The 104,454-nt window shown below is 35.7% G+C and overlaps 1 protein-coding gene across 1 annotated transcript; it reads left to right on the forward strand.

Moving 5' to 3' along the window:
* Positions 1-344: 344 nt before the first annotated feature.
* On the forward strand, positions 345-62,492 carry LOC145677139 (G2/mitotic-specific cyclin-B-like). The gene is made up of 8 exons (XM_081747785.1): positions 345-595; positions 13,915-14,126; positions 24,035-24,404; positions 30,683-30,841; positions 42,232-42,471; positions 48,152-48,270; positions 52,807-52,954; positions 61,848-62,492. The coding sequence occupies exons 1-8, from the start codon at positions 566-568 to the stop codon at positions 62,076-62,078; spliced, it is 1,509 nt and encodes a 502-aa protein (XP_081603911.1). The 5' UTR covers positions 345-565; the 3' UTR covers positions 62,079-62,492.
* The last annotated feature ends 41,962 nt before the right edge of the window (positions 62,493-104,454 follow it).

Consider the following 104,454-nt stretch of genomic DNA (forward strand, 5'->3'; position numbering starts at 1 on the left):
GGCAGCTACGCAGCAGCTAAAACAGTTATAAGTGTTTTGCAATACTTGCATTACTTTAGGCTTCACTATTTTTTCTTAAGCAGTTACGGTACAACGCCACTGAAGCCCAACTTCGTATTGTTTCTTACGTGAACGCGACATAAAATTTGAATTGTACTTTGCAATAGTATTGATACCATTTATAATTGAATTTTGAAAGTTTTACACGCGTTATGATATTTGCAATGACTGGTTCGGAATAAGGTTCGTTTGACATTCGTCGGTGAAACTGCTAATACTTTCATTTTTTGCATCGATTTATGGACAAGAGATGATTTTCTAACTACATGCATGTGATTGGTGGATTGCTGAAACGTCACTAAAATGAAGGACATTTAAACGTTGTAACTAGTAACTTAACTGGTGGCAGTTGCAGTTAAATAAGTAACAAATTTTGCTGTGTGTGCTTTCTCTAAAACTGGCCATTTGATTGGAGATGTGACTAAGTGCCTGTAATTTTGAAAATACTAACAGAGATTTTACTGTTAAATATTAAACGAGAGAGAAAGCTAGAATTCTGAAGAACATGGCGCTACGCTTGAGGAAAGGTGTATCAGTAAGCATTATTTTTAACTATAAATTCAATTAACATCGCCGTGTATATTTTTGTCTTTAAAAGAGAAACAACAGAACAGTGCAGTGATGATAAAAGTTCTGGGCCTAGTGCAAATGTTCTACAATCGATGGTATATTTCACTGCTATGTATCACCACGATTATTTTGATATGTGAGGAAATATATGACAGGCTCTAGACCCTGCATTTGTATTTGATATTATGTTTGAATGCATTTACTACGAATAGTTAATGGGAATTTCATATTTAAATTAATATAAATAAGAAGATACTTTATTTATTTATTTTTTTGCACTAAGATTGAAGAAAGATACTAAAAGCTGCATATGCACTTCTCATAACATTACCAGCAGCGTGCAGGTTTTTACTTTTAGCACACCAATCGAAGTAATTGTTGAAAAATTCTTTTATTGATTTCGTTTTTGTCTCCTAAATGATTTGCGGTTGTGACATGAAAATATCTCACTTGGCATAGATAAAATTCAAGGGGTAGTAAGAAATGATTGTCAGGAACTTAGAATTCGGTAAATGTTTAGCAGACGAGGTCCAGAAGTACGTAAAAAATGCAAAATTTACGGGAGAAATGGAAGATGCAAGTACTTAAGTTTAACATAACCTAACTTAAACTAACCTAGTATTAATAGAAATAAGCGAAATTCCATATTTTTTTTTTTTAAATTATGCTGGACTCCTACACTAATATAGGTAATCTAACACAAACTAACCTAACATGAACAGAAACTACCGGATCTTTTAGAAAAAATAGCTGGACGCCTTTTGCTAAACATTGTCCTAGAATTCTTTTAGGATTTGCGTATATATATATGGCATAAAAACTATAGTGCGAAAAACAAACCAGCATGTTTTAGGTGGTTACTGAAAAGCACGACTGTTATCTAATTGAGTCAGGGAAAGGTGAAACTGAAAGGTTTTTCGGTTGGCGAGATGGTGCGTCCGAAGCGAGCAGGCGCGTCAGCGGCGGTGGATATACGCGTATGTGAGGGTTGTGAAAACGAGTAGGTTTTGGGAAAGATAAGAGTTTCAATAACGCTTCGTCATGGTTTCATACTGGTACTGTAAACATCAGGTACAGCTTCTATACGCAATGCAGGAAACCACCGGTGGAAAATAGTATACAATACAGTCATTTTTCTTATGCAATCGCTTATTTTATTCGTCTGAAATCACACGTGATAATTTTACACTCGTAACCCTAAAACGCAGGTGTGGCTATTACTTTGGGTTAAACTTTACGAGACACGCTCCAGTTTCGTCCTCCGCATCAATAAGTAGTTCTTGTTTATATTTGTTTCTTTAGTTTCACTTTTTGTTATAGTGTTAGCTATCAACAGATGGCGTTGTTACTTTAACTGCACGTGGTTTGATATCGTCTGAGTTTGTCATAACGTATAGCGTTAGCACGTGTTTTTGTGTGTCGTATAGTAGAGCGCGGTGTGTGTGTGATATGTCATGTTGCTTTGGTAGTTAAATATGTGTGTTCTTGTTCGTATTATGACTGCAATGTGTAATGCTTGTGATGTTAACTTACGTGAATTTTCTGCTTTGAAAATTTATTGCCGTAAATGTGGGGCAAGTTTGAAGTTGTATAATGATAGATTACATTATATTTTTCAGTGTAATCGACGGGTTAATGGAGTAAAGTACTTCTGGCGTGTGTCTGCCTTTCGTGGAACATTTCTTGAAAAATCAAAGTTACATGTGCAGCAGATTGTTCATTTTGTTTTCCATTGATGCTATGTTAAGGGATGGGGTTAAATTCCAAAGTTGGGCGTCCGTTTCCAGCAAAATTTTAAAAATTTACAATAAAGATATGGATAATTTGATCGTTTGTGTGCTTGATAATGTATAAGTGTCTCGAAAAATCTGTTTATTTGTTATATATAAGCGGTTATAAACATGGGACTAAACGGCGAGCGGAGGGAACTACTTGACGCAAGGTAACCGAACGGTTGCATTATGGGAAAGAAACGAGCATTTATGTTATCAACATGGCGAATGTACAAGGGCAATTAACTAACAGTTTTAACATTTGTGAAGCAATACGTTGATAACGAGCAAAATCTTTTAAAAGTTTGTGAAGAGCACGGATTAATGAACCTAATAACAAATTGCAGAAAGTGTGGAAAGGAGATAACAGCGAAAAAAGTGGCGAAAGCGGACGCCCAACTTCAGAATAAATGCCTAAGGGATGTCGCCAAAGTAATTGAACATGAATTTGACGGTACATATTTTTTTCTTGAATTTTTATGCATGATGCGGATTTTTTGATTGCAGGCTACAGCTGGAGCGTCCTTTGTAAAGTTTAGCCCCGGAGACAAACTTTATAATATACACTTCATTGGAAAGGATGTTATGTAGAACATTGGGTTAGAGCTGGAGCCGGTTTTTAAAACTTAAACACTGGGGGATAAAGTTTATAATACATGCTTCAGTTTCTCTTTGTAGGTATCAGAAAGCATGTGTAGTTTATATATTTTTTTTAATATTCTAATGTCTTGGTGACCATGTTTTTGTTTTAAATATGGCGGTGTGTGTCTTCGATCGAAAATAGTCCCAATGCTTACGCCATTGTGTTATAACTGGAGTGGACTTTGTAAAGTTCACCCTTACTTTGTATTAAAGATGCAAAAAAGCCGGCTTTTTTGAATCGATGGTTTCTTGCACATAGAAAGCTGGCTTTTGGAGGGGGGGGGGGGGGAATTAAAATTTTGGCTCTTTTCATTTTCATGATTGTTCTGTCTAAATAGCTTTCTTATAGTATACAGTATCGTTAAATAAGATTTCATGACCTGAATGCAATATTTGACATTGGAATTCACCATCATAGATGGAGCACATGTTTTATGAATTGAAGTAAACAAAGTAACTAATATTTGAGGGCAATTTTAGAGGGTATTTAACTTTAGTTGAACTTCTGAGTTATCGACATTTATCCTTCCCTATATAATTTCATTGTTAGTCATGTTTCATTTCTTAGAGTTAGTACTTTAGCTTCTAGTAGATAATTAAAAGTTTGTTTTTTCAATATATCTATCGGAGCGTGCGTTTTTCATTATATCCTTCAGAGCGTACTCCGCATTTGTTATACCGTATCTGTGCAATGATTTAGCAGTTATCTTCCATATACAATCTTGAATACAATTTTATAATGATATACTGAGTGGCGGATTTAGAAAAGTATTTTGGGAGGGTTTTTTCGTAAATATTCTTAATTTTTATCTGTAGGAGAGCTTGACCTTTATGAGTAAAGGCATAACTAATATTTCGTTGGTTTTAGAAATTCCGTAATTTCGGGGTTCACTTCTATCCGAAAGACATCCCCACTCTAACCCCCTTCGCAAATCCGTCACTGCTGGTAATAAGTAATAACGAGTTAAAAACCATGAGAATGGGAGTCGGCCAGGGCTTATGGTACACGCACTATCTCTGCATTCACAGACGAAATGGATGAATGCAGGGTTGAATTCCGGACTTACTGATAGAAGCGCAAAAGCTAACCACTCATTCATGTTTGTTGCACAGTTGTGTTGAAATGTATTTTCTCTCTCTCTCTCTCTCTCTCTCTCTCTCTCTCTCTCTCTCTCATATATCCGAAGGTTCAATGCCACGTTCACAAAAGCTCTCCATTTACTTCTATCCTTACCCAATTCGATCCAGTTTCTGCTCTGTATTCCTATTTCTGTGAGATGCGTCTTAATATTATCCTCCCATCTACGCCTAGGTGTTCCTAATGGACGTTTTGTAATTGGAGTTTCAGTAAAACTTTGCAAGCGTTCCTACTTTCTTCCATTCTGGCTACATGACCTGCCCACCTGATCTTCCTATACTCGATGACCCTACTCATGTTGGTAAACCATATAAATTATGTAATTTCTCGTTATGAAGTTTCCACCATTCCCGTTCCTATTGGGTCCGAATATTCGTCTCAGGATCTTGTTCTCAAAAACTTTGTCTATGTTCTTTCAGGGTAAGCGACCATGTTTTGCAGTCATATAGAACAACAGGCATAATTATCGTTTTATATATTTTAAACTTCAAATTCCTCGACAGAATTCGCGACGACAAAATGTTTTGAACTGAATAATAACGCGAATTTCTTGATTTCAGTCTACATTTAATTTCTTCGTGAATGTGATTTTGATCTCGTAATATTGATCCTAGACATTTGAAAGTATCCACTTTGTCGAAAGTATTATTTGATATTTTGACGCATCCATAATTTGCCGTATTACGATCCCGGTAATCTTCCTTGTATTTAATTTTCTCTGCATTTGCTTCTAAACCAATGTCGCTGTAAGCGTTTAATATGACTTCTGCATTTCTTTCGATTGCTCTCCTATCAGATTTACATCATCAGCATACGCCATAACCTGGTGAATACCATTCAGGTCTTGGCAATGGTTGCTATCTTGGATTTTCCTTACAGCGTACTGTGGAACAAAGCTGAATAATAATGGCGATAACGCATCCCCTTGTTTTAGGCCATTCTCGACGTGGAAGCTCATGAACAAGAATTTTTCTACTCGGACTTTGCTCTGGGATTCATTTAAACACATTTTAATTACTAACCTAACTTTTTCAGTATTCCAAATTCTGTAAGATTGTTGTACAATGTTTCCCTCCTAACCGAGTCGTAAGCCTTTCTAAAATCAATAAATTGGTGATGTACTGGGTAATATATTCCTATTTCTTTTCGAGTATTTGTCGAATGGTAAATATTTGTTCGATAGTTGATCGATTTCGCCTAAATCCACACTGGAAATTTCCAGTAATTTCATCTGCGTATGGAATCAGTTTTGTTAATAGAATGTTTGGGAGGAGTTTATAGGATGTTAACAGGAGAGAGATCCCTCAATAATTATTACAATCAGTTTTGTCGCCTTTCTTGTGAATTGGAACAGTATTTGATTCTTTCCACTCTTCTTAAATGTATTCCGTAGTTTTTTTTTTTCTTTCTTTGAAAAAAAAAAAAAAGTTTACTAAAGATATGTTGAATTCCTCTTGTTAAAAATTCAGAAACCTTCTGGGCTGGGTAAACCGTGATGGTGATTTATATATTCTAGAGTCTAGGAAACCACACGTTCAGATGGATAGTTTTTTACGCATATGATCGATGAACAGAAAATTCGGTACTTTCCCGATTCTGAACAAGCTTAAGGAACAGTCACTTCATTACAGAATTTGGAACTTTATCGATTTTGCAGGTCCGAAGCACCTAATAGGTGGTAACAGATTATTACGTATGTGATCAATGAATGAAACAATTCGTTCGAAGTATGTACATGAAAGTTAAAACAACCGTAAAATTTCAAGAATATACAGAATCACCCGAAAGAAGTTCTTGAGTGTAGCCTTTAAGAGTATTACATAAATGTATTTCTCTCATGTTTTACTTTATTTTGTTTTAAAAACAGGGTAAAGTAAAAATATTATATACAATTTTACTAGTTGTTTGTGTCTTTTTTAAGATTGGTTCGGGTTTCAAAGAAATACGTTATCATCCGATGTGCTCTGCTGGGCAAACAAAAATTTTCCGTGTTTTGCACCAGGGGCGCTGTGGCTCAGTGGTAGAGCGTTCACCTCCGGTGCTTGGGGTCCCTGGTTCGATCCCAGCTCGCGTCGTGTGGACTTTGTAGTGGACAAACACCGTGCTCGTGGGTTTTCTCGGGGTTCTCCCTTTCCTCCCACTTTCTTCATTCCACCATTTCACTCATCTCATCATCACCGTCTCCTTTAGCCTAACCTTTATAATCGTGGGACGTAAAACTTAAATATTTCATTTTCACTTTTTCTGTTTTGCACCATTAAGAAAACTGCCATTATAGATGCACCGAAGAGGAAGGCTCTTCCCTTGACAAATAACGTTCATTTGTTTTCTTCATGAGCTCTTTGTTTCCGTTTATATATATATATATATATATATATATATATATATATATATATATATATATTACGTTGTGCGAAAAAATTTTTTCCGACCTCCGAAATCTTCTGTGGGCTGCTCAATAAATATTGAAAGAAAGAAACTGAGTGAGTAAATGAGAGAGAGAGAGAAATCTTATATAGAATGATTACACACCAAAGATAAGTAATACCTAAATTGTTGAATTTCTCTTTCTACACAATTGATAAGTAGCTCAAATTCAGTATTTAATACTTCCTTGGGCTTAATGTAAAGCTTTAAGTTCTAAGAAGGAAAGTCGTGTGGGTGCGTAAGGTCTTAAGAATAATTTGTCATGTAGTAGCAAATTGGCTATTAGACTAATGGGGGGGGGGGGGAAATCGGAGATAAGGAAGGATGTGTCTTATTAGTTATCATCCTGGCATGTCTGATGAAAATGACAGTGTGAAAAATTCTCAGTCGAAAATGTCTGTGCACTGGATTCTAACATGAGATCTTCCAGAAGTTAAGCCAACTCTATTACTTTTTTTTTAACCTTTTTATTCCTTTTTTACCTGCATTTATACCTTTTTAAATGCTAAAATTTGTATTTATGGGCATCCATGTTATTTCTTTTTAACTTTGGGGCTTTGGGTCCGTCAATTGATTGCTTTAGTTTACGGGCAGGTAACCTCACCTACATTCGCTTGATGGAACTTCCCACAATTTGAGTCTGGATGACGAAATTCCAAGTGGCATTCAAACTCTCAAATCCCAGCACCAAGCCTTCCAAATCCACACCTACGCCATGCGTTACACGAGTAAGTTACTCCGGTGGTTTCCAGGTTTATATATAACCATATGCGCTTGACCATATTCGCCGCGACCTTAACCTGATGGCCGAGATGCGCAGCTTCAATTCAGGCGACTCCGCGCACGTTACATAGTTCTTCATGTTACACGCATAAAACATTATTTAGGAGATCAATTCAAAGAGCTAATTGAGTTCAAGTATATAAAAATGTCAATACAGAAACAATATTTTTTTTAAAAAAGGTACTAGATTTATTAGTAACTGGTTATGAAAATGATGTCACGACTCAGAATCGGAAAGAGAGAAGGAAAGAAAGGAGTGAAAAGCCGACAGCTAAGATGCGAGTCTCTTGCAAGTGTTGCAAGATTATAAACTTGAAAAATCTTATATCAAAAACAGAGGACCAGTAAAATTAGTTATTTTCTCATCTTGTATATACTATAGTCGCGTATAACAATGTTTTCATTTTGTCATTATATAGTCTACGTCAGTGATAGGCAAGCTATTTAGGGGAGGAAGCCAAAGAAGAAAAACTAATTTACTCTGTCCAATATATTTTATTAAAAACAACAATGACAGCCAGTATTTACAGATTAGGAATCGTTTCGTGGGTCAGAACTTTTAGAGTGTGGACGACCTAGCCCGCGGGCTTTAGTTTGCCAATCTCTGATCTAGGTGATGCACGCTCCCTTGCTTTTGTAGGTAGGCAGGCGTGTTTATTCTAGGCGTCTTTTTCGCTATGTTCCTATAAGCATGACACGTGAGTAGCGGCACGGCAACGCCGCTGCGAGCTGTCAAACTTATTCTTGCTGGCTCCCCTATAGTAGGTACCTCAATCTAGGATTTCATGTCACTTATATTCAAGGGTGCATTCTAAGGGAATGGAAGAGTACAAAATTTATCCCCAAAATGGGGTTTTACTATTACGCTTTCATTGAAATGTATTCCCAAAGATATATTCTTAAAATATTTTCCATATATCTATTTTTCCGTTCAGTGGGCGTTTCAGATATAGAGTGGATCATTTATCTTGATACGCCCTTGTAACTTTAAGTAATGCTCAGAAAACGGTAAAACCTCGTAACATTCAAGTAACGGTAGGGAGTCATTGTCTGGCATACTCTGATACCACAAGGTTAAGTGTAGTCAACCCAACATAAAGTTGTATTTTTTGCAAATTGGATTAAGTGAGGTCATTATTTATTTCAATTCTATATGTAAATCGAAAACTTACAATTCCATACTTATGGAGTATTGCAAGCTAAGGACGCTGCACTATCATAAACATTGAAAAACACTAAAGTTTGATGGTTCTACAAAAGTGATAATGCAAATGAGACTGACTGGATTATGTACAAGCAAAGTACTTTAATGTCGAATACTACAGTCATCGTATGACGTATGTCGAATAAGTAGAAACTAAGCTATAAGGAATTGAAAAATTGACTTTTTTCAAAGGACTTGATTTGGAGAAAGTGTTTAGGTAAGTGTCATACCGAATTATGTAATGGTTTTATGATGGTAAATAGACATAAAGATCAAATGTTATTTACAGTAATTTGATATATGAAGAATCATTCGAGAGATTTAAAAATGGATGAAATTTTATGTATTTCTTAAAATGGGATATTTATGGGAAATTTTTGAAACTATTTTTTATTTTACTTCGCTTCTATAACGTCACAATAATAATTTTTAGTAGGTGTAATTACAACAAGCCCTCGGAGCTACATATTTTTAGCAATGTTGCAAACTTCCAGTTTTTGTCATGTCGCTAATGGTTTGAGATTGCGAATTACTGTAAACGGCATTGCGATCTTCACATCTATTGAAAACATATATGCAATTGAATGAGGTATTTATCTAAACACTTTTTCGAAATAAAGATTTTTTTTTTTTTTTTAACAGTCAAATTTTCAGTCCCTTATAATTTTGTTTCATATTCATTCGAAATCCATCATCATATAGTATTTGCCACTAAAGTATTTAGGATGTGCATTGCCTCATGTCTCATTTGCGTTATTACTGCTTTAAAGGCCACCAAAATATGAAAGTTGGTGACGCTGTAGCGTCCTTAATTTGCAATACTGCGTAAGAAGTTGGATATTAAATGTTCTCGTTTTACATGTAGATTTGAAATAACCTGATGTAGTGCTATTTGAGAAATAACTTAATGTTGAGTTGGCAACACTGTTAACCTTGTTGTATCAGAGGATATGTCAAACTATCCCCCTGCCGATATTTGCATGGTGCAAACTTTCAGCGTTTTTTTGTTCATTAGTTTAAAAGTTACAAGGGCGTATCGAGATAAATGGTTCACCCTATATATACGTACAGTGGCGGATCCAGGACATGATCAAGGGAGGGGCTAAACCATAGTTTGCAACTTTATCCCGTGTAAAGCAGGATTGAAGCCCATTTTATCCAGTCTATACCTGAGCGTCAAGGGGGGGCTATAGCCCCTATAGCCGCCCCTGTATACGTATAATTCAGTTCTGTTTTCAAACCAGTATCAAGGTTGTACAAGACGAGACTTACTACTAACATTAATGTGTAGAATTTTTGAGAGCGAATCAGCATATTGGTTCTATATTGCATTACAAGACAATTTTAGAAGTGTGATTCGCATATAGGGTGACCCAAAAGTAGGTATACAGCCCAGTACTAATCAACTCATTGCTTTTTATATAATTTCTTATTGTTATTCATCAAGTAGACTAAGTTTCTTTATTATTTGTTCTTAAAGCTTTTTACTTATGTCTTAAGCTCAGAACAGCCGTGGCAAATAAACCCATAAGCTAGAATGTTATATATAATCAATGCAGGTGTGTATACCTACTTTTGGACCACCCTGTATATATAAGCTGTGGGTGCTGATGTCATATTCAAAATGTGAAAACAATTTACTGTGGACAGAAGATGATTTTTAAATTTTGCTTGCAATTCTTCTGTGAAGTGATTCACCAGGTATTTGATTTATATAACAGACATTTTGTGGGGAAGTGATTTCTTTCTGCTACCTGTAGCGCATAATGATTCACTTTGAAACTGCAGGAAGTATTCTTTGTGCTAAATGCGATAAACCAAGGATGTTATAAATAGAGGATCTGCCCTTACAATAAAATCTTGAAGCCATACGTCACAGTTTCGCCATCCCTACTCTGCCCACTCCGCCCAATAGGATCGCAATGTTTTGAGTCAACAAACATGGCGGAAACGAAAGTAGCCAATCAGACTATGTCGGAAACGAGAGCAGCCAATCAGACATGCCGATGCTCGGTTGTTTTTTGGCTTCATTATTTAATAGGATAAAGATATATAGGGGGCAGGTCCTCTATTTTATAAGATCCTAGGTATAAACTGACATGTTGCTGTTCATTATGAAGATATACTTAAACGATGTAGGGATAGTTATAGGAAGAGCTTAATGCTGTATTGCAGAGTTCACAATTTCGGATGACTTCCCTTGAATTATTATATATATATATATATATATTAGGGTGGATCGAAAAAAACTTTTTTTAGTTTCCGAGTTGCTATATCGCGAAAAAGTTGTGGTTAGTTATGACTTAAAAAATTTTTAAAAAAAGTGTCGAAATCGGTTAAATCTTCCGATCGCGCAAAGCGTCTGAAAAATTTTAAAAAAACATGAGAAACTTAATTTTCTCGTACTCTTTATTAAAATAAAATACTGTCGTATTTTTTACGCTATAGTGATAAAACGTTATAACATGCCTTATTTAATAATAAGAACAGTTGTTTTATGATTTTAGAGAATATCTTCCGATCGCGCAAACCCCATGAAGTTTAAGAAAAATGTCTGTTGTTCGTATTTAAAAAAAAAATAAATAAAAAATTATAAACTGCTATATTTTTAATGCCTTATAGTGCTGATGTAATAACATGCGTTCTAATATGTTTTATAATGTTTAATGTTTTAATGAGAGTTCCAAGGTTATGACACATAATTTCCAAAGCTAACACACATGTTCAGCTCTTCGCTTGTTTTTATATATAAAAACAACCCAGAGGAGGAGGCTGCACTTCGAGTTCCACCCACACTCTTCCCATCCACCCAGCCATAAAAGGTGTGTACTATTTACAATATTTACATATTTAAATTTGTTTTTCTTTTTTGAAAGACTTATAAAATTGAAGCGATTTTATAGTCAGATTTTGTTCTGAACTCAGGTATCTCTTGATCTAGATTTCAGCGTTGCTCTGATGTAGCCATTTCTTGATTTGTATCCGCATACTTGGAGCGAAGCTTCTGTAACTAGCTTCACGCATCGCTCCACGGCTTGCGTATGGCAGGGGAACTTCTTGATATCCCCATCTGGTATTTCACCTCGTTGAATGAAAGAGTTGATGTCGTCGTTTGAAACTTTTCGAAGAAGAGGTGGAGAAGAATACTTGGCTTCACTCCAGTCAATCATGTCAATGTAATCTGAGGCTTCAAAATGTACAGTTGAAGTAAGAAATGTTCTGATGGTTTTTCCTTTCGAATCCGACTGCCTGGCTTTCAACACTCTTCTAAGCCCTAGTTCTCTAATGTGCTTCCTCTCATCAAAAATCATGGCTATTAAAAGATTTTCGGGGTGAGCAAAGAACGAGTTCCTTTCAATGACGGGGAAAACAACTTGCTTCAAATTGTCAGGCAAGTATCGAGATGTTTCAATTGTTCTATATACATGAATAGGTCCACTTATGAAGGTATTGCTGTTTTTAATTTCAAACCACACTGGCATCTAAGATTTCAAAATGAAAGTCACTATGGTTTTTAACTTATTTGAAGGATTTGCTTCGCTTATGTATAGTCTGGAACTCTATTTGCAGAAGTGAGCCATCTGGAATGTGAAAGTGGTCCGGGATCACGAATTGATAAATCATTTGGACATATGCCACTTTTGACCGCCTGACATATATCTAAAAGATATCTCTGGTCTTTACTCAAAGAATTTCTGTCAACTTTTGGAATTACACAATCTATTGGTTGAAAATCTATCACTGGCAGTTTCTCACACCCGCTTAGATTATTTCCAATTGGTCCAGAAAATATTGTGTCCTATTGGTCCAGCCAGTATTTGTATTAGTACCATCTCAACCGATGATATCCAAGTCTTCCACTGAAATTCCTTGTTCATTAAGGCAAGACACAATGTCTTTAGCAGATCCAGAGCTCGGCGACACATGGCCAATGTGTGCAGAACCAGGTTCTTTGATGAGCGAGTAATGGTAATCCTTAATAGATAAGATTGAATCTAAACAATTTCGTCGTACTATGACCCAGGTGTCATCCTTTCTTCCATCAAAACAAAGACCACGCAGTTTATCTAAATCATTTTCACTGTTGTTTTGCAAGTCCCTTCTAATTTTGCTCCTTTCCCTTCTAATTTTACACCTTCAATAACCATAGACGTATCTGCTTTGGTTATTATACCAAAGTCTTCTAGCACTAGGTACTATAGCAGAACCTGCACGGTCACTGACTCCATATCGATCGTAAGTTAATGCTGTAGCTCCTAATTTAATTCTCATCTGCCATGGAGATGGAGATTCCTTTTTCTCAGAGTCATTTGGTTTGTATTCAGGTTCAATTTCAGAACAAACTTCGGCTGAACAACTTGGCTCTTCCACAAGTAAACAATCAGGGTTATCTATTTAAAGTATAGCTTCTTCTTTCAAGTCTACGTTTCAACTTTGATGTCTCCTTCCGATCCAAAGCACTAATTTTTCCTAACCCATGCTCCCTCTGAAGATACAAGAATTTTCGCTTAATGACAGGAATCTTGTTAGGTTTCTCACACGTGCGCGATCGGAAGATACTCCCTAAAACCATATAACATGTGTTTTTCTTATTAAATATTACTAGTTGTAACGTTTTATCACTATAGCATTAAAAATACGAGAGTATTTTGTTTTCATAAAAAGTACGAAAACATTAAATTTTTCGTGCTTTTTAAAATTTTTCAGACGCTTTGCGCGATCGGAAGATATTAACCGATTTCGACATTTTTATTTTTCAAGTCATCACTAACCACAACTTTTCCGCGGTATAGCAACTCGGAAACTAAAAAAAAGTTTTTTCCGATCCACCTTAATATATATATATATATATATATATATATATATATATATATATATTGTGTGTGTGTGCCATATCATAGTCCAAATTAATTCAGGCAGGGGGTTATCTTGATCATGTTATTGAATGTTGAGTTGAATATTTGTTCACAAGGATGAACTATTGCCCAAATATGGATTGTATTCAATACTCCTACATGTTGGCTTTTTAACCGGCCCTCTTAAGATCTTTCGATTGCTTCAGGCTTGGTTTTGCTGCTTTGTCCTCGAAGTTTCCTACTTAACTGCCTAGAGGTGAAATTTTGATCCAAAACTTAACGGATATACTCTGTATAGCAACTTTTAGTTAAAAAGTGAGCGGTAAGTACGTTTTTGTGCTTGTTGATTCGAAGTTTTATTTGTCTGGTGTCATATTTTAAAAATGTATTCTCTAAAATTTATAACCAATTCTATTTTTCCCTTTCCATATAGACTCTAGTTTTTGTTCATGTATCTTCCAGGACTTCAAAGATAACCAGGAGAATGTGGTTGGCAAAGGTTTGCCTGCATCTGGAAAGATGCTACCTCCTCAAAAGGGAGCTCCTAAACAACGTGCTGTTCTTGGAGAGATTGGAAATAAAGTTTCCACTCAGACTAGACAAATCTCTCTCCAGAAAGCTGATGTGAAGAAATTCGAAGCCTTGAAAATTACTCAGAAAAGTGTTACTCAGAGGTAAGTTAGTGTATAATTTTTTAATTCACTTTATCAATGCATTAATCTTTCGCAGAAGTGGGGTTGTAAATAACAGTAAAGAAGAGTTATTAGTGTATTTACCGTAAAAGCTTTTAAATCATTCTCACTTATATTTCATAAACTATAGGTAACCGATTATAATTTAACAACTTCAAGAAACCGTATTTAAAAGTAATTATTTTTACAATTTTTCTTAATTGCGTGGAATTTGCATCGATTCATCACTGAGACCATTTCGTTAGTGTAAAAGGGGATTGATGAGAAAAGAAGTTCATTTCACTGTAAAGTGTATTCAGTTGAAAGCGTATGATTCAAATTCGCAAATAAATTGATGTCATTAAATTTTCTTGCTGGACTATGTGAGCCAAGTCTGAACTAATAAAAGTACTCCAGTCATTTGTACTAGAGCCAATTTGTGTAGAGCAGGCCATGAGATTTGAGTAGCTTGAGCTGTTTCGTCTGAGCAATTAAACGTTGTTTCAACGTTGCCACAAGCCGAGATCATTGGGACAAGTGCAGAGTAGTTCGACCACCTCCTAAGGAATTATTAGTTATAGAACGAGAAACACCCTAAATCACAAAATATGTCTGATAACACACAAGATGATGTGTTTAATAATTATTGTACTTCATGTTAAGTTTTACAATTATGTTTGGTTAATGAAGTTAATTTTTTAAACAGTTTCTCTTCTTCGCTGAAAATGTATTATGAGAAACTTATGAAATTAAATAAAAAGTGGAAAATGGACTTAAATAAAACCATGTTGATATAAAGTAATAATGGAATAGCTTTTAAATGATTGTTTCATTTTATTATATTGAATTATTACATACAAACATACACTTTCATAATTTCTTTTGTTTTTCTTATAAACGAAATGATATTTAAAAAGTCGAAATATTATGTAGTAGGCAAACTTCTATCGCAAGTGGTCGCATGTCGTGGTGGTTTATTGGTAAAACGTTTACCTCTGATACGTCGGGTCCCCAGATGTGCGTTTTGTTGTAGATTAACACCCTGTGCATGGGTTTTCTCAGTATTGTTTGCTCCTACTTTCTTCATTCAAACATTCCGTTCATTCTCACCATTACAATCCTCTTTTGCCTTCAGAGATATACGATGAGACATTAAACTGAAATAATTTCATTCCACTTCATTTTGTATCGCAAAAACTTTATAAGGTACAAGAAAATTAATATATTATTATTATCTATTATAATGCTATAACAGCAATGAGAAGCGCCTGAGCTCCAACCTATAACTTTAGCTTTCAAATCTTTCACTTACGGTTATGTGAGATTTCACGTTTAACAGAGACAAACATTTTAAGTATTTGTACTTTAAATAGTCTAAATTAGTTAACTCTTTTTCATAAAGTTTATGATATGTTCAAAGCCTTTGTATTTTAATAAGCCTTCTCTAAAATCAATGCATGTGAATTGTGCTTCCATCTTCCGAATTCTTTTAAACTGTATGTTGTGGACGTTTATATGTTTGTGGCCAATCCTTTCGACAATGAGATCTCGGAAACTACAGGCTCTAGAAAGATTACGTTTTCACTGCTCGATTGGAAATTTTGCGTAGATTGTCCAGTTCTAATTGAATATTTAAAAAACATGGCCATTATTTCTTTATTACATTTTTTAGGGTACACAGAAAGCGTTGAAATTAAAAAAAGAAAAAAACTAAAGCATATCCTATGCGTTATACATTCCAATACCACATTGTTGTATATTGGGGTTGTATATGTCTCAGGCGTTTGTTTCATTGCCAAATAATAATGGAAAAGGAAGGATAACCATTTCTCGAGTCTAAAATGAATCTTTATTTTTTGAGTGTTTTGCCCAATGAACACCATATATAACTGACATTATAATTAATTGTATATGTAATGTATTTGCTTTAGAAACTCCAACCGGAAGTAGGCTCAAATCTTGCAAACGGTGCGAGATATTGAGAAAAAATAATCGAAAAAAAACCTCTCCATTATGATACTTCTTGCCGATTTTTTTTTTTTTTTCAAAATGTCTTTCACTTGTGTCTGTAAAGAGACATGTACATATGTTGTGAGGAATGAGAAGGAGATTTGTGCTCACATGCGAATGATGTGCTGTGTAGAGACGCAGGTTCGGCTACTCTATATATTAAAATGCTAGGTTTATATGTTTGTCCCCAATCCTTTCGACAATGAGATCTCGAAAACCACGCGTGCTGGAAACGTGCCGTTTTCGATGGTTGATTCCAAATTTTGTGTAGATTGTTCAGTTCTCATTCGAATTTTCAAGAACCATGTTGTTATTGTTCTATTCAACATTTTAGGGGCCGTTTTGAGCCCATGAGATTAACATTATTGCAGGCCGAAACTATGGTGTTAGGCAACCAGTACAGAAGTTACTTGTGACGGGTTGACGGACATTGCAGGCGCTTTGCTTAAATCTGAATGTCAAAACCTATTGCATGCTGGAAACCTCAAAGGCATAAAGAGGCGCGGTGAGGCGTACTCGGATGGATATGGATTTATTAGAAAATTTTTTTTCCATTTGATATCGTGTTACTTCTAAAAATTTGCTACAAACTCACTGCGACATCTGCACTAGCAATTCACTTCCTTGGTGAGTCTCTTATTCCTTACTTGTGTAAGGAGACGTACACAGTGGGAAGGAAATTCATGGTCATAACAGAATGATGCGCTGAGTATACAGCGCAGGTTCAGGTAGTACTTGATTAAAATATTAACTCGGAGATTTCTAAGGTGGTGTTTTGTAATTTGTGCTTCATTATATCTTTTAGTGTTTTTTTTTATATATATACTTATTCATATATTAATATACACTGTCTAAACTTAGATGAACTTCATTTCGAGGGGGACATGGTGGTAGAGCGCTTACCTCTCGTGCATGGGGCCCCTAGCTCGATTCCCGGTCAAGTAAGATTGTGGTGGACAGCATCGTGTTCTTGGGTGTTCTTGGGGTACTCCTGTTTCCTCCTACTTCTCATTCCATCACATCTTCCATCATTCATTTGCCTTAATCATTCTCTCCCTTAACCTAAAGGGCTAAATTGTGGGACGTTAAACTGAAAGATTTCATTTCATTTTCTCTTCATTGCGAACGTTAAGTTTCGTGAATGTTCTATTCTATGTGATTAAGAATTGCTTTCAATTCCACACAAATACGCAATAACTCTTAATTCTCTCAATCTCTTCTCCTTTTATCGACTTGTGATGTATTCCTAAATATAAAAAGCCAACCAAGAAAGTTCTGTCGCTTTTTGTGCAGGTGTGTTCAATTGGTCCTCATACCGAGTTGAATGCGAATGGAGATAAGGCCAAGGTGAGTTGTTGGTGTGGGTATATCTAACATATAACCTGGTTGCGGCAATTCAGTTACACCGTAAACTTGCGTAAGGACAGAGTAAACATGGGACCTCCACAGAGCGTCATAAGGGTGTATATGCTGTACGAGTTCAAACAGATTCAACGCCGCTGCAGCGGGGCGGAAGATTACCAGACCTTTGGTGAAGGTGTCGTGACTTCGCGGACAGTGCAACGGTGGTTTAACAAGTTTAACGACAGTGACGAAACACTCTAAGATGCACCACGCGAAGGAAGACTTAACACATGTACAAAATGAAGTTCTTCAGGCAGCAATTGAGGCGAACAGTAGCCAGACATAAGTTATGAGTAACTGGGACTACATTTCAGTGTGAGTGGAGAAACCATTCGGCACAACTTCCCTCAACTTGGGAAGCACAACAAATTGGATCGATGGGTTTCACATTATTTGACTCCAGGCCAGAAGGCAACGCGAGTAGACACCCGTGTTTCTTTGCTGTCTTGTCTGAGAAAGGAGCCATTTCTGGACAGTGTTCGAAGGTGGTGGGTGAAAAAGCGATAGAAATTTCTTGGTTACCTTTTATATGATGTTGTGTCTCAGGGAGAAATTTTGGTAAATTTTGAAAATCATTGCTCAAATAACATTTTAATAGAATAAATTCGCTGAATGTAAGAATTTTGATTTCCATGAAATTCTTCGTTTTTTCTTGTAATCAACACTTCTGCTTGCGTAAGAACTTGTATGTTTTTGTTTATTCTTTAGAATGGGAAAAATGATCTTTCCTGGTTTCGTAAATTCCTTCGTAGTGCTGAATCAATTTTTCCCTCCTATATCAACTATTCTTAATTTTGAAAGGAAGGAACAAAATACAGGGTGTTCAATATACAATTCAACCCGGAGTTTGAGATAATAGAACTTTTGAACCTGAAGCGATACTCAAATAATGGTTATACCAAAATGAAGCTTTGTTCATGCATATATTTTAATGTCAGCATTTTAATATATTTTAAAAGTAGGAAGCAACGATTGAAGTACATTAGGAATCACAGTGTTGCCAGATGTAACCGAAGGTGTAAATCTTTTTTTTTTTTTTTTTTTTTTTTTTTTTTTTTTTTTTTTTTTTTTGTGAAACATGTAAATTGACTCAAGTGATACGTATGGATGTTCTGTCGTTAATGTTCAATTTGTTTAGTTGGAGTAGCTTGTAAACTATGGAGCAGAAAAAAGAATTTTTCATTTCCACCGATAACTAATCGGATGAGGCCTCTGTAAGAGGGAACTAGGGAAATCGTAGTTTTCATAAATTAACACTGAATTAGCAACACTGCTGGTTTCAGTGCATCAAAAGGTGTGTTAAGGATCTGTCTACATTATGCAATTTCTGAAAACCATGATAAACAAACTTTGAAATTATCATGATAAACTTTTACTTACATGCACCCGGCAACACTGCTATTATCACGAAATGAGTTATCAGCTACACAGCAGATGCTGGAAGTGCTCCTTGTTTTGATTCAAACACTGGTTCACACGTTTCACCATGTTGGCAACAACTTTTCGAAGAGTAGAAGTGTTAATGTTCTCAATGGCACTGCCAATGTTTGTTTCCAGGTTTTGTATAGTTCGAGAATTGTTCTTGTATCTCTCTCTCTCTCTCTCTCTCTCTCTCTCTCTCTCTCTCTCTCTTTAAGTAGTCCCATAGAAATGAATAGCAGGGTTGGCGGGTGCATGTAAGTAAAAGTTTTATCATGATAATTTCAAAGTTTCTTTTTCATTGTTTTCAGGAATTGCATAATGCAGACTGATCCTTAACACACCTTTTGGTGCATTGAAATATCAGCAGTGTTGCTAATTCAGTGTTTTAATGTATGAAAACTACGATTTCTCTAGTTGCCCCTTACAGAGGCCTCATCCGATTAGTTATCGGTGGAAATGAAATATCCTTTTATCTGCTCCATAGTTTACAAGCTACTCCAACTAAACAAATTGAAAATTAACGACAGAACATCCATACGTATTAGTTGTCAATTTACATGTTTCACAAAAAAAAAAAAAAAAAAAAAAAAAAAAAAAGAAAAAAGATTTACACCTTCGGTTACATCTGGCAACACTGTGTGGTTCCTAGTGTACTTAATCGTTGCTTCCTAGTTTAAAAGCATGTGCATGAACAAAGCTTCATTTTGGTATAACCATTATTTGTATATCGTTTCAGGTTCAAAAGTTCTATTATCGCAAACTCCGGGTTGCATTGTATACTGAACACCCTGTACTTTCTGGGGCAACCTGAAGACCACTCTGATTTTACTTGCAATGAGTCACGGCAGTCGACGGTATCAGAGGATTAATCTCAAGTCTCTCGATAACTATCGATTCTTTAGCACATTTTTCTTTTACATCTTAAAATCAACCATTCATGAATATAATCCAACTATCAGACTGAATGAATAAGTCTTTCTTTTTCAAGCACTTAAGTTTCTATCCACTAACTGGCTAAGTTGTACCATTCCATAAATTAGGACTGCACAACCTCATAGCTCCAAACTAATGAGCTGGATACTCCTAAACGTCTTTCAAGAACCTCTATTTTACTGTCGTCACAAATTGTTCCTTGTATTCATTCTTCGATCTTCTGGAGTTTTGGATACTGGATTTTTATTGCCACAGTGTCTTCAGAGATCACCATATGATGATGATCTTATTCCATAACTTTCAAACAGGTATTATTCCTTCTATTTAGCACAGGTCTGTTCTATATTTTGCTTGTGTCTTCCACGAGAAATGATCTTTAAAATATCTCTGGACTTATATTCTGGCGGCAATTTTGAAATCATGACGTCATACCGTCCGTCTGCAATGGAATCAGGCAAAACATCTGGAGTAAAGATCATATGGTTCATTACAAATATATCGCGCATAGTCATAATATTTCGTCACTCGAAATTCCCATGTGTGGAACGTATTGATATGTCCTTGCTATTGAATGAAAAATAACTGAGAAGACTTAAAACTATATCTCGGAAACTGTAAGAGATCAAAAATATAGTAACCTTTTCTCTTCCTTTTCTCATTCCGAACAAAAAAAAAAAAAAATGTTATTTACAGAATTCGCATAAAATGAACTAGACGAAAAACGATAATAGTCTATTCTGGCGGCCATTTTGAAATTACAACGTTATACAGCCCGTCTGCAATGGAATCAGACAAATCACTTGGTAGCATATGATTATATACTTCATTACAAATACATCGCGATTACTCATAATATTTCTTCATTCAAAATCCTACGGGATTATAAGTTCTTACGATATATATTTGTGTGTGTGTGTGCACACTGCATTTTACACTAAAATCTGAGGGAGTTGGCAAGGGTCAAGTGGCGACCCTAATTTAGTTACTACGTAAGTATGCAGAACACTAGTTATGTGGTTCCTAGAAGGATCCTGAAAAAGAAACATACTTACTTTACCAAATATGGGTATTAGATTCCCATGAGGCCATTATCGAGGTTGGTCCCAGACAGGGTTGGCTGGTTTAAACCAAGGTTTAAACCAGCTGGTTTTTTCAGAAAAAACCAACTGGTTTAAACCAAAAAAAAAAAAATGTTCGTAAAAGTGTAAGTGTTTGTAAAATCTTGATGAACACACATTTGTGGGTTATCACGTTTCACTCCCGTATATTATTCGTATTATATTCAGACCTAAATTCCCCATTCATTACTCAAAAAGATTATACTACAAAAGCAACTTTTTTTTTTTTATAAGTTTATAAATGTTTATTTTGTGATTTTTTGTAGTTGTTATTATTATGTAATTGCAATCGAAGAAAAATTCTAAATATGGTTTCGTTTCAGTGTTTACTATTGATAAAATACATCGAAAATGCCGTACTTTTTTTTGTGGGGGGGGGGGGTCATACAGACCCTACGAGAGGCATTTAGTGAAATAAGTATCTCTGGTATCTGTTTATGTATAAATGAGTTTGAGCCAAAGTGGACTCAAATAATTCGTATCTTTATTCACTTTTCTCATTGATATGCAGATTAAGTCGGTGTATTTCTTTAATTTGGACCAATAAAAGTCGTTGTTAACTAACTTGAACTAAATTAGTTCTTCTGTACTCCGTAGTACTTTGAAATTGTTCATATGTAATTCTGTGTAATGGTTTCACTTGTGCAACTGTTTATCTTTTTGTCCTTCTGAAATGACTCTTGACAGTTATATTAAGAAGCATGTAAAGATCAGTACAACGTATTTTTTTAATCAGGATTCCTTCGTGAGTGAGTCGGCAGACGTATCGCATTTGTGGCCAATTAGTCCTGGTTCCGAGTTCAAATGGAGGACAATTTCTCTCGGATGTAACTCGAGAAGCGGTTTTTATTCCGCTTTAAGCTTATGTGACCCCTTCCAGCATAACCCGGTTGTTGCATAATAACATTATGGCGAAACAAACTTATTTCTGTCCATATATGATATGAATATTAAAGGAAATTATTTAAACCATAAAAACCTGGTTTAAACCAAAAAAAAAAAAACTTTTTTTTTTGTTTTTTTTTAAATAAAAATTATGGTTTTTGCCAACCCTGGTCCCGGACTGTTCCTCTAGACGAATCTTCCTTAAGCAAGTCTTACGTTGTTGAGAATGCACAGAGAGTAGGTGTCGGAAGAGTAAGATTGAAGAAGAGTGAGACTCATAGAGAAGGTTCGATTCCAGTAAACCTTTCGTTCACAGTCGCGTCTCACACTCTAGTTTAGTACTTGCTTAAGCAACTCCCAGTATCATGTCCCTTGGATAAGATAGTGAGTAGTCAGCTATCTAAACAGCCTCGAGAAAACCTTCTGTCATCAGCGCCAAGTTCACAGGATACTTATAAAGAAAACGGGGATGTTAGCTACAATACACTAACGGGATCGAGTAGCATAGTATGTCTATCGACTGATCCTCCAAATAGCTGTAAGTGGTCATTAACTCTAGAGCAATAATCCATTAAAAAAAAAAAAAAAAAAAAAAAAAAAATGAAATAATCCCTTTGAGCTAGCAAATTTATTACAAGACTAGTTAAACTAATTTATACAATAAAATTACAAATAGAATTCCAAAGTAACTCAGCATTTCATGAAGATTAGAAGAGTCCTATTCAATATTATATTTTAACCCTTTATGTAGTTTATTTTCATAATATTAAACACCAAAGTGAATACCCTTTATTTCATTGGCTATCTCACGACTGTAAAGTAGTCTACCTACGTCCAAAAAGGAGAGGATTGCAAAAACAATTTACTAAGCTAGAGTTAATGATCTGAATGACGGAAAATTGTTTCAGTCCAAAGTTTCAGCCTCCCAACCTTCATATCTGCACCTTCTTTGCCGTTTAGTAGAAAATATTAAAAATTCATTTCTTACATACCTGAAGAAACTTCTACACGAAGTGTTGACTGACACTCCGCGCGACGATGTTGAACCAAGACCCGCACAAGGCGAACACCACACAAGACTCACCCCTGCAAAAATCCCCCAGAATTTCCTTTTCTAATTTTTATATGCGCCGTCTGACGTAAGATCACCCACTCAGGAACTAAGTCGGCAGAAGCCTTTTTTTAAATAAAACTGCACAATTTTATCAAACACTGTCATTCCCTTCCTTTGGAAAAATAACGCAACCCAAGACTTTTAGGATGTGCAGGGACACTGACGAATTTAGAATAATTCTGAGCGTCATACTTCAGGAGAACTCAATTCCGTAATTTTCTTAATTGCGTAGGATAGAGATCTCAGAAACGCTCTGACTTTTGTTCGTCACGTACTTCAGGGAATTGTTTGTTGATAATTTAATAAGTGTTTGTCATCGGCTCCTTACTTATGTCAATCCTTTCATCGTGGCTTGCTCTGTTACCTTTTCCAAAGGTGTGGGAGAATTAAAAAGACGATAAAAAAAATAACAATCACGTTGGCATGGCGCATACAAGAACCAAATTTCAATAACGATCCTCTACCGATTTTCCCCAAGATTAGGCTCACCTCACGTCAGTAGTGGCCGAAATAAATCAGTGGCGGCTTCACCCTAGTTTCAAGACCAGGCTAATGTTACACCGTAACAATATAACACTGGACTAAAATGTAAGTGCTTATCACTGTGCCCTAAGAACGCTAAATTTGACACCAGTAACTAAGGAATAAAATTATTATAATAAGACAAGTTGCAAAGTACACAATGTCTCAACTTACAGAGTAAGAAGTAATACGTATCTTATAGACAATGCACGTTCCACAAAAATGAGTCCAATTTAAGAGGCTGCCAAGATTTACTGTAATAATAATAATAATAAATGAACTGGTTCATTTAGAAATTCAGTAGGTAGTTGTGTATAACGCCATGGATGAAGTCCCGAATATTCTTTTCTACTATCTTTTTTTCTTTAATATTAATTTTCGTTGGTCACATAAATGAAAGTAATTTTTCGTAATAATGCAGTCGGAGTAGTAATATTTATTTGATTGAAATTTTATTGTTACATGATCTACAATTTTTCCTGTACTTTGTCTCAACTACTTAGGCCATCAGCAAACACCAAGGAGCTTCATACGGGTGTCAAACCAACGACTAAGACTAGAGGAAATGTGAAGCAAGCTAAAGATGTAACAGATACTGTGATAGCTATTCCTGTGATATCAAAATCGAAAGGATTGCCAGTCCCTGATGCACTTGCTAAGCCATGTAAAGTGATAAAGGAATCGGAAAATCTGTGTGAGGAGACTATTTCTTCAGCAAACGATGTGCTTCGTGATAGTGCAGTTGACATTAAGAGTAGTGTAAAAAGTGGTGTCGAAGCAGAAACAGCAGATATTGACAAAGCTGACGTAAATAACCCTTGGTTGGTTGCGGAATATGTGTGGGATATCTTTGAGCATTTGTGGACTTTAGAGGTGAGTTAACTTAATAATTAGGTTTGAAATACAAAATATTGATTTTATTTTGCATCTAAGAATTAATTTTGTGTTGATTTTTCATCGATTTAGTTAAATAATTGAAAATATCTTCTCTTTTGTTATATTCAGTGAATTTTTTTCTTCATGCAATTTTTAAAAACATAAGGGAAAAAAAGAAGGAATGTCACAATAATTCATTTGTCGAGAAAACGGAGTTTTAATATTGAAAACCGCGTAATAAAGAATAGGGTTAGTCAAATCTTTTGCCCTTTATACATGGACATTTCTACATCTACGCATGCATGGCATATACAGTCAAATAGTGCCAAGAGTCACCAACAAATAGGACAAAACACCCGATGAAGCACACACATGGACATTCCTTGTTTTTTCCCCTTACCCTTCATATGTGAAAAAACTTATGCTTTTACGACTCTATTATAACAGGAAGTCAGGAGTGAATGGGATGATACTTTGTTTCTCAATGTGTGCAACGAACTTGGCCTGGAAATTAAGTTTTGGAATTGCAGTCAGCGGAAACGTGTCAACAAAATATCATTTGAATCATTAAAAATACAATTCCAAATTTAAGATGCAAGCACGTAGAGGCATTTAACTACCATGAAGTTAATACGCTTGCTGCTTTTTGTGGCGCTCCCGTCGTCTTCGAGGAATCTCGTTGCAGTATTTTAACACTTATTCCCTCAGATTTACGAGGACAGCGTGGATTCTCACATCGATAAAATTGCTAGTTTTCTAGAGTTTCTGAGTCCTCACCTCGTCTAGAAAGCTGCGGAAAAGCACGCTGATTCCGGTTCGGTGGGAAGTAAATGTGGTACCAATTCAAGTTCTGACATCACACCACACGGAACAGATTAAATACCGTGTCTTCAGTTACGTGTATGGGCGATTAGATGTCGAAATATTTACTCTCCGAAGTTCCTTGGATGTAAACTGTTCACACAAATAAGCAATTAAAACACTCTTAAACTATTTCAGAAGAATGAACACACAAACCTAATTTTATTCTTCATAAAAGTAAATTTCCAAGCTAAGGCTGAAATACATTAGATATTATGTAATCATGGACAATAGCAATTGATCATCAAAACATTGAAACATAATAAGAACTTAGCATTCTCCTCACGTACTTCATAGGAAAAAGTGATATTACCTAGGTACAGTTGAGCTTCCCAGAACAAATTCAAAAAGAAAAGGTAGGTATCCGGTTGTCTTTTTCACAAGTCTTTAGATAAGTAGTATTTATGGGTTAGTTTGAATGTAAACATTATTCGATGTATCGATTAGGTTATGTTTCTTGAATGTAGCAAAGTTAAGTTCATATTTTTCCTAGTAAGTTTCCAACAGTTGAAATTAGGTTGATATAATGAAGGCACCGCTATTTATAGTGAATGAATTAACTTGATAATGCAGAATATAATGCACGCTTTTTATAATTTGTTATTTTCTGAATAGCTGTTCCTATCCTTTGATAATACAATAAAATTTAATAATGTTGAAAAGATTTCTGTTGATAAATGTCATGCGAAGATAAAGCTGTTAGTTCGATAAATTAGCATAGTAGTTGCGCAAAATACGAATATTTTCAGATGATACGTTAATCATATATCGTTTCCCTTAGAAGTTTCATCTCTCTCTCCATGCAGCTAATTCTGACATCTCCGTAACAGGCGAGTGTGTAATTTAAATAAAATGCCCATTTGTACAATAATAATTAGTTAGATTGTCATGGGGGGGGGGGTTCTCAGTGGTAGAGCGTTCACCTCCGGTGCTTGGGGTCTTTGGTTCGATCCCAGCTCGTGCCGTGTGGACTTCGTGGTGGACAAACACCGTGCTCGTGGGTTTTCTCGGGGTTGTCCCGTTTCCTCCCACTTTCTTCATTCCACCATTTCGCTCATTATCACAGTCTCCTTTAGCCTAACCGGCATAACCATGGGACGTTAAACTTAAAGATTTCATTTTTAGATTGTCATGTGCATGAATTCAAAATATGTATCCACTATACCAGGGTGTCCCGTAAGTTTCCCGCCACGTGGCATGCAGAAAATGAAAACGCAAGTGAACAGTGTAGAAGAAACTTTACTTTGCAAAATACAAATCGTGCTCTATAGTGGGTACCCATATTTCCGCCAAATTGCGAATGCCCTGTGTATACCAGTCTTCGGGCAAATGTTTCTCGATTCTACGCCGCATATCCTCATTACCGATTGTTTTACGCGAAGGAAGTGCCACACAAGTGGTGATCTTTAGTCACTAAGTCAGGACTGTACGCTAGATGTAAGAGTAAAACAGCACTTGTAATTCAAAGTTATGGAATTTTGCTTAGGTGATACGAGATTTATGGTAGGGAGCATTGTCCTGCCACACCAACGGACGTTTGAGGTTGATTAAATGCAGGTATTCTCGTGATATAACTCGATATTTTCTACTTGTTCACGATACAGCTCATAGTTCACAGAACGATCATGAGGAACAAGTTTTCAGAGCACGAGACCTTAAAAATTCACCGTTCACTAAGCATCAATTTGTGTTCTTGCGTGGGATCCCTAGTTCGATCCCAGCTCGCGCCAAGTGGACTTTGTTGTAGACTAACACCGTGTACGTGATCGCCAATGTTAGTATAAAACTTCCTATGTTTAGTTCCGCCAAGTCTCTTAGGTTAAGTTCTATTCTCCTAATTTGTTAGATTAAATTCAGTTCACTTTCAAAACCCCTTTAGGTTGATCTTCCAAAATTCTAACCCCTAGGATACTAACAACACTGATCCAATATACTCGTAGACTTCTGTTACTCTTTTATTGTTTCTCAACTGGTGCACTCAAAATTCTCCCTTACCATCATACTTTACAATTATCAACATTTCTCAAGTCTATCAAACTCAAACGACAATAGATCTCTTCTTGAATCAGCCCCAACTATACTACATTTTACAAATCAACCTAAAACTGTCCCTAGCAACATAAACATCTCTTTTCTTCCTTTTCTTCTTTTTTGGCTAGTGCTTTATTATTTTCTCAACGCTTACAACCTATTCTTATAAACGCCTATATTTTCTACTCCTAACAATAAGTGGGATTGTGCGGGATAATTCGCTAACGTGTGTAAATCTTGCCAACGGTGGTGGCCAATGTTCTTTATATTGGTTGATTTCGAGGTATTCACCTTGGCAGCCAGCATAAGGATGCTGGCGCTTGGATTCGGCTTCACAGCTCGGTGTACAACCTTTGTTAATGATGGCGGATCTTGCTGCAAGGTCTTTTTCTGACAAGTCAGTCACCTGTTTTGATTATATAAATACCCACACCTTTGTTGTATCGTAACTCACCGCATATTCTTTTTTTCATGCCCCTTCCCGAGTTGCATATGGGTCAATCCTTATGAAGTAGTCAAAAAATGGTGAAAATGGTTGCTCGACCATCTCCGAAAATTATAAAAATTTGAGTGTGACGAGCTGTGTGCATGAGAAGGTCAATAACCTCATTCACGTTTTCGTATGTGCAAGTGTTCCCAAATGGCGGCCATCTTTGTTCTCGGTGGAGTGCCAATTTTTACATTTGCGAGCGTTTACGAAAATTACAGTTGCTCAGGACGTACGAATCAGACGAACACCAAACGAAAACAGATGTTTACAGGAGAGACTGAGGTACACGGAGAATATAAAGTTTTGTGTCTAAATAAATATGCAGCGTTGCAAACCAATACATGAAATCACCAGAAAAACTACAGAAAATTACACTTTTAAAGGGGCAGTATTTTGGAATGGCATAAAGTAGGGGGTTCATAAGTTTTGTGTTGAATACTATTCCATGTAAAGAATCTGCAGAAATATCCACGGCTATGATACTACTGGCACCGTAGATTTATGGGGGTCCGAAAGTTGAAGTTTGTGATTTTGATGCCATTTTTGGGGTGTAATATCTCAGGAGGGCAAAGTGCTAAAAATTGCTGCTTATGCCACAAAGTAATTCTGTATATGAATAAACTATTGCAAGAAAATCATGACTGATATTACATGGATAAAAAAGTGAGGACAAGGTAAAAACGCGAAGAAAGCACGTGTGTGACGATGGTTGTATCCTCTCTCAGGGATTGATACCATCGATTCATTTTATGGTAAAACGAAAAAAAGTTTCTTTAATACATTTATGGACGCTAATGAGACAGTACTTGACCCTTTGTCATCACTAGGAACAGATAATTTTAATGAAGAATTCTGGAAGCATTTATACGCTCTATATACTTAAGAATCCCGAAGGTAACATCCCTGAAAAAATTGCGGTTTTGGTTTTTCACTAAAAAGCAAGTCGATGGATCGTGCATGCATCCAACACAAGATACTCTGCGTCCGGCCATAAAAAGAGCAAATTTTCAAGCTCTAATATGGCGTAAAGCAAATATTTCGAATCCTGAACTATTTCCAGTGACTGACTGGTTTTGAACTGTTAATGGGAAAGGGTAATATGAGCCAATAATGTGATATTCCTTGTGGACCTAAAGAGCTCCTCTCAGCAATGAACTTGAATCTTGGTTATGAGAGAGGTATGTCGAAGCAGACTATGCAGATATGGAATCTATTACTAGAATAATGCGAAGGGTAGATAATATACTCTCGTGAAGTAAGAAGGAACTGAGCACTGTCGTAATTTGATTAAGGGAAAGCCTTTGTTATGTGACTTCTTATTCTATTCTTTCGTGAACCAGTCCGTCCATCTTTCGATCTGCTGCCTATCGGTTGAACAGCGTAAAATTCCTGTGACGTGAAGGAACGAAAATCAGGAATTGTTTGTGTGTGTTTCCTTTGTCCCCTTTTAACTATTCCTTTTTTCTTAGTGCATTCTGAATGAGGTGTCAAGGTGTAGTGTAGTGTGTATTAAAATATTAAGAAGAATTAATGTTATGAAAATTGAAGTAAGAAGGACAACTTCGGATTCTGGAAGTGCCACGATGACTAACGTGTGAATTCACACCAGAAGACGAGTATCCTTTACTTTTCAGTAGATAAATATAATAAGAGAACACATGACTGGAGTATTTATTCCATGATAATTAAAACATATTTCTAAAATACTTATGAACATCTAGAGAATGAATATTAATATGGATCACATAATATAATAAATTGTAGGAATAGATGTAATAATAATTAAAAAATATTAATGGTTCCACTTGAGTGAAATATTAGATTTTGTGTTCTGTTCTTTTCCTTAAGTTTTATGTAACTATTTTAAAAATGATTTTGTCAAATGAAATATTTTTTTCCTTAAGAAAAATCCTTTTTTAAAAATTTTAACCAAAACGGCTACATTTACGTAAAAGGTGCTAGTAACATAATGGGTAGAACGTGCTTAGACCTTTCTTCTTTAAAAAAAAATAAATAAATAAAAAAAAAATAAAATCGAATGATTAGGAGCGAAGTTGTAAGGGGTTAAGCTAGCGATGACTCAACATTTCCCTCCACCCCCTCCCAGTCGCAGGTCTGACATGTCCACCATCACTTTTCTCATTCCCTACCTTATAAGGAACAAAATGATACCATCCACAATACTCTACCATTAAATTGCACACGGGGTGAAAAAAGTGACCATTAGAAAACTGACTATATAGCAATAATAACGCACGTGACATGGACGGAACAATAACTGTACGAAATACTTTAGTGTCTAGTAGTATGGTCATAATATCATGGATTTATGGATTTCGAATAAATAGAAAGAAAGATACAAGCGATTGAAAATTTGACTTTTACAAAAGCTTTTATTTCGAAAAACTGCTTAGATAAATACCTCACCCAATTGCATAGATGACTTTCAATTGATGTGAAGATTATATCGTTTACAGCAATTCGATACCTCAAACCCTTCTGAAGATGCGGCAAATAATGATCAACACTGTTTAAAATTACGTCATTCCGAAAGCTTGTTTTAATTACACCTACTAAAAAGGATTGTTGTATTATAGAAGCAAAAATTAAAAAAAAAAAAAAAAAGTTTTGAAATGTACCTACTAATACGTCATTTTAAGCAATGTGTTAAATGTAACCATATTTTTTTCAAATTGCAGTCAACACCATTATGATGTTTGTTCATTAAAAACCATCTGTAGAATTAGATTTAACAGTCCGAGTCTACGGTTCCATAGTTGTGCTGAGTAGATTATTGAAACTGGAATTGTGCTTATTTAATATTTCTGTTATTATTTTGTGCTATATATATATTTATTCCGAAACTTACCATTTTTCCCCTTTTTTTTCATAGGACAAGTTTGCCATACGAAAGGACTATTTAAATGGTAACGAAGTAACTCCTAAAATGAGGCTAGTTTTGGTAGAGTGGCTGATCGAAGTTCACTATCAACTTCACTTTCTTCAAGAAACACTTTATACAACAGTGTCGCTGGTTGATAGATATCTACAGGTAATGGACGTTTCCTTCCTGACCAAAAGTTGTCAAGACACAATCGTATAGAAGTAGTCTTCAATATACCACATACCAAAAATCTCAGAAAAATGTTTCTTAGTTACGGAGATATAACTCTTCAAACAATGCAAAAATGAGCTGCTTACGTCACGGCAACAGAAACAAGCGTTTTGGCATGATGTCATATTTCGGTTTCCCTCCCTGAACAGTGTTGAAAACTTCAGGGAATCCTTTCATATTGCAGCTTCTTACTGTAAACTACAAATAAATTTAGTGGAACAGTGAAAAAATAAGTAAAATACTTGCTCTATATAAAAGTAATGTGTTAATAAGATCTGTTGTTCGAATTGAAAATACATTAAAAATCATTTGTAATGTTCTATCATTACAAATATGATACACATAAGCAGTATTACTTTAATATTTTTGGTGTAATAGAGTAATAGTCTAAGTACTATATCAATTCAAATTAAATCACGGGAGCTCCTTCAAGGCTAAGCGGTTAGCGTACGCGCCTTTGGCGTAGGAGACCCGGGTTCGATTCCTGGCGGGAGCTAATGTTCGGATTCCACGTTAATCAGTAGGTCCCGTCTCATATAGCCTCACTGCTGAAAAGGACGGTAAACTCAAAATCAACTCAACTCAACTCAAATTAAATCACGCGCAGATTGAGAATATCTAAACCACCGTATTATAGCTTTTCCTTATTTTCAAAATTTGTCATGAATCTTCATGCTGTTTTAGTACGAGTACAAATAAACACTTTCTGCACCAAAAAGCTCTTAATGTCTTTTTGAAAAAACGTATTTTACTACATTCTTACATTCTATTTGGTGTACATATTAGTAATTGGTCACCCCACACCATTGCTACAACTATTCTTATCTCAATGCTGCAAGAATCGTATTACATAGCGTTTTATTATTATTATGTTTCTGCAAGGGAAAGGCTTTCGTGGTCACCGCGGTGATTTGAAGCTGTAGCGAGTAGAGGCAGACAGATGGTTATTCTGCTGAAAGTGTACCATGAACAAGAAAAGTGCTCGAAAGTTTTTCTTCTGACCTAAGCGCCAGTTCTCAAAGTATACACCATAATACAATTTGATACATGTGCCTACATAATTTTATTTTGGATTTAAATTATCTAGGCGCCAGACTCGTATTTCCAATCACCATGACTACTTGGAGTCCAGGAATTGTTTGAGCCTGAACAAGAGGAATACTGGCAGAAATTTATTATGAATTACGTTATTGTTACTTTGAAACTTCAATTTTTCTTTTCAATAATTCCATACGAAACAGTATTCTAAGCGTACGAACATAAGTTTATTTATATTCTTTCTCTAGTCAGCTCTAAGTGAGTAATGTTGGATATATGGTGGTATATTTGCAAAAAAATATATCTTGAAAAATATTGCGTTTTGTATGTTTTCGGAGGTCCAAAAGTTAATTTTACAAAAATCATAAAAGCAAATGTTTTTAAGAGCCCAACACTTTGGTTTGTCTCTGATGGTTTCCCATATATTCACTCACTAGAACAGAATATTGTATATATTACTCATGACATATTACAAATGTTTATAATGAGGGGGAAACAATGGATCAGTGCTCGCCTCTGGTGCGAATGGTTGCAGATTCGATCCCAGGTTATTGAGTTTGTGGTGGACATCACGTTTTTTCTAATGGTTATGGCGTTTCGTCACACATGACCATCACGCCAATTCTTTTATCACTCAGTTTCCTTAATCATCCGACTCTCTTAGCCTACGGACATAAACGTGGGACGTGAAACTAGAAATTTAATTTAATCAGTCAATGGGAACTGATTTGTTATTACTTTGCTGTCATATTTGTTTATTAGTTAAAATGTTCACTTATGTGTTCAAAACACTTCAGTCGATCTATAAATGTTCACTTGGATTAGTATAAACAATTTAAGAGTATGTTCCATTGGCTAAAGAAAACAGTTCGATAATAGCACTGGAAAATTCCCAGAAAACTCATGGACATAATTATCATCGTACTTTGTGCGTCCTAGTGTGGTATTCAGTAAACAATTTAGATTATTTTTTTCTTGGGAAAATTATTTCTAATGGATAAATTTCCTCTTGGTATCCCTCGAACTCACAACTACCTAATTCACGACGAACTGGTATATCAGAAATTAGCACTCAACTATCAAATCACTGCGCTTTTATATAGTTTTTGGTTTTCAAAAGATCCAATATATTTTAGACGAAAATTTTCTTGTAAGCCTTATATCTCGAGAACTACATATAGTATATCCAAACCAAAACTAACAATTTACTCAGTATGATGTGCTTAGTCCGTAAGAAATACGAAACCTCGATTTAAACACAGTTTAAAAATTTTGTGGCCCCTGATCCACAAAATTCAATATATTTCATACAATCACATTTTCTTGTACGCCCTATATTTTGAGAACTACATAAAGTCTAGCCAAATCGAAACTTAACAATTTACTCAGTATGGTGTGTTTATTCCGTAAAAGATATGAAAATTGGATTTACGGGCCGTTTAAAAAATTTGTGGTTCCTGATCCACAAAATTCAACATATTTCATTCCGTCAAACATTTTCTTGTACGCCTTATATCTGGAGAACTACATATAGTGTAGCCAAACCCAAACTATCACTTAACTCAGTATGGTGTGCATATTCCGTAAAAAATACGAAAATCCGATTTAGAAGCCGTTCCAAACTTTTGTGACCCCTGATCCAAAAACTAATTATTGGCCAAGATCGCAATCTTTTGATACAATTTTTGGATCATTTCTTAAATTCTTTGCTAAGATCGCAATCTTTTGATCCATTTTTGGATCATTCCTAAAATTCTTGTTTTCTGAATAAAATTCGCACTCTAAGGTCGGTTGTTGACCCAGACATGAGGACATTAGCGTATTAACTCCGACTGCAAACAATGCCTATTTACGTAAAGGCATTAAAAAAAATTACCATCATAACTGCCTTCGTATGTTTATACTTGTAGCATACATTTCAGCTTTTAAAAGAATGAGAAAACTTCGGTGAATACGTGTGTTCACAGATAATGATTGTGTTGTAATATTAAGGAAGGTAACATTAGTTAAATATGTAAGTGGTTCAGTTTCTTACACTTTCACTTTATTATTGAATAATACTTCAAAAATTTGTTAGATATTTTGTTGCATAATCTTGCAAATTAAAATACTGTAACACTGTCCTTAGCTATTCGACTAAATTCAAATAATTTACTTTTCAAAGAAACGTTATGTTTTGTTATTTTTTAATTATTCTTATTAGCAACGTCGTGCACACTTGAGAAACATGCATCATATCTTTTCCTAAGTTGTTTCCCTACTAAGACGCAGACATTTTTCCCTGAACCGATGGATGACATATAAACGTGGCGGTCATTGTTTTAAACGTACGAATAACATACCTAAGTTCAATCTCAAATTTCGACCAAAGGCCGTGGTGGCTCAGTGGTAGAGCGTTCACCTCTGGTGCTTGGGGTTCCTGCACAGTGGGGCAGAACTGAAAATTCCTGGCCAAAAATAGTTTACATGGGAAAATATGCAAATAGACTTGTTATAATATAGAGAATTGTTTTCCTCTCTTAAAAGAATAGTAATACAGTATTGTATAAACTTTGCATAAAACACACCAGTGGCGTATCGAGCTGGAGCGGGGGCACGACTTCCAATTTTCAAAGATGAAAATTAATTAATACTTTACATTTTTGTCCAATAAATATTGTACTTTACAAGAAAAAGAAATACTGTATTTTACAATTTGTATATATTTGAAAACTATACATATTTCTACAATATGTAGGTCTTCATTGTATGTTACATGAAGATATAGCAAGGAATTAAAAATTTCTCTTTTAAAATACGTGAAATCGATAAACGAAAAAGTCTTCTGTACAACAAAATATTCTTAATTGAGATGAGTGTTGTTTAAAGCAAATTACCTACGAACCATGCAGCACTTGACTTATGGAACATTGTACATATGGTGTATCACACATTGACCTCGCTGTCACTACCGGTGTCGACAGCACTAGCCTCCAGGTGCAGTAAGCAGTCCCAAAACCTCCTGTGACATCGCACTAGAGTTCTTCCTTCTTGGCAGTTTCCGTATGGACGAGATGATAGTATCTGATGTGAGAAGCAGCCTCAGAAACAAGTCTTCCATGGTGGCCACTCGAGATACTTTTCGCGTGTTATATTCACGAAACGCCTTGATGTCTTTATGTCGCGACTCCTGAGTCTCCTCAGATAGCTGGCCGATTGGGATCAGAGTAGCTGATATGATAGAAGGGTCGTCGATCAGAATTTTATGTGCAGTGATGGACATGTAATTCGAGTGGTACAGAGAAACATATAATTTAACTGTTTCGACAGCGTAAGTGTCGAACAAATTGTGGTCGATTTCATACCCGCTAGAAAGAGCTTACAAAATAGTCCCAAACTGTGTGATGAGTCTCTCATCTACTTTTGTTATCCGCGCTGTTGTTGCTGGATCCGGGAAAACGACGTGCTGTACTTCCGTCATTCATATTCCCTGAACCTCCTAGTTTTGGTGTGTCCACCCACAAGCCCAGTTCTTCCGGAAGCACTTCTGAATTGTGAGTTTTCTTTTGTTTATTTTGGCCTCGTTAGAATTTGTGATTTTCCACTTCACCTCCAGCTTGTAGGGCAGGTTTAAAATAAACTCCATGAACCTGATGCGTGCGTGGATAATAGATAGTCCAAATTCAAACGTCCTCTGATCCACAGTCCTCTTCAGACAAGTGTCAATATCGTTAAGAGAACTGGATGTCGCCGATCACACTAACACCTCAAAGTGGACGTTGTTTCTGTCACAGTGATACAAATGTTTCCGTCCACCATAGTTATTACTAATTTGTGTGCTATTTGTACTTCTTACCCTGATGATGTGGTGACTTTTGACTGCTGTACTTTAACATAACTAATTTTAAAACAATATCATATTCAGTGCATATTACATCATATAATCAGGCGGTTTCGTACACTTTCTCCGCTTCACTTTATATTTGTTTCTACTGTCGGATGGCTCCAAAGAGGAAAAACAATGCATAAAATATATTCTGTAGGCCTGTGCATTATAATTGTTTGACAGTCAATCGTTGCAATGTAAATGAAAAAAAGGTATTGGCCCGCAGCGCGGCAGCCATCCACAAAACAGAGCGACTTTCAAGACGTTTTATTTCGTAATTTGCAAACCGGTGTGTATCGGCATTTTATCTTATGTCATATCCAACACACCTTGCTGTGTCTTCCAGGGTAATGGCCGCTGTGGAACTAGTGGTACTTTTTTTTTTTTTTTTTTTTAAACCCTCCGAATGTCATTTATACTGAAGGAAATTTAGCTATTTCTTTGAGGTCATAGTTCCACATGCAATATGCACAAAGATGAAAACAATGGATGTTGTAGCAAACTACATACTGTGATGTACTTTCTGCCGAATGGAATTATTTTGCACAATTATATGACTTTGGTCAATTTGAAATTAAAAGTTTGTGATCAAAAATAACGTAAAATAGGTTCTAAAACTGGCCGAACTTTAATCCTATGGAAAATATAGTAGCATTTTCTATAATGCAAAATTATTCCAGTATATAATGCACTGACTATTTACGTTTCACGTAACAGTGAAAGTACATGTCCCCTTGAATTTCTAATTTCTTTATTTTTGGCCAGGAATTTACAATTCTGTCCCACTGTGCCCTGGTTCGATCCCAGCTCGCGCCAAGTGAACTTCGTGGTGGGCAAACACCGTGTACGTGGGATTCCTCGAGGTTCTCCCGTTTCCTCCCACTTTCTTTATTCCACCATTTCATTGATTTCTAATCATCACCGTCTTCTTTAGCCTAGCCGGCATAACTGTGGGACGTATAACTCAGATTTAATTTGATTTCATTTTTTTTTTTAAATTTCGACCAGCTAGTCAACACATGAGCGAGAGGAAATGCTTCCGGTAATCAGCTAGCTCTAAAGTATTATTTTATAGCAGTAAAAAAATAATAAGTGAAAATGTCCATTATACTAGAAAAAAGCTGAGATATAATCGCACACATACTAAAAGGAAGTACGAGTACACTGTAATGAGTTATTTCGTTAAATCGTCTTATCAAGTAGAGAGGGAAAGAACTAAGAAAAGGAAAAACACAGAACAGAGGGTTGGAAGTATAGGTTGATTTGAACCTGTCAGTCTGCAACAATAGAGCTCGAGCGATGTGGTTTGCGTGCAATAAACTTCTATGCTTTTTAGTAGGGTTTAACGCAAGAGCAGTGCCATGCTCATTCAGGAAAGTGTCTCGGGGGCTCTGGCCTTTCACGTGCAACGTTTTTAATTGGTTCGCAAAATTTAAACGCGTCCGAAAAACATGACACGAGCCTCACTCTGGGCGCTGTAGCACCACAGTCACGGATAAAAATATCGCAGCACTAAGAAAACTTGTGAAAGAAGTTCATCGTATCAGACACGAGAAAATAGCCAGTTCAGTTGTTTGCAAGCGACGTCCTCGAAGTTCTATCTTAATACTTGGTAAGAGGTCACATAGAGCTAAATCTGGAGAGAAGCCAGATGCGGTAAAATACGGACTCTACTTTCCTGTGAAAATTCTGAAATTTTCGCAGCTGTGTGTGGCCGTGTATTGTCGTTAAGAAGATATTAAAACGGTAGGATCTTTTGGTAGCCAGATTTCCAAGCTTCAAAGGCACTCGGAAGGTAATAAGTAATGTACCACTCTCCTATCAGTGTACGTCTACCATCTAATTGTATAATTGCTGCATGGTCGATCTTAACCCTAGACTACGCAAGGTATTTCAGGGTTGCCACAGACCGGGAAAGTCATGGAATTTGAAAGTGGTCAGGGAAGTCATGGAAACAAGGTCAAAAGGGATGAAAGTCATGGAAAATTGTTTGAAGATGTATGTTTTAAATTATTTTGCTGTTTTAATACTTTTTCACAGACTAAGTGGGTATCTTAGTAATGGTAGTAGTACATAGTTTTTGTTTGTGACAATAATGAGTCTTCTTGAAATTACAACATACCAACAGCCCTGATGACAGAAGAAGTAATATGACTTGCTGTTTTGCTGAGGGTTAATGTTGTAATGCATATAAGGGCTAGGGGGTGTTCACGACGAAGAGATCGCTGTGATATGGAAATGTTATTGCTATAATAAATATTTTTATTTAATTTTAGCTTTGACAGTTCTGAAAAAAAAAATATCTTTTTAATTATTTTGCTATTGTTTCACATAATATCTTTTTTCAGAATGATTAACTTAATGTTTTATTTGTTGTATTTTTGAGTAACATCACAATGGAACCAAAAAAATAAATAAAAAAAAAAAAACTACATTCAGCAACCAGTGGCTGGAACAGTCATTATATCCTGCATTTGTTGGATGGCTGAAGAAATCAGAGGACATACATCATGCGTATTGCAGCCTGTGCAAAAAGGACGTGTTCTTATCTAACATGGGAATAGCAGCAATCACATCCTATGCAAAGGGATTGGGTTACCAAAAGATGCTTCTTCTCAAGTCATCACAGCCGACAATAGGAACTTTTTTCAAATCCAAGACTAACTGCAACAGTGGTGAAAACAGTGCTGAACAAAGTGCAGTTCAAGGTCCTTCGACACCTACCAGTGACACAAACTCGCACAACGTTTTGTGAAGTGTTGCGCGTGCTGATATAAATTCTGCGGAAATCCGATGAGTTTTGAAAGTAGTTAAAGATAAATTGTGTCGTAACTCCTGTAAAAAGATTGGTGACGATTTCAGATCCATGTTTCATGATAGTGCAATTGCCAGCAAATTTCAACTGGGTAGAACAAAGTGTTCGTATGTTATAAATCATGGCCTAGCTCCATTCTTTGATACTGAACTGAAAGACAGATGAGATGCTGTGAGGACTTTGTGATTTGTTTTGACGAAGCCTTGAATAATGTCCAAAAGACTCAGTTAGATCTGTGTATTAGATATTTCGACACTAACAGGAACCTTGTGTATACAGTACTTGAAGAGCATATTTTTGAATGGAACCTCAGCAGGTGACATTCTGGGAGCCTATACGCGTGGCATAGCATATCTACCAAGAAGTGTGTTGTAAGTATCCATGGACGGACCTAATGTGAACTTGAGTTTCTTGAAGAAACTGAAAGAGAATATGTTTGCAGAAGATCCACATGGAAAGCAGCTATTTGTTATTGGCGTTTGTGGGTTACATGTCATTCATGGGTGTATTGGTACTGGAATGCGAGGAGTTGGTTAGAAGATGAACTTATTTCTGAGAGATTTGTACTATATTTTTAATAACTCACCAGCAAGACGTGGGGAATATACAGCAGTTACGGGTAGTTCAATGTTCCCTATGAAGTATTGCGCTACAAGATGCCTGGAAAATGAAAATTGCACTGAAAGGGCATTGCAAATATTTGAGGATGTAAAAAAAAGTACATTCATGAAACAAAACCATTAAATTCTGAGCCATACAAAAGGGTTACTCAGCACATGCGGGACCTCTTTTTGAAATGTAAATTGAGTTTAAGACCATCTCATGTGATTGCCAAGGCTTTTTGAGAAGATTCTAGACTTCGGATTCTCTCTCCATATTTGTATGGAGAGCTTTTGCATCTGTTGAGGGTCCTCATGGCTCGAGTTTGTCAAACCAAAAGTAATGGAAGAAGCTACTACTGTCAAGCAGCTGTATGCTGTACATATGGATAAAGAGTCAGATGCCTTGCTTCTTGCCTCCAAAGTAGACATTGGATTCGAGTGTGAAAAGTTTTTAAAAGAAGTCAAAGGTGAAAAAGTTGTCAGTGTTTTACAGTTTCGGAATGAGTGTAGGACATTTCTCATGAAAATGGTGGACAAGTTGAAAGAGAGATGCCCCTTTCAATATCCTGAAGTAAAAGGAACGTCTTGTTTTGATCCAGCAATTATAATGAACGAACCAGAGGTAGGGAAATCTAGAGCAAATGTTTTCCTTAAGAGACTCTCGAGTTTAAACAGAATAAGTGGAAGTGTTGCAAAGAAGGCAAAACATCAATATTTTCAACTGTTTTGAGGCAAACAGTTCTTTGAAGAACATGCTAACAAACTACAGCGATTAGATGATTTCTATGTACGTATTCTTCAGGATAAAAAGTATGCTAAATTGTGGCAAGTTGTAAAGCTCGCGTTAATTGTTTCACATGGTAACGCATCTGTAGAGTCTGGAATTTCGATCAACAAAGACTTCATAGTTGAGAATCAGGAGTTCAGTATCATAGCACAGAGAACTGTTTGAGGCCATTCAGTTTCACGGTGGCAGAGAACATGTAACCATTACAAGTAAAATGTTGGGATCTGTTCGAGCAGCAAGACAGAGGAAAAGAAAGAGAAAAATGACAAACTTAAAATTGCAAAGGAACTACAGAAACTGCAAGAAGAGGAAAAAGTTCATTAGGATGAAAGCCCAGATAGAAGAGGAAGCAGTTGCAGAGAAAATCCGACGGTTTGAGAACGAAGGGAAAAAGTGAACCACTGTTATTCATAACAAATTACTTAACACACAACAAATCATTTAGACTTCATAGTGAGCATTCAAGACAAGATTTTTTCTTGCACTCACACAAAACTTATTGTATCCAGGGAAGTGAATTATTGTTGTTTAAATCGCATGTTAAACATATACTTAACGAATCATTTAGGTTTCATAGTGAGCATTCAAGACAATAATTTATCTTGCTCTCAAACAAAACTTATTGTATCCAGAAAAGGGAATCATTGTTATTCTTTAAACGCATGTTAAAACACATACTTAACGAATCATTTAGACTGCATAGTGATAGTTTTCTTTCTTTCTCACAAAACATATTATATCCAAAGTTATATGCATGTAAATATATTTTTTAAAGTGTACAAAAGAAATAAAATAAATAAGGTGTGCGTTGGGCGGCAATGGGGATGGTGCAGGTCTTTAAAAAATATATATATGTATTATTTTAATTTTTCATCTAACGGTCATGGAAAATAAGTACAAAACAGCTGGAAAGTCATGGAAAATGATTTTAAAAATTTTGTGGCAACCCTGTCTTATTTTTCTGAAGGTAATGTATGAGTTTCAATGGATACACCGTCTTAGAATCCTCCCCCCCCCCCCCCCCAAAAAAAAAATCATATTTGTTTGGCTTCGACCTTTATATACTGTCGAAACCCACACTTTCCTCTGAATGGCACTAGTTGCTCGTCAACTATGGGACTCTCTCCGGGTAGATAAAACTTCCCTTGGTTAACATTTACTACCTCCCACAAACCTCTGAAGGCTGCAAATTTATCTTTTTCTCTTCTGGTTGGTGCATCATCAAACTTTATCATGAGATCAACGAATCTTTTCAGCTCCATTTTTGCTCAAAATGTAGGTGGTCCATATAAGCGACTCTATATAATATCCTTGGATTTGAGTAATTACTTTTCACATGTGCAGCCCCGATAAACAGCCCAACGAGAGCCTTTATTTCAAAACATTCACATAGCTTTGAACGAACTGTAGGACTTCCCGAAGCACAAACTTTCTCAGCCATAGTATTTGTATATTTCACTATTATATTTATTACATCGTCCGAAATGTACAGTCCAAAAGAATCAGCCGGAGTTTTCAACAACTTTAAAAGGGGGCAATTTCACTTCATTCATTGTGATTTTATGTTTAGGGATATTTTCTTTCAATGGAGGTTCTTTACTCCATACACTACCGTCTCTTCCAAAGAAAGAATTACCCACATTACATAGTTTAGGACTCTCGTCATTGTCACTTTCGTCACTGTCAAGACCTACTTCGTCGGACTCTTCACTTCCTACACTAACGTGATCAACTTTACTATCCGTTTCAATACAATCACTGCCACCATCAGAATTAACATGTTCTAGCAAGGCAGCAAATCATCAGACAATTTCTGTCGATCCATCTTACACATAAATACTGTCACTACAATTTACTTAATTATTATTTAATTATTTAATTTTCAAGGTTCCACTTTGTAGAACACCTTGCATAGCATGGAAACATGGAAAGGAACTAATAAAGAATAATTAAAATGTCATTTTTGAATTCAGCTCTTCAAAATCTGTATAGAATAGCTACTGCAGATTTCACTGTGCACCTCTTAGATATATTTTTTAAAAATTTGATATACAAAATTAGCAGTTACTCATTTGTTTTCAATTTTCTACTTTTTCTATACAGATTTAGAAATTTGTACTGGTGATTTTAATATTGGGAGGGAGTTGGCGATATTACCTAAGGACTCTCATTCAGTGTAATTTTTTAAACTTTTTTTCTGATAAACATTTCTTTCTTTAGGCAAACAGGAATGTATCGAAAAAAGAACTGCAGTTAATAGGAGTGGTAGCGATGGTTATTGCCAGTAAATACGAAGAAATGTACATTCCTGAACTTCGTGACTTTATATATCTTACTGCAGACGCTTATAGCTTAACTGATATTATTAATATGGAAAGAGCTATGTGCAAGAGTTTGAACTTCGAAATCGGGAAACCAACTACTATAGCATTTCTAAGAAGAAACAGCAAAGTTGGCCAGGTAAGTAGTTTCTTAGTGAATATATTTGCAATATTACATATACATAAACTACTTGCGTTTCTCAGTTAATATATTTGCAATATTACATATACTTAAACTACTTGCGTTTTACTGTTCAAGTTAAGTGTCTCCTTTGTTAAATATGAGATGAACCATCATATTAAAGCTTCTGTGCGTCGGAATCGCTTACGTGTATTATATAAAGAGAGATTGTTGTTCTTGGATTGCCTTTGAATAGTTGCAGGAATTAAGTTCACACACAATCCGAGCGTGTATACAACATGAATGATAAACAAACTTTATCCTGGGTTGGTAAAGAACTTGTTTTTTCCTCCTGTTTCTGAATAGATGCTTTCCTGAAGTATGGATGAAGTAATTTTGTCCCTTCCAGTAATAACCAAGGTACATTGAGTCAAAAGTTAATGTTTTAATTCTAAATGGTGTGACTGCTAGGTGAAGAAAGCATAGACCAACATAGTGCGGCAACTTCAAATCGAGATTGACTTTTTTTTTTTCCTCTCAACATGTAGCGTAGCTGTGCAAGTGAGCTTTGGTGCAAACAAAAAAGGAATATTTCATGAGTAACTGATACCAAGTTCATCGATCTTGACGGACAGTTGTATATGTAGACGTGGTGAGTGTAGACAGGTTGCTAAACTGTGTCGAGAGTTCAACATAGAACAAAGAGCGAACATCGAGTTTTGTAGGCGTCTGGATAAAACTGCTACAAAAACTTGTCAAATGTTGCAACAAGTGTATGGGGCCACTTTTTTATCCCGTGCACATCTATTTGCATAGCATAAGCGTTTCAGGGAGGAAGACCACTAACATGCGGGCTCATCAAGGACATCGAGAACATTTATCACGGAAGACCGAAATGTGACACTGCAAGCCCTTACTGAGGAATTACACGTGAATAAGGAAACTGTGCGGCAAATAATAACCAAATCTTAACAAGGAAAAGGTCTGTGCTAGTCTTGTGCCTAATTTCTTAAATAACCAACAAAAGGACAGGGTTGATCACTGCAAAGAATTGATTGCCACCGCCAATATGGACCCTAACTTTCTTCTGAATATCGTGACTGGGGATAAGGCATAGGTTTTTCAGTTATGACCAGTCGACAAAACGTCAGAGTAGAAATTTCCTGCGTCAATCAATATCCAAAATCAATTTTAAAAAAATGATAGTAAGGGCATTGTGCATATGGGATTTTTGCCTACAGGACAGACAGTTAATGTCTCATTTTACCATGAGCTATTGAAGCGGTTACTGCAACGAAATTGTATATTTAAGCCCCTAGTATCGGGGTGATGTTCAATGGCGTCGTCTTCATGATAATGCTCCAAGTCACAGGGCAGTGATTGTGCAACTCTTCATCCCAGAAGGCGATGTATGTGTTGTCCAACCCTCCTTATTTTCCAGATCTTTCCCCGTGTGATTTTCTATTTCCTAAACTAAACTCAAGTCTGTCTGTAACATCATTCCACAAAAGGACTACCAGCAATTCTTTATGCACTGATGGCCAGGGCGCAATGATTTAGGGTCGTACTTAGAAAGTTTCCTACCTTAGATCATTCAATGTTCACTTTCTCTCTCTCTCTCTCTCTCTCGCTCTCGCTCTACAGTATCAGTCTCTATTTTAAATTGCCACACTGTGTAAGTCGTTTGTTTTCGCGTAATAAGCTTCCTTATTTTCGATCAGTTTACTCGTTTAAAAGTTTCTTGTTTTGGATATTTAGACAAAAATTAAAATTCCATTATAATGTTTATAGTTAGAACTAAATATTTGCCACCGTAAGTTCTGTATGGAGCATATTTCTTTGGAACGCGCCGGAAACAAATGGTATCGATATAAGCCATGCTTGACCCATCTTGACCCAATTTTTTGTCTTCCTCGTGTTGTAACTGACGAGAGTCTATGGCAATGTATTTTGTACATGCAATTTACTAATCTTTAGTTATATACAGCTTAAAAGTCGAGAGAGAAATGCATAGTTTCGTAAATGATTGAAATATTTTGAATTTGGTATACTAAGGTATTCCACAGCTGTGATTGGAGCAGGTCACAGCACGCAAATGCTTAAATGTAAACTCTATTGATGACCCGATAAATGTCGACTCTCTAATCCAACTCATCTTATTTATTCCCAGTATGATTGTGTCAATTTTATAAATAACGGCTCCAATTCTTAACTTGAAATCAGCAATATCTAATAATAGAATATCACAAAAAAGTTATTTCAATGAAGCGTTTCACAAACTAGTCTGGAGAACATAAGTAATTCCTGAGGTATGCCCTTGTGATTCTCTTAGATTGAACATTAGTTTATTTAAAAATTAAAATAAATAAATAATAGAATTCAAGTGAATTTAATATCACGATATAGTTGAGAATCTCAGGTGTATATATTACACAAATCGTAGTAGCTTATATAGATGAATTATTATAAATTAATCTTGATAGCCCTCAGTTATTTTAAAAAGAAAAGCTAATATGTATTTTCTTCTGTTAATACAAATGTCAAATTAAGGCAATTTTAATTAATAGTCTTTTAAAAATATAATTATATTGGTATATGCTCAAAATATTAAAGAAAAAATAACTTTGTTTTCGTACGGGACAAGATTGGAGTGGTCCATGAAACAGCCTGACTGATAAAAATGGTTCCCAACTGTAAAATGTTTGAGAAACGCTGGCTCACATGCTGTTAGATCAGGAAAGTGAGGAGGCATTTTGTATCCACTTTTTTGATGACATTTTACGTGTTTGGCACTGATAATAATCAGTTTTTAAACATTGTAGTAGCGATCTTCATCACTTTCAAAATATGTGTAGCAATTTGGTTTCGTAAACCGAGGATCAGAGAATTGCTGTTTGGTTACTGAAGTACATTGTTTAACATCTTGTTTTTAAAATTGTCTACGATCTATTATCTTTTAGTGATTTTAAAGCATCTCAGCTAAAATTCGATATTAACATTTATCCTGATGGGCATGTGAGTAGACTACCTTTGAAATACGTAACTCCCCTAGCAGATGGTATAGAAGTGAATGGGAAACTAGTCCGAAGCCGGCCAAAGAAGTGGGGAAATTGTGTTAAGAATGTTGTGGTGCAGTGTCGGATATGATACAAGGTAGAAACAACTAGAGGACAGCGATTCGAGAAGCCGATTCCAACTAATTGGGAAAAATATTAGAAGAGGAAATTATCCTGATAACGAATTCATATTCGAGCCTTTATTTCTATCAAATGCTGTATTGTATTTCATTTTATGTTTAACGAGACAAGATTAAATATTGTAATATATCCAACTTTTGTTTTTAAAACAATTCGTATGCAGTATTTCAATTTTATATGTGATAACTAGACCAGTCAACATGATCGTGGTATAGATTTTTTTCCTGGAAAATATAATAAATTTTGTCTTATCCCACTTAAAATAATTATTTATGAACGATTTTAGTAGTAGACTAGCCCTTGGCTAACTGGGGACCCCTCCTCCAAACCCCAACGTTTGCTCGGCCTACGGCCTCGCATCTCTTATATATCAATCTTTGGATCAAGAGTGGATTACGTGCATTTGCTCTTAACATTTCCTGAATTTGGCCCAGCTGGGGGCTTCGCCCCCTGTTTCCCGTGTTTACTCGGCCTAGGGCCTCACCTCTCTTTTACCCACAATTCTACGAGATTTTAAGTTTCTTTTTGTATTTCAAGTATCTAAAAGATAAGATTTTGTATCCCAAGAAAACACCCTTTTAAATAACATGGAAATTTCTTAATTCGCCCTTTAGACCCCTTAAAAACTAAAAATATTTACTTTTGGCAATTTTGCTGTCGGTTGGTCCGGGAAGGCTACAATCATGCCAAATTTCATCGTTCTAATCCTGCCGGAAGTGCCTAGCCTAAACATTTAGGGGTGTAGATGTCTCATATAAATAACATGGGAAAGATTTTTCAGTTTCCCATAAAACCACTTTAAAGTTGGAAATTTTTACTTTTAGTGATTTTGTTAAATAATTCTATAGAAAACGTACAAGCATATCAAATTTCAAATTATTATTCCAATTCCAAGTACTTAAAACATGAGATTATAAGTAAAAAAAAAATAAAAAATAAAATAAAATAAGAAAATAAAAAGAAGACCCATTTAAATAACATGGGAATTTCATCCCCCCTTTAGATCTCCTAAAAATTAAAAATATTCACTTTCGGCAATTTTTCTGTGGGTTAGTCCCGGAAAGCTACAACCATGCTAAGTTTCAACTTGTTAAGAGTTTGTAATGTCTGATTCAAATTATGATATTACAAAAATAAAAAAATAAATGATTCGTGCACTTACAATTATCAAACGAGAAAATGTTTCCGACGTTTTCTTCGTTTGTATGTGTGAAATTATCCAAATGTAGTGTTGAGAAATCCTTTTCTAAATGAAGCGTTTTCGATTTGTAAGTAACTGACACTGCAGATACATTTTATTTGTTTGTACTAACACACGAGTATGTACTACAGAAACAGAGAGAACGTAGTTGCATTGCTTTTTGCTCCAGATTACAGCTGAACCCCTTATAACGAATTTGATCGAACGCGAACTAAATTCGTTAAGGGTAATTCTCATATATATATAATATGTTCTGGAGATCTCCTTTTGATAGATGTGTATTTAAAGCCAATTTTGAAATTAAGCGTGTCCTGAGAAGCATGATTGAAGAAACCAGTTATGATCATATTAAGGTTATCATTTGAATCGGAGTTTGAAGTATATTTTCGGAGGTGCGTTTTTGGGTTTTATTAGTTGGATTTTTTTTATATGAGTTTTACTCTTCCCGAGATTATTTTATTTTAGGGGACTGAGGAAAATTCCGACAACTATGTGTTATACATGTTCAACTCCTATATATATATATATATGAGTTGTATTGTTTAACGATTATTTTTATAGCTTATTTTAGCCCCCCTTCCCCCCCACACACACACGTATATAGGTAGTAAATTGTAATTCGAAGTAATCTTAAAATTATGTATGTTTAGCGTCATTCATTAAGTAGTCTTTTGAGAAATCTCCATTTCTGTCGCCTTCCTACCTTTAACCCCTACTTTTCCAAGTTGACCAAATTTGGATTTAGACTCATTTGGACCCTATCATAATCCTTCACTAATAACGGAGGTACTTTCACCGTTGTGGGAGGTACTTTCATCTGTTGCACAGTTAAGAAATCATTTGGGGAATCTTTATACTATGCTAGACCGATTTGTCTCCGCACGTACAAAGAGAAGCGGAGCATTGCACGTTCAGATAGAATTTTAACCCAGCTTTTCACTGCGAACGTACTTAAGTATTTGTTGTTAAACAAATCTAGCGAAGTCATTGTAATAGCTAATTTCAGTTTTACTGTAGGGAAATCAGAATGTTAGTCATGTTTAGGTCGGTCGTCTTCTTCCTGTACGATAATCAGGATAATGCTAGGTGATATTTCTAGAGAGATTGTCAGTTTAATTTTTGCCAACGTACAGAATGCAGTTGTCTCAGTTGACAGACACTAAAGTACTAGAAACAATTTAGACTAAAAATACAAATTTAACTTTTAGTATGTAGGTTGATTGTAAGAAAAAGAAATTAGTTCTTTGTCTACAGAGATTGAATTTATGTATACATGTTTGTGATCATTTCTTTCTTCTAGATTGAACCGACCACACACATTCTTGCCAAATATTTCGCAGAAATGAGCCTTCTTCATTACGACTTGTGCCATTGTAAGCCATCTGAAATTGCAGCTGCTGGACTGTGTTTGGCTTTGGGGTAAGGAAAAAAGTATCTTTAAAAGGAAAACTGAGCTTTATCAGGAATTGCTGTAAATTACTTAGAAAGATGTTATAGCGAAAGGAAATGTAGAATTTAAGCTTTCAAATATCTCTTTAATTTCATATAAAGTAAGCTTGCAATATCTTTAGTTTTAAAGGAAGGGAAAAAAAAAAAACTGGTTCTTTACGGAATGGCAATTTTGATTCGTACATATTCAAATGTCAATATCAGTATACCTTTCCTAATGACTGTGAAGTACATCCGTACTAATTAATGGGTTTTCGCAGAAAACACTTTTTATATTTGAAGTGCAAAAACTATTTGATTCGTTTCCATAGTAAACAGTTGTTTAGTAACACTCCATTTCGTCACCATCGCTTATGCTAGATATGGGCTAATTAGATTACCCATAAACTGCTGAATTTGTCTCCTATAAATTATTTTTTCGGTGCACTGTTAGCCAGTAGTTTCCCCCGACTGTTTCCATCCACAACCTATTCCAGCCGAAAAGTGAATATCAGGTAAAAGACGGGAGTTCTGTCCTTAACACCACATATTAAAAAAATAAAATAGTAAAGAGAATAACTGACTTAAACTTTTAACAACCTATAAATCACGTTATTACTTAAAATGAACTTTGTGACAATCTTTGAGAGAAAAAGATGACATTGGATTGAAATGCAATTATTATTGGATTTTATATTTTTGTAATAGAAAAAAATTATAAACACTAAAAAAATTATAAACACTGTATTGGAGGCGGCATTACAATAATAAAACTAAATACTTTGCTTTTGATTTTTTACAAGTTATACGAAACCTATTGTTTAGTGGCTTTTGAAATTTAACTTTGATATATTGTTTTGGCAATTAACTTTTCTTTTTATAAATAACTTGTATAAATTGAGAAAGAATAATAGTTGGACTTCAGTTATGTCCTCTGGCGCTCTGTATTACTTTTTGATTGTACTCACGCGATTGCTATACAACATGCTTGCATTGGCGGTGTTGCTGTTCCAAGGGCGGGTCCTTAGGGAAGTTTCATCAACAAATATCTGCTTCAAGTTACCAGTTATCTCATAACAAAAGTAGCATTTCCACGTTAACGATCAAACGCTATTCCATTAGCCAACTGAATAAGCAATGCTATATTAGTACAAATCGACTTGCAACAGCTCGATTAGTTTGACCACTTCACTGTATTCTTGCAATCCAAAGTCCAAACTGCAACTATATATACAGTTTCGCTTTCGTGCTTTAGCTTTATTATTTCAAAATGTTAACTAATACGTCTGACTAAATCTTACACGAAATAAAGTAAGTTCATATTAACATTGATCAAAAATCTCTTCGTTTTACGTATAAGCAGTCAAAAATGTGAAAATTCAATTTTAAAGCGTCCTAGCTATGGAAGCTATGAAAGGAGATTCAATGCATTACTTAGAAGCAGGTAGGAGTTCTAATTCATGTTTCAGAGCCATCCGTTACTTACAGAACAAATTTTATGGCTGATGTGTGCATACCTAAAGATGCGCTCCAAAACTCAAGATTTCTTCTAAAGAAAACTAGTCTTGCTGGTGGCAGAGGATTCTGAAACATGAATATTTAGATAGAAAGTATACTGATCTGTTACTCATTAAACCGCTTTTAATAGGCCCCATAGTTTCCAAGGTTTTCAATAAAACAAAATTAACTGTCCCGAAGAAAGACTTTCGGGACGCCTGTTTGTCCCGGTTTTCCTTCTTCAGACTGAAAAAAGATTAACTCGCAAGAACTAGTATGTCTCATCTAAAAACGGAAGGTTTTCGGAAGATTTCTATAACCAATTAATTTTACTTAACAAACAGGGAGTTTGAAATCACATCCATTCTTTCTTCCTATGGTTAGTTTAGCTCCTAGAGGGTTAAAAAATATATATATATAAAAAATAATAACTGTTCAAGAGGGCACATACGTAAATGATTCCTTAAATATCACTCTCAATAGAAAAGAATGTATTTTTTCCTTGTGACGGGCTTTACTAATTATTTTATATTTACATCGGCAGCGCAGAACTGCTTCATTATTGGAACTTGAATCAACAATGACGATATTTCTCTCAGTCGCTGCATGTTAACTGCATTTAAACAATCTATTTCGTCCTGTCTGCCGTCTTCTTAAGCACAATTTCTTCTGAGAACTGAGTTGTCTTAAATATATTTTCCCATGTGTGGATAAATTTTTCTAAAAATGTTGTGCACGCATTCAATAATTTTAGATTTTTATTTTTCCTTTATCTGAGATTTTTTTTTAAAGTAATTTTCAGGCTAAAATTCCATCACAACTTACTCTAGCACAAGTGTGGCAGTTAAACATATAAAGGTGTGTCTTGTTTAATTTTGATACTGGATTTTGTTTTCTGCCAAACTTTTGGAGAGCCTGAGTAAATCTTTCAAGAGATTGTTTTTATTTATTGTTCTGAATTTAGCGTAAATGTATTTTTTCTTGGGGTATTGTATTTCTTTTAGGGTAGTGTTCGTCTCAGTGATGACGCAACCAAGAAAAAGTCTCTTCAATCATTAATGAGAGAGAGTGTCGTAATGGGCACAATATTTACGACCTGTTAAACACAAATCGGAATTCGAAACAAGGGACGTCAGGCAGCTGTTCTTACATTTGCCTTTTCACATTCTTTATACAGCCCTTGTGGGGCTTAATTTGTGTTAACTATGTATAGAATGAACTGGAAAATAGTGAGTAGTAACCGGGAAAAGACAGGTTATTAATTGACTCTGATCAAATAAGTAGAAAACCTGACCTTATATATAGCCTGACATTGGTGTCCCAGTTTTTCGTTTACAAAATCTAGCAACCCTAGGTAGGAGCATCTCCCTTGACAGTTTGAAATCTGTTTATTGTTCATAACTGCCTTGGGAAATTGAAACCAGGTAGTTTGACACTAAAATCATAAGCGAGGAATTTGTTTGAAGCTCCGGAATCGGTTGTACGCCTCAGTTGAACGTAGTTTCCCTTTGAATAAGAACTACCTTGGACTCTGGAACTCACTAAAGGAATAATTAACACTTCTGACCAGAGTATACACACTTCTTTATTAAAACTAAAACACAGTGAGGTTTCGACAACTTAACGTTATCTTCATCAGATCGAATTACTGTCTGATGAAGATAACGTTAAATTATCGAAACCGTTACACTGTGTTTTAGTTTTAATAAATAAGCTTATATACTCTGGTCAGAAGTGTGAATTGTCCCTTTGGGTTAGTATGATGCTGCACATTGTAGGGAGGTATTGTCATTGCTTACCTCGAAATAACTAATGCATGCAGGAAGAAATGCAAATGGCAACTGGAAACAGGTTCTTTAGAGGGAGAATGTAAAACAAGCTAAGAAGAATCATTTGAAAGAAAGAAAAAGAGCTACCGCAACACTCGAAGAGCTGAAGAAAATAAATAAATAAGAAATCCTTCAAGTCGGCAAAGAGGTAAATTAATGAAATTGATGAACAAATTAAAGATTTAATAGAAAATTCCTGTAATATGTTGGAAAATGTTCGTAAGTAGAATGAATTAGCAATTGTTTCTTACAAAAGTTTGTACACAAACACTCCTTTTACGTATTTTTATGTATATTTTGTCACGTATTTGTGTTGTTTTTATATTTTGGAATATACGAAAAATATAGCAATTGTATTAAAACATATGGGTGCACAGGAAGTCTATATGAGGAGATGAAAGCCATCAAAAATACTTGGAATTTGAAATTAGCGTTCCTCCTAGTGATTGCCATATAATAACAGTAGCATTTTATACTCGTCCCATCTACGAAAATCCAAAGATATTTTGCGAACAAATTTGTAGCCACCTCACAGCATTTATTTAATTTCACTAAAATATAGCCTGAAAAACTTGGAAAAATCAGAGAATTTTCTTTCTTCGAAACAGTGGACAACCTGCACAGGTATTTTAAAGAGTGTATTAAAAAAAAAGTATAATTTTCGCAAATACCATTTGATCTCTGTTGATATGAAGAAAATGCGATATATAAAATATTAATGAATAGTCAAAAAATAAGTTATAAGTTGTATAATATTTTCGTTCCATTATTTGTTAGATAAATTTGAAATTACGCATAATTATGTAAAAAAAAAAAAAAAAAAAAAAAAAGAAAAGAAAAGAAAGAAATGGGTCGTTTTAATTATTACTAATTTGTTTTATAGTTTCGGCAAGATATCAGTGCTTTTATCAGAGTTTGTTTCTCTGATAAAGGCAATGATATCTTACCAAATTGTAACACGGGTTAGTAATAAGTGTTTGGTTTAGTCATATTTATTTGTAATTAAATTAATTTCTTTAGCATATGATCGATAATAAATAAATAAATATGAGAGGATTTAAGTGTTAGTATCCACTTTATTAATCCTTAGACACCCTTTTCCTACATAATTGCAGTAGATTTGATTTTTATAAATAATTTAAATGTATATGCCTAATGTATACTCTTTCATGGTAACTGGAACAGTTTCTCCTCTTTCCAGGATTTTGAAGAAAAATGATCTCCCCATTTCGGATGTTTGGACGGATACATTACAACAATGTTCCAATTACAAATACGAAGATATTTCAGATGTGATATGTACAATGGCAGCTATGTTCATTCATGCTCAAACTAATAAGCGTTACCAGGTATTGCATATTTTTTGAAATTTTTGTAACTTAATTTTTGTGCAGTTGTTTTAAATGTGGATATTTTATAACCTATTTAATTCTAAATGATAGTGGCTGTCCTATTAAATCACAAAACTTTATTGTAAATTTAAATACTGGTTACTGTAGCATACAAAGAGTGGACACTGTGCCCACCGGTGAAGACCGTAAATAAGCCTAGATTTTATCCTGGAATAAGCCGTGAAGTTCATTGTCAAACCTTGAAACTCGAATATTTTCAAATTAATAGATAAACTTTATCAGAAAATAAAAATAGTAATTTTAAGTTGCGGAACTGTGAAATTGAAAAAGGATGGACCGTGAAAAGGATGTGAATTGGGTGTAGTTTCAGTTGGAACCGTGGTGAAAAGCACAACTAGATGGAGAATCGAACTCGGGTCTAAGGGGGCGTGGTGGCTCAGTGGTAGAGCGTTCACCTCTGGTGCTTGGGGTCCCGGGTTCGATCCCAGCCCCCGCCAAGTGAACTTTGTGGTGGACAAACACCGTGCTCGTGGGTTTTCTCGGGGTTCTCCCGTTTCCTCCCACTTTCTTCATTCCACCATTTCACTCATCTCTCATAATCACCGTCTCCTTTAGCCTAACCGGCATAACCGTGGGACGTAAAACTCAAAGATTTCATTTCGTTTCGAACCCGGGTCTCCGTGTTCATGCGTTAACCACTATGCTTCCCAGTCCGCTTCTCGAATAGCCATACATTCTATTACCTTGAGATGTGTATATATAATTGAATTCGCACCTATAGAGGAATTGAGAGCTAAAATCGCCTATTTCCTTCATTTACCGTATTGTAAAATTCTTCAAGTTAGGGCAAAGCTAAAATGGTACACGGGAATTAAATTTCCAATCACCTTTTATTATAAAAAATTCCTCCTGTATATCGTAATAAATAATTTCAGTTCAAATATTACGTTTCTCTTACATATTCGGTGAGTTTGTGGGTACCCAGACACCGAGCGACCTAGAGAGGAGGATAAAACTCAGACCAGGTGTCCTAAAGAGTGGTGAAGTGTCTGGGAAGACCAGACGTCCAAGCAAAGGAGCTTTCAGAGACCAGGCGTCGTAGGCAGTAGAGGTGATGATCAATCGGTGAAGATTGATGCTTCCTACGGTGTTGTGGCTTCTTTTATACTAAAATGTCGTCTGACTTCGTTGAGATTGACGATAATTAAAAATAGACCTCGTTTAACGATAGTTGACGACGTCTTCTTGGTTGTCGTGTGAAGTTGTTACAGCCAGCACCTGTAGAATCTTGGAATACGTAAGATCACTACATAGTTTATCAAGCTAGAGTTTAAGCAGGGACGGCTCAGTGGTAGAACGCTTACCTCTGTTGCGTAGGCTCCCTGGTTTGATCCCCGGCCAAGTAAGTGTGGTGAACAACATCATGTCCGTGAAGTTCCTCAGGATACTCCCATTTTCTCATTCCATCAATTCTTCCATTTGGGACCGCGGTGGCTCAGTGGTAGAGCGTTCACCTCTGGTGCTTGGAGTCCCGGGTTCAAAACCTGCTCCCGCCAAGTGAACTTTCTGGTGGACAAACACCATGTGCGTGGGTTTTCTCGGGGTTCTCCCGTTTCCTCCCACTTTTTTCATTCCACCATTTTCATTCATTTCTCATAATCACCGTCTCCTTTAGCCTAACCGGCATAACCGTGGGACGTAAAACTCAGATTTCATTTCATTTTCTTCCATCATTATTCACTTGCCGTAATCATAGTCTCCCTTGATATAATACTGTATGCCTAAGGACATAATCGTAGGACGTTAAACGGAAAGATTTCCTCACTTCATCTGGAATTTTAAACCCTTTTGCATTTTTAGTTGAATGCAGATTTATGCTATGAATCTCAATTTATCGTTTAGATATTAAAGAAAATTATACATAATTACTTCGTTTAATATATAACAATTGTTTAATTAAAAGTTAATAATTCTAAATGCGAATTCTTTATTCGATTTTGGATATCTGGGAGAACTACAGAATTTTCATTGTTTTTCCGTAAAGTTATCCGTTCAAATAATTAGCTGGGTTCAAATTCCAATCCTACAAACTGTTCTTCCTCGCCTTAACATTTAGTTGAAAGAAATATTTACAAGATTCCTCATTTACATTTACAAGTTGAAACAACAGCGGAGAGATAAGCAAAAATCGTTAGTAAACATGTTCTGTGCGCACCAATTACATTAAAGTAATAGCTTTCATAGGCAGGGTTGTGGAAACCGTTACTCAATGTACTCCAATTTCTGTCTAATATCCATCTACACTAGAAAAGAAGCAAACTATATGTGATACTAAATCGTTTCTTAAATTCTGAGACATTATTAAACCACGAGGAATAATCCAAACATTGTAAACCTTTTCATGTAAGCTACATGAAGGTTGTTCTTCACAGGATCCGTTGAGGCCATCATTGGAAAGTCTCAATGGGGAAAAGCGCTGCTGCTGCTGCAACCAATTAGCGTTTCAGGTTAGCGATACTGGATTGTCTCGTGCAAATATTTTCGCAAACATTGACCATAATATGTTCAGTGGATTGAGATATGGATTCAATCTTAAGAGATTTCGAGGTCATCTTATTACAACAATTGCAACCTCCGTCTGTTTTTCTCGTCGGCTTTTTCGTCCCTTCTAAGGAAAATATCAAAAACACTGAAACACTTTAATGTCTCTAGTCTTAAGGGATTTCGAGATATGGCCATGTTATTTTAACAATTACAACTTCACCCTTTTTTCTTCCCTTCTAAGAGACAACGAAAAACGCTGAAACACATCTTTATTTTAAATTAAAAGCCCAAATGCCAATTTTCATGCTTCTAATTTTGAGGGATTTCGAGATATGATCATCTTATTTTAACAATTGCAATCCTACATCCCTGATTTTTTTTTCCTCGTAGAAGTAGTATCAAAAAATGCTGAAACAAGTCTTTAATATTCTAAGTGAAAAATCTAAATATTAAATTTCATGTCTCTTACCTTAGCGGATTTCCAGATATGGCAATCTTATGTTAACAATCGTAACTTTCATCCTTCGAGCTTCCCGTCATGTTTCTTCCCTTCTAACACGGGATGTACTTGAATCTGAACCCACAAAGTGGGGGTGATGTATATATTTCCTGAAAGCTTGGGTCAAGGTAAGATCAAAACCGGTTACCAAAATTGGGGAGGTCTCAAGTATTTCGCTTGAGGGCAGCACGTTACTCATTTTTATTAACACCTTTAAGCGTGTCTTACCCGAAAAATCTGAAACGGTGGGACAAATATGAAAACAGAAAAACATGTTTTTCATCATTTCAAAATATAACGTATCAAAGTAAATTGTCCCAGGGTCCCAGACGGGGTCCAACTCAAAATTTTTAAATGGAAAGGCGGATCAACTTGCACATCGTATGAAAGTTGGTGTTAAATAGAAGAAGATAAATCAAGTCGCGACTTTCTACGATAAGCCTGTGCAAAATAGCGGTGGGTCAAAATATCAACACAATCTTCATTGCAAAGTCTATGGCCACTCGTATGTATCTGAAACGGTGGGATAGGTGTAGAAACAAAAACAAGGATATGTAATTATTTCGAAAGTATAATGATTCAAAAAAAAAAAAAAAGTCCCTCGCAGGGTCCCAGAATGGGTCAAACTAAAAATGTTGAAGTAGGAAGGGGTTCAAATTCAGTATCGTATGAAAGCTTATGTTAAGTGAAAGAAGAGGAAACAAGTCTAGATTCTTGATGAAAAAGGCTATTGCCACTCATATTAATCTAAAACTGTGAAACAGGTATTGCAAAAAAAAAAAAAAAATCCCAGTTTCAACTGCAGGATCCCAGACGGGGTCCAAGTTTCAAGTGCCAAGGGGAGTAAATAAGCACATCATGTGAAAGCTCGTGTTAAATGATACAGAATTGGACATTGGACAAGTCTCGATTGTCGATAAGCATTGGAAAATGGCACTCATTTCCTTTGATACTTTCTAGTTTCTGTTTGTTTGTTTTTCCACTTGCCTCACCGCTTCAGATTAGTAGGAATGGCAATAGACTTTTTCATCAAGAGTCGAGACTTGTTTTCTCTTCTTTCACTTAACATAAGCTTTCATACTACTCAACTTGAACCTCTTTCCATTTCAACATTTTAAGTTGGACCCCGTCTGGGACCCTGGAACATTTTTTTTTTTTCTACTTTGAATCATTATACTTTTGAAATAATGACATATCCGTGTTTTTGAAAATGAAATCTTTAAGTTTTACGTCCCACGCTTATACTGGTTAGGCTAAAGAATACGGTGATTATAAGAAATGAATGAAATGGTGGAATGAAGAAAGTGGGAGGAAACGGGAGAACCCCGAGAAAACTCACGCACACGGTGTTTGTCCACCACAAAGTTCACTTGGCGGGGGCTGGGATCGAATCCGGAACCCCAAGCACCAGAGGTGAACGCTCTACCACTGAGCCACCGCGGCCCTATCCGTGTTTTTGTTTCTACACCTATTCCACCGTTTCAGATTCATACGAGTGGTCATAGACTTTGCAATGAAGAATTTGTTGATATTTTGACCCACCGCTATTTTGCACAGGCTTATCGTAGAGAGTCGCGACTTGATTTATCTTCTTCTATTTAACACAACTTTCATACGATATCAGGGTGTCCACTGATACTGGAAATACTTGAATTATACTGGAATTTAATTTTGATACTGGAAATGCTGGAAATATATTGGAATTTTGATCCACATACTGGAAAAATCATGAAACTGGTAATTTGTCAACAATATTTTTTGTAATTGTTTTAATAGTCCTAGAAACAATTTTGTATCCATTGAGATTGTAAATATTTTCAAAGAAAGAGTTGTATACATTTTGTAATTAGACATTTAAAGCAATGAGTGGAGTGGAGAGCTGTGAGGCCTTTAAAAAAATGTTAAAAAATTATTGTATTTTAAAAAATTGAGGTCAACTAAATTTATTAAAAATAAAATATTCTTTTGATGGTAAAACAATTACAAACCTGAAATCATCAGGAGTGTGATTATTTCTAAAGAACTTTAAAAAAATCATTGTATTAGGTATAGGAATTTTGCTGATAGTTATGCTGAATATACTGGAAATATACTCGAATTTTGGAAATGAAACTCAGTAGACACCCTGAATATGCAAGTTGACCCCCCTTTCCTTTTAAAAATTTTGAGTTGGGACCCTGCAGGAGACCCTGGGACAATTTATTTTACTTTGATACGTTATACTTTTGAAATGATGAAAGACATGTTTTTCTGTTTTCATATTTGTCCCACCGTTTCAGATTTTTCGGGGTTGCAACGGACTTTAAGACACGCTTAAAGGTGTTAATAAAAAATGAGTAGCGGGCTGCCCTCAAGCGAAATACTTGAGACCTCCCTAATTTTGGTAACCAGTTTTGATCTTACCTTGACCCAAGCTTTCAGGAAATATATAAATCACCCCCCATTTTCTGGGTTCAAGGTCAAGTACATTCCGTGTAAGACAGATAGAGAAACAGCGAAACACTTTTCTAATTATTTTAAATGAGAAGTCCAAATGTCAAATTTCATGTCTTTAATCTTAAGAGATTCCAAGATGTGGACATCTTATTATAATTCCCACTCCTTTCTTTTATTCTCACTGTTTCTTTCCTTCTAGATCAAATATCAAGAAACGTTGAAAATCGCGTCTAATTATTTTGAATGAGAAGTTTACACGCCAAATTTCATGTCTTTCACATTCGGAGATCCTGTGATATGGACATTTTAAGATAATAATTGCCACTCCTCTTTCCCTCGTACCCTGTCGAGAGACGAATTGCACTATGTGGCAGTGCCGTAAATAAAGAACCATAGATTACATCTACCAATCAATCAAATAATTATATCGATTCTTTCCAGATGGCAGCTAATGTCTACATTGATTGATACTAGCATCACTTATTAGTGTAGCAATCGATTCAACTTCTTGCTGTATTCGGAGAGTAATGCTAATGACTGAAAGTTAATCAGCGACGTTGCTACATTGTGAAATTTTGATTCTCCATAGCGGCTGAAGGAGACCCGGAGGGCATATCATCATACAATTATTTCGCTTTATTTTGGCCTGTAGAATTGTGTCTGTGGTCCGTGGGCGCCATTTTTAGAACACCCGATGATATATATGTGTACTGACAAAAGATATAAATAAAATGAAGCACGCAGAGGGAATAGAGAATGAAATGGAACTTCGAGTTGCAAAGCCATACTTTATTGTAATAATTACAATACTAGATCAATACGTCAACGTTGGGTTTGGTTGTAAGAGCGTATATGTGTAGCATATCAGTAAATTGTAGCACCCCATCGGACACGTGTTGTAGCGGGTTGGAAATGAGTCGTCTTATCGGTGGCTGATGCAAGCCAGTCCATAGCTACTGTAACTGCGCCTCGAGATTTTGCAGCGTCCGAGCTGGTCCCAAACGTGTTCAATTGGGGAGAGATCGGATGGCCTTGCTGGCCAGGGAAGAACTTCAACATGACCTAGACAGTCCATAGACACACATGTGTGTGTGACCGAGTGTTGCATTATTGAAAGATTATATTAGCCTGCTTTCGGAGGAAGGGTAACACAGGGTGACGTAGAATCTCACCTCCGTATCGCTGTGAAGTTAAGATTCGGAGAATTACTATAAGAGAGCGACCAAAAGTCATGCTACATGGCTTCCCATTCCATGATGCCAAGATTAATGACTGTGTATCGTTTCACAATATGAAGCTGGATGTTACCTGTTCCGTGGCGCCATACGTTGGTCATTTGTTGTAATGAAGGATCACTGGTGGACTGCAATTTTACCAGTAGATGTTATTTAGGCCTCCCAGCTGTCCTATCTTTTCCTATATTTTGGATATTTGTGTATATTTGTCCTATATTTTAATCTTGTCCTTTATTTTCTGTATTTTTCAGTCACTGAATTATTAAAAATACAAACCAAGGGAAGTTCCAGTGATGATATTGCTACATATTAGCAATATGCTAAATGTGTTTTAGCATTTTTTTTTCCTGAGGACTAGTTATTAATTCTCACTACTATTTTTTTTTAATTTGCTTTTCCTATTCTCTCATGTCCGCTCTTTTTTTTTCTTTGTTTCCTATGTGCTTGTTCTTCCCCAGCAAAGCTTAACTGAGAAACCTTGCCATGCTCTAGTTTCTTATAACGCAAGCTGTATCAGCGTTTCCTTTCAGCAGTGTTTACAGCAGTGTTGGCTGGCCATTGAGTTGTGTTGGTATTCACCAACCTTTCCAGCGCCTTTCAATATTGCTGTACATAATATGCAGGGTTTCCACGCGTCTTGGAAAACCTGGAAAGAAAAGTGTGTTGTGAAAACGCCCGGGAAAAGTAATGGAAAGCAGCAGAAAAAGGGTGTAAATCCTGGAAATTATTTATGAACTGGAAAGGGCCTGAAATTTATGATCTATAAAGTTGTTAGAAGGGTAATTTGCATAACTATGATGACTGAAATTCTTTTACATTGTTTGAGAGGGAAATACGTTGATCATTTTTCTTTAATCAGTAAATCAAGTCATTTATTTCAATCAGTTCCCCCCCCCCCCCCCGAAACAATAAAGCAGGTCTATTAAGTTTAAAAAGCAAAAGATTATACTCGTATTCAGTATTAGTCTAAATCTTGTTTCCAGTTGCTTATTGAGGTGAATGGTGGCCTTTTCTTAAATACATTTATTTTATTTATTTATTTATTTGTGCTTTAGAGTATAATATTCTATTGTATAAACCAAACTGTCCCATATTTTTTCAATGTCCTGCTGGGAAGCCATTTTATTGTAAACCTATTAAACTTGGCAATCAATTAATACTCCACTTGAACCAGTTTATGTTGCTAAAGTAAACAACTGACAATTGGATCACTTTTTATTCCCCTTTAACTGGTAGTTGCTTTCCTACAATAATTACCAAATTTTATGATATTCTGCATATAGTTGTGTATACACCAACAGAACTATAAAATATATCGATATACGTAGCGGGACATATCAAACAAATGCGTCAAAGTATCCAATTGTTTTCAGCCCAAACATTAACAACTCTCTATAATACGTATATAGCAAGAATTGGTCCAAAATAATGCTCAATTATTTGTTACCAAGGGAAATTACTATTCACACAAAATATATATCTTGACAAATTTTGTAGGAAAGTACAGTTTTATAAGTATTTTGCACAAAGTATGTTCATTTACCTCTACTTTTTCTTTTCCTATTTCATTCTTCTGCCAACTGTCAAGGGGCCCAAGATATTCCAAAGTTTGTGCAAGTAATATTGAAGTTGTGAGTGGTAAGTTTGTGCCATTCACAACTCCATTATCATTTTTCACAAGTTTTGAGTTACTTTTCCAGTCCGTTGTATAGATCACTTTTGCGATATTTAACTTAACACTTCACAACCTTGAAAGAGAGAGAGCGAACTCGAAAAACCGATTTTTAATTGTATTTATTTTTTCTCGCATCAGACAGGTCTGGACAACACATAGATATCGCGTTTTGACCTGGTTCGCACTTAGTATTCTCACAGTTTCTATTTAAATAAAGATTCGTCCTTGCTATCTTATGGAACTTACAAAACTTTCAGCTTGATTTCCCAACACTCCGATTTCAGGATTCGCCCCTTTTCTTCCAAGATCCTGACTTTTTCTATGCTGAATTCTGAAGTTTGAATATTTTCCCCCTCAGATTACAAAATCCTTGTACACTAGAGTACGGAGTTAACTGACTAATCAATTATCTTACTATATATTTTCTTCCATGCAATATTTTTTATATTTGTTGGTAAGATTTCTTATTCTTTATTTCTTGATTAATCTTTTATATTACAGATTGTGGTGAAGAAATTTTCTTCAAGTAACTATCTTAAAATAAGCAGTCTTCCAGAACTAAAGAGGTCTAAAGTTATAAAGAAGTTAGCAATAATGGCACCAGGTTCTCTTCTTTCTATGGAATCTTCAATCTCGAAAACTGGTACGAAATCAGTATTGAAAGCAAAAAGTTCCGTGCCATCGAAAGTAGGTTCTGTATTAAGTACAGAGCAAAAGTGTAATTCGCTGTGATAACACTATTGTAAGTGTTGTGTAACCAAAGACAGTATTGCTGGTGTGATGTCATAAACCTACTGTAAGTTCTAAATAACATACCATTTTTTTTATCTTTTAGATCCATTTGATAAAATTTGGAAGTGAGCCAAAATTTTTGTGGTAGGTTTTTATGTTTTTTTTAAAATAAGTGGAATCACTGCAAGATTTAATACTTTCAACTTTGTCTTTGGCTGGAAGTATTAATTTGCCAATTTTTAGAATGAAACTTTTATATGCTAGTACGTTATTCTTTTGGCTGCTTTTCTGTAAACTCTTGGAATGAAGAAACACTCACAGTTTTAGAAACTTTCTATATGTATTAGTGTAATGTAAGTTTTGTATAACATTGTATAAGAAGCAAGTTTTAAATAAATTGTAGTAAAATTTTTACTTTCGTTAATTAATATTGCACTTTTGATATAAAACTCACCCTAACAGAAATGCTGAATCGGATACATCATTGAATATTTAATAAATAAAAACATTTTATTTTCTCAGAAATTGGATAAATTCACTCAGTATCATGCAATGGTATAGTATATGTAATACCGTAAATACGCGCGTAATTTTCGCCCTCGCATAATTTTCGCATCCCAATTTTGAAGGGCATTTTCTGTATATTTATTTTCCTCGCGTAATTTGCGCACGCGAGGATTTGAGAGGGATTTGTAAGAAACCACACGACTTCTTAATCAATTTTTTAATGTTATTTTTCTACAAATTTAGAATTAGTTGCTTGTTGTCAATTCTTGCTACAAAGAAAATGTGTACCGGTATTTTCGTGTTATTTTGACTGGGGAAAAAATTAGATGATGTTCACTGATGTGGCTAATTTTTTTCCCCGCATAATTTACGCACCTTTGTTTCAAAACAACTTTTTTCCTCTAAAAAAGTGCGAAAATTACGCGAGTAAATACAGTATATTCTCAATTGTGTTCATCCAGTTAGTAAATGAGTGTAACCAAGTGAATTATTAATTTGTTTCAATTATTTTAACGTGTTGACTGGGTTTAATTAATTTCATTTGTTGTAAGTATTAAATAAGTTGAATAAACATGTAACAGACGAACCCCATTTGGGAGCACGGGCCCCATTTGTCTCCTGCGGTTTCATTCCTGGTAATAGAATTACATAATCTGAGAACTGCATACAAACTTTTTTTATTTTTCGTGGAAAAAATAAACCTTTGAATTTCTTGCTTTTAGGTGATATTTGCTTCAGATATTATTTAACGTTTGTGTTTGAGCTTTTCCACACATTCAGGGATATTAATTTCTTGAATATTTCTAATGTGAAATATTTTCATGAAAATATTTTTTTAATAATAAGTATACTTCAGAACCTCTTGTACCCCGGTATCACAAATACGTTAACTGCCACGTGAGTTGAATTTAACCCTCGATAGTTTTAAGCTGGGCACTTCGTAGATATACAACTTACGTATCTTTACCTTTTGAGTGAGGTTTTGCTGGGTTTTTCTCATTCACACCAGGCAAGTACCGGGATGGTACTAGCATACACGTCCCAGGCCGCTGCCTTCCTTCACCAATCCTTTCTTCCTTTACTTTCTTCAAATATTACCGCCGAGAGATGCTGGAAGCCCAGGAATGTAACTCCTAGTCCTGAGCTGTGTAGTGCGCGAGTGTTTCACGCTATCATGCTGTAACAGTAACGTAATCTGATACTATTTCTGGTCGTAAAAACCTTCCAGTTAGAACTCATAGAAATGAAAAGAGATACTTTCCAATTGCCAATCCTCTGCCCACAAAGAAATGAATTTCTCGTGAAATCTTGTATTAGAAAAAAAGTAATGCGTACAATATATACGCAAAAGGTGTACGCCATTTGCACGTTACTAGTCAATACGTATATAGTTAGCATGCATATGCTATGATATGGGCGTGTAATGCGGACTTCATGACCGCATTGCAGATCTAGATTTCTTTCTTGTTATTACTTGTGTATTAGTTACAGTTCAATTTTACTACATTATTATTCATATATCTTCTCGGCAAAAGCATATGGTGAAATGGAATCAATTTGCACCTCAAACAGAAGAGGAGGAAGTTTTTATATAAAATAAAAAGTGAATAAAGATCGTAAATAACTGATCTAAAAGAGAATTGTCATCAATGTTATTAAGAGGATGGAAAAACCTTTCCCCCTCATAATCGTTAATCACACGAAATGAATCGGTTACTTAACAAAACTCATAAGTTCCGTTTGGCATAATTCTTTCCGATAATCTGTAAAGGCTATTAGTAATCTCGTGCTGCAACGATGTATGCAAGCATTTGTATGCGTTATGGTGCCTTCCATTTCAACTCAGGCAAAAAAATATAAAATTGTACCATCACCATCTCAGATACTGTTGAAACTATTTTTTATAGCAACTAGACATGTTTTTAAGAGACCCATATTTTTTTTGTTTTCTCGAAAAAAATTTTCCCGCCAAGTAATAGGCCATCAAAGACGGGGAGTACAAATTATGAATTGTAGAAGACATGGAAAATGGTCAACTTCGGAGCCTCACCATTCGGCTATGGAGACAGGTAGAGTTATAATTCTTGTTGTGGTACGTACATAGGGATATAAATAAACTATATTTTATTATATTTTGGTTTGCGCATGCGTATCTTTTTGTACATAAATTAACAAATGGCGGTCAATTTATCTGAAAAGTTGAAGTTTGCGAATTTTTTTTCGAGCACTTCCGGTTCGAATTTTAAAATTCTGTTTTCACGGTTAGTAAAACCTAGTTACCCGCTTTCCGAAAAAAAATTTGTATCGCTTCTGTGTGCAACCGTTTTGTCGCAAAAAAATTCGAGAAATTGTAAAATTTTCCAAAATCGCCGTTTTTGGGCGCCATTTTTTCGAAAACACCATCTTTTAAAATTCTGAAATTTTGTCAGATGGTTCAACTTTACATGAATAACTAGCAGCGTTCACCCCGCTTCGCTGCGGTCACCCCGGAACGCAATAAACTTTGTTACTTAGATAATTTTTACTTTTTCGCTTTCAAGTGATATGATAAAAACCATAGAAGATTGCAGTAAATGTTAACATTATATCGCCTGTCATTTATGTTAACCCGCCCCGCTTCGCTGCGGTCACCCCCGAACGCAATAAACTTTGTTACTTAGATAATTTTTACTTTTTCGCTTTCAAGTGATATGATAAAAACCATTATAACGCCTGTCATTTATGTTAACCCGCCGAGTGACACGGTCATGCGGGTTGCATATAAATACGTTTATTTTTATACCTATGATGAACTAACAAAGGATTTGTACGTAATGGACACCTGAATGGTCAATTATCTCAAGACACTGGTAATTGAAAATTAAAGTGATATGATAAAAACCATCTAGGGTCCAAATCCTAATAACCCCCCAAAAATAAAAGAAATTGGTTCAGCCGTATTAGCGTGATGAGCGGACAAAGGATTTGTACGTTCTCTTTTATATATATAGATAAATACACCAAATACCATTCTCGACCAATGCTTTATGAATTAACTGCAGCCTTTTAAAGTTAGCGAAATTTCGTTAACTTTGATGTCACAGTTAGCAACACTGGGAACATTAAAAGTGCAATGATTTGATGATGTTTGTGGTTCATATTCATTAAATGAAAAATAAAAGGTTTTCTTGACTGTTTTTTAATTTTGATCAAAAAGGCTCTCTGAAATAGTAAAATGAGCCTCCCCCTACTCCTCCGTTTTCTTAAACCGGAATAATCTGAGGTGGATAAATCGATAGTCACGAAACACTTATTTTCACTTCTCTTATGCTCTTCTGGAAACCTGTACCTTGCTGAAGGTCCATGTGGAAGCATAAACAGCACTTGCAACTTCACGTAATTCATGATTTATTCATAATATTTCTGCTGGTTACCATACAAGTAACAAAAGTTCCTTTTTGCAAATTTCTTAAATCTACACTTTGAATTGTAGAAGTTCGATTTTGGAGGAAGCATGAAGTTAGTTCATGGTGACCCGTTACTGCCATAAAAACTTTGCCATTTTCCGAAAGCCAAAGATGACTTCGTCGACGAATTCAGTTCCAGGCAACAAAACGAGAGTAATACTCGGAGTTTGTACTTGCACTATACTCACGAATTCTTCTGCCATTTTAGTGGGGGCGCGGTGGCTCAGTGGTAGAGCGTTCACCTACGGTGCTTGGGGTTCTTGGTTCGATCCCAGCTCGCGCCGTGTGGGCTTTGTGGTGGACAAACACCGTGCTCATGGGTTTTCTCGGGGTTATTCCGTTTCCTCCCACTTTCTGCATTCCACCATTTAATTAATTTCTCATAATCACCGTCTCATTTAGCCTAACCGGCATAATCGTGGGACGTAAAACTTTAAAGCACTTTTTTTTCTTCTGCGGTTTTAATACTGTGTATTTGTTTTTGCATAAGGTTATGCCGCGTTGCCACATCCCCCCCCTCCCCCCATTCCAATACCGTTGCAGAGACCCTTGCATGGCCGGTTTCACTGCAAAACCACTGCTTTATCGGACCTGTCTGCATCTTGAACATCTGAAAGCGATTTTTAAAGTGGGATGCAGCACCATCAGAAATCACTGACACGGTTTGGGAAATTGTAGACACTTATTTTCACGTATTCAAACCTTTTTCTATAAAATATATTTTCGCTTTTCTTCGAGTATTTTTTAGAATCTTGTCTATGGCTATGAGTACATGAGCCGAATCGCGTGTTTTATCGTCGTTTATTACAACAAAACTGTCAGTTGTTTCATATTCCTGTGATAACTCTGAATTTCACTTTGCAGAATAACAGTCCAGTTTTCAACAAGTCCACATCAAGTAAAATAGAATTTGTATCTTGAAATTTTATACGGTGCTTTTCGGTAGCAATTAATTCTCTTTGGATTTTCTTGATGTAGTCATGAATTACAATTCTTACAGTTAAACCAACAATGTACGATACGAAAACAGAAAGTGACAGTTTTTTTAACGAGATCATTGTTTTCCAATATGGCGTATGTAACATTTTTATTTTCATCAGGATCAATAATTAAAGACTACCACACTTATTCCTTCCACTCCAGGACATTCACCACATTCTTGAAGACAGCTGTCATTTTCTACGGATCATACTAATAAAGGTAATTCATGACAGCTTCAATACAGGCTGCATCTTTGATTTGTAGCAACGCAGTAGCAGCTAACTTAAAATTTGCACAATACACACACACACACACTTCCATCGCAGGTTGCGGACTGACCCACTTCAGTCAAATACTATAAAATTCTGAGTGACCCATTCTTATGCTGGGATTGTTCTGTTTAAAAAGTCAGTAAATTTCTTTGGAACGCGTAAGAAAACGTTTCGATATTTTTTTTTAACTTTTTGTCCTTTTTTGAACACTGTAATGACATCACACTTAATTGAGACTTTGTCTGGAACATTCCAAATTATCACTGAGCTAATAGTTCAGGCTTTTTATAGATCAGAATTTATTGGATGGCCATTTCAAGTAAACTTAAAATGTGTGTATTTCGTAATCGTAATTTCCACCACAGATTATTTCGGTTTAAGAAAACGAAGGAGTAGGAGGAGGTTCATTTTACTATTTCAGAGAGCCTTTTTGATCAAAATAATAAAAAAACAGTCAAGAAAACCTTTTATTCTTCATTTAATGAATGTGAACCACAAACATTATCAAATCATTGCACTTTTATTGTTCCCAATGTTGCTAACTGTGACATCAAAGTTAACGAAATTTCGCTAACTTTAAAAGGCTGCAGTTAATTCATAAAGCATTGGTCGAGAATGGTATTTGGTGTATTTATTATTCATGTAAAGTTGAACCATCTGACAAAATTTCAGAATTTTAAAAGATGGTGTTTTCGAGAAAACGGCGATTTTGGAAAATTTTACAATTTCTCGAATTTTTTTTGCGACAAAACGGTTGCACACAGAAGCGATACAAATTTTTTTTTCGGAAAGCGTGTAACTATACGCTTTTTCACGAAGCTTTGCAGCCCTTGTAAACAATGCAGACGACAGTGTGTAAATGTTGCCAACTAACAGACTAAAAAGTTTATAGAAAACCTCGAGCTAACAAGTTAAGAAACAAACCGAAGAGTGGGAGATTGAAAATGAAATGACATGGACTTCTGATATATTACCAAGATGCATTTTCTTTCTCCTGAATCTTTGAAGTAGCATATAAATATAGACACAGAACACTAGGAAGCATGGCTACCCGCAGTGGGGATGGTGGAAAGGGGATGTTGCCTCCCTTTGCTTTAAAAGGTTTTTGGAAGTGCATGTCAAGACATACTAATTTGCTTACTTAAATGTTGTAACACTTAATATATTTATATTAAATACTATAGTATCTGGTATTATAGATTATTTACTGTAGTTAAAAAGCATACGCGCGTAAATAACTGTTGTTTTACTTGATGTATTATGTGCCCTCGTGTATGAAAATATTGTGTATTCGCGACTGAGTTTGTGTGTCGGTCCTTTGTCCTCCCCTGGAATCGGTATTTTACCCCCTTGAAAAAGTCCTGCGGATGTCCATGCCTGGAAGCCGGGCTGAACAATCTCTTAAATTTTCCCTGTAACTGCAAATCATGGCTAATCGTGGTTGACGATAAATCCTCGTCCTTTGATATCAGGAAGTTCGCATTAATGGTTCAAAATATTTAATTTATCACTACTAAGTTTTATTTAGCCTGCCCATAGCGTCAAGGAATAACATGGAAAATTAGAAAATGAAATGAAATCGTTGAGTTTTACGTCCCACGGTTATGCCGGTTAGGCTAAAGGAGACGGTGATTATGAGAAATGAATGAAATGGTGGAATGAAGAAAGTGGGAGGAAACGGGAGAACCCCGAGAAAACCCACGCACACGGTGTTTGTCCACCACAAAGTTCACATGGCGGGGGCTGGGATCAAACCCGGGACCCCAAGCACCAGAGGTGAACGCTCTACCACTGAGCCACCGCGGCCCCATGGAAAATTAGAATCAGAGCTATTGGATCTTACTATGTTCTCTAGTCTCTCTTGTCTTACTATGTTTATTAGCTTGACTAGCAGATCTACTAAAACATATGCTCTTTACTCCTGTCCATTTCAAGACTGTTTCGGATCACTACGTAACTCTCAAGTAGAGACAAGAGAACATGTGGATCAAATAATTGTTCATTAAAACAAAAGCGAAAGAGTTTATTTATTGAATATATTACAATTTTAGTATCCCTTGAAGATTTTTTCAGATATTTTGTTACTCCTGAGAACGAACAATCATTCTTGCGACTCTTAAATGTTCATTTAATCCTTACCGTACGAAGCCTAACTCGTCAACGTTGTTTACAAAGCTGGGGTCTTCTGGCGACCCCAAGTATTTTAATTTCTCAACATAGTATTGCAACTCAAATTATTATTATTATTATTATTATTATTATTATTATTATTATTATTATTATTATTATTTTGTTTTTTTGGTGTCTAAAAGCTTTCTTAATTTAAATGAGCAATGTTGACATCATATATTATGTTTACTTTAACAATATTCAGTTTTTCGTACAATTTTATACTTTTGTGTTCGTAAATCTGAAATACAAGTTTAACAATGGAGCTTTTACATTTTCAAGTATGTTTTTATTTTTTGTATTTTTTTTAACGAACGCATCGTTGATCTAATTATGTAATAGATAGTATATCCCAAACGGATGCAGGACACACACAAAAATCGAGAATAAATTGATTCTTATAGTTGCAGCAGTATCACCAAATATCACTTTCTGGGGTCCCTAGAGGGTATGTTAAGGGTTAAACCCGATCGTTTCTTTTAATTGATATGCGAATTATAACCAGGGGTAAAAGTGTGAGGGAACGCGGAAGAACGCCATCCCCGACCTCGGAAAAATATGTACGGCGTCCCCCAGTTCCCAAAAAATTAAAATGGGCAAGGATAGGCGGGGGGACAGCGTGACATCATGCCGCTTGCTACCGTCCCCCTACCTTTTCAGATCCACTTTTACCCCTGATTATAACATACAGAATTAACATCAGACGTTACGCTACTTCGAATCGGTGAAATAGTTTTTATCTTTCTTTCTTACTTATCTTTAATATAATAGGCCTACAACTTTTTATATCCAATTATCCGAAGTATAATGCATTTAATATATTAAATAGACATTTAGTACAAATGCTCAGTTTTTCTTTTGGGTAACATAATGGACATTTGCAGCCCAGTTAACTGAAACTGACTAAACAGTCTGACTACGATTTAAAAAAAAAAAAAAAAAAAAAAAAAAAAAGAGATATAATCAGAAATGAGCAACACTGACAATGAGCCAAATGACCATTATTCTTCCATAAGAAAATAGTACCCAAGACATTCCACTTGTTCAACCTAATCTGATTTTCACGAAGCTTTGCACCCCTTGTAAACAATGCAGACTGCAGTGCAGAAATGTTGCCAACTAATTAAACAAAAAATGTTATATGCAAATTTGTGCTAAGAAATGAATAAACAAACTGAAGGGGGAAAAACAATGAGATTAAAAATAAAATGGCATGGGCTTGTGATAAGAGAATCAGGAACCATTTTCTCTCGTTTGCAGTGGCGTACGCTCTGCTCTTCTGCATCTTTGAACTACTATGTAAACGCAGACACGCATCAGGAGGAAGAAGAGCAAAAAGTTGAATTTCTTCTACCAGTGTAAATTACAACTAAAACTTACTATCCCCACTCCTAAAGTTACCTCTAGCTGAGAATCTACCTAAAATGTTAGAATTCAGAGCCACTATTACATGATGACTGAGTGTTCCTACTAGCAGATCTATGGTTGGATGGATTGATTAAAGTTTATCGTCTCCTTCAACAACAAGGTTCTATAAGATTTGGACCTACAGCCGAACGAGTGATCCGAACAAACATGAATTTCCTCCGGAAATCGAACGCGGGTCTCGCGCCCGACGACGAGTACGCGGATCATATAGCCACAAAGGAGTTAATTATCAGGTCTAGAAACATGTGCAGTTGTACTCACGACTTCTATTCAAAATTGAGCTTTTGGGAGGCCGCGGTGGCACAGTGGTAGAGCTTTCACCTCTGGCACATGGGGTTCCTGGTTCGATCCCAGTTCGCCCCAAGTGAAGCTTGTGGTAGACAAACACCGTGTGCGTGGGTTTCCTCTGGGTCTTTCAGTTTCCTCCCACTTTCTTCATTCCAACATTTCATTCATGTTTTCATCATCATCGCCTCCTTTAGCCTAGTCTGCATAATCGTGGGACGTAAAACTCGAAAAATTTCATTTCAAAATTGAGCTCCTTGTACGTCTCCATTATAGGCGAGCAAGTGTTTGGAACTAGCAATTGTTCATTCTGCAAAAACTTGAAAACTACTGAGTTTACTTATTTATTGAATAGAGAATTTATTATTTTATTTCCTTTGTTATATGTAATAAAATACCTATAAAATATATTTTGAATCCTCGTGACTTATCCTTTCATTTGATATCTAACAGAAAAGTTACGCCATAAACTAACATCAGTCATGATAGTATGAAGACTCTAGCGACATCTTATTCAACAAATTCCAAGAAACATTTTAGATTCTACATAGGAATAAAGACACATTATTTAACATGCACATAGTACCTCCTTTTAATTTCACTGCAGCCAGAAAAAAATAAGACTCAAAAGTTATGAACATTCCGATCCAATATTATAAATAATTCTTAAATGTTGAAGATTCCTTTGTACATTATTTCATTTCTGGCACCGAATATTCGGTCTTTTAAATGGTCATTTATTCTGATCGCATTTTAAAAGCGCGATATACAAATTATAACTGATAAAATTAGCCTCATATTACCTCGTAATGAATCACTAAAACAGGTTTTATCCTCTTTAACCTCTCTCTATCCCCCTCACTCTCACTCTCTCTTTTTTTTTTTTAAACGACTATTTCCTCCTTCTAATGAAAGGTCAAACAAAGATCTGAAATAATATAAGGAACTTATTATCTTCAATAAGAACAGCGAGTTCACTTGATTTCTCTTTTTCATTTTCTTAACCCATTTTCATGAAATGACAACTGTTTGACAACCATTCTTTGTGAAAAACTGAAAAATAACTATGAGTCAGCAACATTGAAAATGAGACTAATAACAGTTTATTCTTCCATGAGCAAATAGTACACAACAAATGCAATGTATTGTTAAAGCACAATAAGAACATTTAGGTTTCGACTCAAAGTATGTATCTATATGGGATCGAAATCTTGAACGAAAATCGAATTTGTAAGAGAGAACTGTTACAACAAATGACAAAGCACACGAAGTGCGCGCCACAATTTAAAGATGTCGCCCAAGGAAGCCAGCAGGTTACCTGCTGCTCCGAGTTATTCTGTTAAACATAAACAAGGCAAACCTGTAAGTGCAGAAGAAAAGCAAATACGTTATCAAACGATATCAACGTTGTTCAATTCACTTAAAGAAAATTAAGACCTATAATAGCTAATTTTCATGTTCTCATAGAATATTTATTTACTTACTTTGTAGTACTGAAGTTAGTATTTGTACATTCGCATGCTATACAATGTAAGAAAGCACATCAATAAATTGAACTTAAGGGGAAAAGTACCATCTGTTTTCCATGGATATGCATAATGATTTAGGTAATTGATGAAAAAGAAATAATGTTTCATAATGATAAATATGCTTACTGTTACATACCAGCGCCACCTCTTTATCGTTCAGTTGATAATTTGACGTAACTCATTGTAATTTCATTTATAATTACAGTTTGGAGAAAAATAACAATGTTCAGTTGCTCTTAAAGGAGGGGGGGGTTATATAGTATTGGGTATTTTGCCTTATATCACGGCAATGGTGTGAGAGTGAGACGAGTAATGCACACCGCAGTAGCAGAAATTCATGCACGTGCTGCAGCAGAAATATTGCGGGAAACAGACGAAACAATTTCCTCTTCACCAATCAGCAAATAGTCGTACGCGCAGTGATACATTAAGTAACGCGGTTTGTTTTTGAAAGGTGCAAAGGACTGTGAAAAACGCTGTAGGTAGCAATTATTGTATTTTTAAATCACACTAAGAACATTTTAGTTTCAATTAAAAGCACATCCCTACATGTGGATTGATATCTTACACAAAAATATTAAATTTAACAAGAAAACAGCCACAACCACTGACAAACACGCAGAGCGTGCGCTTAATTGATGATGGCCATGCAGGCAGGAAGGTTACCAGTGAAGGATTACATGCACGTGCAGAAGCAGAAATATTGCGGGAAACAGACGAAGCATTTTCTCCTGCACCAATCACTGAATACTCGTGCGCGGAGTGATACAAATTGAGTTACGCGGTTTGTTTTTGAAAAGTGCAAAGGTACGTGAAAAAGCGAGTAGGTCTTACTAACCGTGAAAACAGAATTTTAAAATTCGAACCGGAAGTGCTCGAAAAAAAATCGCAAACTTCAACTTTTCAGATAAATTGACCGTCATTTGTTAATTTACGTACAAAAAGATACGCATGCGCAAACCAAACTATAAAAAAATATAGTTTATTTATATCTCTATGTACGTACCACAACAAGAATTATAACTCTACCTGTCTCCATAGCCGAATGGTGATGCTCCGAAGTTGACCATTTTCCATGTCTTCTACAGTTCATAAATTGTACTCCCCGTCTTTGATGCATTGGCGGATTAAACCAAACGTCTTAGGGGGGGGCTCTTTATTGTAGAGTGGGATATGTTCCCCGAAATCCCCCCCCCAAAAAAGAAAGGTAAAACGGATCCAGGAAAAGAGGATGAAATATATAATTGCTATGGAATTTTCACCACAATGCCCCTCCCCGAAAAGATATTCTGTCTACAGGCCTGGTTGTGGCTATGCTTTACTAGATATTTCGCTAGAAAAAATATCAGCTTAAACATATTTTAGAACGCTCATAATGTTTCTGTATTTTAGTAAAATGAATTAAACAAAAGTACAAAAGAACTTACAAGTTACAACGCAAAACACGCTTTTCGGCGAATAGCACACAAAGCGTATTTGTCGATATAATATTGTCGCGATCTACGACTATGTCCCTATGACATTTAAAAGTGCTAGACCATTCAGCCGCTTTTCGCCAGAACGAGATCGCAACCACGTTTTCAGTCGGTGCAATGTGGATTAAGATCGTTCTGCACTGGCCACGCTCGAATGCAGGGTTACAAATTTAGTTGATGTTGAGTTAAACGTCCTTTTCAGCAGCGAGGCTATATGAGACCTACTGATTAACGTGGAATCCGTACCACAGGATTACAAGTATGCACAGCAGTTTTCGAATAGTCACGTGAAGATCTTCGTCGCTGGTGGTCAAAGCCTCCAACGCAGTTCGTGATAGAGTTCCACCTTTTTCTTTAATTCTCTTCCATTTAGAAGTGCAGATTGCAAATTCAGTACTAAAGAGGGAAAACAGCATTTTCTCTTGAGTTCCGATAGTTTTGTAAAATCTTTCTGCTAGAACGCGGAAATTGTTGCTCAGAGTTTAGTCAGTTGCGCGTGTAGGCAATAGAATGTTCAGTCCGTATACATTTAAAACTTCCTGCGCAAGACGAGTTTTGAGGTCTTCTACAACCGACTCTATCAACGGAATGAAGACAGTTCTTCAGTAGTAAGATGTCGTGTCATCTGCCCTAAAGTTCGTACGATGTGTTGTCTTTGGGTGAGATGAGGAGTTTGAATCTGCACGTCGACACTGGCAACCATTCTGGATATTGCTTCGAAAGTTGCCTTGAATTCTTTGCTGTTTGAACGCTTCTTGTTTAATGCTGCGATAGTGTCCTGAATGGCATCTGACGTTGCGTTCATGTCTAAATTTGTCTTCTGCAAAAGTCGATTGCGGGGAGGGTTATCGTGAGAACACCCTGAAGACACGTAATAGTTACGATAAACTCGCTGTCGTGCATGGCAGAAGAAAGTGTCCATGCTTTGGCTTCTGTATCTAACTTGGACTACTTGGATCACACTGTAGAACCTCACCTATTTATTGAAATTTTACGTGAAATTGTAACACCGCGTCGTTCCGTTCAACCCACCTCGTTTCTTACAATGTCTCCAACTGGCCACTAACCGGAAGCTTAAGGCGATGGATCACAGATAGGATTTCAGCACACTCTCTTGTGAGACATCTATCGACAAAAAGAAAAGTTAAACTGCACATGGGACGCACCGCTACTGATGAAATGGCAAGGATGCGCAAGAAAAAAATAGTTCCTCCTACCGCGGTTCCTCCCATGTCAGTGGCCTTCAGTTCATTATTGAAAGTACATCGGAAGCAAAGAAAGGGAAGGGGAGGAGAAGGAAAAGGGAAGGAGAACACATAAGGCACAGCGGTGGAAAGGGACTTATTGCCTCGCCTTTGGGGGGTTGTTTTTCTTCTTTTTACGTTTTTAGAAAGACACATCAGATAACCTCTCTTCTGTTTCCCGTGGATATCCATTGAATTTGAAATGTATTATCTTGTAGCTATGTTTCTTTTTGTGTGTGCGTATATGTGTATTTTGCGTAATTATTTGGATGTAGATTAGTGCTTTGGGTTCAGGGCAGTGCTGGACTGGCCACGTTGACTACTTAGCGATTACCAAGGGCCCAAGGAGCCCCACAGGGATCACAAGGGGCTTGCCCTGTAGGTCTTGGAAGAATTTTCGCGATCGCAAATGCTTTCTTTGAGGCAAAACTGTCAAAGTAACTGAAGTAACTTCACGATTACGTTTGATTGTTTCAGTATTATTGTAACATTTTTTGCGATCTGTTTTGTACTATATATTTATTCAATACAGAAAATATGATTTTTGTCACTTACCATGCTTTGCAACTGACCTGTTAAGTTTACACACACACATTATATACATACATACATATATATATATGGGACTTTTAAGGACCCGCGCCAAGGGCTCTTAACTTGGCAGTCCGACACTGGTTCAGGGTTCAAGCTTGCAGTCGGATAAGAATATAATATACTGCTAATAAATTTTAATAGCTAATTTCTTTCTGTACATCAATAATTATCTTTCTACTTTATTCAATAACTCGCAGATACAGGAAAAGGAATACATGGATCAGAAAAATTACAGGAGTGATAGATATAATATAATCGTGTTGATACACCTCGTCAGATCGCGTCAATAAGCATAGGGATACATAGATCTTATCTTCGGAACAGACCACTTCTTTTGTGTGTCTGTATTACGGTACTATTATTCGCTCAAAAACAACCGAGATGTAAGAAAGTCAATCAAGTTCATCAACTCTAATAAGTGGTAAGATTGAGAATGAATGATCAAAGTTCCTTGGCGACAGTATGTGAGAACATTAGAAGCTGGCGAGGTGTTTAACGCCATTATTAACTGTGTGAGATTCCATATGCAATATATAAAAATCCCATTTTCTCAAGGAGACTGAAATTCTAATTAGATGAGGTATGCTTGAATATTGGATTTGGTGCGATAACTCGAATTAGATTCCCAGTGTTAGTAAATGTCACCCTTACTCAAAAACACCCCTGGCTTTTAAAAGACGGGATTTCGCGAAATTCAAACTCTAAGGGGAAAAGAAAACTTTTTTGTTCTCCCATATTATGTCAGGCATGGAACTTAAAATTTTGCACATGTTGTGAGTGAACCTCCCTAGGTTTAGAAGAAGACAAAGTTATAGAAATGCTCTGTGGGGGGGAAAACGCCATAGCACTTCTTTCGGCGTCAGATCCCCGAAACAGTTCGGTTTAGTACAGATAATTGATATAGATGTTGTCCTCAGATTCTAGACTAGACTTTGGGTAACACCGAATTTTCTAAATTTCAATACTTTAGAACAGACCAGTAACCAGCCACTAAAGTTTGGAGGACATAAATATGCTAGGGGAAGGGGGCAATGGTAACAATTCTAGATCTCTTTGCATCAACATCAGACGGATGCATTGTAGTTTGGGGGAGCCAAAAAATTTAGGGGGCTGGGCCCCTAATTGCAGGGCTGCCTTAGAAAGATTAAATTTTGTACAATGTTCTCTATGCAGACTTAGATGGAGTTTTGAGTAATCCCATTTGAAGGGATACGTAGGTTGATTCAATGTTTTTCCATTGTTATTACCAATGTTTTTATAATCATTCAGCATACAGCCACGAAATTTGTATAATACACACTTAAGCACACACAAATGGATATACAAAAGATTGTTCGCCTTACATCCTACATTTTTGATTCGGTGATGTCACCTGGCGTATCATGCTAGAACTGTGGGTTTGCTGGCGGGAGCAGTGTTGTCTGACCTGGTAGATGCAAAGAAAGGCATTCTCCTAGCATATTTATAATTCTAAGAAAAGGACATATTTTTGAAAGGAGTTACACGAAGACATTTCCAGTTTCTACAGATGTTTTGTTATTTACATATAGAACATCCTTTTTATATAAAGTTTGTTTGTTGAACCTATTTGTTTATTCTTCAGTAGCAGTTTTCAACCCGCTCTAAGAAACGAACGATACAATTTTCAAAAGAAAAAAAAAGTATGTTCCGTTATAAGCACCCTAGATGTAATTACAGTACTTTTCCATTTTTTCAATTGGGATTGATTTTCTTTCCCTGTTTTATATACCTCCTTTCTTGTAGAAGTTCAATACTATTATTATAACCTTCTTATCCAAAATAGCGATAATGGAAATAACACATCACAAAAAGTATTGTACTCGAGTTCATTACCAATTGATATCCAGTTTGATTCTACACGTCAACCGTTCTTATACCTAAATATTTATTGTCAAACATTATATAAAATACTGCATGTAAATCAGGAGCTATCAACAATTGGCATATTAGTGTACCAAAAATTTCTACTAACACTATATAGCACGATGTTCCCTACGAGACGAGACGAGACAAAATTTTCATTATCATATTCTAGGCGGACAGAATTCTTTCAATAGAAAAAGATAACTTTCCGAAAAAACTTTCACTTTCACATCTTTTCGAGACGATACAACCCCAACTCATAAAACAAAATATTCATAAAAGTTAATGAAATAAAAGATAAGAAATGAGTACCAGAAGTTCAAAATTCCTACTAAAATATTTTAGTCTTTAGAAAGTTGCAGATATCTTTAAACAATACTAACATTTCTACGTAATTACGACAGGAAACTTAATTCTAGACATAAACAAACACATTTTTCACGAATGCAACTTTTACACAATGAAAAAAAAAAAAAGGCAATTTGCTATTCAGAAGAAATATCGTCCCTCATCGATTTTAACAGCTTCATTATAAGTAGGTACTGAAACAACAACATAATTAATCTAACTAAGTCGAAAATTCAACTTCGGTGACCCATAACTTGAAAGCCAACGCATTGCACACCATATTATTACATACACACTATTCTCGTCAAGCTCAACTACCATGTCAAGTTTAGTCAGTATTAGATGGGTTTGGGGCCGCGGGACTCAGTGGTAGAGCGTTCACATCATACTGGTGCATGTGGTACTTGGTGAGATCCAGCGCTCGCCAAGGAAGCTTTGTGGTGCGTGCCCGTTTGTCTCGGCGAGTAATATGTAACTATGCTTGAACCTAGTACATGAAGTTGTCATTGTCTTTAATACACATGCTACCATCAGGATTTATCGTGCAAAATGTAACCTTGGTTCTTACTGCCTCTTCTGGTGTCATGGAGCTTGCTGAAGACGGACATTTTACTTCTAATACAGAATCAACTCCAATAATACCATCTGAACTTGCGCCTAAATAGCACTTCTCGGCATCAATGAATAATCCGCAAGGATTTACCATGGTAGAAATAAGATATTACTACCATGGGATTTACCTTCATTCCATATTCTGCCTCGAACTGCTCTACAGCAAACGGCTCCTTCTCAATACCATACATCATTGCAGCGGTTCTGGTATAGAGTATAAAAGGAATTTTATTATACTTTGGCAAGAAGTCGTCGATTTCATTTTGCAAATTCTGCCGAACGTTGAAGCTATAAGCCCTTTCAATGTGGATAACTATTGAAGGCTAGTAGTAAAATCAGTAATGCATTTTTGAAGCTAACGATTCTCTCTCTACCTCTCATTTTTTCAAACCGAGAATCAGCGGCAAAACATAATGATGGAGGATAATAATTGCCTGTCGATGAAGCATACACACATAGACGCATATACAATATACATTTACAATATTTCAAATGGTTCGCATATTATATATATATATATATATATATATATATATATATATATATATATATATATATATATATATATATATATATATATATAATATGCGAACCATTTGAAATGAGGGTTAGAAAGTGATGATCGAAGATATTACATAAAAATTTTCCGGAATTTCACACATGAGGGTCTCTGCAACAGGCAGATTTCTAAAGAACTCTACCTACAATGGGGTGCGGATAACTACGTGAAAAGATTATGTTCTTGTCAGGGTTTGTGTTCCTGGAACCTGCCAGCTTTATCAGAGGGTGAACAGAGGGTGGCTTTGTTGGCAATTGCTCGGTGAATTTTTTACATCTTTCGGAAGAAAATCAATTATAAAATCCGTATTTGTTTTTTTGTTTATCGAAAGTAAGTTCCTCAATCTAATAAGACTTTAAAGAACATGAAACATTACTCTGATTACATTCAAGTAATTTAAAATTTGATTGCGGAGAGCAATGAACTGTGATGGCATTCTCTCATCGATAAGGAAAGCAAAAACTGTGAAACTTACGTCACCTGTACAGGTAATAGCAACTCGGAAGGAAATAATTGGAAAGGTTACTTTCAAAAGGATACGTATCCAGTTTGGTCGTTCAGTGATTACATACATTTTTTTCCTGGTTCATTTGTCAAATTCGACATATACAATCATTTCTTTGAAATGGATCTATTTGGGTTTGTAATAAGCCTAATTCAATGGGAATGTCATTGACAGTTGTCAAATCGATAGGCATCTTAGAAACGAAGCAGAAAACACAAAAATATGCTCACTGAACGATCAAAATGGATATATTCCCTTTTGAAAGTTAACTCCTCAATTGTTGATATGTTTTGCTTGTAAAAAATATTGGGTTCCAGAAAGAAAAACTGGGAGCTTATTGTAATATTACGATCTGATGACAGAATTACTATCACTAAATTATAAACATCTCTAGTTTCATAGCATATAGTTACGACATTATATTGACGCTACTTTACACAGTATTCAATCTAATAATAATAATAATAATAATAATAATAACAAGATGGAATCGAATAACAGGCGCAAAGAAAGTAAAGAAACACGAAGGGCAGGACTATACTGATGGAGAGAATAACAAACTGGTAAAGCAGCGAAAATGAAAACAAGAGATAGAGAATACGGGCAAATTTACACTGGTAAAACGAAACCTTTAGCCAGGGGAGGGAGAACATGAGGGACATAACAAAGTATAGTAAATGGTAACTATTAGGTCCCAGATTCCGCTCTCACCCAACAAACGTACACATAAAATTGAATAAAACAAATATCTAACATTTGTTTGTTAGCGGTAAAAATTGTCTACAAAGTTGAAAAAAATATTTAGTCTATAATAAGAAAACAAAAAAGTATTATAGAATATATTTGCCTTTTTTGCTTCTGTTCTTTATGCCAGTTTATTAAATTTTCTCTTCTTCGTTTTTTTTTCTTTCTTTTGGCAGACAAAAACAATCTCGCTTTCTTCCTTTCTGGTGGCATGGTTTACGCTTTACTATTCCCAATTCCCGCTCTCAGCTCTCCACTCTCAAATCGAGTTTGGCGCCGACCGCCACTTTACACCACCCGCATAAAGTCAAAGCAGAAGACCTGCGCGAGATGATATATCCTTCCGCGAGAAATATGTCTTTCCCGATTTCGCCAACAGATGGCAGTATCGTATGCCGTTACATAAAAAGCCTGCAATTAGCTTCGAATTACTCTAATTACAGGCACAAATTCACAGTAACAATATAAATGGACTCATGTGTGTTATTGTTAAAGTGTATTCTTGACTTCTATCTTGGCACTTTATCATATTTACCTTCTAAACATTACGAAATCTCCTAAGAATATTAATATTTAATTTTAATAACTTTTTGTTTATTACAAAGTAAATACAAATACTATTTTAAAAGTAGTAAACAAGAAAGCAAGACTGCATGATAAGTTATCAATTACCGTTGAGTTCATTTTCCTACTCGCTGTCTTAACCTAGATTTTTGAGTAATTCATATTCTGGCTATACTGTAATTTCTATGGATAGCAACACTGAAAATTCTTCTAATTCGTATTTTCGGGTGTAGAATAACATTGTCTATTATTGTGGTAAGTTGCATTTCATTATCTCTTTTTACTTACGAAAAACGAGCAAAAGAAAAATTGTGAGCTTTTGTATCATTTTTAGTAGTCTAGCCCCTTAAGGACAGTATTACGTTTTGAGATGCGGTGAAAAATGCAATGATCTCTTTCGTTGTTCCCAGACAGTTCCTCACGCACTGTACTGACGACGACCTGAAGATGGACAAGTTGAGGGTGTGACTACAATATGAACAGTGCAGCGCGTTTGAAGCTTCCTTCTGGATCTCCTGCACTGCCCGGCGACTTTAAGAGGTCGTGACGGCGCATCCATCTGTATCAATACCAACGCAGTTTTTCGGGTCGAGTGAGAAGTCTCGTAGCAAAGATAGAACAATTTCTCCAATTTTCCCTTTAGTCAGTGAAAGTTCGGGCGGTTCTGCGCCTTCGGATTCCGAGCTCGAACCAATGTCCTCACCTTTCAGCTCTGCTGATCGAGGATCAATGAAACCGAAGAGTCTTCTCTTATTTCACTCATGTGTTCGCACCTTAGAATCAAAGACAGCTGAGATGTGTGCGAAACGACCGTAGTCTCATCAAACATAATAGAATAAAACTGATCCTCTCGCACTCGATTGACAATTTTGCAGACGTGATTTCTCATTCCCAACCCTCAATGAGGGCATTTTGTGTGATTTGATTGGCAAAAATGGTCCTTTTTGATGCTTTCTTCCAGTGATTCTTTAAGAGATCGTCACTACAAGCCATTCTAAATTTGAGCAATTCTCGAAAATTGCCCTCGTTGAACTTGTCACCATCTGAGGTCGTTTCTGTACTGTCACCATCTGAGGTCCAATTATCCGCACACGCACCGTCCCTGTGCAAGGGCGCCGATCCTGGGGGAACCGGGCCCCCCAAATCACATGTGGACCTCCCTATTGTATTTATGAATATACAATATTTGACATAATTTGAATGCAATTTGTCTTAAAATTCTCATATATATACATTCTGCATCTGAATGCCCCCCCAAATTTACGGAGAAATCGGCGCCCTTGCCCGTGTGGCTTTGAAAAGCAATGCCTTGCCTTCCAAGGAATATCACATTTCCCAACATTAATTTCAGTTTGTCGCGATTTTGGATGACTTGTCTTCTTGACGAGTTGATTTGATTCTCGACTGATTTCACTGGTTCCCAACAGTTTTTAAGAAACGCTTTTCCGACCTCAAGAGCGTTAATGTGATATTGTGCCTTGTTGTGAGTTTCTAAAATACCGTAGAAAGTAGTGAATGTCTTCAAAGGTTTAATCTCAAGAGTTTGGAGAGGCACGTTTCTTCGATAGCCCCCCCAAAACCCGTTGCAAAAAGTGAGCAATATTTACAAAAAAGATCCCTCTCCTTATGGGAAGGAACCAGCAATGGATAGTTTTCCAGATGTTTTGGCCCCAAGTAACATCGTCCTTTTTCCTGAGATTTATCTGATATTATGACTCGAATTATCGTTAGCGTAAACGCAGCATACTAAACGGAGATTATTTTTAAATAGAATTTAAAGAATTAACCCTTCTTTGAAATAATGCAAGAATGATCCCAAACTTTCGTTTGTGTGGCGGTAAGCTACGAGCGGCAGTGTATGTAATTTTAATATTTTAGAGGGCTCTTGGGGGGGGCGATCGCACCCCTCGCCCCCTCCTTTAATCCGCCCCTGCTTTGATGGCCCATTACTTGACGGGAAATTTTTTTCGACAAAACAAAAAAATATAGGTCTCTTAAAAAAATGTCTAGTTGCTATAATAAAAAGTTTCAACAATATCTGAGATGGTGGTGGTACATGCTCTGCCTGAATTGAAATGGAAGGCACCTTATATAAAATAGAATAAAAAAGAAATGACTGACTTTATGAAGTATAGAATAAATAATACTGATGAATATAGTAAATGAATAATTAATTGAAAGAATGAGAAAAAATAAAACTACGTACATAATAAAATAGTAATATATAATAGTAATAGCAATATTTACGTATAAATAATTGCACGATTGATAGTCCAACACCAGGAACCTAAATTAAGAAACTAGTAAACGTTAATAAAGTGAATTTGTAGAGTAAATAAGAATTACAAATAGCAATACGAACTATTTAATACTGTTGTTATAACCCATGAACATTCACTAGCAGTGGCGAAGGGTGATAGTTTTAAAAGGGTAGGCCCAATGTAATAAAATTATAATAATAATATTAAGCAAATTATCGATAGACAAACAGTGGCGTATTTAAGGGGGATTCTGGGCTTAAGACCCCCCGAAATTGTATTTAATATACTAAAGTAAACGAAATATCTTGCAAAATTTTCACATTTCCAGGTACCAAGTTAGCCAAGACTCCCCCGAAACAAAACCGTAAATACGCCACTGGACACAAATATTTTACTACAGAAACACAAGAAGACAAATTCACATGAATTTCACGTAATTGTAGACCATCGACAGTACTTATTCAATCCGAGCTGATCTAATCCGCCGTAATGGAATTGTTTCAATTGGGCGTGATCGGGTGGGAACGATGGACTATCGCATTATCTGTGCTTCACAAGAAATATATGCTGTTTCGTCTATTTATACTGAAACAAACTCTGTTCGTAAAATTTCGTCTTTAATTCTATTATTCACCACAAACATTCAATCAAGTCATTTTGTATTTCACTTAATTCTCCTTTAAAACAGAATCAGACTTAAATATTTTTTCATACGCTGCTCTTTATGTGAACACCTCTGTTTTTTCTATTTTCAACACAGGTGTCGGTCTTTGTTCCTTAATAACACATTAATTTTCAAAAAAGACCACTAACATTAAGGATTCTTTAGTAGGAATTATATTATGTTCATAATCTCCACTTATTGGAATTTTCTCTCATTCATTTTTGCAAATGTAAGAAAAAAGTCACTCGCAGTATCTCAAAAGCACACACTCTACTCAATTCTAATAAACTCAACAAGTCTGATTTCGTACAGGTTTCGTCAGCGTAACGGAATAAAGGGGCATTAGTTTGCGATAATAGGCGTAGCACCTTTAGAATTGCTTGTTCCAGCTTTTGCGTTGCGTTAGAGTCCGTAAAATTAAGCAAAGTTGGTACAGAATGGGGCCCCGCGTTGTCCTGCTCTTTATTTGTTTAACGTATCGAATAGAAATCGAAGGTCTCGAGAGAAACGCTTTATGTAGAGACGAAAGTCGACAAGCGCTGAGGCCGGTCTCTTTCGCAGGTTATTACCAAGACGTTCTCTCGCGGGATTTTGTGAGTAGCTTGGCGGCAGTTCTACTGCCGCCTGAGATACTGCTCGGTGAGCCTCCCGGCAGTGGTGCTAACCACGATTTCTTTATCGAAAACTAAGTTTTATAAGTTGAACAAAAAAAAAAAAAAAAAATCATACATTTGTGTAAGGAAAATAAATTAATTATAAATTATAACTTCTGAAAGTAAATGGATAGGCCGGGCCTCAGAGCCTCTTACGACCCTTCGCCACTGTTCACTAGTACAAATTATGAGCCCTAACGCCATTATTATTTATCATCCATGTATAACTTAAGCAGGGCCGGCGTTAGCAGTTTTGCCGCCCTGGGCCGTACTTTCATATGCAATTCGCAAACCTTATTTTAGACAGAAAACGTTGAAGTGTCACGAAAAAGTAAGACACTCCATTTAAAAACATATATGAAATTTAAAAAAAATAAAATAAAATAAACAAAATTGAACTACCTCTCTCGAATGCTCACGTAATATTTAAACGACTCCATATATGACACAATATTCAGTATGCTCGATTTCGCTCTATATCTGTGATATACAGTAGCGCATGCAGAAAATAAAATAAAAATATGTTTTAGTCACGACCAAGAATATTACTTTTTAAGCTTATTATATATCGAAAGATGTTTCCAATAGAGTATTGTGCATGAAGATAATATAGTGAATCAGATATTACGGCAAAACTAAGTGATTAGCTTAAGCCGTATAATGTACTAAAACACAATAGATATACATTAATTCAATATATCTTAATTGAAAGAAATTTTTCTTGCTTTGATATGAGAAAATTCCTTTATCACATTCGCGTAGTCCAATGTTTCTGCCAATTCGTGTTCTATTGATATCATCGCTAGACCACATCGCTCAAGCGTGTTTCAGACATGGAAGAACGTAGGTAGTTTTTAATAAGTTTAAGTTTCGAAAAACTTCTTTCTCTACTTGCCACTCTTACCGGTAAGGTTAACAAAATCCTAAGAGCAACACTGACATTGCGAGCAAACTCATGTTCCTTAATTAATTTTAAAGTCCCTTTTGGTGAACTTTTAGGCTTAATTATAGCAGATAACACTTTCAGTTCGTCTTTCAAATCACTGTGGTTAATATCTTTCGATTCTTCGTGTGTTAAAAGGCTGGCAAGTGTAGTATACTTGTCATACAAAAGTTCAAGTGGCATATCTTTAAGATTACTTATATCGCCAAGAAAATCGAAATACTCGCTGTGATGTTAGTTGCTCAAACCTTTTTCTTAAAGCTAACACAATCGCGTCTAGAATTTTGTAATAAAAATCGATCTTGTATCTTGTTTGTGGACTTTCAGTAGCTTCATCCTCTGGCTCGTACTGAAACTCTCTCTTCTTCTTTCGACTTCGAGCTTGCACTGTATTATCTATTCGTGGATCACCTATACCAATACTAAAACCAACTCCATCGCATCAACTAAGTAGGAGTGAAACTTTGCATCATTTCTGCTCCTTTTAAAGTACTCAGATATATTTTTAAGAAACCCGACTTTATCCAACACATGAGAATCAATGCTTTGGAGATTTTTGCTTACTATGTTCTAGTGGAGTAAAAAATCATACCAGACAACGAATGAATAAAGGAAAGTAAAGTCACGCAACTGATTTGCTATACACAGAGCATTGTGGGTGACCATTCTATATCTTCTGTTGTAGTTATTTATTTGAAGTAAGGCACCCTAAACTTCCCCAATTTGATATCTAACTGGAGTCAGAGCATCAATTCGGCTCTCCCACCTTGTGGTGCTTAATGGTTTTAAAGTAAGACTGCTAATATGTTCCTTTAGCGTGGCCCAACGTTGAACTGACGCAAAAAAGTCATATTTTTTTTAACTGCACACAAAAAATAATAAAATGAAACGACGTACTGAGATGAGGATTAGTGAATGACTACTGCAAACAACATAGAAGGCTCGGAAATGTATTTCTAAATTCTCTTCTGGATACCTCAAGAAAAATATGCTGCACGATTTCCTATATTCGGAATGAACAGTTTGTAAATTGGTTAAAAACTCGCTGCTAGAACTTAAATGTCTCTAGACGTTGTAGATGCTGTAGGTCTCAATTGGGAGTGTACTTTTTGCATACTTGGAGTGGAACGTTAGGACATTGCTGAACAGAACAAAAATATAAAAGACACCTTGATCATCTTATCCATTCTATTTGAAAATCTTATCTACGCCCTGCAAGCGAAATATTGAACCTGAGATACCTGTGGTTAATAGTTTGATAATTGAAAATGAGAGGGTATGCTCTGAATTTCCTAAGTGAGTATTTTCCTGAATGTGAGTGAAGTAAGTTAAATGACATTCTCAGGTGAAAAGTTTATTTTTCCCATTTTTGGACCGATTACGAAACATTATATTTTAATAGTATTATTTTCTTTTTCAAATTTTGCCGCTCATTAAACTTGCCGCCCTGGGCAGTAGCACGGCCCGACCCCGTCTCGCGCCGGCCCTGAACTTAAGTAGTTACCTAGAAAATTGAAACAACATAATCATCATTAGTGTTGGAAAATTTCATGAAAAGTTCAAACTTGAAAAGTTCGGCTCATTTTTTTTAATTGTCCATTTAAAAAATTCCTGTAAAATTACAAACAGTTTGGTATATAACATGGCTATATTAAAAATCGAAGTAAATTTATTTTAGTTTTTTTCTCTTTCTAATAGTACATAATTTTCACATTTTTTCGAAAGACGTTACTGAGCGTTATAAGCATGTATTTCAATTTTCAAGCCTATATCATAAAACAGTATGTTTTCGGCAGAAACCTTCAATTTTACATGATGCTGACAACCGAAAACTTAAATTTGACTTACACAAACGAGTTTATATCATAAACTCACGCATTACCAATACAAAATTAATCATTTTATTTAATATTTTTTTCTTTGTGGAAAGCACTGATTCAGTTACAATAATGTGTTTTACGTGTTTATTCATATCATGTATAATGTCAATATGTGTCAGTCCATCTTGTATCATTATGGTGCAAATAACTATACTGTATAACACACAGCTAGCTCACAGTCATCACACAATGTTCAGACTAAATTATTATAAAAATGAGTGTCGCTAATTAGTAAATAAAAGAAAGCGAAAGTTCGGGAAAAGTTACTTATGAAAAGTTCGGAAACGAACTTTCGAAAATGAAAGTTCGCCTGAAAAGTTCGCTCATTTACATCTCTAATCATCATCAAGAACAACGTCAAATAACTGAAGATATCACTATTATTATTTTACTCAATTTTCTTATTAGGCTATTAAGGTGATTGTTCACTATATATACACGCCACTGTGATGTTATCTAATCTTGGAAGTAGTACCAAAATTGATTATCAAAATGCTATTTACTTAGCAGATTTTCCTTTGTAGATGTTACGTTATTTACCTTTAACCTATTGATTTTCTTTGTTCCATGTTAAATGCACAATTTTATCATGTGATATTAATCCATCGACAATATAATCTCACATGGAATTTTCTTGTTAAGATTATTTCGAAATGATCAATTTTGTGTTTAAGAGTTTTTTATTGTTGTAGCAGAACGTGCTGATAATAATATACAGGTATGTATGTTGTAATTGGAAAGTTGAATTCACAGAAGGCATTTACCCTCGCAACTACGAATTTGGATTGTGTTAAAACATTTTTTCCGTGGCAGTCGCTACGGTGGCGACTTTACAACTGGGCTACTTAATTCAGTTTTCCTCCGGAAATCCTTGTGATGGAAGGACGAAACTGACTGAAGGACACAAAATTTCAACGTTGCGCGAACACGAGGGTTTATTTTTATACAAAAACGGCGACTCAGCCAGGATTTCACGTTGAAGCCATTTGTTTACTGGTTGTAACCAGAAAACCACTTTATAATAAAGAACAAAATAAATAATAATAATCGGAAATTGAAATTATAATATTTAAAAAATTTTGGAGTTTGGGAGACCGGTTCATAGGCGTCCGGTTTCGCTGGGGAAGTTTAAAATATTGAAAAAGTAAATGTCTAGAAGACAACATGGCTGATGGAGTTAATATGTCCGTGTGAATTTGAATAAACATGAGAATATGGCGTAAAAAGAATAAAGTATGGCACGAAATCTGTGTTAAATTGTTAATTATTCTAACCTAACAGTTTTAATGACTTGTAAACGTGGGAGAATAAGTATTCGATTGTTAATGAAATATTGATGTATATTTCGAGTAAATGACAATTTTCAGTTTTCGCCTTTCAAAAACAGCCCTAGGGAATCTCATAAAAATCTTAAGTTTAAAATTTGGTGCAACGGTACGGTTTTTAGGTGAGTGAACACATTTACATCGGGACGAATACATGGACGGACATCGAAAAATATTTTTTTCGCTATGTCAGGGACATGAAATATGTAAATGCGTTGAAATCTCAAATTCAGTTTCTTTCACGCTCATCATACTTTCTTCTCTCCTATTGTCGCTCGAAAGAAAAAAAAAATAGTTTAATGTCGGCTCTGAAACTCAACTCAACCAGGGTTCTTACAAATATGGAAAACTGGGAAAAGTCAGGAAAAATGTTACTTAACCTGAAAATCCAGGGGAATTGGATATTTCTCAGCAAATGAAATTACTGCCCGTCTTATCTACTTGTTAAACCAATAATTCAGTCATCATTTGTTGAAAGGGGCATTACAAATAAATGATTTTCCTTGAGTTTTAGAAGTTGTATTTATAGTATGTAAACTTGTTAAGTAAAGTAGTTAGTACTTCATGTACAGCTGTACACATTATTGTTTCTAATGTTAAAAATTCAATTTATGGAGATATATTGATCTGTTACACTTCACGTTATAAATGGTGGCATTTCTTTCTGTTTGGAACATAGTAGTGTAGAAGTACTGTTAAGTAAAGGAGGGTAATTTGTAACGTTAATTCCTTCGTTACATTCCCTGGTTCCAAATATATTGAATATTTATAAAGTACACGAGATTACAACGAATCACAACACAATTATGCACTTTTGGATATATATATTTTTTTCCACATATACCGTATTTGTCGCATTAAAATAATATACCTCCAATTCTAACAATATGGTTCTCCGTTCTATCTTTTTCTAGTCACCTTAACAAGATAAACAAGTTGTCATAGCAACGAATTTAAATTATTTCTTTATATATTTTCTTCTTCTTAACCGGTTGTGCTCTTTTAAATAGCACTTTTCCCCGTAAATAGAAACAATACTTGGAAGTACATACAAAATATACATTATCGTTGTATTTATGGCTCCCGAACTATAGGACGACTTGAATTGATTACAATTGAAGAAAGAATCCTGGACCGTTAAACATTTCATATACATTGTTATCTTACTTTTTGAATAGCCTTTATATATATAAAAGTTACAATTCATGAAAAAATATTTTATTTTCATCTTATCTCAATATCATTCTTATATTTGTCCAATAATCAATTTTATTTTAATTTTATAAAATTATCGATGATAAAGGCACATTCAAAATGTAAGTTGGTTGATTATTTAGGTCCTAAATAAATTCTTGAATTCAATACCTTTATACTTGTTGACAATAAAGTTAGTGTAAGTTAAAATACAACATAACATGTATTTATTCGGGCATAATTAGGATAAATTTGATAGATAATATTTTGTATTGATGCATAGATGTGATTGCATAGAATGTGAACGAAGTAAAACTTACAATGAAATCATAATATTCAAAGTGAAACAAAACAAAAACTAATCGATATCACACAATAAAGAAATTACTACATTAAGAATTAATCTAAAAACTCGACATTAATATAATTGTCCCTCAAACGAAAAAGGTGATTATTATCATTTAAAGGATTTGAAGAAATATCATATGTTTAAATCATTGTTCTTACATTCTTGCAAATAAATTGCTAACGTGGCTTTAACCTATTCCACGTCAACCACATTTAGGTTAAGCGACATTACCAAATGATTCGATTAAGTTGCATTGAATGGCACAATCTTGAGTACAGTCCTGTATGTTATTTATTTCACCAGTTCTTTGTGTTTTATTTTGGAAATTTCTGCCACTTATGTAATTACTACGAAATCTAGGAGTACATGAAGAATGAGATCGATTATTTACATTATTTCTAAAAGCTGTATGATTATTATTTCTGTTTCTTCTAAAATTAGTTTCGGTCGTATTGCCATTACGAGAAAATCTAACATTATCTCTCGTATTATGATGACAATCTTCTCTAACATTGATATTTCGAACAGGAATATGGTTAGCTTGATTTCTATTATTACCTTGTAACCTAGACTGACTCTCATAATTTTGAACTATCATTATTAAGTAATTAAAATTAATACACTGCGAAGAGATCAATACTTGTTGTAGCCTAAACGGTAATAATATTCTTATTGATGTAATAATGCGTGATTCCTGCTAATATGGATTGATCTGTTTCAAGTCATTATATGCTGAAATTACAAAATCTATAAGACTTTGTCCACTTTAGGATCAAAACGTCGGTTTCTAATCTGAGCATCCCTGTCTGCTAACATAAATTCGTTTTCAAAATTTGCTAACAGCGCATTTTTAAAATCTGAATAATTACGCAGATTACCTCTGATCGCTTTATACCATACCGAACAAGGTGGTAACAAATATGTGGCAATATTTTGAGGAAATTAACCTTATCTATACCAATTAGTTCACATCCTTCAATTTTTTCTAAAAAGGTACTCGCTGGGATGTCCTCAGATCTACCGATGAATTTAGTTAAGGATTTTATTTCATTAACATTCACGCAATCAGTAGTAAGACGTGTGTATGGTTCCTTCGACGTGGTCTTCTTTCTTCGTCCTCGATATTAGAGATGGTGTCCTCCCTTTCAGAATATCCTTCTGATGAATTGCTGTCTTCTTCACAGGGTTCAGTTCAGTTCTCCTATGTTCGTCATACACTACGTTGAGGGCAGGATCAGGATTACACTTTGCTGTACTGATTTTCTCTTTGATGGTATGTACCTCTTCTTGCAGTCTCCGAATTTGGTTTGTATTTTCATTGACTTGCATTTCTACATCAACGGCACTTCTCACCACTGCAAAACTATGGATAACTTGCTCTATCCTATTGTCGGTTATTTCCAGTTTGGTATTTATCTGCTGCGTTACTTGCTCCAATTTGGAATCCAAATTTTGTGTTATTTGTTCCAATTTAGAATCCATCTGTTCCAAATTTTGACATTGAATTCATTTGCTGTGTCGTGGAATTCATCTGCTGTCCTAGCTGTCGTAAAAGATCCATCACATCCGTTAAAGTCTCAGTTGCTGGAATATTGACATCTTCAACTCCTGTACTGGTATTCATTTTATTTCTTCGATATATTTTTCTTTTATTATGTAGTACAATGTAATCCGTGATGTTGAGATAGTTGACTAAAACTTCTGTCTAATCTCAAGGTCTCCACGGTTTCGGCACCATATAAATATGTAACGTTAATTCTTCCGTTACATCCCCTGATTCCAAATGTATTGAATATTTATAAAGTACACGAGATTACAGGGCTCATAGCGAGTCACTTTTTTTTTTTTAACTAGAAGTTACTTTTTTGGGAGGTAAAGTGACTTTTTCGTGTGATTTATGTTTTGCATTTGCAGTTTTCTAAGAAAAATATCATAAAAATAAATGAAAAAAGGCAGAAACTTGTTACTCATTACTCTTCTGAAAGCTTCGGTACTTGCTGCCACATGTGAAATAGTCAGCTTTATTCTCACTTAAGCTTTTATTCTTTCTAAAACACAGTGGATGGTTGGTGGATGCTTAAGCTTTCAAGGTGGGGTTGAGAACCCTTCTGTGTCTATTCTTTCTTCAATCATAATAGTCTTTTAATTTTCTCTCGTAATAGTTAACGCTCCGCTCAACGTTGTGTGTGTGTGTGTGTTTGTGTGGTTCATCATGTTAGTCTTGTGTTATGCTTCTTGTATGTTGTTCTTAAGAGTAGGTGATGAATTTGAATATTTTATGGCTTTGAGAACTCTCAATGGTAAGTTAAATATAATGTCTAGGATGAAGAAATTCGGAAATAGGAAAGAACTGGTTCCACTTACTCAGAAGCTTCTTACATCTGCTAAGTCTGCTTGCCGTAACTACAAAACATACTTAGAAAACCTAAGAAAGGAAAAAGCTCAAAAAGAAGTAAAGAAGAAAAGATGAAACAAAACAACAACAAACAGAGAGATGATGGAGAAATTGTCAAAGAAAAAAAGGGCATGATGAGATTTTTGTAACTTTTTCGTGTGCTTTTGGTCACTTTTCACAGAAACTATTTACAAGAGACCAGACCACTATGAGTCCCGAGATTGCAATGAATCACACAACGCAGTTATGCACTTTTGGATATATATATTTATATTTCAACATATACCGTATTTAAACACAAATTAATTTCTCGTTAATTTATAATAAAGAATATAGACAGCCTTGTAAGAAAGTTATGTTTAATTTGTGTTTAAGATGGACACAAGGCCTTTTTATAAACATATCTATACCGTATTTGTCGCATTAAAATAATATACCTTCAATTCTAACAATATGGTTCTTCGCTCTATCTTTTTCTAGTTACCTTAACAATAAGATAAACATGTTGTCTTAGCAACGAAAACGAAATATATCGATATAATACAAAATATTTTAAATTGTTTCTTTTTTCTTCTTCTTCTTAAGAGCTTGTGCTCTTTTAAATAGCACTTTTCCCCGTAAATAGAAACAATACTTAGAAGTACATACAAAATATCGTTGTAAATTTGCTACTACTACACGCTTTTTTTTACACTGTAATAGACTGTAAACATTTTTTAAAGAATATATTATAAAATTTAAATCGCGATGTCCAATGATGAAAACTGAGAGCAAGATCTAAAAGTTAAAAGTAATATGAAACCTCTAAAGAATGTAGATATAGGCTGGATTCGAACAAACAAACAAACAAAAAAGTATTGGAAAGGTTAAAGATGTCAAGAAAATAGACAAGTGTAGTTTCTTCAGTGATTGTCAAAAATTTTTCATAGGCACTGCAAAAAAAAAAAAAAAAAAAAAATCCTCTTAGATATGCTCGTACTTGTCATTTCATGCCTTGATCCTGAGGTTATCTTGCATAAACCTAAAATTGCCCGGATAAGGATGATTAAGTGCTGTGAAATACTTCAGCAGTCTAAAATTGTGTTGGCGTTTTATTATAATTCAGATGAAAGCAAAACAAATCTTGATGAGTTTTATAAATCAGTTCTAAGTAGCAAAAGTGAATTCAAACACTTGAGGAGCCTTGTGAAAATGACATGGATTATTTCATATGGGAATGCAAGTGTAGAGTCCGGTATTTCTATATCAAAAGATTATTGGTATAAAGTTTGCAAGAGGCTTCTTCAGCAGCCCATCGAGAACTGGTAGATTATTTGGTCTACATAGGTGGAATTAGATATCTCAATGCTTCAGGTCCAGAACTCTTAACTTCTGTGAAACGTGCGAGAGCAAGATACAATTCGCCTTTGGAAGAAAAGAGAGAAGTAAGATAAAATGAGAGGTCTCAGGCAGTACTTAAACGTAGGAAAATGGCTGAGTTAAGAGATTTAAAAAAAAAAAAAAAAAAAAGATGAACTAGAAAAAAACTACGATTGGAATCAGAAGAAATTCAAAGTGAGATCAAAATTTTAAAGCAATCAATCTAAGTAACTGAAACAAATAATCATAGCTATTGTTGCTAAAAGCTTTTAAGTAGAGTTCCTACTTACTTAATATTTAAATTCTTTTTACATTTTAATATGTTGTACAATATATATAACAATAAATTTTATTCTAATAACAATTAGGATCTATTGCAATAACTGAAAAAAAAAAATCGGTACAAGAAATGGAGGTTAGGAAATTTGTATGGGCAGCTGTAATGACCGTATTATGTTACTTTCAAATATTTTTGCGTTTGAGGGAAAAAAAATCACAATTTGCATATACATTTACACATTATTTTGAAAAATTTAACTAATTGTTTCATTTTCTCATTCTATTGAATTCGAAGAAATATTGAGAAGTTTCATTAAAGTATTGTTTTTTCGTTTCTTTACTAAACTTCTAGTAGCGCGTCTTTTTTTTTAAATTAATAGAAGCAATTTGTTGACTTTTTTTAAAAAAAAAAAAAAAAGAATCCTTAAGTTAATAGGTGCTCATTGGGGATAAAAAGAGTGGCCATCTTTTTCAAGAAGTTTAACGCTAACGTGTAATATTTGAAGATGTCTAATAAAATTTCTTCACTAGCTCAAATAGCAATTCTTTGATTAGCTTACGCTGGTTTGTTTGTCGATTATTATTATTATTAGCCTTTTGTATGGCTCTGTGTCTACTGCTTAGTGTTGCAAACAGAAAGTAGCTGATCTTTCGCATCCCACAGACTGAGAATCACTGACCCAAGCCTTTATTTACCTCTTACAGGCATTCATCATCAGTACATCATTATCTTATTAAATGTCATGGGTCAGGGAAAATGGTTGGTCTTGCACCTGGAAATCAGGGGAAATGATAAAAGTAATTTTGTAAGAACCCTGTCAACTCAATGAGTTATGTTCTTAATTCAATTTTGATTTGATAGCAACAAGTTCAAATAAAACGGCAGTCGAAAAACCTCCAGGCTCTCAAACCTTAGTGAGCCAATTACACTCCAAACAATACAAACGCAGAATTCCAAACAAACATATCAAAAGCCCTCAACAATATCAGAATGAAACAAACATATCAAAATGATTATATATATATATATATATATATATATATATATATATATATATATATATATATATATATATATAATATACATTTTTTTATAACTTAAAAAAACAAGTTTTTCTTCGGGAACAATGTCCCCTGATTCCAAGCCCAAATCTGTACCATTTACCGTTTATCCCTCCTTTAAGTCCATAAGCAATTAATGCCGACATCGGCCCACGATTGGGCCGCGACCGTATGTTCGTCCCATTATCGGGACCAAGGCAACATGTAGTAAGTAGAGTGAGAAATTCAAAGCAACAGTTTTCGCATCGCTATCAAACCAGTTCGTCCGTCTTCTTTTAAAAATTAACTATTTAAGAAGACACAGAAGTCCTCTCATAGTAATGTGAATCAGCCAATTTTACAACGTTTAGTAGTCCTAAAATTTAAGTAGACGTTAATTTCTTTAAAAGTACATCTTTAATTAATCAGAATCTGATAAATAGTGCTTTTTTATGTATAACATTCGGTATAAGACACAATAAAGATTAGTTAAATGTTGACTATTGCGATGTGCAGAACAGAAACATGGAAGTTATAAAAAGGGAACGAGAAACTAGTACATTCGTTGATTTCATCTGTTATTCAACTTTCCCTTTTAGTTCTGAGGCTATATTAGACATGGATCTCGACCTCCCGTCCCCTGCATTAAAGGCAATGGTGTTAATATTAACTACGAGTTTTTATTTATTTTTTTATTTTTAGTTTAGTGTCCCAAGATTATTCTCCGAGGCAAAGGAAGATGGTAATGAATGAAATGGTGGAATGAAGAATGTGGGAGGAAGCGGAAAAACTCCGAGAAACCCACCCATACACATGGTATTTGTCAAATACAAAACCCAGTCGAACCAAGGACTTCACACACCAGAGATGAGCAATGTACAGCCGAACAATCGTTGCCCAATTTATGGGAGATATTAAAATGGATAATTTCAATCTCAGGGTGAAGAAATTGTAGTGAATGCCAGGCAATTATGAGGGGCATTCAAGTCAATCCGGGACATACAGGGTATTTAACAGGTTTAAAATCGAATACCAGAATGGGGGTTGCATGCAGTAGAAATGGCAGTTGTGCTGTTACTAGTAGGCAGTAGTCATTACTCGTTTTGCGCGCTAATCCAGAGACACTTCAAATGGCGAATAACAATGTAAACATGTACTCCGTATGATGGCGACTTTTAGTAAAAGAGAACATGAAACTAGCTGAAATTTGTAGAAGTCTTCAGTCTCAATATGGTATGAAACTCTCAATACGAGCCGCAGTAAGACATTTAAATGATGCACGCGCTTCAGGGGCAATCCAAATGAAATAGACCAATTTCCAGGTCAAAGGTTGCTAACAAAATTATTTATTTTTTAATTTTTTACCTAAGATTGTACCACATTCAGGTAGTTGTAAACGGATATTCATTTATTTTTTAGCCGCGCAGGTTCGTTTCTAGCGGCTGTTTGGTATAGGTGCGTGTGCGTATTTTGCACTTTTCAGAGGATTCCGTTTAACGCTGAAGGGGGCGCGATGGCTCAGTGGTAGAGCGTTCACCTCTGGTGCTTGGGTCTCGGGTTCGATCCCAGCCCCCGCCAAGTGAACTTTGTGGTGGACAAACACCGTGCTCGTGAGTTTTCTCGGGGTTCTCCCGTTTCCTCCCACTTTCTTCATTCCACCATTTCACTCATCTCTCATAATCACCATTTTTCCGTTTAACGCTGTAACTTTTTAGGTTTTAAAGATAATGAGTTCAAACCAAAACCATATAAAAGATAATGGAATGAACAACATTCTGTGCACATTGAGACGTACTTTAGAACATCGGGGAAAAGCTCTGAATATTGATGTTGGAAACCTAAAAATGACCGTTTTGGAATATATATTTTGAAACGAAATAAATGAGACTCAGCCTCAATTTTTTGTCTACGTAGAGACTAGATAATAGACAACGTCCCAAACATGTTTCAGATCTGAGAACCATATACTTGATTTTTTTGGAAACTTTTAAACGTTGCGAATTTTCGAAAACCGTGTATTTTCACCATCAAATATCTCTGGAAGGACGCAAGTGAAAAATCTCAAATTTGCACAAAATAGACTATAGTTCCGTGTAACGTGGGTTCCTGTCACCACGGCATGGCGCGTCCTCAGGTTGCGGATCGAGGAGAAGGCCTCTAGATATAGAGGTTAGCTGCGAATATACTGAATAAGCAGTCGCGGACAGACGACTAGGAGTGGTCCTCCAGCTTGGGGGTTTGGGTAGGGCTAACAATCTCATCCTGTAAAAAAAAGCACTTGTTCAGAAATATTCACAAAAGCCTCGGACAAGGACTGATAACTTGGCACGACCTCAGCAAAAGAAAATGGACATGAGATTTGGAACATGGAACATTAGGAGTCTTTATAGGGCAGGCGCGTTAAAATCCGTAACGAGTGAGTTAGAGAAATACATAATGGACGTAGTAGGAGTTCAGGAAGTTAGGTGGGAAGGAAATGGATCTGAGAATTCCGGAAATTTTACGTTCTTTTACGGGGAAGGAAATAAAAATCATCAGTTAGGAACAGGGTTTTTCGTTCATAAACGTATATTACCAGCAATTAAACGGGTTGAATTTGTTACTGATAGACTTTCTTTTATTACTCTTAAGGGACGGTGGTGTGATATTATTGTTTTAAATGTGCATGCCCCAATTGAAGATAAGGATGACAATATAAAAGACAGTTTTTACGAAGTGGAACGGATATTTGACCAACTCCCGCGATACCATATGAAAATTCTATTAGGGGATTTCAATGCGAAGGTAGGACGAGAGGATATTTTCAAACCGATTATAGGGAACGAAAGTCTGCATAAGGAAAGTAATGACAACGGTGTTAGACTCGTGAACTTTGTAACATCCAAAAACCTAATCGTGAAGAGTACAAAATTCCCACATCGCGACGTTCATAAATACACTTGGACATCACCAGACGGAAAAAAAAACAATCAAATTGATCACGATTTAGTAGATAGAAGAAGGCAATCTAGCATAATTGATGTCCGGTCGTTTAGAGGGGCTGATTGTGACACTGACCACTACCTGGTAGCAGCGATGATACGAGAGAGGTTATCGTTGAATAAAGGTAATATTCATTGTCCGAAAACGGAGAGATTCAATTTAAAGAAATTAGAAGAGAGCCAGGTAAGAGAGAAATACCAGATTGAAGTTTCGAATAGATTCTCGGCTTTAGAAGATTCGGAGTGCACTAGTGTTGAGGATACCTGGATTGAAATTAGAGATAGCATTAAAATTTCAGCAAAAGAAAAATTGGGACATGCAGAAATACGTAGGAACAAACCTTGGTTCGACCAGGAATGCATAAAACTAGCAGAGAAGAGAAAACAGGCAAAATTACGCTGGCTACAAAATCCGAATGAAATAACTACACAAAATTTCGCAGATATCAGGCGGGAAACTTCCAAAACTTTTAGAACAAAGAAACGCGATTTTCTGAAAGCTAAAATTAAGGAACTTGAAGATAATAGTAAAAACATCCGGGACATGTATAAGGGAATCAACGAATTTAAGAAAGGCTATCAACCTCGTGCTTATATATTAAAGAAATCTGACGGAACAGTTCTCACTGACACGGGTAGCATCTTAAATAGATGGAAAGATTAAATAGATTTCTTTGACGATTTGCTTAACACGCAACCAAAAACTAGTGTGCGTGGAGAAAAGGTGATACACACCGCAGAACCATGTATTCCAGAACCCAACCGAATAGAAGTAGAAACCGCTATAAAGAAATTAAAGAAACACAAATCTCCGGGTGTAGATGAAATTCCGGCTGAGTTAATTTTAGCTGGAGGCGAAAAATTGCGGAACAAGATACACAAACTCATTCTCCTTATCTGGAACAAGGAAGAATTGCCACAAGAGTGGAAAGAATCAATCATTGTTCCAATTCACAAGAAAGGCGACAAAACTGACTGTAATAATTATCGAGGCATTTCTCTTCTGTCAACATCCTATAAAATCCTTTCAAATATTATGTTAGCAAGACTGACCCCATACGCAGATGAAATTATTGGAGATTATCAGTGCGGATTTAGACGAAATCGATCAACTATCGACCAAATTTTTACCATTCGCCAAATACTCGAAAAAAAGTGGGAATACAATAGCCCGGTACATCAACTATTTATTGATTTTAGAAAGGCGTACGACTCGGTTAGGAGAGAAACATTATACAACGTCCTTACAGAACTTGGAATACCGAGAAAGCTAACTAGATTAACTAAGATATGTTTAAATGAATCCCAAAGTAAAGTCCGAGTAGGAAAATTTTTGTCCACGAGCTTTCACGTCGAAAATGGCCTGAAACAAGGAGATGCGTTGTCGCCATTATTATTTAACTTTGTTCTGGAATACGCTGTAAGAAAAATCAAAGATAGCAACCAGGGCCTAGAGTTGAACGGTATTCACCAGGTTATGGCATAATGATGTAAATTTAATAGGGGATGATAGGAGAACAATAGAAAGAAATGCAGAGATCTTATTAAACGCTTGCAGGGACATGGGTTTAGAAGTAAATGCAGAGAAAACTAAATACATGGAAGTGCGTCGGGACCGGAATACAGCAAATTATGGATGCGTTAAAATATTAAATAATACTTTTGATAAAGTGGATAGTTTCAAATATGTAGGATCAATATTAACAGAGGAAAATCATGTTCACGAAGAAATTAAATGTCGACTAAAATCAGGGAATTCGTGTTACTATTCGGTTCAAAATCTCTTGTCGTCGCGAATTCTGTCGAGGAATTTGGAGCTTAAAATATAGAAAACGATAATCATGCCTGTTGTTCTGTATGGCTGGGAAGCATGGTCACTTACTCTGAGGGACGAACATAGACTGAAAGTATTTGAGAACAAGATCCTGAGACGAATATTCGGACCCAAGAGGAACGGGAATGGGGAATGGCGAAAACTTCATAACGAGGAACTACATAATTTATACGGTCTACCCAACATTGTTAGGGTCGTCAAGTCTAGGAGGCTTAGGTGGGCGGGTCATGTAGCTAGAATGGAAGAAAGTAGAGACGCTCTCAAAGTCTTGACTGGAAGACCAATCGGAAAACGACCATTAGGAAGACCTAGGCGCAGATGGGAGGACAATATTAAAATGGATCTCGCAGAGATTGGAATACAAAGTAGAAACTGGATGCAGTTAGCTAAGGATAAAAGTCAGTGGAGAGCTTTTGTGAACGCGGCACTGAACCTCCGGGTTCCATAGGCCATAGAGTTAGTTAGTTAGACTATAGTTGTGCAGTAACACGTGGGTGAAATTGCATCATTAAGACTTTAGTAGCTTCTGAGTTATAAGTTGTTCCAATGATGTAAAATTCGAAATTTTAACAGCGGAACAGATGTTCAGATTTAGTGTTGATAATGTCTCAGGCATACAATTTATCTGTTTCATCACAAGAAATACAGTTAAACAACAAGAAATTCGAGATTTGCTACTTGTAAAAGAATTATCAATACCAGATCATATCATAGATTTGTACCTCTGACACAAACACAAATCAGATGTTATGAATTGTCACAACCAGGTGAATTTACTGATTGCAGTGCTCCAGTACTTCAAGAACATAAACATGTTATTTGCACCTAATGACACGTAGCCTGTATTTACGACGAGAAATGGCGGATTGGGAGAATTGAAGATATCAGTCAGGACGATCTTTTTTGTCCACTTTTTCCATCCCCATGGCCCAAGAACTTCTTTTAAACTACCTACGAATGGCAAGGTGTGGGTGCTAGTCACTAAGGTTCTCCAGAAACTCACACCCACAGAGTTCACAATTCCCACAGGTCGTACTTTCGATATAAGTGCCAACCCAGTACTCAAATTACTCAACTGTTTACCTCACTGATGTCTTAACAGCAGCGCTATAGGCAGAAAAGAAATAGCAGACGCGTTTCGTTTTTCTGTACGAGATATGATTCATAAATTGTGCATATTTTACCAATTTTACGTTACTGTCGTCTTATTTTGACTTTTGCTGTAAAGTTTATATCCACGCCTCATGGCGCTTCATGATATTAAGTCCCAGTAAAGAAAAAAACTTATAACTCAGAAACCACTTAAGTGTCAGTGATGCAATTTTACCTACTTGTTACTTCAAAACTATCGTGTATTTTGTGCAAATTTCAGTTTTTTCATTTTCGTCCTTCCAAAGATATTTGATGGTGAAAATACACGATTTGCGAAAATTCGCAATGTTTAAATTTTTTTTAAAAAAAATCAAGTATATGGTTCTCAAATCTGAAACTTGTTTGGGACGTTGTCTATTATCTAGTCTCTATGTAGACAAAAAATTGAAGGTGAGTCTCATTTATTTCGTTTCAAAATGTACATTTCAAAACGGTCATCTTTAGGTTTCCAACATCAATGTTCAGAGCTTTTCCCCTGACGTTCTAAAGAACGTCTCAATGTCCACAGAACACAGAATGTTGTCCATTCCATTATCTTTAAAACCTAAAAAGTTACAGCGTTAAACAGAATCCTCTGAAAAGTGCAAAATACGCACACGCGCCTATAGAAAATGACCGCTACAAACAAACCTGCGCGGCTAAAAAATAAATGAATACCCGTTTTCAAATCTCAGAATATGGTACAAACTTATGTAAAAAAATAATCAAAAACTAAATTTTGTCAGCAACCATCATTGGTCAATTTCTTTGGATTGGCCCTTCAAAGATGGTCGTACGTTTGTCACTATGATCCCGTCGTGGTAGATCTCAAACCATAGCTGTCATTTTCGAGAACATTCAGCGCATTGAACATCTTATCATTGACAACAGTCGCAGAACATGTCGTAAAATTCCAAGGTGTGTAATTTTTCATTAGGAACAGTAAACACACATGACTATTTTATTTTCTATTGCGAAAAGCGTGTGCACGTTGTATTCCAAAACACAGGGTACCCACTCGTCCTGGAAATCCTGGAAATGTCCTTGAAAATGCATTTCTGTCCTTGAAATTTACAGGAAAATGATGTCAGATTTTTCATAATTATAATGAAGATTTTAATTGATTGCTGTTTTTGTTTGTTCCTGGTTTTGCGCTGAATAATAATTTGTCATGATCATGCATGTGTGAGTGGTTGGTGGGCTTTCTTCTCCCGACAGAGTGGCTGGCTGGGAGAACTTCTCTCTTCTTCCATCCACTAGTCTGTTAACCCATTCTTGGGTGCTGTCTTTACTAGCACTATCCTCCAGAAACTATGCTTTGTACAGCCATGAACATTAATAAATGGAGGTTGCTAGAGACCTCCACGGGCCGAATGTTTCAACCCGAGCCCAATCAAGCCCGAATGTACCTAGGCCCGGCCCAGCCCGGGCCCGAAAAGTTTTGGAGATTTTCGGCCCGAGCCCGGCCTGGCCCGATAAGTTTTTTAAAATTCTTGACCTAAGCCCGGCCCGGGCCCGATAAATTTTGAAAGTTTCATTTTTTAACATTTTTCACGGGCACACTTCATCAAGGTTTACCTTTATTCTAATTATCGTTTAACGAAAGTCAATAATTATTAAAGAATTGCAATTAGTCGGCCCCAGCCCGGTCCGGCCTGAAGAGAAATCAGTGTCGGCCCGCCCAAGCCCGGGTCGGCCCGCCCAAGCCCGGCCCATGCAGGTCTCTGGGTTGGAGCCATAAGAAATAATGGTTTCAGCCTCCATTTATTAATGTTCGTGACTGTACTAGTATTAATCCTGCATAATCAGTCTATTTTCGCAACAGTACGTACTCTTTAGTAAAATTTCATGTGAGATTATATCTATAGATGAGGAAATCACACAACTCCATATTCAGTTGAAAAGCTTTTAATATAATTCCTTTTTTCCCCGAATTATATCTGTCACACTGTCACGCAATGAAGATGGAAATAGATTTTTGTTGTTTGTAATTTGTTCGGTGCACAATTAAAATGTCATGTAGAAAGAATGAAGCTGGGTGTGGGTGGTTCGGGTGGCTATAAGGAGAGTTGGGAGGCCACAAAAAAAAAGCACATTACGCGCCGCTTTTTGTATTTAATTATTATGTATTGATAGTGTACTTGCATTAATATTCACTGCATAAGCTACTGTACTTTTCATTTCACTGTTGAGAGTTTTGAACCTACAGTTGCAATCCTGTTATATAGGGTGACCATATAACCTGTTATATAGGGTGACCATAAAACTTTCAGCTGAAAACGGGACAGGTTCTAGCTTTTTAAATATCATGAGAAATGAGAAACAAATCAGTGCGTAAAATAGTTCCTGTTTACCTTAGCTACACCTAATACATTTATATTGTAATATAACATAATATATATAAACTATAAAATATAAACAGCATTTAACTTACAATAGTAGGATATAATGCTGCTTGCATTTGTTAGATTGCCTTAGCTCGAATCCTTAATATTAGACTCTACATTAGGTGAGAAGTAGACTATTGAATTGAAGAATGCCAGAAGTAATCCTCAGAAGAACTTCTTTTCTTGAGAGTAGCTTTATTCTTCATTAATCTTTCATAAAATTCACTGCAGTTCTCTGTGAAGTTTACCCGTAGCAGTAACATAGATTTCATTGTTGCAACATGTAGGGAAGATTTTTCACTTGTTCATGTGTTATTCATGATTGAAAAAAACACGCTCGACAGGAGTAGATGTACCAGGCAGGCCCAACACCATTCCTACTGCTTTCAATAGAATATCAAACTTCATATTTTCCTCTTCAAATTTACCAAAAATTTGTACAAGGAGTAAAGGTACTGGATTTGTCATTTACTTCTTTCACTTGCATAAAACGGGACAAATACTACTTTTTTCCATCTACTGACGGGACGGACGGGACTATCCCAGTCAAAACC

The sequence above is a fragment of the Thermobia domestica genome, chromosome 2 (genome assembly GCF_964235325.1).
Source record: "Thermobia domestica chromosome 2, izTheDome1.hap1.1, whole genome shotgun sequence".
Lineage (NCBI taxonomy): Eukaryota > Metazoa > Arthropoda > Insecta > Zygentoma > Lepismatidae > Thermobia > Thermobia domestica.

Coding starts and splice junctions, on each gene's coding strand:
- LOC145677139 (XM_081747785.1), top strand. CDS start 566: ATGGCGCTACGCTTGAGGAAAGGTGTATCA. Junction 14,127..24,034: donor CAGAAAAGTGTTACTCAGAG/GTAAGTTAGTGT, acceptor TCAACTACTTAG/GCCATCAGCAAACACCAAGG. Junction 52,955..61,847: donor AAACTAATAAGCGTTACCAG/GTATTGCATATT, acceptor TTTATATTACAG/ATTGTGGTGAAGAAATTTTC.